General features: G+C 37.5%; 5 protein-coding genes and 2 long non-coding RNA genes across 11 annotated transcripts; 3 read left to right on the forward strand and 4 right to left on the reverse strand.

The window, feature by feature from the left end:
* The first annotated feature begins 2,026 nt into the window (after positions 1-2,026).
* Positions 2,027-49,018, forward strand: rap1b (RAP1B, member of RAS oncogene family). Of its 3 annotated transcripts, none has more exons than XM_083528167.1 (8): positions 2,027-2,096; positions 30,788-30,869; positions 36,337-36,405; positions 37,616-37,672; positions 40,873-41,013; positions 42,998-43,141; positions 46,147-46,262; positions 46,461-49,018. In XM_083528167.1, exons 2-7 carry the CDS (start codon positions 30,810-30,812, stop codon positions 46,231-46,233), a joined length of 558 nt encoding a protein of 185 aa, XP_083384293.1. In that variant the 5' UTR covers positions 2,027-2,096; positions 30,788-30,809; the 3' UTR covers positions 46,234-46,262; positions 46,461-49,018. The 3 variants fall into 3 exon arrangements, with proteins under 3 accessions (XP_083384293.1, XP_083384295.1, XP_083384294.1); XM_083528169.1 differs by having other exon boundaries at positions 2,028-2,100; XM_083528168.1 differs by lacking the exon at positions 2,027-2,096 and adding an exon at positions 11,653-14,801.
* Positions 17,190-30,685, reverse strand: LOC310719002. Its single transcript, XR_014531332.1, has 3 exons — positions 27,682-30,685; positions 20,075-27,180; positions 17,190-19,994 (listed from the first exon to the last, which is right to left on the reverse strand). It is a non-coding gene; the product is annotated as an uncharacterized lncRNA (long non-coding RNA).
* LOC310719001 lies at positions 43,156-46,139 on the reverse strand. The gene is made up of 2 exons (XR_014531331.1): positions 45,913-46,139; positions 43,156-45,876 (listed from the first exon to the last, which is right to left on the reverse strand). It is a non-coding gene; the product is annotated as an uncharacterized lncRNA (long non-coding RNA).
* Positions 49,019-53,082: 4,064 nt separating the features above from the next.
* Positions 53,083-58,956, forward strand: mcat (malonyl CoA:ACP acyltransferase (mitochondrial)). The gene is made up of 4 exons (XM_083528181.1): positions 53,083-54,384; positions 55,677-55,764; positions 55,851-56,068; positions 56,174-58,956. Exons 1-4 carry the CDS (start codon positions 53,956-53,958, stop codon positions 56,585-56,587), a joined length of 1,149 nt encoding a protein of 382 aa, XP_083384307.1. The 5' UTR covers positions 53,083-53,955; the 3' UTR covers positions 56,588-58,956.
* On the reverse strand, positions 56,830-59,623 carry bik (BCL2 interacting killer). The gene is made up of 6 exons (XM_083528182.1): positions 59,539-59,623; positions 59,408-59,436; positions 57,863-57,965; positions 57,570-57,710; positions 57,369-57,468; positions 56,830-57,235 (listed from the first exon to the last, which is right to left on the reverse strand). Exons 3-6 carry the CDS (start codon positions 57,955-57,957, stop codon positions 57,134-57,136), a joined length of 438 nt encoding a protein of 145 aa, XP_083384308.1. The 5' UTR covers positions 57,958-57,965; positions 59,408-59,436; positions 59,539-59,623; the 3' UTR covers positions 56,830-57,133.
* Positions 59,624-62,249: 2,626 nt separating this feature from the next.
* On the forward strand, positions 62,250-88,658 carry cfap54 (cilia and flagella associated 54). 3 transcript variants are annotated; one of them, XM_083528183.1, is made up of 69 exons: positions 62,250-62,508; positions 62,654-62,759; positions 63,727-63,870; positions 63,969-64,137; positions 64,226-64,284; positions 64,372-64,515; positions 65,342-65,455; positions 65,695-65,796; positions 65,900-66,098; positions 66,184-66,282; positions 66,372-66,484; positions 66,572-66,698; positions 67,493-67,584; positions 67,683-67,817; positions 67,920-68,070; positions 68,199-68,263; positions 68,395-68,523; positions 68,892-69,039; positions 69,149-69,238; positions 69,376-69,497; positions 69,586-69,765; positions 70,200-70,292; positions 70,521-70,706; positions 70,786-70,931; positions 71,023-71,170; positions 71,326-71,481; positions 71,728-71,850; positions 72,105-72,197; positions 72,937-73,084; positions 73,401-73,499; positions 73,585-73,711; positions 73,786-73,882; positions 73,978-74,045; positions 74,117-74,311; positions 74,592-74,740; positions 75,003-75,163; positions 75,256-75,465; positions 75,559-75,737; positions 76,041-76,176; positions 76,272-76,380; positions 76,634-76,789; positions 77,327-77,527; positions 77,609-77,696; positions 77,814-77,969; positions 78,055-78,121; positions 78,518-78,703; positions 79,145-79,231; positions 79,640-79,759; positions 79,925-79,978; positions 80,067-80,214; positions 80,345-80,496; positions 81,092-81,243; positions 81,324-81,453; positions 81,691-81,847; positions 82,523-82,683; positions 82,786-82,932; positions 83,011-83,125; positions 83,352-83,516; positions 83,894-84,002; positions 84,128-84,233; positions 84,363-84,434; positions 84,528-84,654; positions 84,895-85,047; positions 85,329-85,498; positions 86,030-86,134; positions 86,291-86,397; positions 87,009-87,177; positions 87,479-87,562; positions 87,660-88,658. In XM_083528183.1, the coding sequence occupies exons 1-69, from the start codon at positions 62,360-62,362 to the stop codon at positions 87,777-87,779; spliced, it is 9,024 nt and encodes a 3,007-aa protein (XP_083384309.1). In that variant the 5' UTR covers positions 62,250-62,359; the 3' UTR covers positions 87,780-88,658. The 3 variants fall into 3 exon arrangements, with proteins under 3 accessions (XP_083384309.1, XP_083384311.1, XP_083384310.1); XM_083528185.1 differs by having other exon boundaries at positions 86,033-86,134; XM_083528184.1 differs by having other exon boundaries at positions 73,404-73,499.
* On the reverse strand, positions 88,061-96,972 carry rint1 (RAD50 interactor 1). Its single transcript, XM_083528186.1, has 13 exons — positions 96,669-96,972; positions 95,431-95,672; positions 95,100-95,273; positions 94,432-94,572; positions 93,764-93,920; positions 91,102-91,212; positions 90,794-91,019; positions 90,562-90,699; positions 89,733-89,932; positions 89,414-89,631; positions 89,009-89,189; positions 88,771-88,889; positions 88,061-88,572 (listed from the first exon to the last, which is right to left on the reverse strand). The coding sequence occupies exons 1-13, from the start codon at positions 96,897-96,899 to the stop codon at positions 88,359-88,361; spliced, it is 2,352 nt and encodes a 783-aa protein (XP_083384312.1). The 5' UTR covers positions 96,900-96,972; the 3' UTR covers positions 88,061-88,358.
* Positions 96,973-144,179: the final 47,207 nt, after the last annotated feature.

Consider the following 144,179-nt stretch of genomic DNA (forward strand, 5'->3'; position numbering starts at 1 on the left):
ATAAAAAATATTATTCTTTCATAATATTATTACTGTTATTATGAGTCTGAGATCCTTGTGAGTGAAGTTGTGCATATTCTCCTCATGTCCTTGCCTTGTTTCCTCTGGGTTCTCTGGTTTCCTCTTATCTCCTCTCACTCCCATTTTTATACCCAGTGACACAGTAATAGGTTGTTACTGAAAACAAAAATTTATTATAAATTAAATAATAAAGAAAAAGGGGAAGGAGAGGAAAAAGAAGAAGAATAATGTGCAAATTCTCTTTTTTTTGCTCAAGCAAACTGAATGTAATTAATTTAAACACTACTTACGTGAATAGTTAGCTTTTTATAACGTAAAGTTAAGGTTTTGACAGGTTTGACAGTGTTTAGTACAACAGAAGCCCAACCACCAGGAGCATTTGGTGCCGGGCCACACAGAAAACTTTTTAACATTTATTTTATTGACTTTCATGGTCTGCAGGGCGTTTTCTTTTTTAAAATGACCACTTCTGTCTAGGCCAAATTCCCCTACTTGTTTCAGTCGCATTTTATTTTTTTTCCCTTATGCATCGATAAAATAATCTGGCACCTGAGTTACAATTTTCATGTTATATGTAATAATTAAATTCATAAATAAATAATATGTATACTAGTCATATGATATGCACGTTACTGTGTTTTGTTATGCGCGTAACCCCTCACCCCCTCAACCCTATGGAAAAATCAGTGGTGGGCCGTCAGGGCCAGCAAAGCCTTCTCTGCTGGCCTAAACACTATCAGAAGCACAGACCTACATTTACAACCTAAATTCTAATATATGTTTCATAAAATTTTATTAATTTATTCCCAAAAGTTTATTCTCTTTATTTCGTAGCGTTTCTCTTGGCTGCACTGCTTCCAGTACGTGTATGTGGATGTTCCAATCAGATTTCAGCTTCTATGTGCTGCCATGTCAATCTAATCTGCCCAGGGCCTTCAAAGTCAGTACTGCTGGCTCTTTTATCATAGAGAATATTATCAATAGGACTGTTTTTTTAACCAATCAGATTTGAAATTCGCCTCAAAAGATGAGGCGTCAGAATAGCGTCAGCATTTTTCCGTCCTCTGATTGCTTGGTCAGAGGGAAATTGGTACAGCCAAGTTCGACTGGCGAAACATGTCTGTATCGCTCTGCACACGTTAATACATCTGAGAAAGACTTGTTTATGCCTACAGGGAAGAGAAATTGATTTGGTTTCGGACATTCTTAAAAATAAATTTTTAAGAAAAGCTAGACATCGTGAGAAGGTTGGCCAACCCCGAAGCTAGCTAGCTTGTCTCAGCCCGGGAAAAAGTTTGTTCCCCCCTTCCAGACCAGTGAATACAAGCCGTACCACTGGATTACAGCCTCTGAGGAATGGTGCAAATTATGAGTCTGTATCTCTGGTAAGTAGGTTGTATTTTATTACAATTTTTATATTTTTGTCATGTTATTACACAAATATTGATTCTGAACTGCTCCAGATGATGTAGGAGCACAGTTGCGGTGGTAGTGTAGAGGTTTGGAGTCTTAACTGGGTTTCTTGCTTTAGTAAAATGGTTTCACCCTCCATATGTGAAATGCCTCTTTCTCTGTAATGCCACTCGTTGCTATATTGCGTTTTTGTATAGTATTTATGGATTCTATAATTGTGTCGTAATAGTGGTGGTATTAAGAGGTGGATTAAGTCGGTAAGTCCCCACTGAAGGCCCAGGTACCAAATACACGGCCCGCCACTGGGAAAAATAGCCTTTGTTGAAACTGGTCCGTGTGGCAAAAAAAGGTCGGTAGTCAAATTGTTTTTTATATCATAATAATATAAAATATGCTTAACTGAAATATAATGTAATATAGAATTATTATTATTATTATTATAGTACACAGTGTAGTTAAACCGTTTAGTGGGCTTTTGTATCGAGGTACAATTTCCCGCCACGCATCCAATGGCGTACCCGGGTGGGGGAAGGGGCGGGGCTTAGAGATGGTGCGTGACGTCACGTCAGACTCCAACCCGTCAGACGCGAGAGAGAGAGACTGGCCGACCGACTGACTGAGAGGGAAAGAGAGAGAGAGGGAGAACGGATTGGAGCTGATCTGTGAGTACGGGATTCTTCGGTTTTTCTTTAATGTGTCACGTTGTATTTTGTCGAGTGGCTTTGTTGTGTAACGGACAGAGACGCGGATATGAACCGAGCGGACCTGGGGGTGTTTTTATTTTATTAATTAATTGATTTAATCGCGAGCGTTCGTGCGAGGCGCGCGTGCTTGCGAGTTCCCCCCCCTCACAGCGCGAGACCGGCTCGCGAACGCGCGGTTTGCGGAAGAGCAGGTCAAACGGCGAGAACATGGCGGAGCTCGAGTGAAACAATTCCACTCGTTAGACGCCGCTGTGTGTGTGTGTGTGTGTGTGTGTGTAGCGCTCCGCGGCTCCCGGCCCGGCGTTTTATTTAATATTTTGATATATTCGTGTCGGAGCGGTCGGGATATTTTTTAACCCACCCAGCCGTACGGAGAACCGGGGCTTTTACATTTGTTCTCGCGTTGCTTTTGTGGAAGTTCCAGCGGAAATGGAAAAGTTGTACGAATGAGGTGCTGTTGAGGGAAAATTGGGCGTGTGACGGCTCGCAACGTTTAAATGTGAGCAAGCGAAATAATAATAATAATAATAATTATAAATGACCCCGGGATAAACGACTTGTAGATTCACCGTGTAAACCGTTTCACCACCGTGTTGGCGTAGAAAGCAGTTGGTTTTCACGCTTTTCTCTAACGCAGCGTCCTGCCCTGAGTGTCTGATTAGCGGCCCCACCTAGTTCAGCTCTCAGCCCAAGTCCGGCTTATTACACAGAGAAAAGAGAAACGGCACTATTTTTGCTCATCTGAACGGTGATGCCGTTAAATATAATATAAAATAATGCGTTTTTGTTGTTGTTTTGGTTCAATGCTTTCTAATAAGTCTTCAGATAAACCCTGCTGTAGTGAATCTGATGTTGCAGTCTTTCTTAGGACTGGTGAAAGACAGCTCAGTTCCTCTACATGGCTACTTGACACATTAGAAATAAAAGGTTCTTCAACTTCTCGGCTGGCCTTATCATGTGGACCTTTCAATATGTATGGTTTAGGCTTCACACGTGAATCATTATCTTCTCAAGCTTTAAACGTATACAGTATAACACCTTTCTGGTTGAAGGTGCACCCGCCTCATCTACAAGGAACAGCACAGTGCAGTTTATCTTCTGAAAGTATTAGAAGTAATAAGTGTTGAAGGTGGTCAGCAGGATACCCTTGCTTTTGATTTATTTTTAATGCCATCCTGCTTTATGGTGGCATGCTGTGAGTCCGGCAGGGTTTAACTGCATGCTTTAGATGCTTCAAGTCTCCTTTATTTGAGATCTTTCCTTAAAGCATGCGAATACAGACAGATAATCAACAATGCAATGCCCGTTACTTCCTTTGGCCTTTGTGGAGCACGGTTTTCTTTTTCAAACTCAGCAAATGTGTAATATTATGCCATATTCAGTCTTCAAGGCAGCTGGTTTCACCCCAAACCCTTCCATTTCCTGAACGTCGCTTGTAGCTGACGCAGACTCGCCCTTTTTGCGCCGTCACTTTTGATACTGTGATGTGTGTCTGCACCGTAGCATCCTGTTCAATACGTTCAATTCATTCGCACACACGTCTCGGTGGCATCCTGATAACAGCTGATCGTTTAGTCGTGGGGTCGGTGGGATGGCCTCGCCCTACCGTAGTTCGACTACAGTACTGTCCCGCTTGGAGCGAGAGGAAGGAAATCCCTGTGATAGTTAGGCCCTCTTGGGCACAGAGGAATGCCGCTTTAGAGGCTCCTTTGGAAAAACAAACTGAAGAGCCGCTGACTTCCTTTTGGACAGAGACGCTTGATTGATTTTATTTTTTCAAAAGTGGGATCCTGTGTTCAAAAGCTATTTTCTTTAGTTAGGCTTGTCGATTTTGTCATTGGTTCAGGAACAATGTCTGTGGAATGTAGTGAATATTCTGTAGTTTTTAGCAATGAGGAAAATATCGTTTTGCATACCCAGTGTATGCGTGTGGTATTTTTTCCAAAAAAATACCGACTGTTACTAGACGGTTATACTGGGGTAAGAAACTTAAGGATTGAATGAACATTCTATCTGTGGATTTTACAAATAGGATACTGAACATTTTTAGATATTTCATTGCATTCACAACATTCACTCTGAGATGCTTGTTTTTTTTTTGTTTTTTGTTTTTTTTTGTTTTTTTAAAAGGAAAACCCAAGGAGTAAAAAGAAAAAACAAAGAAGACACTCTTGGGAGGAAAAGTGGGAAAGAGGTGATGGTGGTGGTGGGGGTTTGCTCACTTCCTCTTCAGGCCAAAGGGCCTTTTGAAACCTGTTTGCCTTGTCATTCTTTCCTTCCTTTATTTGGTCACATTGGTTGCACTAAAGGGAACCAAGCATGGTTGAAGGCACCAAGAGATGGCTGATCTGTGATCCACAGTTAGGCATTTATTCAGTAGCTTACATGTTGGCTTGCCTGTCAGCAGCACCATGTCTGTAGTTTGTATCTTTTGTACGCAACAACACAAACACCAAATAACTCGACAGTTCACTTCCATCATTGATTTCATTAAGGCGTGGACGAGTGTCTATGCAGCGTTTCTTTTCCCCCAGAGTTACAGACTGCAGACTTTCCAGTGCAATGGTTAAATGACTCTTACATTTCTAAGCCATAAGACTTATTCTGTAAATACAAAGTCCACAGCACATGATCGTAATGAGGAGTGTGTTTGAGAATTTTTTATTTTTTATTTTTTTTGGCGTTTAATCTTCTGAATTAGTCAATTACCAATTTAGATTTCAAAATGATAGTTTGTTTTGTGGCTTAGTCTCTAGAAAGAGCCATAAACCTATAAATACTGTTTTTTTTTTTTTTTTTTTTTTTTTTTTTTTCCTTTGTAGGAAGTGGATTTGTGTTAACTTTGGCCATCCAGAAGCCAATTCAGTTTATAAATTCTGGCTCATTCTTATAACAAAATCTCTCCAACTCATTGTTGAGTTTGTTTGTGTGAAATTTTGCTAAATGTCACTTATTTGTGGAAGTTGGAGACATGACACGGGTTTAGAAGTACTGGTGCGTGACACCAGGTAACTATAACTCTTAAAGTATGGCTTTAATTCTAGTTTCGAATACTAATAAAGCAAGCCGTTTTGCCCAATAGATAGAGATGAATCATGGATTATATGCCTTCTCCATGGAGGTTATGCAAGTTGAAACTTATTTCTGTGATCCATCTATAGCACGAGCTCCAATGCCCTGCCATTTGACACGGAGCGTAATCACTTTGTATTGATCCAATTTCCTGCCGCCTATTTTCCTGCCTATTTTTGTACTCTGAATCCCAGCCAGCGGGTTTGTCACCAGGCTTTTCACAGCCCCCAGAGCTGGACACCATGCCATTGTCTCAGCCTAATAGAGACGCTTCTTTTACCTGGGAAATGTTGTGTAACTGTGCGCCGATTGTGTCGGGGTTTGGTCACTTTAAACAAGTTATGTAATTGTTTTGGACTTCACCAACCTGTAGGCGAGCAGAATCAGGTCTGCTGTGGGTGGTGAGTGGGCGAAGTTCTGTCACCATAACCGTGCCCTCATTATATATCTGTTATGTCCTTTATTTTTACTTCAGATTGTACCTGTTATTGGAAACAAAAACATGCAGAAGGGAATTGGTTTCTGTTTACAGCACACTAATTAGTTGCACTTGCAGTAGGATTAATGCTGTTTAGTAATGTTAAAAAAAGACCAAGCACTATCTGTTCATTGATTCTGCCAGATGATGTCTGGGAATTTTAAACAATTTGCACATGCGCTCCATACCTCCTTTTAATACAAACCAATTGTTTTGATCTTTATTATAAGTCTTTATGTTGGGCTCATGGTCTTACAATGTTCCTTTGCTCGTCTAAGGGACGTGACACGTACAGCCACAGTGCTAGGATCTCAATAATTTGCCTAAAGTGTTCCTTCACTGACGTCGTCTGTTTTGTTCTGCTTTCTAAATTGTTTTGGTTTCGGTGCGAGACGCTAGAAACGAACAAACACTTCCTGGAGTGTCCTTCTACTGAAGAAAAAGCTAAAAACTCTCAACAGTATATATTGTTCTATACTAAAATATCGTTTCGGATATGTTAATACGCAAGGTATTTTCAATGGGTTATTCCACTGAATTTTTAATGTTTAAATTTTTTTTGTCTTTTTTCATTTAGCACATGCGCTGCATGTTGCTGTCTTCTCTAAAAGATGTCCATCAGTGATTATCGTGATGATAATAATGTTAAAATGACTCTAAATAAATGACTGATCCACTTGTTGCTTTCTTGAATTGTGTATTAGATTTTCTGTGATGGGATCATGATACATTTAACACAAAAAATCTTTGACAATTACCATCCTAAAGATTTTTTTTTTAAATTGCACCTGGTATAAAAATATCTCCCCTCATACACAAATACACTTTATGTAGAAATGGTTGGCTCTGTTGTAATTTACATTACAGTGCAGGTGGAATAGCAGCTGGATGCAGTTCGTTGTGTGCTGGAGTGTAAGGAATAAAAAAATAGAGATTATAGTTGTTAAGTATTTCTGTTTAGTAATTATAATAATATAGATATCTTGTATGGGAAGCATAGATTCTCAGAGCTACATGATCATGTTTCTCTTCCCCTTTTTTTTGGTGAGGTTCATGCACAGATTGTCATTCTCATTTTGGCGTAAGAGTCCTGTTACAGAAGCTAAATCGAATTACTTTTGTGTATTTGCATTGTTTAGAGCCACAACAGTTTGAGGTGAAATGTGAAACGCTAACTTGTGTTTTACCCCGAGCATCGCTTCATATGTGTTTTTGCCTTTCCCCTGATAGCCTGTGACCTAGGTGAGATGATTGACTTGCAAATGACAGGCCGAGGTAGTGTGATTTCGAACACTTGAGAAAGTTTAAGACCATATAACTGCAAAACAAAAGTTGGCTTTTTGTTCAACCTGATGGACAATTTTTTTTCTCTTCATTAATACCAACACTAAGTTTACTGAACATTACAACAGCCCACAATTCAGCTTCAGTAATACTGTAATACACAAACTATATAAAACATACAAAATAGACAAACTTTTGTTTCATGGTCTATATATGTGATACAGTTCATTTTTCCTCCACATTAGTGCTGAGGGTATTTAAAATGGATCCTGTGTCTGTTTCAAAGATGATATCTTATGAATGGTTTGACACAGCTGGAGTGGTCAGGGTGTGGCTGATTACACTTGTATATCTGCCAGTTGGTCTCTTTGGAGGCAATACACAAGACACAGCTACATTAAAACCATTATCATAATAGAAAGCTAATTATTTTTGTATAGACAATGCTGCTTTTGGAAAACTAGAAGTGTTGATATCTAAATATTTATTTGTAATATTATTGAGATGTGTTGTTGTTGACGGTAAGGAAGTCAGTCGGATTGCAGATATAGTTTGCTGGTTCCTCTTGCGTTTTTCTGTACGGTTTTGCCAGTAATAGCTACACATCTGGGCTTTTTCCCATTTTCAACCTAATCATGACCAGCTGACATTTTGGGAGTTTACCTCCAGATAAAAAAAAAACATCTTTATGAGGACTTTTTGTTGCTCCTTCACTGACTGGTTGTTTCATGATATGATGTTTGTTCTTCATGACCCATGAAGCTCAAGCTGTCAAGTTGTTATTGACTTTCGAAATGTGTGTAAATGACATTTTGCTTCTGCTTAAGACAAATAAGTGTCACTTGGACATACAAACTGTCACAAGGCAGAAGGACCGGATGTGTGCAATAAGGCTTGTAATGTGAACACAGCCTCAGTTTTCACCTGGAGTCAAAAGAACTCCCAAGCATACAAATGTTTTGTGACATCCACAGAATATAACCACTCGGAGATCACAAGAAGAGTGAAAAACACGTTCTGATAGGTGATAGACATGTCATTGTGCCTCTTACCTTTGATGTAATGGCCTTGGCATGATTACATGCGCTCATCTACACCCAAGTGTGAAAAAAGCGCCATAAATGCTGCTTTGGCTGTATTTCTTGTTTGTTGTTTACTGAAAAACTGGTAAAATGGTCACAATCATTATGATGAGTTGCCTTGCTATTCACCACTTCTTTTTTTTTTTTCTTTTTTCTTCATATGGTGAGTAGTTCCTCTTATTTATTATTCAGTGCAGTCCTTCCACAAACACAGTTGCCATTCAATGAGTTTGTTTCATGTAGGAGATTTTAATCAAAGTCCTCAGGATATAGAGCAGAATTTCCTAATTTGGTAGCTATCGCTTGTTTCAGGTTCATACTGACTTTCCAGTGAAAATATAATGATTTAGGCCAGTCACCACCTTAACCCAGGAAGCATGTGTTCAACCCTCAACCTCCCCAGTTGGTAGCTGTAGTATGATCAACAGAATTTGCTGCTGGGTGGAAACTGGTATTGACAAAATTGGGGCGAAATAAATAAATGCAAAAACAATATGCAACACTACATTGTTAGAAAAGTTTGGCTCTTCTTAGGCCTTTTTTGTCATAATGAAAAGTGTTGACTGTCAGTAAGAGGTTTCAATTGCCTGTGGTATTGGTTATGTTGGAAACTTGGGAAAAATGTAGGTGTGTGGAATTCATAGTGATCTTTTCCCACCAGCTCTTCAAACTTCTTCTGACCAGTGAACTCTGTTGTGCTCACAACGTCTTGCAGTCTGGTCTTCGTGCTTAAGCCAGCGTGCTTAGCTGAACCATGTGGTTATTGATGGCTATCTATGAAACTGTTTGAGAGATTGTGGTCACAGTGTCTGTAGAAAAAAATATTTGCTGACAAACTTTTTGTTAATTGCTTGTTAAATTCTCATTTCATATCTCTAGACACTTGGAGGAATTTGAATGACTCCTTCTTACTCACTGCACTGTTGTATGGAAATGGGGAGGTCTTACAAAATCAGTCACCAGCTCTACAATGGTTTCTTGTGATTGTCTAGCCAAGTCGTGCACTTTTAATGTAGATTTTTTTTTTGCTAGAATGTTTTTCTGACCGATTAACCAAAGCCTGTGGTATTTATGGTTCTGTGGCAAGACCTCTACCATCCAGCGAAAAATAAACACACTGTAATACTTGGTTCATGCTTTATATCTGGCCAGACCTCAACATGTTTAACTGTCTAAAGGAACCCACAGTTAAAAACTTTTACATGAAACGTGGGTAGATTCTCTGCTAAAGGTATAAATGTTTAGAGTAAGTGTGTGTGGAATGAGGGGCTATGCTGGGGTCAGAGAGCAGATGGTGGGGGTGATTGAAGACCCTCGGGACTTGCATACTGTGCAGTGGAAGTGTAGTAAATTATATTGTGGAAAATCCAGAGACTGTCATAGTATTTAGTTTATGAAAATACGTTGCCTTTTCATGCCATTTGATACAATTGTGTCATTTGAACGAGTTCTAAAAATATCCCTCCAAGCTTCAAATCCTTTTTACTGAGCCATACCATTGTGGCACAGAGTATGTGCTTTGGCTGGTTGGCTTTATCGTGGCCTTTGTGTAATTGCTGTTGCTGTGTTTCCATTCTGCTAGAGTGGTATTCAGTGTGACCTCAGGGATATGTAAGCTAGAATATGAATGCTTTCGATTCCACAGGATTACAGCTTCTCTTAAGTCGCTTTCCAATGGGCCTGTTGCGCAGTTGCTGTCTAATACATAAACTTAAGAAGATGCTCCATATGGGTGTTAAACAGGATTGCAATATAAGAGCCTGGGAAACAGAATATTCTTGTGCCCTCAGAGGCGCTTGGAAAGTTCATAGATTTTATGTTGCCTTGTGGTTGCATGTTTTCTCTGTATCATCTTCTTCCCACTCTGAGAACAGGGCCAATTTTGCTCTTTTGGACACTCTCACAGATGGCTGTGGCATTGTCTGGATCTGAACTCATAATCCCTGGATGACAGGGTGAAATCTTTCCTTTGAAGCTGCTCTCTGGGCCTTTTCATCCAGCAACTTGCATAACACTGTTATAATCAGTGGTACAGAATGATATTGTTTGGACTTTTTCGTTTAAACGTTATTTTATAAGCATGTTGGTCTGTTAATTTCCTACAATTCCCACAATGCTGTTCAGCTGATCGCTTGTTGTGCTGGCAGTGGGAATACACAAATTTTTTTTCTTAATGAGCGCAATGCTTTTTGCCAATCTGCTCAGTCAACTTTGAGTCCTGCTGTATTTTCACAGCACCAATTAGCCTATTAGCAAATTATTTATTTAATGGGTTTCAGGATGATTTTCTTTCACTTCAGGCTTGTGGGAGTTGGACCAACCTTACTGGCTCACAATCCATTTCAGGGATTAGCATGTCTACTTACATTACACTATGCACTTATGGTTTAACTCAAACGTCACCTGGCCTGTCGAAATACCCCGCTTAGTCTTTCTCACAGTGACGTGTAGAGACTCCCACAGCTACATCACTTGGGAGAGATCGGAGCTTTACGAGAAGCTCCTCCAAGCAATGAGCTAATCATTCCAGTGGTCTTCAGGGAGATAAAACCTGCTCTTGAATCAGACACATTCTATTTCTATATCTGCTTTCATATATCTGCTGACATTTATCAGTTTTATGTTCTATATCCATTGTTTGTTGTTGCTGATTTATTTGAATGCAGGGCGATGTATTCTGTTCAATTACAAATGGAACACAATTTTGTCGTCCCTGTAATGTGCAAACATTTGCCTTTTTAAGTTTAACCTAAGTTAAACTTTCCCTTGTTATGGCTTTACCAGGCTACTGTCGATGAAGCTTCCTGAGCGTACTGTGTTGGTGTGTCTTCGTCTATTTCTTGGTACTTCACTGAACCTTTTTCTTTGTACTCCAACCTTTAAATGTTGGCATTGTTCAGTCTTGAGTCAAGTCTGACTTTCGAAGTATTCCAGATGCTGAGTGTGCTGTTTTAATGGTTGTGCCGTTTCCAAAGTAAATAACCACATATGCTTTGCATTGGAACCATTAGCTTCAACATTGCCATTTATTCGTGTTTTAAATCTTTTGGCTTCTCAGAAGCACATCCCAGATAATTAGATTCAGCAAAATTCGCCAAACATCAGTGCATTGTTGTAGTCCTAATAGTTGGATCATGGCCATACCCCTGCCCAGGCTTTTAGTTTTAGTGTATAATGCAGGTTTAAATAAGGACTAAATGAAGTCATACACCTGTCTTTAGTTAACTCTCAACATCCAAATTGGGCCATTAGGGAGTCCTGATAGTGTTTGCCTTATGCTCACCATGTCTGACTTTATTTTATATACATTTTCTGTTTCCTGAGTATTTATAAGGGCCATGGAGGAAAGTATGGACTTTCTATTTTCCCCTCTTTTATATAAAAAAAAACCCTAAATAATGGGTGTTAAACTTCATCTTAACTTGAAGTATGCCAAGAGTAAGGAATACAGCTTGGGAGTAGCCCCCCCCGCTGTTATTTTATTTATTTGCCAGTTGTCCCACCTTTTATCTAGGCTCTTCCTGTTTGCACAGCAGATATCAAATTGTGTAAGAGAGTTAGTGATTTGTGTGCATCCTCTTAGACCCAAGATGCCACACACACATATCCTTTTCAATCTAATTCTGTGTCACTGTTCAGCTGGACAGTCAGGGAAGAGCTGACTGCTTTCTTCCACATTCCTGAACTCACTTTGCCACAATTGGCTAGTTTTCCTGTTATTGGCGGCAGCAATATTCATCCATCCATCACTAATCCATCTTATCTCAGGGGTAATTTTTCTTCAATAAGTCCAAGTTATAGATATGTCCGTCATTATCTGAAATCAGAATGCAGGATTTTTGTTTTGTGCCACTCAGTGAGATTTCAGCAATGCTCTCACACATGTACATTACTCCTTAATTATTTCAGAAGGGTCAATATGTGTGACCATGCACCGGAAGATCCATCATGACCACTCTTTTAAAGTTTCAATTTGGCCACCCATTAAGCAGAGTTTTAATCCTCAGTCTTCTCTAATAGCTTCAAACAGAATCTTTTCATTATCTTTCTCTGCAGAAGGCTAACGCAATCAGGGTGTGTGTGTGTGTGTGTGTGTGTATGTGTGTAAATGCCAATTTAGAATGTCACTGCCAAGATGAGGTCCTCAAATCCCCCATTTAATTAGACCAGATCACTGCAGGCTTCCCTCCCAAGATATACAATGTGCTTTGAGTGTAATATCACTATTCTCAGAAGTATACACTTTGTTTGTATTTAGCCTGTGTGTGTGTGTGTGTGTGTGTGTGTGTGTGTGATCTGAGAGAGTTCAGCATGAGCTGCCTATTAAGGCCTTTAGCTTGAGGATCTATTTCTATGCAAACTTATGTTCCTCACCTGAGTAATTGGGAATAATGCAATGTTTAATCAATATAAATTTAATAAATAATGAACTTTTTTAAAAGACAAATGAAATGAGGAAAATGAAACTCTTCTAATGGTGTGTGTTGATGTAAAAACTAGTCTATGTAACACATAGACTAGTCTGATACCCTTTCATTACTTTTGGCGTCTCATAAAGAAACTAATTCTTATTCTCACTCACTCACTCAGTCTTGGATCTTTCACCTCTTCTAAACATTTGTACTCCACTGTCCTTATCGTGGTGTCGTGCTTTTTTTACAGAGCTGCAGTGTACTGTAGGGCTATCGATTACGGATCTCTTGTCTGGGTGGATTTGAGTTTCCGAGTTGTGTGTGTGTGTGTGTGTGTGTGTGTGTGTGTGTGTGTGTGTGTGCGCGCTTTGACTCGGATCTGAAGCAGGATTATCTTTTGAGAGAGAGAGGCACCCTGTCTGACTCGTGTGTTGTCACGCTCCCTCTGATGACATCATCTTGGAGATTTGTGTGTACATGCTCTGCTATGTTTGGCATGCTGTCACAAAAAGCACGCATGCGCATACACACACACACACACACACACACACCACACACAGACAGGTGTCAGCAGGATACAACAAGACAGAACAAAGTACACCGACACACTGCTGGCTTTTTTAATTCTCCATCTTTTTTCTATTTTTGTTTAATTCATTCATGCATCCCTCTCTTTTTTTCCCTTCTCTCCTGCTATCTGCCTGCCTTCACCTTCAGTTCACACTCTTCAGGTCAGTCTGTTATTTGGCCTGGCTGAGAGCCAGAGGCTTCTCGTGAGTGAGGTACGGCCGGAGAGATTTCCCCTGCATACTCGATTGAAAAATAAACCGTGATGCTCGGCTCTCCTGCTTTTACCGTACAACAGAGGGAGAAGACAGCTTTGTCATCTCAGGGTGTTTTCATGCTTTCATTTGTAAACAAGTTTCACTTGCACTGTGATATATTTAGCTGAACATGCTATTTGTTCCCAGGAACATTTACAAGAGAAATGTTCTACTTGTGAAAATCTAGTTAGTTCAGAAACAAATCTAACAAGAGCTTCTGATGGTAAATTTACACAGTAGATTTGTTGATATGAACATTGATTGATTGTATAATTGGCCTGACATTGTGCAATGTTTTATATATAGAGATAACAATATGAAGACTAGCTGTTTAAAAGAAATGGCACCCAATAAAAGGAGGAAGAGTTAGTGTGAGACCAGAATGACTGGGCTGAATTTACTAGTTGAATTGGCACAAACCACACCTAGAAATTGCTCTTTCTCCATTTTGGTGGCCATTGTGACATTTTCAACTTTGTGAATATTGGCTTTTATTGTGGACTCAGATACTTACACAGGCTAATTGTATGTAGTCTGGATTAAAGCAATTGAATTTATCCTCTCACAACATATTTCCTATTGGCAATTAGGTCTTAAGTACTTCCTGAGTCAAACAAATGGAAAAGTGTAGAACTGTGGTTTTATCTTCTTTCTTATATATGATTTGCTCAATAAATGAGTTGAGACATTATAAAGAAATCTAACCCGCTTGAAAGGAAGTAGCAGAGTTGGTTGGAGAGCATTTGTGGCTAGTACAGTTAGCTGCACAGTTATAGTGAAGCCCTACATGTAAACCAAGTCATTTGTACGTAGCACAATACAGAAGGAAATTTTGAGCGCAGTTGTTCTGCAAAATTGTGATGATTACGCCCTTCACTAAATTTTGAGTATTTAAACCACATGTGAAAACACCCATTTTGTTTTGTTTCAGCACGCTGCTAGTGCACAGCAAGATAAGCCACACAAGCACACTGTGCTGTTCAGAGTCCATTCTATGTTTTCTGTACAGTTTTGATATAGCTAATCTTTTTTCATTTTTCTTCCGGTCAGCATAGTTTTGAGACCAGGGAGCTGCCTGTTGATAGATGAGTTGTGTTTGTGGTTTCCTATGGGCCTATAGAGTGTAAAGGCGCATACGCAAACTCATCATCAGCTCCCAGCTGTGTTACAGAGATGTCAACTGCTCGCATGGTACTGACATCTCAGAGAAGGTGCTAGCTGATGATTATTAGCTAAGGCTGTGTGGTTTCCGTTTCTGCAGGGTGGCCCGAGTTAGAGGGAGTGCCTCAAGCCTTAATCTTGACTAGAACAAGCTTCCTGTGTCCATGTAAGAGAAACACACTGCTGCTTCTTGTGTCAGAAGGACATGCAGTTTGTTGACTTTCATGTAAAAAAAAAAAATATATCATTTTTTTTTGTTGTTTGTTTTTTTTGTAACATTGAAGGAGGAAAAACATTGCCATTTTTAGTTTACAATTAAATGGTAAAAGTATGTCAAAGTAAACCTAAACGTGAGTAACGACTCAAAACTCAAAAGGATTTTAAAATGATATATTTTAAATATTATTTAAATTATCTTGAGTGCAAAGTTATTTCAAAATGTTTATTCTCTTACATGTCATATTATTGAAAATTAACAAGTATCTTTACTAATCTTGTTAGTTTTAAATATGTTTATAAAAATACAGCATTTTATCTGAGTTTGTAGATTTAGCATTGCTCAATGTCCTGATCCTGTGGTGGAGCAACAGGTTTCCTGTGTGGTGTATTAGACTTTCTTTTAAATCCTAGTTGCCCTGAGGATAGGCAGATTCAACAGCCAAGGGAAAATAAATCCTAATCCTTATTGTGTTTGAATATAATTGGTTGTGCTCCTTACTGTGTGGAAACCTGCTGCGCTACACGCACAGGGATGACAATTTTTATTATAAATTCTTTTTTATTAGGTGGCTCAATTAGCCTGCATCCGTTGTAAGGGGAAACACTGATGATCCTGAGCAGAACAATTTCAGTGCAAACCTGCTACACACTATCACTATAACCTGCTATAAATAGATGAAGAGAAAATAAAGATGCTAGCTAAACTCAAAATACCTTTTACATGTGGACAGAATGTGTAAACTTGTAGCTTAAACATGCTTAAAAATCTTTACTAACTTTTTGGTATGATGCGTGATTTTATTTTTGTTTCTCTTTCATCCGTCTTAATGCATGTAACTAGCATAAGTTTTACTCTGCTGTTTTTGTTTTCAGGCAACCTGTATTATTCAGCACTCTGGAGGGTGGAGTTTATCTCTACATCCTTTTTCTAAACTTGTATTCATTAATATTTCATTTTGGTCCGAGATGTCGATTTGATTTACACAGTTGTTCCTGGATTTACCACTTCCTCTCATTGTACGTCGTTATTCTACTGCATTTTCCTCACCAGTGGAATATAGAAATACACAGCCGAAAGACATTCAACAATAGATTATTGAAAATAAGCTTCGCAGCCCAGCCCCGCTGTTCTCTCTACTGTTCATGCTTCTGTGAACACACACGGTTTGTTGTGCGCATTATCTTGTCCCTGACCGCAACCTTCTATTGTCTTTCTGCACCTGGTTGTTAGAAGACAGAGGTGACGTATTCTGTTAAAGAGACGTGTGTGTGTGTGTGTGTGTGTGTGTGTGTGTGTGTGTGTGTGTGTGTGTGTGTGTGTGTGTGTGTGTGTGTGTGTGTGTGTGTGTGTGTGTGTGTGTGTGTGTGTGTGTTGGCTAGTTTTTTACATCTGGTCACCCCGCCTTTATTTTCGAGGGCTTGAAGTTTTGAAGTTGGGGCTGGGAGTTTGATTGCGCAAGTTCCTGTAGAGAGAAATCTGTGCTTTGTCAAGCCTGTAGGTGAATTCAAACACAACCCCCCAACCCCATTGCAAAAACCGCACGCCTCATGTTTGAAACCCAGTGTGGGTTAATGTGATCATTTCACTGTCCTTTTCTATTAATCCTACACAGCTGATTTCTGGAGGCTACAAAGGCACGAACGCAAAACTGTTTTATCACCAAAATTAAAAACCGAGTTCAGAGTTTTTGTTTTTTTTTCTCTTTTCCTCTCTGTCTGCCCTGCGCGCCTCTATTGCCCAAACAAGTCCGTAGGTATCTGTTTTAACGCGTCTCAAATCGGGCGCGGCGAGAGATCCTAAACCTTTTTCTGCAGGCTGTGATTTGCGCAGGAGGATGTTTCTCCATCTGCATGTCAAGACACGCGTGTGGCCCCAAGCCGCCACTGAAATATGAGCCATCAGCAATCTTTCTTGTTTATTTTCTACCCTATTACGCGCACACACGCATATTCCTCACGTCACACTAAATCAAGCGTGTCACTGTGAAAACGAAGGCAACATTTCAGGATGTCATTTAAACATGATGAAATATAAGTAACATTTTGTGGCTCTTAATGTAAGTTCTATGGAGTTAAAATTAATGATATTCATCATTTTAGTCTTTTAACAACGATGAAAGCCAAAAACCCAGGATTAAAAAAAGACAAGACTGTAATAAATAAATAATGAATGCGGGATGCTCCTCTTAATAAACCTGTTACACCACTTAAGGGTCAACTCATCCCAGTTCTTTATTTAAAAGGAGCTCGTATCTACGGCTTGTATACTTACTAGAACTACATTACTAGCCGGGTTTTTGCTCGGAGTGGATTGATTTTTTTATTTATTTTTTTTGCTGGAGTTTTTGGCATTCAGGAGGCCATCACTCTGATTATACCAAGCAAAAGACCTTAAATGAACTCTGACCTCTATATCCCCTGTCACTGCTTTGGTGTGCCGCCATTGGCAAACCGCCATCATTTGACTTTGAATTTCTTTTCCGTCTCTGTTGTGGTTTTTTTTGTTGTTGTTTTTGCCATTATGGTATTTCCATCAGTTTTTCCGTAAGTTATTATAATGTAAAGGTATGGTAATTGTGTAATTGTTCTCCGTATGAAATTAAGTGGATTACCTCTCTGAAGGAAGTTAAATATTTTATTTGTATTTATTTTTTATTTTTTTGACAAAATGAAATGTGAGAAGGAGAGAAGGACGAGATGCATTTCCCCACTCAGTGGTTTAAAACATTTGAATGTAATCATGTAGCACATTTTTTAAGCGATAAATAAAGATAATTCAACTGTTTAATGTTGCCAGCATTACAGCTTGGCATTGTGAACGCTCTTTCAGCCTCAGGCTGTTTATAACTAAGCAGCGCCTGAACATTTTGCGAGGTGCAGCTCGTCTTTATCAGGGGCTGCAAACATTAGACTGATAAATCCGCAGTTTTGTTTCATCAGCAATTTTCACCCTTGCATTAAAACATGCGTTTTTGTTTCCTCTTTGCATTCTACTTATATTTAGTGTTTCATCAAAGCGACATCATTAAGTAAGCGCATCGAAACGTCCTTTACCATATTTTCTACCATGGTGTTTAGTAGACAGCCTTCTGAAAGTAAAATTTCTTGCATGCATATTCAAGACCATTCGAGCGAGCCACCTGTGATGCGTACAGCACAGGAATATGTAAATGTAAGTGTGTAGCGGCCACCTAGAGGACCGTGCTGCCTGTTTTACATGTCGAGCCAGCTAAACTTCATTATAACAGTCTAGCTGAGTACTGATCATATTTCTCGAGTCTCTGGTTAATAAATGAAGAGTTTGTGTAGTGTTTCAGAGACTGTTATGCAGATGAGCAGAATCCTCTCAACCAGAAGTAGAACATATCTTGGAATTGATTACTTTCTTAGTCTCTTCTCTTTTGCCTTGTTCTTTTTTGTCAGAAGATACTCTAAGGCCAGATCATTTCAGCGCTAATACTGTGTGTCCCCCACACTGTTAAACGCTCGGAAAAAATGTTTTGCACATGCCGTCATTCAGACTTCCTCTCCCCATAGTGTGGCCAACGCCCATGTTCTCATTCATGGAAGACCCTCAAGACCGTCCCATAGTATCCATCTTTGTGCTGTTCTTGGATTAATTACTGGGGGGAAAAAAAGGAAATATAAAGGAAAACTAAATTCCACCAGCAAGTTATCCTGTCTGACACAAGAGCTAGCGGATCTAAAAAAAAACAAACAAAACTGTTGCTCTTCACTTCAGTGAATGTGCATTTTGGTACATAGGAGGATATTTATCACGCTATACTCGAGTAAGGCGGAGAAGCAGAACTGGGATTTAAATCTCTATTGTACAAAAGTTTCTCAGCTCGGTGTGAACAACGATCGGCGAGAAAGTGCTTAGGTTTTGAGTCGAATATTGGACTTGTGCTACTTGTCTCATGGGTTTCTTTATTTGCAGTTTTAAAACTGTGTGGGAGAACTGCTGAGCTTGAGCTATTACATTCACACTATTGTGGGTAAGTGTAGGCTTCGTACAAGCGAGATGTCACCTTTAAAGTGAAGCTGAAATAATCCAAGTGAAGTGATGTAAAATGAAAGGTTTTTATGCTTTAGCTGTTCACTGATGTAAAAGTATAGGCATTTATTTGGGGCTATAAACGAGTTTAAATAACTTTTAATAGTTGAAAGTGAACCGAAACGCTTTTTGTTCAGATGTTTGGCATATTGTTTTGAGGCCCCAAATGTTTTTGGTGTGGGTGATGAAGTCAGGCCCCAGAGTATCTGCGTAAAGGAACATTTTCCTGCCTACTGTCTGGGGAATTCATAGGTTTGCTGTGACAAGGGCTGGGCACACGCACTCCCAACTCATGGCCATTTGTCATTACCATTGTCTCAATCGCAGCACAGTGAATCATTCAAAATCTGACCCATTGTTTCACAGTGGCATGTTGCTAGTTATATTGCATGCGCTACAAATAAGCATTCTGATATTTTTCTGTGTGAGAGATCAGGAAAATCATGCGTATTTCTACTTCAGCCGCATTTATGCGGCAGTTATTGTTTTTTTTTTTTTTTTGGCTCTCACCTAGTGCATTCATCTATGACTGCTATAATTTGTCTGTATATTTATAGGCAATTAGAATAACAGGATGACAGACTGAGGTGTGGTGAACTGTGACCCCAGACGGGCATGCATCAAGATTCTAGCCTCTATTGGTTATCCACTCATCGTCTAAGATTATGACCTTTTTGTAAATTGACAAATGTTTTGGCTATAATACAGCAAAAGAATCATTAGAGACTAAAACATAAATAAAAGCAGGACCTTTTAGATTGCCTGGTATACATTTGCACACATGGTGCAAATATGCAAATGTTCTCATGGCCTGACATCGAAACTGCCTTGCCATGTGTTGGTAGTAATATGAATAATACTGTGTTATTGTCGCATCATAATAATACCAGTGTGATCATGTCGCTTATGAGCTGTCTAAGTGTTGGGCTGTGCATCCAGTAATTATTGTCTGAAAAGTCATCTTATTTAGGATGAATATAAAGGAACACTTATTTTTTTTTTTTTTTTATATTTTATTTTTTTTAAAAACCAGAGTTGATTTTGTACTAATAAGTGGCAGACTTGTCATTATCTGATCTCTCTGTCTGCTAGTTGTTTCCTGATCCAGTGTTTGTTAGCCTTGTCACGCTTGGCCTACCACGTATTACTTAATATGGTATGCCTGTGCATTTATCTTTATTTACTTGGAGCTGGACAAGTCCTGTCTTTATGGACATGACTAATGGCTATGGGGTTAGGGAGCATCATATGTCATTTTTGGCATGAGCTGACTGAGCCACTGGGTAGTGTGACTCCTGAAAGTGTCTTTATTGCAAGACCTCATTTTAAATTTTTTGGTTACTGGACAAATGGTAGTAGAGAAAAAGCCGTTCATGCTGATAATGGAGATCGTGAAAGTGTAATCCTGGTTGAGACATCCAGCGAGTTTGTCCAACTCAAGGTGCACCGCATTAAACACACTTTAATAGGCAGAGCATAAAGAGCTAAGACAGAGGCTAGCTGCCTGAAGAGCACTTGATCCTTAGTCAGTGAATAAGGCATAACTTCAAACTCTCCTTCTGCTGTGAGGTCACTTCCTTTACTTTCCAGCCTCTTCTGTTTTAAAACAGCTTACAGATAAGCTTTCTGCAATCCTGTTGCGCTTCCTGTTGCCTAGTGACCGTGATCGTCTTGCATATTTATTACCACCCCACCTGACCTGGGGCAGTGTTGGTTTAACAGCTGGCCCTCCCCATTCCTCATTAAAGAGGCGTTCAGCGACTCTGGCACCGCAAGCGAGAGGGTCAATAGCGCCAGAAAACACCAAGGGGGGTCTTTAAGTCCATGTGGGACTTGGCCTCTGTTGACTTCCTAGCAGCAGGGTCCGCTCTCATCTCCCTGTGTCTAAAGATTCTATCCTGGTGAGCATCCGCTTGTCTAATTGCTGCCTGGGATCCAGCAAGGACTGCACGAATAGCGGCTGCTGGATAGAAATGGAGGGGATGATAAAACTGTAATGGGCTCAGCTGTTGATCTCAGGCCAGTTTGAAAGTGGCAGGGCATTAACGATTGGGAATCAAGGCCACCGGTGGCATGTCTCCAATTTGTCAGTTGGCTAAAGTGCATATATAGATCCCTCTATATTTTAGTCAGACATGCACCAATATATCTCAGCTTTGCAATATTCCTATAGTAATGACTATTGGCCAGTATATGCTGCAATTTATTAATACAACGTACTGTTGTAGGTGTGTGAGAGCACCATGTAGTTGAAGAATTACCTTGTCAGGCGGGTCGACATCCATATCTGCCTGTTTTGGGCCAAATAATTCACTGTTGGAATTCATTGTCTGTATTTCAAACAAACTACAATCTTCATTTCTGGAACATTACAAGTGCTACAGAACACAGTCTGAAATTCCCTGCTGTGGCTACATCATTAGACAATCCTGGTCCATTAGGTAGACAACCCTGTTTCTGGAGTACCCCTGTTCTCCACAGTTTTCCTTGTTCTAACACACACACACACACACACACACACACACACACACACACACACACACACACACTAGAATTTGCAGGATAGACGATAGTCCAGGACTAGTACTGGGAACTTTTGCATTAGACTTGCCTTGCGATTCAAAGGATCAATTTTTATTGTACTCCTCAATTTGCATGTTTAAATCATTTGCCCTAATGAGTGGAATACTTGAAGGTCTAAAATGTGAGAATAGACCCCACCCTCTGTTCTTCCACACTAGCTTTAATTTCCCATCCTCTCGCTAAAAACCAATCCATCAATGACCGCTCCTCTCAGCTTAACAGCTGCAATATAACATGGTCGAATAAGGACTCTGACATTTGACTTCCTGTGTCAATACTTGAGTGAGTTGAATTTCTAGCCAACTTATTTAAAACACAGCGATTCTGGACTTTTCTGTGTCTCAGTCCACACAATTTGCTTTTTGTCTGGTGTGTGCTCGTGGTTTTACAGCTGAGCTGCAGTCTGCTTTTAACTCTGTCTCGCTCTCTTGCTGGTGCCAGTTTTATCTCATGCAAGTTCTTTTAACATGCCCAGGCTGCTTCAGCACCGATACTTGCCTCTTCCCTTGAGCTCAGCTGACTACTGGCACGGTCAGATGAGCAGCTTGTTCAGGGTTTGCACTGTGATCACTTTATCTGAGGCTGCTGCTCTGTTTTGCTGTCAGATTTCCGGTTGGAATTTTTTAGCTGTCAGTTAGGTTGCCTGAGCTCTGCTTTTTCTAGCGGTTTGGTCTTATCAAAGCGGGTGAAATTACGGTCACACTGTGTCCTTCAGCCTTTAAGATTAGTTTATGTTCCTGATAGGGCGTTTCTTACACCTGTACTAGTGAGAGTGTAAGTGTAAAAGCAAATGCAGTTTTCATTTACACCAGCTACAGAAGTGTGTTTCTATACATTAAGTAGGTCATAAACATAAATATGTAGCAAAGCTGTTTCACAGAGAGTTTCTGGTACCTTGAAGCCTGATCATAGTCAGGAAGTGTTTGCAAAAGATTGAGTCCGTTTCTCAGTGATCTAACCTGATAATTTGTGTCAGCAGAGCAATCGTTGAAATGTTTCATGGGGATGGAAAGAACACCCTAACACCTAATACAAACTACCAGTAGTGTCATTTGTTTGAGCTTTTGAGTGCTTACATATACTGAAAACACATTACATCACTGCGCCAATTGTCATTCCCACGTAAGCTCATCTGCCGCATGTCCAAATGCAAATGTTTCGGTCACGATTTGCACAAAGGTGCCAAAGTCCAAGATTTTTTAACTCCTTGCTATCACTGTGTAGATGATGTTTGGAAAAGTGTGTTTTTCTACTTTCCTAGCTAAAGCAGTGTTCAGATTAAACGCGAATGGATATCATTTGGCAGTAAATTCCGTGTAAGAATGTAGGAAGTATAAAATTATTAATGGCTTCTGGTTGAGGTCACTTTCACATCATGAGTATTTATATCTAGGTAAACATTGATCTATGTATTCACTAGAATAGAATTTTTGGTCAGGAAAATTAGAAGACCTTGGAGCTCTGAGGTAAAAATTGTGTCTGACTTTGCCTCACTGTTTTCTTAATGTGGCTTGATGAGGAAAAATAAGAAACTGGGCATCTGATCGATTGCTGTACACTAAGTTTGGTGTTTTTCTCCTGCTGCTTGGAATTTCCTATCAGAAAGGGTATCATCAATTTTGTGTTTCATTATCAGAGCTAATGTTATTCAACATGGGATGTACAGTGAAACCATGGGTAGAGTTAGTGCCACCCTGTTCCAGCACCATTGGTTCATATACCAAAGTTTTTTTTATGTTCTGCTTTTGTCCGTTCGATGTGGTTACTTCCACCTACCAAGCACGTGCCTGCTTGTCTGCTCTGACTTGCACCTCGATGTGAATAAGGTGCATTCTGGTGTCCCATTAAGGATGTGTGTGCGCCACACAATTATATTGGATGTCTTTGGATGAAGTAGCATTACATTGTGCCTTCATTTGAACCAGGAGAACCCAAACCTGTTCCAGCAGGACAATACCCTTGTGCACAACGTGAGATCTTTTTAATATATTTTTCATGAGTTAAAGTGGAAGATCTATAGCAGGCCACTCAAAAGGTGTTCAATAGAGTTGACATCAGAACTCTTGAGATGATTTCAGAAATCTGGCTGCACCCCAGGCGTCCTCATTCTACCTTAGTACCTGACTTTACTAATACCCATGTGGCTGAATGAACGCAGATCGGCAAAATCTTCCCTGAAGAGTGGCAGTTACTATAACAGCAAATGGGGACTAAATATGGAATAGGATGTTCAGAAAGCACACACTAATCTTCTTCTCATGTGAACATTTGTTTATATAGTCTGTGATTAATACTGATTTTTTTTATTTAAACCTGTTCAGTATTTAGCATGAGTCAGTGTATGACATGATTCATAATGCACCTACTTGTGCAGACTGTAATGATGGCTGATCTAACGGATGCTCCTGCATTCCAGATAACTCTCCTGAGACACTGGGGTCACTCATGTCTATTGACTTATATCCTCTTTACTGAAGAAACACTGAGCCATATAAATCTAAAATTATTGAAGCCGTGTGACCTTTCGTCTCCCTTGTGAGAAAGCAAGGAAAAAAAAGGTTGGTGCTTAGTACATTTCTATAGCACAAGGCTTAAATCATCTCAAGGTTTCCAGCATTATCCTGCATGCCCTTGTCGCCTTCTCAGAAATATGACGAAAGGATAAAGATGAGGGATCATTGCCAGAAGTCTAGTCATAAAATCAGTGTCAGGAGAGAAACATGTTCTTCAGTTCAAATATGAAGGGGTGCAGTGTGTAACTCTCAAAATGACGTTTGTACTGCAGGAGGTCCTCCAGCAGATTCAGCAAAAGCTATTATAATAAGCATGGGAGCTAATGCGTAATCTAGTAAATGTGTTTATAAATAAAGAGCCAGAATAGCTAAGCTAGCTCTATAGTTAGCAACCCTTAACTTATTGGCTATATGGTGCACTACATAGTGTGTAATAATACATGATGATCTCTATGCAGTGCACATATGTAGTTTGGAAGCCATGTTGCCACCCTCTATACTGTGGATGTTACCATAGAAACAGCCAGAAGGTTGATGACCTCAACCTCTTGTCATACTTGTGTAAGGATGACATGTTTCCAAAATCACACATGTGCACTGCATAGAAAACCTTGTGTATCTTACACACTGCACTGTGCTAGGACCGGGGTCAATATCTAAAAAGATGTGTAAAAAAAAAAAGTGTATTCCATATTAACATTGATGTCACCATAAACAAGATTAACAATCAAGATACAGTTGGTGGTCACAAGGAAAAGACAATGATTATTCATAAGAGTTCATAAGGAATTCATAAGAAAAACAGTTCTTGGAGTGTAGCTTTCAAAAGTAATTTTAACTTGTTTTTGCTATCAGTTTCACATTTACTGGGATTTCCCCTTTATGTGCCATCAGCCTGGTGCTGTAGACTGGTAATAACACACTTGTGTGTGAGGACTTCGTATCGATTCCCTTGTGGATGCCTTTTCATTTGACCTGTACAAAAAAAGCCCTATGAACAATCGTAAACAGGTCCTTGTGCCCCTTACATGAGTGAAAAACTGCATTTTACATGAAAATCCTTTCAAACATTTACACAGAAATGGTTTGATTCTTTTAAAGAGAGTGTATCCTCTTCCTGACTCAACACCCAGGCTGCCTTTGAATCTTGAGGTCACACAGTTTCTGTTTCAGTACCAGGCTCTTGTAAAAATGCTGAGAGCAAAACAAACTGCAAAGAGAAATCAAGAAGTGACTAATTGCTATCAGAAATCTTCAACAAACATTTGTTTTATAATCTCTGAAGAAGTGACGTCAAAGTTTTGCGTCTTAGACCTTCCTCTGACTCAAAACTTGAAAGCCTAACAAACTTTCACAGTACTGACAGTGGAGACTCTTTACAGTTAAGAAAGGTTTTCCAATAATATAAAGCATAAACCATATGAGGTCTTTTTGTGTAAGATCTGTTCGTTTATTAATATAAACACTGAGTCGAATTGCAATTAATTGCCACCGGAGCTTCTGTTTTGGACAGTTATTTCGACACCACCTTATAGAAGAACTCGGCAGCACTGTAGTATTACAGGGATTAGTCTGCACTTGGAAGTGAGTTTGAACAGGAGATCGCAAAGAGAAACAAACTCTTCCTTACTACTCTAGCATGCATTTGTGCATGAACCCAGCCCCACCCCCTACAATCTGTTTGTATCCGCGTAAACACACTTCTTTTCAAGCACAAAACCACATGACTCACTGTGTGTAGTTTAGATCCAGTTCCCATAACCGAGGGCTGACCTATATGCATGTATATATGCTCTGGTGAGCAGGGTTGTTAAAACGATTCTGAAATTCCCACATCGTCTGCTCTCAAGTAAAATTGGTAATTTTGGCAAGGTAATTACTTAACAAACAGTATTTCAAGTAACATCTTGCTGCTTGGCCTGTAAACATCTAAAATGTGCTCATGCATTTTTCAGTGAAAACGGAGCAGTTGAAAGTGTTGATTGTTCACATGGACTAAGGCATCAGAGTTGTCTGCTGTACTCCGAATTCCATGGTCATGAGTGGTGTGAAAAGTCTTAATCAAAGGACAGCCAACATCCCAGTACCTCAGTTCTGAAAAAAAGATTAAGGCTGTCTGAAAGGGTGTTTCAAGTGCTGACAGGCTCAAGATTTAGAACTGGTCTTATCAGTATGCTGCATCTTTGCTAGCGCTAATATTAACATTTGTGTGCGTTATAAACTGCCCTCTCTTGTTACTTGCTCAGTCGACTATGCAGTGTGAAAGTTCCTAGGTGTGTTTCTGACTGATATTTTACTGATGGCAGGTTATTTGCAGAGTCTGATACCTCTCACTTTTAGACGCCACAAGAAATGTGGCGGTTTTGTACCACTTCCTGTTACAATCCAACCAATCACCATAAGGCAAAGAAGGCACAAGTACTCATCGTGAGAATACGCCAAAAAATTCTCATCGGGGGTTCTCATTACATCGGCAAAATTATTTGCAAGCAATTATGCAGCAAAAATATACTTGAGCGAGCCCGGTTGCTGATTATAATAGAGGTTCTTCCCTCTCAGTGAAATGCACAAACTCTTAAGGCAGTTGATACTTAGTCAAATTTCTATAAGCTGATTTCATGTTCTGCCTTAATTTCATAGTTGCAATAGAAAGAAATTCCCCTGCAGGTGAAGCGTTGGAAATGTACACACACTTTCATAAAGGTTTTAAAATTTTAATGTTGGCCAGGGCCAAAAGATGTTCCACTAGATGTTGGAAAATGTATTTTGAGATTCTGCTCAGTGTTGGTTTAAATGCGTCACATAATTCCTGGGGATTTTTTCGGTGCCCTGAAAGCCCACTGAACTCGTTTACATGTCCACGGAACCAGATGACTTGCTTTGTGGCATGGTGCATTATCAAGCTGGAAGAGGCCGTTAGAAAATCGTGGTCATGAAGAGATGCAGATGATCAGCAAAAATCTCAAAAAGGCTGTTGCATTTGAGAAATGTTGAATTGGTATTAATGTAACCAAGCAATTATTTGTGTCAAACTTAGAGCATATCTATAGTATATTGCTCTGTAAATTTGCCTTCTCTAAGCAAAAAATAAGCATGGTTATTATTGAAGGCACTAGGTTAGCTGAAGAGTGCTATTACTGTATTAGCATAGCTGAAGCGAGTGCTGTTATAAAATAAAGGACAAAAACTGCTAAAAAACACACGGCCTCGAAAGTAACTGATTAATTAGCACTGACTCTTAAGGTAGCTATATTTGATTTGAGAGACGAGCAACATTCGTTTAGACACTGTCCAAGAAGTGGAAACATGTCTGTCTTACTTACTGAGCGGAAGTTTAATGTCACAAAAATAGACTTTCTGCAGATATATATATAAATATAATATATAAATATAATATATATATATATATATATATATATATATATATATATATATATATATATATATATATATATATATATATATATATATTTTTTTTTTGTTGTTGTTGTTGCATTGCATACTGGTGATTAACCTATATATAGAGGTTAATCGGGCCGATTTTTGGCATTTTTATTTTTTATTATTTAAAAAATCGGCATCTCTGGAAAAAAAACTAAAGCCGACTGGAGCTCATACGCATTGTGGTGTTCTATAAATGTCTAATTTAATCAATTTTCTACATCACATCATATTAATAACCTGAAAATCGGCCAACATCTTTATTTTTTCGGTTGCCCTGGTTTCTAAATATCAGCATTGGCGAGAGAAAAACCCACATCGGTCGACTGCTAATGTTACTTACTGATTATTATTTTATCTTATATGAATTTGTTTCTTAAATTTACTGTCTAGCAGGACAGATTGCTTCAACAGCACTGTATTTTGTGTTTTTACAAATTCCCCCAATAATTAATTGATTTGTCAGGAGAAAAAACATTTGTCAACCTGCTATGTATTTATTTTTATCTATTATTATTTGTATTTTTTTAAAGATTTGTTTGAATTGTTGGGGTATGACCTGAAAACACCGGTGGCAGCTTGTCTGCTTTTTATAGGATTACATGCATATGGAAATATTTTTCCCAGTGGAAAAATGATATAATAAAGCTGATAGTACAGGTGTCAAGTCAACAATAAAATCTTAATTTAAACACCTAGCTTGATTTATTCTTTAAAATAGTGGTCTATTTGTATATATGCAATATTTATATAAACCATACAAAGTATTTCTGTTACACTTGTAGCATCTGTCTTTTTTACAGGAATGTTTTGTTTCCCAACATTTTTATGTAGCATGTCAAAAAAAGAGGTTAAATTTTTCCTCCCGTTCTCTTTTAACCCGTTTCCCGGGAGTAAACCCATTTTTCTCCCACTCCCATTTCTCACTCGCTGCCTTCCTCATGCCAGTGTAAATGGAAAGCAGATCATCAGATGACAGCAGAAGATTTGTTCTTTGGTCGGGAGCTATTTAAGTTCAGTGTAAAGGCACTGGAATCAGATGGAGAGGGGATTTGCTTGACTTGAACGCAATAGTAACGAGGCCATCTGAGTGCTGTGTGCGTCCTGTTAATCACCCCTCTTTGAGCATCCTGTGTTGGGCATTCTGGCACCAGACACCACAATGATGCCCACTAAAGGCCACTCATATCTGATGCAAGCTTCTTCTCATTTGATTCTCTCCTTAACCATATGCACAATCAGCTCTGGAGTGGATCAGACGAGCGACGGCGAATGATCGTGTTTGATTCATTTGTTCGTGATCATGATTCGTGCATTATCAGTAGAACCACAGTTAGTGCGAACTAAAAAATTGCAAAGGAAATAAGAAATAAAAACACAACTGAGCACCAGAGTCTGCATTTGATGGTGGGTGGGTGTGTGTGTGTGTGTGTGAGTGTGTGTGTGAGCTATTTTGCGCTCTACCACAGTGTTAACAGAGGTGTTTGTGTTCCTCACGTGTAGTGTTGAAGATTGGTTTGTTAAGCCCCTATTCCTACTCTGAACAGTAACCTTCAAAACCCCCACTTGACTTTCTGTAAGATCTGTGACCTGTTGAGCAAGTGCAGAGGAGTGGCATGTTATTGCTTTTGTTCTCGAATCTGCATGCTTGTAGTGAAATACAGGCCCTCGCCCTCTGTTAGCGGAAACTTCACACATCAACTCTAGTAGCGAGCAGATAGATTAACACTTCAGCAAAAATAAAAAGAAGCGGATCTCGCCTCTATCTGATAGTTGAAAGATAACTCTTTCACATTTCACAACCACTTTATGTCATCAATGTTACAGAAGTTTCAGGGCAGAAACGGCAACAGGCTTATATTGTATAAAGATTTTATTGCATTGATTATCTTCCTTTTTATTTATTTTTTATGCAGTCAGTTTACACTTATTATAATGCAGACCGAAATCTGCTTGCCATACTTTAATATTCAAATCCGCACATGATACCTGATCAGAAATTTCCAGGTTCATGCACTGTGCACAAAGCTGTTAGAGCCCCAGTAGTGATACGGTTTTACTCAACACTGACTGAAAAATGTTTCACGTTCTTCATTTTTTTTTTGTATGATTTGAAACAGCCATTCAAATGTATTAACCACAATTAAGCTGATTAAGCAGTTCAAATATATAATGTAGCAATTTAATTATTAATTTACATACCGTATTTTACGGACTATAAGCCGCTACTTTTTTCCCACGCTTAAACAATGAAGCGGCTAATTCATGGATTTTTCCTGGGTTTTTTCCCAGTTTCACAAGCTTCAAGCCAAAAAAACTGAGCCCCATAACATGGGACCAATAAAATTGCCGAACGGGTTCAGGTGAGACCTATTAAACCTTTTTTATATTAAATCAGATGCGCTCCCACTGAATCAGGCCGCAGCACATCATAAATATGGATGAGGTTCCTTTGATGTTTGACCTGCCGCTCACTCGAACTGTCAACAGAAAATGCGAATCATTCGTCACGCTGAAAACAACCGGGCATGAAAAAACACACCTCAGCTGTGTTCTGAGCTGCACGGCATCGGGAGAAAAGATTCACCGATGGTGATTTTTAAACGCACGACGATGCCAAAAGAAAAACTCCCGAGAGAAATTGTTGTAAAAGGAAGGAGGAAGACGGTGAACAATGACTTTCTTGGTGGGCTACTGTTTAGATACAAGCCGTGTAACAGACACTGTCTTTTATCAAAGCCTGTGTAAAGTTTTAGTTTCAGTGTAGACACTGACTTATAGACAGGTGCGGCTTATTTATGTTCAAAATAAAAATCTTTGTCAAATTCAGTGGGTGCGGCTTATATTTGGGTGCGCTTAATAGTCCGGAGATTACGGTATCTATCCACTGTTGTGGCATAATATATCTGTAGGGGGTTTATTTGCCTTTTTATTTAGAAAGACGTCATAGTTTTACGTAGAATGCGTCTCTGACCCTGTTTGAACCTGGTTGCTTCATGCGTTTCTTGAGAATCGGAATTATATTGGGATTGTGTCCGAGTTCTTAAAAGCATATTTCATCCCCTACGTCTCGAGTCTATTGAGTCTCTCCAAACCACATTAGACTTTCAAAATCTTGCTCAGCTTGTTATATTACAACACACACAGCCCGTGGCTGCTGACATTGGCGCTTTTTTTTTTTTACTACAAAATTAAAAATGGCATGCAAAATCGCTCACATTTTTGCATGTAAGACCTGGAAATGAAAAGGGGATCTAGCATGTTCAAATCTTTTTTGCATAGTGTGTGTGTATGCTACAGCGGTCAGATTTCTGGGATTTAGCACTTTAGTTACAAGTGTAAATGTGTGTGGATTTTTCTTTTTTTTTTTTTTTTTTTTTAAGATTTTCAATCTAGATATAGGATAAAAAAATTAAAAAAAGGCCGGAATGCAGAACTCTAAACCGTATTAAATTATTGATTAAAATGCAAAAGTCTGATAAAATGCTAATACAAATTTTTTGTTTTTTCCCCGTTTTTTCAGGTGATTGACACACACACACTGCATGATGCGTGAATACAAGTTAGTAGTCCTCGGCTCAGGAGGTGTCGGCAAGTCTGCACTGGTAAGTAGTTCTTTTATTTATTTATATATATATATATATATATATATATATATATATATATATATATATATATATATATATATATATATATTATATTATATTATATTATATTATATAAGGTAAATAAAGGACCATGTCTAATGCGTAAGCACCGAGGTTTACCGTTTCCATATCTAATAAGTCAGATCCGCTGTTGTATTTGGCCAGCGAATATATTTTCCAATTTGACTGTTAATTGCTATGAATCATCTCTCACCAAACAGGCTGATGCTTTCAATGGGACTGCATTCAGCTGCTCACTTACTGCTCGATAAGTGCACATTAAATCAAAGCCATAGTGCAGTTGTGTGTCTTTCTTTAACAAGAACCTGACAAAGAAGTGTGTTCTTCACGGAGCGTCGAGGAATCCTGACTGTCATGCGAGAATCGGCGTTGCTATGTAGGACTCGGACACTCATCCGGGTCACCAGTAGGCTCTGAGAAAACATAGCCGGGTGCTATCTAGACTCGGCATGCTGAGTCAAAGATGCAGCAGAATGACTCTGCAAATGCCTTACTGGAGACTTCTTCATGAGTTATAGTAACAGCACAGCAGGCACTCTGTTTCACTAAAATACCAAAGACTGTGTTTCCTCTGAGTCATTTTTTAAAGAGACGCAAACAAAAAGGGGGATTTTGAACTGGAAAAAACATGCAGTATCAATGATCGTCTTCATCAGAAATAATCAAATCAAAAAGTATGGTTCCTTTTAAAGAAAAGAGTAGTTTTGCATCTGTTAAATGTGGTTATAGCTAAACAAAAAAAATCACCGGGGTCCTGATGAGCAGTGTTTTATATGAGTCTGATTTGCTTTGAAACTCTCTTTGAAATCAAAATTGGTGTTTTAGAGACTTGCGTACATTTTTACTTTGATATTGACCATTTATTTATATAGACGATGTATTTTCATTTTAAAGTTCTTTACTTCCAGAAAAACTCATTTCCAATAAATTGGAATTAGAACAACTTGCTTGTCCCAGAACAATTTTGGCATGCTGGAATGTTTTCCTCACTCAACTACATGAATCCCTCATTATACCCAATCAAGTCTTCTTCATATAGATTTATTTCATGTTTCTAAACCTTTAGCATTGAACGTTGTGTTAATGTTAAGCACTACACACGGTGGCTGTGACTTCCTGTTTCAAAAGGAAATGCCAACATGGAGAATAAAACTGACTCTCAAGGACTTTATCCTCACTTAACACTTTACTCAATTTATTTCTGATTTTAAATAGAAATTCCTGGAAAGCCGCCACAATGGCTCTATCCATTTACATCCACTGACAAGTGTGCGCGTGTCTGTCTGTGCAGGGCGTGTTAATGGCGGACCCTCTCTTCAGCGATGACCGAGCGCTCTCTGTGCACAGCACACAGACTTTTATTGTCCATTAGCTCTATTTGGAGCTCTGTGCAGCTCCGCGTGAAAGGCCTTCCGCGAGTAAATGCACTCGCATTAATCCCTTTTCCGCTTCATGCTCATTGGCTGTAGGCCGTCTGTAAAATTGGATCATTACACCGTCAGGTTAACCTTATGTCCTGTAACAGTATAATAGTGCGCTCTGTGTGTATGTGAGGCGTAGAACACTTGTTAGCTGTGGGTCTCAGTTTGTCAGGTGGTATACAGTATGGACGTCTAGGATACATCTTACATAGCCTTATTTGTGTGTATTTGTTTACACTGTGTATGTGCAAAAGTTTGTGGAAACCTGACCACTTCCACTCTTTTGGGAAGATGTTCCACTAGATTTTGGAGTGTGGTTGTGGTGATTTGTGCTCATTCAGCTACAAGGGTGTTAGTAAAGTCAGGTAATGAGGGTGCAGTCAGATTTCCAATTCATCCCAAACGTGTTCAGAGCTCTGGCCACTCAGAATTTTCCACTCCAACCCATGTAAAGTATATCTTCATGGAGCTCGATCCGTGCATCGTCATGTAACAGGTTTGGGTCTTCTTTTATAGGGAAGATGTAATGCTAGCACATACAAAGGCATCCTATACAATTGTGTGCCTGCATCTATATCTATAACAGTTCGGGGGAAGAACCACGTATGGCTGAATATAGTTTTTGTGGTGCAGTTAGTTTGCAGTTCTGTGTGTGAGAGAGAGAATTCTGTAATTAGCTGCTGTGAATGAAGTGTTAACTGAAGTATTTCCTATAGACGTCTGTGTAACACTGAGAATGATTTCAATGTCATGTCAAAGTCTCTCTCTTCAGTGCACACACACACACACACACACACACACACACACACACACACACACACACACACACACACAGGCAATCAAAGAAAAGTGGCACAGGAAAGAATGTGGAGAATTTTAGGGGGATGGTGTGCAATTATCCATTTCAATGAAATCTTTTTCCCCCCACTTCATGTTGGACATTTGTGGACATTTGCCTTTGCAGCTTCAAATGGCTGTGTGTCTGTGACTCAGTTTCAGTGGCTACAGCTTTAAATGAGATCTAACACTGAGTGTAAGGGCTCTAAACTGCAGAAGATTAAATTGAATTGTGATAATTGCCACATAGGCATTTGTAGATTAAAATGCTGCTTTCCTGTGATTCTGGTGTGTAGCGTGTGTGTGTGTGTGTGTGTGTGTGTGTGTGTGTGTGTGTGATTGTAGCGGTTGGACAGCTATGTAGGTGATTTGTGGACAGTAGGATGTTTTCACATTACATGTTCTTTTATGTAGTACATTGTTTTTAATTTTATCTCAAATCCAAATATCAAGAATTATTATTTTGCTAATTAGAATATTGTGCCATTTGAACCATAAGGCTTACAAGAGAAGTGTGACAGTTTTAATCTCTTTAAATGTGTTTTTAATTCATTGAGCTGTAAGAACATGTACAGTGTTTAATTGTGCCACCAGGTTTCAATCCCAAAATCAGTCTGTTACACACTGTGTGGACAGAGAGAGCCAAAGGATTTCCGCTTTAGCGTGGAATAGATTCGATCTGATCTCCGAGAGTCGAGCAACGTCTGTCACCCACACGCTCACTAACACACAAAGCATTCCTACCCAATCTTAGACTGCTGGTGTACCTTGCATTTATATGCCACACTCTCACTCTCTTTCTCTCTCTGGCCATATATGGCACACTTTGACAGCTTGTCAGTGTATGTTTACTTAATAACTGTTGACCTTGGCTAAGTAGGTGGTGAGAGACGTGTGTGTGAGATTGTGATGGTGAGTGTGTGGCAGGTTGTGCAGTACAATGAGGATACTTAACAGCACAAGTCATACACATGCACAAAGCATGGTCTTTCTCTGTTGACCCTCTTTCATGCATCCATCAGCCAGATCCGGCTGTTTTAGCACATATCACCCACTATAGTCGACTTGCAACACACACACACACACACACACACACACACACACACACACACGGTGGGCTGTATTTCGGGCTCTTGTCCAGTGTTTAGTAGATTTTATATTTAGACCGGTCATAATTTGACACCTTTTAAGAACATATATACATGACATTAGCTTATAGGCACTGCTAGTTCGTGCTTAGATGCTGATTGTGCTGGCAGATGCGATTGGTTAATTAGTATTTTATTAGGGCATTGCGTGTCGGTCTCTCATAAGGCACATTTCTACTGGTAATGTACAGCACAGGAGCAAACCATTGTTCTCATGTTTTCAAAATACATATTTAATCAAGACATTTTATATGCATATTAGTTATTTAGATTTAGTTTGAAAAAGTTGAAAAAGTGAGAAGCAATGTTAATTCTTTTTGCATGTAATACTTCACGCACACGTTTTCTGCCATAATAATAATTAAAAAAATATATAAAATAAATAAATATATTTACATTTTTGATAAATAGTCCACTTGGAATTCCATTACTAAATAAATCTTGGATGCCACTGAAGAGAAACATGTTTATTATAAAGGTTTTTATGCAAGTCCTCAAAGGGGTTTTTCTTTAAAATTTTCTTACACTAGAGATTGCATATTTTACTCGTCTCTCTCTCTCTCTCTCTCTCTCTCTCTCTCTCTCTCTCTCTCTCTCTCTCTCTCTCTCTCTCTCTCTCTCTCTCTCTCTCTCTCTCTCTCTCTCTCTCTCTCTCTCTCTCTCTCTCTCTCTCTTTCTCTGTGTCTGTCTGTCTTGTCTGTTTTGGCCTCCCACTAATAATCAGCATCTTAATTACTTTTGTATTGTGTAGAGCTCTAAATATGTGAGAGAGGTGGAAGCAACTTATCAACGCACTGCAGTCATTATTAAGTCACTGCCGTCTTTTGGGGTTATTACGTGTTTAGAGGAATGATCAAAGGTCTCCCACATCATATCTCCCCTCCTCAGCCTGGAAGTTTCTATGGAAACATTGAAGTGCTCAAGCGTGTAGGGGTCTCATGTCAGCGTCTGTCAATTATCAACAAGTACATTTATGTGCAGCAGGGTTTTTTTTATCCACCTACAGTCTCAATTTAAAAGTATTAAGGAATTTCTTATTTTTTTTTCTTTTTTAACTATGCAACTAATGTAGGTGACACAAATTACAATACACACCTGTGTTTTTCTCCTTCTTGCTTTAACTGTCCTCGCCCTCGATATACTAGCAGCATCCACTTAAAATCAGCATTAATATCCTCACTGGTTTGTAACAGTGGCTTATTGGCTGCTCCCCTCCAGCTGTATTTTCTCAGTCTATCGCACCAGTTATGAAACAATTACAAGTTGTTTGCTTTTGTTCTTTAATATTTAGATTGGACCAAATGTCACATTCATACGTACAGGTCTAAGTATACAATTTACAAAAGCATTCAATGAAAAATGTTAACAATGTATAAAAAGTTAACTTTAATAATTGTACCTTCTAAGAAAAAGCTGCACCGGGTGAATTTTTCTTTAGTACCCCTAACATTAGCATCCTATTAGACCTTGTATCAGTCTCTTGCCCTTTTTCCCTAAACCCCATTCCATACTGATACACACGGACATCGCTACTGTTGATAAAATCAGGGTTTTTTTCAGTTCTTCCAAGTACCAATTAGAAATGAATGTTTAATAAATGAGATGGCTCTAATCATATTTTTAAACAAAGGATTTAAAATGTGATCAGTTTCAAGGAACATGAAGTCTTTTTTGATTGCCAGAGGAACGATTACAGTTCACTCAGACTTTTATCGATTTTGCTGTGTGATGAGTTATTAGATGTTTGTCTGGAGCACCCCAGTCATTGATTAAAGAAAATAAATGAAGATGTACCCGTGCACACACTTTCCCTAATTTTATAGGACATTTAAAGAGCTTATTCTTGCTAGTTGGAGTGAGTACTAAGATATGTAAACCACAAATTCAACTTTTAGGTCTATGTAGTGTTTAACATTAAGTTCCCAGTGGTACCAGTGGAAAATATGCCATAATAATCTTTTTTTTTTCCCCTCTTGCTCTTTTTTTCTGACTTTTCAGACTGTTCAGTTTGTTCAGGGGATCTTTGTGGAGAAGTATGACCCCACAATAGAAGATTCATATAGAAAGGTGAGTAAATGTCCTGTGATGTCCTGACCTGTGTTCTGTGAGGTTCTCGATTTAATTCTATTTAGTTTATAATGTAATATGACCCCCACTTCTGAAACAGGACATTCCATTTACACTCTGGGTGGACATTTCTTCTTGAGAAACAAGTGGCTGGATGTATTCCTGGTTCTGCTTTTTGATATTTACCTCCAGGGCAACTATTGTATCACTAAACTATCAGAATACAGCTACCCAGACTTCCCTTTGTCCCTTTAGAATGAGTGCAGGCACGTGAATTTGTCACCATGCATTGTGCCAGCAATGTGACCGAAAGGAGGGGGTGTGTGTGTGTGTGTGTGTGTGTGTGTGTGTGTGTGTGTGTGTGTGTGTGTGTGTGTGTGTGTGTGTGTGTGTGTGTGTGTGTGTGTGTGTGTGTGTGTGTGTGTGTGTGTGTGTGTGTGTGTGTGTGTTAGATACACATATACCTGTGCTTGTATTGTGGATCACACTCAATGGACTGCACTCGCTTTTCCTGTGCAGTGATTTAGTCGAGCTGCGTGGGTAACGAGATGGATCAGAAAGGAAGGAAAGACTGTGGCCATGCATAAATCTGCTGCCTGTCATGTTCACTGCCAGTTGTGTTTATTAATGGTCATACCACAAGGTCCTGAGATGACAGCTGTGACTAAAAATGCAGTTTCTCTCAAATGCTAACAGGAAGTCCCATGTGGGTCACCACCCTTCTTCCTAGCTGTGCTGCACGCTGGTGCCCCAGGGGCACTTCCTGTGGGTGAGGTTTACCGGTGCTGACAGAATGGTGTACAACACTGGATCTGAGCCAGCGTTTGAACTGTCATCCGTCCAAGCAAAGAGGACGTGGAAACCCCCAAACCAGAGCCAGGAATTTTGCTTATATAATGATTTTCGCTATAGTATGAGGTTTATTTCGGTCTCATGCATGTGGAGTGGTGAAATTTCAGAAGCAAAATTACCCATCGGAGAGAATTAGTGGCCCCTGTGGGCTTTCTTTAAATTAGCAGTTAGCACAGCCAGTTTGTTTCTCTGTGCATCAGTTGTGTGCCAGCAGGATGTTAGATAACAATGTTGCAGCGTTTTATTGCCAGCATCATTATATAGGCTGAACATGGTGAAGAGAAAGTAATTCTATCTATTTTGCATAACTTGATTCATTAAAAATAAAAATTCTTTTTTTTTTTTTTTTTTTTTGCAGCAAGTGGAGGTGGATGGCCAGCAGTGTATGTTGGAAATCCTGGACACTGCAGGGACGGTAAAGAAAATAATACTAAGATTCTAGATATACACTCTAAATGCTCAATGTTAATTTATTATAAATGTTAGTAACACACATTATTCCTACTGCAATGAATTGATAACAAATTATATATATATATATACATACAGTGGGTACGGAAAGTATTCAGACCCCCTTAAATTTTTCACTCTTTTTTATTTTGCAGCCATTTGCTAAAATCATTTAAGTTCATTTCTTTTCCTCATTAATGTACACACAGCACCCTATATTGACAGAAAAACACAGAATTGTTGACACTGTTGCAGATTTATTAAAAAAGAAAAACTAAAATATCACATGGTCCTAAGTATTCAGACCCTTTGCTCAGTATTTAGTAGAAGCCCCCTTTTGATCTAATACAGCCAGGAGTCTTTTTGGGAAGGATGCAACAGGTTTTTCACACCTGGATTCAGGGATCCTCTGCCATTCCTCCTTGCAGATCCTCTCCAGTTCTGTCAGGTTGGAAGGTAAACGTTGGTGGACAGCTATTTTTAGGTCTCTCCAGAGATGCTCAATTGGGTTTAAGTCATTGCTCTGGCTGGGCCATTCAAGAACAGTCACGGAGTTGTTGTGAAGCCACTCCTTCGTTATTTTAGCTGTGTGCTTAGGGTCATTGTCTTGTTGGAAGGTAAACCTTCAGCCCAGTCTGAGGTCCAGAGCACTCTGGAGAAGGTTTTCGTCCAGGATATCCCTGTGCTTGGCCGCATTCATCTTTCCCTTGATTGCAACCAGTCGTCCTGTCCCTGCAGCTGAAAAACACCCCCACAGCATGATGCTGCCACCACCATGCTTCATTGTTGAGACTGTACTGGACAGGTGATGAGCAGTGCCTGGTTTTCTCCACACATACCGCTTAGAATTAAGGCCAAAAAGTTCTATCTTGGTCTCATCAGACCAGAGAATCTTATTTCTCACCATCTTGGAGAACTCCATGCGGGTTTTCATGTGTCCTGCACTGAGGAGAGGCTTCCGTCGGGCCACTCTGCTATAAAGCCCCACTGGTGAAGGGCTGCAGTGATGGTTGACTTTCTACAACTTTCTCCCATCTCCCGACTGCATCTCTGGAGCTCAGCCACAGTGATCTTTGGGTTCTTCTTTACCTCTCTCACCAAGGCTCTTCTCCCCCGATAGCTCAGTTTGGCCGGTCGGCCAGCTCTAGGAATGGTTCTGGTCGTCCCAAACGTCTTCCATTTGAGGATTATGGAGGCCACTGTGCTCTTAGGAACCTTAAGTGCAGCAAAAAATTTTTTGGAACCTTGGCCAGATCTGTGCCTTGCCACAATTCTGTCTCTGAGCTCTTCAGGCAGTTCCTTTGACCTTAATGATTCTCATTTGCTCTGACATGCATTGTGATCTGAAAGGTCTTATATAAACAGGTGTGTGTGGCTTTCCTAATCAAGTCCAATCAGTATATTTCAGTTTTTCTTTTTTAATAAATCTGCAAAAAGGTCAACAATTCTGTGTTTTTCTGTCAGTATGGGGAGCTGTGTGTACATTCATGAGGAAAAGAAATGAACTTAAATGATTTTAGCAAATGGCTGCAATATAACAAAAAGTGAAAAATTTAAGGGGGTCTGAATACTTTCCGTACCCACTGTATGTATATGTGTATATATATAAATTTATATAAGTATTTGTACTAATATTAAAAAGGTTTATCTAAAGAGGTGTATACTTGATTTATTTTTATTTTATGATTATGTTCCCCGTGAGGCAATTCATTTCATGTTCTAAATCAGCTCAGAAAAATATTTCTTTTTAATGGGAGTTAATGCACAGTTGTTTGTATTATGAGCAATTCTTCAGATGTGCATATTTTTAGCATTTCTGTGCTTGTATTAATGCCATGAGAAGTCATTTTCATATTTCCAGCTGTAAACCTCCTTCTGTTATTGTGTTTGTAGTTTGTTTTTGCACTTTGCACCTATGGGCCACCTTGGAAAACAGAGGATTCCACCTTTGCTCACTCATTTGCAGAAGTGTAGATAGAATAGAAAGGGCCTCTACCTCTGAGGAAAGCAAGGCATGCCTGCTGATTACCACTCCTCTGTTTTATGGCCCTAGAGCCCTGCTAACAGATGGCCTACACTGTCCTTGGTCTTTCTGCTCCAGAGTTGCTTCACAGTCAAACAGGGACGAGCCAGAATGACTCAAAAGGCACCTGATGGAAGGTCCGCCCAGAGAGTCTCTGTCATGCGAATGTCTTTCGAGAACACTGCAGCTCTTAGCTTTAGTTCTGTTTGAATAATTTTACTTGTATAGCACTTTTAACAATAGCCATTCTCACAGAGCAGCTTTTAGAAATCCTCAAGTAGATTTACATGTGAAAGTGAGAGGCAACAGTTGCAAAGAAAAACTTCCTACGGTGACATGAAGAAATTTTGAGAGGACTCATAGGAACTCATTTTCTGAGGGAATTATAAATCCTTAGATTATACAACTGCTAAACCGATAGTACCAAGTGTGCCAAAATGAATACGACTCCTGGGATGGGCTAGTTGATAATTACTCAGCAATGTGACACTCAGGTGATCACCTAGACTCACAGACAGGTTTCATCTATCATCCTTGTAAGAATAAATGATGGCTATGAAAGAAAGTAAAGCTTTTTTCTGCGAGCTCTAATACTCTAATACAATATTTTAGGCTGGAAAGTTGCTCATGATCCAGCCTCAGTGATGTTTGTGATTCAGGGCACATGTACATATTTCTGCCAAGTAAATCACAAGGCCCATACAAATACAATCTTTCAGGCAAACAAGTAATTATATCCACTATGTGGCCTTCTCATAGTTCATATGTTGTGTCCTTAGCAACCACCCAATGAGCATACAAGGCAAAGGACAGTAGCTCAGTATGCAGGCAGAAACTAAACTTCAAAGTAAATGAGGATTAAGTGAGATTTAGGCTTTCTACTTGTTAGGACATTAATAAATAGTTTAATAGTCTACTCACCCTTTTAAATAATGATTCTGTTAAAGCCCACTAGCCTAAATAATATATATTAATTCTTAAAATACAACCAAGATTTGAGTTCATGAAAATATTGGCATTCGAATCTTTTGTGAACATAGAAATAGTTAGAAAATTCACATTTGTTGTTTATTCTACTTTGACCACAATCTCAATAAGTACCTGTCTTTTCATCTTGCAATATTTTCCCCTTTTTTTAACAGGAACAATTCACAGCCATGAGGGACCTATACATGAAGAATGGCCAGGGCTTCGCACTAGTATACTCCATAACTGCACAGTCCACATTTAATGACCTGCAGGATTTGAGAGAACAGATCCTCCGAGTTAAAGACACTGATGATGTGAGTTTGTTGGTCTGGCCACATTCATCCAGGCATTCATTCATTATTTATCAAATCTTGCTTTCTATTAGCAGCCTGTCGTGTTCTTTTTGCCAGAATGTGTTCCATTCTAGATAGCTTTAATCTTACAAGATTTTTTGATGGATTCAATACATTTTCTAAGCCTGAGATACACCAATTTAAAATCCACAACTTTTTTTATTATTATTATTATTCTGAATTATTGTTCATTTCAATTCAGTTTTTTCTGTTGAATGCATTTTTAACAATACAGACATCCACAACTATTGCCAATTTGACTTTTGATTGTACATAATCATTGTAGGGGGTGCTAAAATTATAGCATTGCTAAAAGCTCTAGTTTTGTGGCGCATATATGAAGATGTGTGCAAATTCAGGAAATGAATCCCCATTTAAAAGAGGCATGTGCGCATGTGTGAATGTGCATATCAGGCAGGCTCAGGGTGTTTCCGAGAAGGAAGACTGTCACGGCCCCCTCTGGCATGTGCTATTTCAGTCCTCTTCCTGCTTGAAGATGTATTAGAAAAGGTCTTAGTACAGCCAGGTCTAAGTTCGCTGTGTAGTTTCACTTCTCCACAGAGCTGAACCAAAAAATGAATTGGGACGTCATAGTTTTAGTCAAGGCGAAGTTTCAGCTGAGGTTTTCATCTCAATTTTTAAGCTTCCTCTTCCATTTTAGTACAGTCTAGCTCAGCAGGGGTTTTTTAATTATTTTTTATTTTAATATCTCAGCCTTCTGAGTAGCTGTTTTGACTAAAAGAAATGAGACAGAAAATCAAACCATCTTGTAAAAAAAAAAATTGTAAGTCGGTTCATCCAAAAGATTTATATATCTTTATTTTTGATCATTTGACCACGAAGATGGTATCATACAAATTAATTTACTTTTGAAAAGGTTATACTGATCATATGAGTCTCAACCATAGATTTTATCTGTTCTCTTCAGTTTGACACTTTCCACCCCACCATTGTCTAATTTAAATGAAAGTTTTTGTAACACAGTTCCCAGTATTGACGCCTGTCAGTCAGGGTGACCTTTAAGGTGGTGTCAGTATTTCAGTATTTATAAATTCTGTCTTCATAATAGTAGCAGTGCATACAGTGCTGGTTTTCAGAATAGGGGAAGCACAGCTGTCTTGTCAGCAGACTAGAACACCACTGAATAAGCTTCGTCATGGCACTTAGCAGTCAAGTTTTAGCTTTACTGTATTAAATGAGTTGTAAGAGAAAACTTTTGCTTTATAACTTCTTCAATAAATCAGTCTATGGTGTTGCCTCCCTGTTTAATTTTGCTCCTAAGAGTGATATTACTTTTTTAATTTAGGTGGACAAAGTCAGTGTCTGCCGCGTCACTCCAAAAAGAAGATAAGCTAGGTAAATTTTACTGAAGCGCTTAGTAAGAGCTAGATAGCCATCTAAAAATGTCCAAAATAAGCAAAAATAAATTAATAAATAAAATATAATTAATTTACAATAATTACAAAATGTGAAGATTGTCAGTGGTTGACTGGCACTGGCATGTCTAATCTGAAATGCTTTCATGTTCCCCACCCCAAATGCAATCTGTGCACTTAAGGCGGGGCAAAAACAAAAAACCACTCGCAATAAACGTACTGTCCAGCAGGCTTTGCAATATATTTCCTAAAATATAAGGACCCAAAATGACCTACTTAAACAGTATCATAATCTTTGGTCGGTTACTGTCCATTCGAAAACAGTTCAATGGCATCACAATATCTCAATAAGGTATATGATAAAATCACTTATTAATATATTGACTTTTATCAAGAGTAATGCACAATATTAACAAATATTTCATTGCAGCGTTTAAATGACAATGACGAATCATTTTTTCGAAGCAAATGTGTGGCGCATGTATACAGCACACATTTAGTTTGGTTTCATGAGTAAGAGAAGTGAAAGGCTTGGACATTTTCATCAATCAAACACTACCTTCATGCAGGTGCCGATGATCCTGGTGGGGAACAAGTGTGATCTGGAGGATGAGAGAGTGGTGGGTAAGGAACAGGGACAGAACCTGGCCCGCCAGTGGAACTGCTGTGCCTTTCTTGAGTCCTCCGCAAAGTCCAAGATTAACGTCAATGAGGTGAGCCTTATGCATTTTTCCATTCTTGGCGCATTTAAATCTGCCTCTGTTCACTGTTTTGTTTGTGTTCTGCATGTCGAAGATTTTGGTTCTTTTTCAGAGCTACTGAATATACAAAATATATCTGTAAGTGTTGCTAGTATTCATTAGAACAATGCCGGACCGCCACTATTGTGTTCTGCCAATGTCAACAATTACTGTTTCACTTTTGATTTATTCTCAAGGTAGAAGTTAAAATCTTTGTTGGTGTGTGCTGCTGATCAACTGATGTTGTGGGTCAAACTGTGCCATCACTTGATATAACCATAGTCACCTGGCCACCATGTCAGGCAGTCAGCTGCAGCATGCAAACACAGAGGAAGCTCTGTGCACGAGGGTCTTGGCGTCGCTGCTGCTGACTCGACAGCATAGTGCTGTTTTGTGTTCTGTCAGCATGAAGCCTTAGTTTTGTCTGATCAGACACACAATGCTGGTAGGCCTTCATTTCCATCGCTAGATGAGATGAAAAATTGTAACACTTGTGGAAAACCTGAAGTAGGTTTCACGCTTCATGGTATAAACTGCAAGAAATGATCTAATATCATTTTGGCATCTGTGTGGGGACATTCATTTATTTCTGTCAAAGCACAGGCATAAAAAAACCCCTACAATGTTTACCTGTTGTTTTTTCTCTTTAAAACCCAGGCATCACTTCAGTAAAGCTACATCTCAATCAGGACTGTAGTGAGATCTTCTTGTGAGACACTTGCTGTCTTAGGAATGTAGGGCCATCAATCACAGTCTGTAAGCCTTTCAGCCAGGCTGCTTTTAATTATGAGTGGAAAAAGTGATGTTTACCTTTTCCCAGCCTGAGAATTTGCACCAAACTGCCAAAGTATGTCTGTGTCCACGATCAACTGAAAACACCACTTCCCTGGCATTGTCTTATCATCATGTAGACTCTTAAACCAGACGGGAGCAAAAAATGGCCAGTATGGCAGATGTTCAACATGGCTTAGTCACTATGTTCCATTTACACAGACTTCCTAAAACTGGTCATTAGCTGGAGAGTTGCATCAGGTGCGTTTGGGCAGGACATGGTGAAGCCGCTTAACTCTGGGTGTTGTGGATCATATTCAGTCTCACGCTCTGATGATGCTTTCAGGAGAATCTATATGCAGAGTAAATTAAAGAGCTGCTGGGAAGTCAATCTTTCTTGGCATATACTGAACCACCACTTGTCCATATGAAGAGATTTTCCTAGCAATTGGATGTAGTATATGTAATGACAGAAAAAGCATCATATAACAGGTTATTAAAGATTTCACAATACATAGCAGGTGCACATAATTTGGTTCTTATTGCTAGCAAAAACTTTTTTTTATTATTATTAAAGAAACAAGGCAAGTGGTGATTAAACAAACAGGTGTAGTAAATAATGAAAGTTTAAAATGATTAGAAAGACTGTTATATCGTCACATTACTTGCCCCTATCGAGAAGAACTAAATTAAATTGTTCCATGTAAAATAAAACTTAAGGAATTGTACACAATGTCAAAGTAAAGAGGTTTCTTAAATCTTTTGGTAATTTTTCTGAATGTAGAGCGCAACATCTATACATATCGGCAACTTGTTTAAATGCTGTGTGATGCAGCAATCACATCAACGTATGTGTATCAAAATTCTGCTATATTTGATTTCTTGTGCTGATGCTGCAGGTTCAGTGATATCTGGTCATGGTGTTATCTAATCTTTGGCCAATTTATAATCACATTTATAACTGAACCAATACATAATATAGACATTCTTTGTTTTTATGAAATGGTCAACAAACCAGTGAGATCCACATGGACTGGAACAGATGCGATTAAAGGCAGATTTCTCTTTGCTGCAAGCGGATGCATTTTTGGGAAACCTCGCTTTCATCTGGTTGTGCCAGTCATGCTGTCTGAGATAATTCCCTCACTACTGTGGCAGACTTCTCTGACGCTGCATGTTCACTTGCACCGCAAGGCTGGAGGGATAGCGTTACAAGCCATGTCTTTGTAATCGTGAACTAAAAGACAATTCTAACCTGCGTTTGTTCATTTTGCATTCTGTGACTTTTGAACTGATCAGAGTTTAGTGTTTAGGGCCATCAATAAATGTTTGGTGGCTTCAGATTAGTGGTCCAGAGCTCAAACTGCTAAACCAGTACAGCACCTTATCGTTTGTGGTGATAATCTGAAATTGTGTAAAAAAAAAAAAAGGTTGCCCTTGTATAAATACCCTCCTACTTGGAATTTCTTAGATTAGTGCAAACATTTACAATCAGAATTAGTGGAATGAAGGTCACCAGTGTGCATTCTCACAATCTGGAAGAGCCCAGAGCTTGGTAAAGCACATGCCTTAAAAAAAAAAAACGAGTGGCATAAAGATGAAGGAGGTACCAAAACCAAGACTGTTTAAAAAAAATAATAAGAGAAAAAAATAGAGAAAAAAACCTTTAACTGTGCCCCCACTATTAAATCTATCAAGTTAAGAATTATGGAAAGAATATGAAACACCCACAACTCAGACCATTTAGAGGATGTCCATCAAAAGGCAATTACTGGGCAGAGAGGGGATTAGTCAGGGAAGCAACCAAGACACCAAGGGCTATTCTGAAAGTGCTCAAGGATTCACATCTCAAATGGGAGAAGCTGTTCACAGCACAACCATATCCTGGTCTCCTTCCAGTCTTCAACTGTCCAGTTTTAGTGAGCTGAAATTAAATACTCAAATACTGTTCTTGGTTTATAGAAACGGAACACAGTGTGATCTGCTGCTTTTGTAGCCCATTCGCTTTTACATGTATTTTCTGGGTTGCCTTTTTCTGTTTACCAGGATTGCAACAAGCGGTTATTTTAGGTACCTGTAAGCTTAAACCAGCCTGGCCATTCTCCTCTGTTCTCTTTTATCAATTAGACATTTCATGCAAGGAATTATTGCACTGTTACCTTGTTCATAGTTTATGGTGTAATGGCCTGTGCTCTCTGCTTTCACAGATCTTCTATGACCTGGTCCGGCAAATCAACAGGAAAACCCCAGTACCCGGGAAGGCGCGCAAAAAGTCTAACTGTCAGCTGCTCTAATACACAGCTGTTCTGTTGCTCTGAGCCAGGTGAGAACTAGAGAACAGATTGTACTGAGTGGGTGTGTGAATTAATGGCTGATTGAGGATCAGTTTTGCTTGTTTATGTGAATCATTAGACTAAACCTATTCAAAAGAAAATACAAGATGAAGATATGGAGAGACGTGCATTTCTCATGTGTTTTTCTCTGTGCTGTCTGTTCTTGCTTTCTCTCTGTCGGTCTCTAGGTCTGATTTGCTGCTGTGTCTGTCAGCAGTGCCAGCATTCCGACGTTACTAAAACCTAACATCGAATGGACTTTCCTGTGTGGTGATGCCCCTTTAAAGAAACCAACCGACAGATTCAAGGCTACAGTATCATATTTTTTGCACATAGATAACCATCAACACTTTCCAGAGTTGCAAGAATGATTTTTACTTATAAATATATAAATATATATTCTAACTGTAAACTGCAACTAAAATAGACCAATAATTATGTGGATAAAACAAATAGTCCTAAAAGAATTTTTAAAAAACGCAGCGCCCACACACAGTGTTATTACTAACGGAGTCAGCCACCGTTGGAAAAGTAAGGAGCGTGTGTTAAACCTGACTGTGCACGTTGCCATGGCAATTACAATGATGCGATATTTATAAGCACCACTATTTTAGCCAGAGATGAGAGGAAGTCCAAAGACACCTATATAGTCCATTTCGTACAGCTAACTTTGCTCCTTGGTTTCTGTGCATTTCTTTCTGTAGATTTTGTCTTATTTTTTTTTCCAACATTTTTTTTTTTTTGTGGAATATTTTATTTTCATCCTAATTTTCTTCCTCCTTTCTGCATTTTCTCTTTTTAAAAGTTACTAGTTTTTGCTCTGCCAAGATGGTATATCACATGAACTATTGATATGAGTTTTATCTTTAGGAAAACCTGTGGATACATGTATGTGTAAAAAAATTAAAAAAAAAAAAATATATAATAATTTCTGTCACTATTATGTTGTTCTTAGCCTCAAATGCCTTCAAAATATGTATTTAGATCTTTTTTCCCCCCCTACCAGGCGAATTCAACAACAACAAAAAAACGTATTCCATTTCTCATTCCATTTTCTTTTTATTATTTTTTTTTTATCTTGTTTACAGACATTTGTACAGTTTGGGGTGCTCACAAAGTGGCACTGTTGAAAGGGACAGTTAAGCTTCACGTTGAAAGAGTAAAATACAATAAATCAGCTTTGCATCACATGATTTCTCAATGATAAAATATAAACCGTCCAATCCCTTTTAACGGAATTCCTTTTACCTACTACAGGAGGTATTCTTAAAGAATAACACACTATGGAAAGCCCATATTTATAAATTACTATAACTGTGCTTGAAAATTGGTAATGATCTCTTGTAAGCCTTTATTATAAACCTTATTATAATGCCTCATAAAGCCCAAATCATGTGCAGTGAATTATTCATTACGGTAATTATTCATTATCCTACCATGTGGTGTACTACACAACCTTTATCTGTGAACAAGAACTAATGATTATCTGTGAATATTTAAAGCAGCTGTAACATTATTTATTAAAAGTAAACTTAGGATAAATATCATTTAGTTTATTTGACACACTGTGTCTAATCATTATTAATAAAATAAGTTATTTGCAGGACATAACTAGTTGAAAAGCTTGTGCTGTACACCACATGACAAGATAACCATGCATTACAAAGTGATTATAAATTCTTAAGTACTTACCTGTAAAACATTGACAGTTATGTGGCATTATTAGATTTATGCTTAATCTTAATGCTTACAGGGAATAATGACCAACTACAAAGAATTATGAGCACTATTGTAATTTATACAAAAAAAAAAAAAAGGCTTTTATGATTTCTAAATTGAACTTTTAATACAAAAATAAACCATCCACTAATATCAGTGTCTGCACTGTGTTTACTGATGATCTTTAAGCATAATTCAACCCTACTTTCCTCTGGCCTGCGAATGCAACAGATCATTTTGGACCCTGTCAGTAAAGATAAAAAAAAAAAAGAAATTTGCCTGTAGTGACTTTTCACTTTTGTAAAACTTGGTTTGAACTGTTTTCTGTCTGCGTTCCTGTGGGAATTACTGTAGTGAATGTTGGGGTGGGGATGGCGTGTTTCTGAGCAGGGACAAAAGGGAAGAAGAGTGTAATAGAAAATAAAACCTACTGTAACCGTGCAATCATGAAGCATCCATAAAGCATTCATGAAATTTGGAACTGCAGAACATCTTTTAGCCTCTGTGTCGTCCCAGCATTAAAATGCATGTTATTTTATATATATTTATATATATATAAAGTATAACATTAGCACCATGGATGCTTTATGCATGCATTAGGTTCACTTAGAAAAAAATAATTAAATTCATTAAAAAAAAGGAATCTATTAATTAGTGCTAAACTGGTGATGGAGGTTAACACTGAGGTTATTTTCTGCTGATTCTGTAAACAAATGCTTTGTTGGAATTTTGTTAAAAAAAAACAAAAAAAACCAACTTGGTAAAGGTGAACCTGTGAGACAGTTGCAGTATTTGAAATGAAACATTTGAAGAACAATAGAGTTGGGGAAGCGGGTGGGAGGGTGAATGGGTGGCCAAATGTAAACTTTAAAGCCTTAATTGAAGTGGTGCAATTTTGTATAATCGAGCATCTGTAGTTCAATAAATTGGATTGCCATGCAAGGGCTTGCAAGAAGCCAGTTCTGCCACTTGATTGTGTATTGTTTCACAGTTCTTCTGTCAATAAAAATGTAACAGTTTAACATTTGCTCGATACTTGTTTGGAGATTGTTTCTAGTTGAACATGTGAACATAATGACATGAGATGATTAAAAAAAGAAACGTAGACACTGAAATGTGTTTTAATGAAAACTAATGTAGTGGGCCTGTCACAGTGACTGCTTTGTCATTCTAATGTGCCTGTTTGAGTGCATGTTCACAATATTTGTCTATTAAACCCACTTAAGCATGAAGTTAGCTCAACTCACATCATTGTAAATGTTACTTCATGCATGAACAATAATTTTTACCTTAGACTCCTTAAACAGAAATGTGTGATTTGGCTCTATCATATTTTGAGAAAAGAATAATGCAATATTACATCCATCACAACAATGAAAAATGTTTTTTTTTTTTTTCCTTCACTATTCTAAATTATTATTGCTGCATTAATAATTTCATCCAGTTTTTCAATGCTTAGCTAAATATTTTATGACTCCTGGCAGTCCCATAATTCTGTTTACTGATTTACATTTTTGTCACTTTGACTAAGAAATGATTTAGCTGTTAAATCACTTTAAGAGTGAAACGGGAACAGTTAGATCAGATTAAAAGGATATTATTGAGTGAGTAATAGGAATGTTAACAAGTAAGGACCTTTCGCTGCCTGGACACTCTGGAGTATTAATGTACACGCAACCTCATGCCTACTGGTAAATCATTTACATAATATATTGTTCTTATTGTGTGTTTATATACACTGCCGTTAAAAAAAAAAAGTCTCACACTAATATTTCGTTGAACCGCCTTTAGCTTTGATTTCGGCACGCATTTACTGTGTCGTTGTTTCGATAAGCTTCTGCAATGTCAACATTTATTCCCATCCATAGCTGCAGTAATTATTCACCAAGATCTTGTATCGATGATGGGAGAGTCGGACTGCTGCGCAAAGTCTTCAATTGGGTTAAGGTCTGCACTCTGTTGTGGCCAATCCATGTGTGAAAATGATGTCTCATGGTCCCTGAACCCCCCTTTCACAATTTGAGCCCAATATGTCCTGGCATTGTCATCTTGAAATATACCTTGTGCCATCAGGGAAGAAAAAATCCATTGATTGAATAACCTGGTCATTCAGTATATTCAGATAGTCCGCTGACCTCATTCTTTAGGCACATAACCTTGCTGAACCAAGACCTAACCAACTGCAGCAACCCCAGATCATAGCACTGCCCCCACAGGCTTGTAGACACTGGAACAGGGTAAATCTGGACTCATCAGACCACATGACCACCTTCCATTGCTCCAGAGATTAATATTTATGCTCCCTAACAAAGTAAAGCCTTTTTTTCCCTGATTATCTTCGCTGATAAGTGCGTTCTTAAGGCTACAGGGCTGTTTAGTCCCAATCACTTGAGGTTCCTTTGCTTTTTTTTGTGTGTAAATGCTCTTACTTTCACTATTAAACATAGGTGTGAGTTCAACTGTTATTTTACAATCTGATTTCATCAAACTTAAGGTGATGATCTTGAATGATCACGATCATTCAAGATATTTTTTTTTTCGACCACATTTCTTCCTCGAAGATGATGGTTCCCCGCTATACTTCCAGTTGTTAATAATGCATTGAACAGTTAACCCAATTTTAGTAGTTTCAGTAATCTCCTTAGATGTTTTCTTTGCTTGATGCATGCCAATAATTTGACCCTTCTGAAACAGATTAACATTTATTCCTTGACCACATGTCGAATGTGTTTTACGACATAGTTGTTTAAGGAATTAGAAACTACTTGCTGCATCAGTTAGGGTTAAATAACTTGTTGCCAGCTGAAACATTATCATCCATTCAGTAATTATCCAATGTGAGGCTCTTACCTATTTGCTTAGTTAAATCCAGGTGGTGATCTTTTTTTTTGAATGAGCAGTGTGTATTCTGGCTTCAGTGGTACCTGTGAAGTGTGAGGCTGCCGAGTACAGCAATTTGACCTTGTCCTGCTGCTCCTCTCTTCTATGTGCTGGAGTTACAGCTGATGGTGGGGTTCTGAGCCTGTAACATGCAGTCATTAACACACAATTTCATCTTCTGTCTCCTAGATCATAAGCACAAATACCACTTTGTTAAACGTTTAAGCTTTTGGGAAGAAATGTGACATTTAAGTGTAATTTCAGTGTGTACATAAGGCATAGCATGCGTGACAAAGCTGGAAAGTGGTGTAGGTTGGGTACAGTTCTGCATGCTCGGCATCTTCTGAGGCTGCTCTTTGCACTAAGTCAGACCTACATAGAGTTTATCATCCTTCTGTTTACTTGTCTTGTAGCTTCTCCTTTTCAGCCTCATCTCCTGTAAACGGCAGCAAGAATACACTGGGATAAACATGCTAGCAGGGCTCTATCATGCGGGAAAAGAATTGCACTGGGCGTACAGTGTGATTATTGTGTGGTTTTATGGCAGTGACAACCTAACAAACATTTTAGTTGAAAAATAATTTTGAGCTTGTATTAAGATGTACAGTATATAGACTTCATTTTGACTGGAACGAACCAAAAATTCTGCCCTAACCAGGCAGGTAAATTGTAGTTATTTACACTTGATTTACACTTTTTGCCCTGCAATTCAGCTTCCTGGTGGCGTTCTCTGAAGTCTCAGTGGTTTGAAAGTACACTGTTCTTTGTATATATTTTCATCAGACACCACTTTCATTCATCTGCCAACACAGACTTTGTCAAAGAGGTTGAATCTAAGACATACTACATATATGCTTCTACAATTCAGGTAGATCGGTAAACAAATCCTGCATGATGGGATCTTTCCAAAGATGAGGAAGGTGTTATAAATGACCACATGGTCCAAGTTCCTCATGAAGTAGTTACTCTGCTATTGTTGACCACATGATGAGCATGGGCCATACCATTATGATGTCAAAGGTAAGCATTATCAAAACTTGCTCAACAAATGAAACCATGTTAAGTAACCTGTAATGTAAGTAATATATACTTAAGTCTTACTGAAGTTAAAAGCCATGTGTAAAATATAAACAGGAATTCCAGCTGTTGAGACCATGTGAAAGCATTTGAATCTCCTGACCCTGTGAGAACCAGGTCAAATATGAAACTGAATGATTTAGTTTCTAAATGCAAAAAAATACAATAAATTGCTGAATTATAAAGTTTATAAATATCAAAATCTAAACAATGGAGTCACAGACACTTAAATATTAAGCAAGTGAGTACCTAAATCCTTATTACAGTCAGTGGTGGGCAGTCAGGGCCAGCAAAGCCTTCTCTGCTGGTCTAAACACTATCAGAAGCACTGACCTACATTTACAACCTAAATTCTAATATTTGTTCCATGAAATTGTATTACTTTATTCCCAACAGTTTATTCTCTTCATTCCGTAGAGTTTCTCTTGGCTGCACTGCTTCAAGTACGTGTATGTGGATATTAGATTTTTTGTCCAATCAGATTTCCGCCTCTATGTGCTGCCATGTTAATCTAATCTGCCCAGGACCTTCACAATCAGTACTGCTGGCCTTTTTACCTTAGTCTTCTTAATAAATAGCTCTGTTTCTTTAACCAATCAGATTTCATATTCTTCTCACAGGGCAGCTAGCTGACCCAGAATAGCGTCAGCATTTTTCTGTCCTCTGATTGGTTGGTCAGAGGGAAACTGTTACAGCCAAGTTCGACTGGCAAAACGCAGTCGACATTTTTAAAAATACATTTTCAAGAAAAGCTAGACATATGTCTAGCTTTTCTTGAAAATGTATTTTTAAAAATGTCCGAGACAATCAATTTCTAATCCTCCGTAGGGATAAATGTATAAATGTGTGCAGAGCTACAGAGGAGGTCAGACAACCCCGAAGATAACTAGCTTGTCTCAGCCAGGGAAATGGTTTGTTCAACACTTCCAGACCAGTGAATACGAGCGGTATCACTGGATTACAGCCTCTGAGGAGCGGTGCAAATTATGAGTCTGTATCTCTGGTGAGTAGGTTGTATTTTATTAAAATTGTTAAGTTTTTGTCATGTTATTAGACAAATATTGATTCTGAACTGCTCCAGATGATGTAGTTGACACAGTTGTTAATGTGCAGTGTTAATGTAGAGGTTTGGAGTCTTAACTGGGTTTCTTGCTTTAATAAAATGCTCTTCACCCTCCATATGTGAAATGCCTCTTTCACTCTTTAATGCCACACACTGTTATATCGCGTTTTTGTATAGTGTTGATGGTTTCTATAATTGCGACGTGATAGTGGTGGTATTAAGAGGTGGATTAAGTCGGGTAAATCCCCAATGAAGGCCCAGGTAACAAATACACGGTATAAATCTGAATTACAAAGAAATCAAGTCTGAATCTAAATCGTAGAGGAAGTGAGCTTGAAAATATATTGTGGGACTTATTTTCTATCCTTTCAAAATGCATGCATCAGCAAACAATGTTGCATTTCTAGGTTCTTAAACTGTACGGATGACATTGTTTTTAATATGCTCTAAATAATAGCATTTGACCCATAGGGGGCGACAGTACGCTGTACATCATCCATAGACATGTCGTTTCTTTTTCTATTTTAGGTGCAAACTGGGTTTTTTGTTGTTTGTTTAAAACAACATTCAGATGTAATGACAGTATTATATTATTAGCAATAAATATAAAATGTCGAACAAGCACATTTAAGCAAAAACAAAAAAAACAAAAAAAGCCGACACCGGCCTGTAGATGGTGCTGTGTGCTGCATCGTGCGCGAGGTTTTGCTATAGAAGAAGAGAAAGCCGACACATGGAATAGTCCAAAATGATAGTGACGCGTACAAGAAGTTATTAACATAATGCATTAGAAAGTACGATTTATTTCTCTTTTTATTACGAAATTGGGACGTCTGGTTTTGTTGTAAGAGATTATTCGTAGACATGAAATATTTAACATGGGTTCAAAGAAAGTAGGGGTGTACGGTTTTCAGCGTTAATTTGGACTAAGCACGTGTGTGGACATGAGCGTGATCGTTCGGGTTCATTGCAGGAGTGCAGCAGTGCGGCGTTTCAGCAGCAACACCGGTGTACTTCATTGCAGAAAACTCAGTGATCATGTTGAGAATCTGGAGAAAACCCAGCCGTCACCAGGGGCGACACAAGAGACGCCTGTAGAGGAGAGACAGAGGGTGAGGAAAACCCCGGGGGAAGTGTCTGTGCTGCTGTTCCCCGGGCAGGGCAGTCAGTTTGTGGGCATGGGCAGAGGACTGCTCAATTACGGCACCGTGAAAGACATGTTTACTGTGGCTGAGAAAGTGCTAGGATATGACCTTCTGTCCTTGTGTTTAAACGGACCCGAGGAGGATCTGATGAAGACTGTGCACTGCCAGCCCGCGGTGTTTGTCACCTCTTTAGCCGCCGTGGAAAGACTGAATCACGAAAACCCCGCCGTAAGTGTTCAAACACACCGGTACTGTCAAAATATTTGCTCCACTGAGATCCTGGGCTCGAGATGAGAATACACTACCCATTTTAGTTTTTTTTGCTTAGAGTAACCCATACGCGAGCCGTAATAATCACGTGATTTTAGTCACAGCCTCTTGTCCTCTAACCTAAATAAACCCCGCCCCCTGGAGTAGGTAGTAGGACATCCGGGTATTTTATATCTACACCACACGTTCCAGACGTTTGTGCTGGAGTAGACCCTGTCCTTCACTGATTGTTTCACCCATTGGTTCCCTCATTGAGTTGAGCAGTTTTATGAATGCCTTGTCTGTGTATGAAAGGATGTGCATGTTTATATAACAAGTCAAGTCACGTTTATTTCTATTGCGCTTTTCACAACAGACATTGTCTCAAAGCAGCTTTACAGAATTTAAAGTGTTAAGGGGAATGGTATGCATTTATCCCTGATAAGCAGCGATAGTGGCAAGGGAAAACTCCCTTAGATGTTATGAGGAAGAAACCTTGAGAGGAACCAGACTCAAAAGGGAACCCATCCTCATTTGGGTGACATCATGAGTGTGATTATAGTCTTTAAAACAATACAGAACACTGGAGAGTAAAAACTAACATGAGCAATGGAATGTAAGATTTTGAGTAATGTCCTTTTTACAGTCATTTGTGGTTATAAAACTAGGAGCTGCTGAGCAACTCATAAAATAGCTATCAATAAAATGCGATCATCACAGATCCAACACCAGCTTCTCCATGCCAGAGCCTTTAAACACTCAAGGAGGTCCAGTGTTCAAACTCCACATGAAGTGGGATCCAATTGGCACTAGTACGTCTCTAGATTGTTCTAGAGATTGTTCACTACGCCACTAGACTGTTTACTTACATATCTTGGATTTTGGGTCGATTTTGTCTACATTGTGGTGGCATTTTTAACAATCTCCTGTTAATTTCTGACCTGGCAATGAAAATAAATCAATTAAGAAAAAAGTTGCTGATATCATCTGAAGAAGGAAGTTTTGCATCAAATCACAGCAATGCTGTTAACAAATCAGACATGCATGCATTGGCAATTTTGTGATATACCCCACAGTTGTGTTTTTTATGGGTTTTAAATTAAATCAATCCCAATCAATTAAATGAAGACCAAGTTCTCTTAGTCTGAGATAGAGACAAGACCGAGACCTTCAAAAATGGTCTTGAGAGCAGTGTCAAGTACTATAACACTAATCTGAATACAGATGGAGTAAATGGCAGTCAGGTTATAATTATGTCTGTCCTTCATCAGGCGATAGAGAACTGTGTTGCTGCTGCTGGTTTCAGTGTTGGAGAGTTTGCTGCTTTAGTCTTCTCTGGTGCGATGGACTTCGCTGAAGGTAAGTGATATTGTTTATTTTCTAGATCTAGGAGCATAAGTCTTGAAATGTTTGCAATTCTAGACTAATAGATGGATTTTGTGTAGCTCTTTTTGCAGTGAAAGTTAGAGCAGAAGCCATGCAAAAAGCTTCTGATGCAACACAGAGTGGAATGCTATCTGTAATCGGTAGACCTCAAGCTAATTACAAACACGCCTGCCTTCAAGCTAGAGAGCACTGTCTGTCTCTGGGTATACAGAATCCTGTTTGCTCCATTGCAAACTACCTGTTTCCAGATGGAAGGGTCATCGCTGGACACCTTACCGTAAGAACTAGTCTTTTATGAGCTGGAACAACTTTAAGTGAAGCATTAAAACACAATGGGATTTATAGTGTCTACCCCACACCTGACTGTTTCTACTTTCCACAGGCACTGGACTTCCTCCAGAAAAAATCTAAGCAGCTGCACTTTGCTCGGACAAAGCTGCTCCCAGTAAGCGGGGCTTTCCACACAGAGCTAATGGAGTCGGCCGTGCAGCCTCTGAGCGACGTGCTAAATCAGGTAGATGTGCGCAGACCTGAGGTTGCTGTCCACTCCAACGTTGATGGAAAGCGTTACATGCAAGAGAAACACGTGAAGCGGCAGCTGGCCAAGCAACTCGTGTCACCTGTAAAGTGGGAGCAGACGCTGCATGAGATATATGAGCGGACTCAGGGTCGGGACTTTCCTAACACATATGAGGTGGGACCTGGGAGACAACTGGGGGCTACACTGCAGAAGTGCAACATGAAGGCATTTAAGAACTACACACACATTGACGTGGCTCTGCCACAAGATGATTAAGAGCTGTTCTGAAAATGCAGCACAGTGAGATTTTCCATATAAACACACTCACTTATTAGTTATGATATTCATAATTATTCTGCTGGGATTGTATGTTACCTTGATACACTTGATTTGTTACCTTATTACACTGTGATATTAAATATAGTTGTCCTGCATTTGTGGCAAAAAGGTGTAAAATGATTCACTTGGAAAAATAAATAGCAAGGCATTCGTTCACATCAAGAAAAACAACAACAACATAGCATCCAAAAATTTTTATTATTGCTTTGAGATGAAATCATCAATTTGAAAGTCCAGCTTCCTATAATAGTGTGGCATAGTTATTTTAGAGGAAGAGGTAAGAGAATATGGCCCAATTAACCAGCAACAGACCCTACTGTAAACCAACATCAAACAACTTACAAAAATCATGTGAACCAGCACTCAATTTGCAATCAAGTAGAAAACAATCATATAAAATTGTATAAAAATGAACACAGATCCTTCTTGACCCGTTCGAAGACCCACCAAAGACCCACTCTTGACCCCCATTTGGGTGCTGGTTTAAAACTTGCTTGCAGTAAAGACAGTTGCAGCTACCAGCAGTGCAGCAGAAGCTAGAAAACATTTTGTCTTGCAGGACCAATCAGGAAAGTGTGGCTTTACCTTTGTGTGAAGAGAAAATAAATGTTAGCAATTCCAGAAGCAGCATAAAGTTTTGGCAGTCTATACTCATGTGCAGTGCTTTTATACTATACATTCTGCCTTATGCTGGCGTTACACAAGAATTCTCTCTTACCCAGGTAATCCAATTCATAGCTGCTTGGCAAGCTTGTGTGGGCGGCTCTGGAACCAGCCGGGGCAGGTTTTTAGACCACTGAAGGCTGCCAGTGATCCTCCTGTATTACATATTGAACATTTTGTTTCTGGAGTCAAGGTGAAACACTAATTTGATTAAGATTGCTTTGTGTTTCTCTTTTGTCTGATTTTGTCCACTTACCTATTGATAGCTCTCCAGATCAGCATGTTTGGAGAAAGCTGCCAGTCTAGGTGTAGTTGCTGGGGGAGTTTCTCCCTCCATCTGCTGTTCAGTTCATCTCCTATCTGAGCCAGCTGACGGCCAATTCGTTGAATATCTCTCCTAAAACAAACAGTTTTATCATCAAGGTGTAATTTTAATCTACGTAATATTCTGCAATCCCAGTAAGATCATGCATTTGATAAATAAAAGAAAGCACAATATTAGCATAAAAGCTTAGACATGGATTTGGAAAGGTTTCTTTTCCCTTCTACCTCATGTTGATATCAGAGAGAGCATGGTTTTCCACCTCGCCAGGTCCAGCCTGAGTGGTAATGACACTGCTTGCTTCTAGTTCTTGTTCCATCATTTTGAAACCTGAACACAAAATGTTTTATTTTTTATTTAAACATTGTCCATGTATCCTACACGCGTGAATCCATTTCTTAACGTTTTGTTTGTTTGCTTAGTTTGTTTTTTGTTTGTTAACCTGCTATAAATGGTTATTTGATTAAGAGCCTTGTTAGGCTTTACTGTGCGCTTTTGTGGTTGCCATTTTATGGCTTTCAACGAACTCCTACTGCCATGTAAACACAGAGTCACATGACTCGTCAGCATATTGGGTGTGTTCCATTGTGTAGCAAGTGGAGAGTGAAAAGATGAGCTCATCCACTGAAAGCTTCAGTTCCACACCTTACTAGGTGTTATAACCTTTTTCTGATAACGTTTATTGGACAAATCAGTACATAAAAAAATTTTATTAAAATTATATGAATTATTTACATTTTAAATGTACACTCACTGACCACTTTATTGAGAAACACTTATACATCTACTTTTAAATGATCTAATCAGAATCTAATCATTTGGCATCAGTGCAATGCTTATAATCATGTAAAAAAAAAAAAAAATGGTCACATAATAGCTGATACTTTGGGATTCATGCACAACAGTGCATCTTAGTGAGCAGCAGTTCTGTGTATTATAATAATCTATATTCATTGCCACAATTAACCCAACTTCTAATGGCAAAGATTGTCTCAAAAGAGCTTCAATTTGAGTTCAATGTTCTTAACTGGCTTTCTCAGTCACGACATTTGTTTCCATAAGCATGCAATCGGAATGTTGTTGAACAGGGTATTTTCAGATGGAAAGTTGGAAAAATCTGCAGGAATTGCATGATGCAATCCTGTCAACAAGGACAAGTTACATACTCAAAGCAATCTATCAACATCTTATTGGATCCATGGAATGAAGAGTTTGAGCTATTTAAATAGAAAAAGTAGACCCGATCCCAATATAGTATAATGTTTCTAATAAAGTGTTTTAATAAGTATAAATGCTTGATTAAAGGATCCTGTGTATGCAACCCCCTTTGTTCGTGTGTGTTCCTAGACAAAAGGTTAATGCAAATATCCATTCAAATCAGAGCTAAACTGTTCAGAGCCGAGCAAATGAAATAAACACATTTGTTGGCTGGCTTTTTTGCCAGCCAACACAATAATGAAAAAAAAAATCTATATATTTTTCTCCCATGTCATTTACATCTGGAATTGTTTTTGCAATTGTTTTGTTTACCTACACACACAACCTGCTATAAACACTAAACAAAACTAATTTTCAAAATGATCATAAACAGTATTCAAGACTATATTGGTATTCCAACTTCATATTTAGACCAAAATTTGTGTTTGTCTCAAGTTAAACATGCTTGTACGTACTAGTGTGTTTCAAACAGATCAACAACACACAGAGTGACAGCCATATTTGACTTGTCTGACAAAGGGCAGGTTACAAAAACAGACAACATAAACACATACCTTAAATGTAGATTGAGATGGACGCCGCCCTGTAACACAAATATACATTATAATATGTGTAAAGTCAAACTGTTATATTAATTTTAAAATTTTCTCACTAAAAAATGAATATTATTTTCAGAGTCACTTACAGCAGCGTCCTTTAATGGATTTCGGTTACAGGTGTGTGCCTCAATGTCCTAAAGCTATGATAAAGCCACGCCTTTAGGTGTTTTTCTTCCTGGATAGGTAATCATAGTCATATGAACCACATCCACTAGAGGACTCTCCATGTCCTCACTGTGAACTTTTCTCCTAACATAAACAAAGTGTTTGTCTGACTCATGCTTATCTGTCCTTTCGATGAAACCAAAGTTCTGATGTTTGAGCAGTTGTCATCTAACACCATAAAAAGGACATCAGGTTTTATCTTTGCAATTTCACATAGAAAGCTTTTTTTTTTTAAAAAGCTAGTATCATAACCTATCCACAGAATTGCTGAGGCTATCAAGGGCTTTATATGTAACTTTTAAAGTTTGTTATATTCTTATATTACATTATATTGTGAACTTCTGCCATCATAACCACCAGGTTTAAAAAATTACATCTCTGATTTTTGAGCTTCTAGCCATTGTACAACTGGCAGCCTATATTTCCTGAATTATTCAGCTGCAGGAAACTTCTGCATGCTGAAAACACCACATGACACTTTGTTATGTTTATGTTATACTGATAATAATAGGCCACCTGTCCTCAGTCTTCTCATCAGAGATGTCACCTGCCCTGCTGCAGTCAATCAGCAAGCCAAAAAGGTTTTGTTAATCAGCGAGCATGCCAATACTTATTTTCCAATGAATCCGATACTACACCAGCTTTGCTCAATCTCTGTATTGGATCATTGATAAGCACTGACAGCACTTTAAATCACAGGGTTATTTTAATGCATTTATTCTAACATTAACATTTCCGTATTAACACACAATACAAAGGGAAGTGTATAGCAGATGCTTCACATAATCTAAGATTAATAATAGATGCAATACATTGACATGATGAAACTTTACCTTTATGATGAGTTATTTTTTTAAAACATCTACAGTGTCAGTGCTTTTGTAAGAGTACATATAATAGCAATGTCTGATTTCTAGGTTTATTTTTTATTAACAATAAAAAATAAGAGTCTGCTGAGGGAAAGTTTGCAGCAACTAAAGAAACTGATAGTAGGAACTAACATTAATTAAGATAGTTCCATAACATTAAAAGTAAACTATGCTGTTTAATCTGGGGTGGTATCAGTAACTCATTCATGCTATTTATGAATTATCTATTTGATTATATATGTATATATTAATCATTATTTAGGGTTGTTTCGGAGCAGGGATTGTTTGGAACCTATCACAGTAAAGTGAAAGGAATACTAAAATAACATGGCTTCCATTCCATACTTCAAAGCCATGCAATTTCAGCTGGACTGTGGCTAATTGGCAACTTTACCATACAACAAGACAACGACCCGAAGCATACATCCAAAGTCTGTAAGCATTATTTTTTAGCGCAAACAGTCTTCAGGTGTGTTGTCTATCATTAAATGGCCTGCCCAGTTAACAGACCAAAATCCGATCGAACTGTTCTGGAATGAACTTGTTTAAAAAGGATATGCAACTATACAATATGCAACCAGAGGCATGGCAAAGTAGTTCACATGAATGTTTGGAGAAACCAACTGTCTGGATGAAAAGAGTGTGTAGAGTTCCTATTCATGCTAAGGAAGAATTTTTCATAAAAAAAATGTAAATTATGTTTTTCTACCAAAATCTGTACATTTATATATTTGTTTGGTCAAAGTACATCTTCATACCATTAAATTACCTTGTTTGTTGCATATAAATGAATGGAATCAAAATGAGAAAAGACGAGTTGTTTTTAAACTTTTGATAGGCACTGTACACATGCTGACCATAAAGTGCAATATTAAAAGTAGGCCTGTAGCAAGGTAACCCAAAGGCATTATATTAAAACCAATAATATCTATAGAGTGGGTTGAATCTTTAAATGTTTATTTATTAAATGTTTAAACTTGAATCTAGATTAAATGATGGTTTAATCTAATAATTCAGTTGCACCAAACATTATACCTTGTTTTTATATAATTAGGGTTACATTGAATCATCATTTTGATCCAGGCCTTAATTTTACAGTAAACTTAGAATAACTATAATCTTGTTGCTCCATTACTTTAAAACTCAATTTAGGATTAACATTAAACCTGTTTTTGGGGAGGTTTAAATGGTCAAAATTGCAGCATGTTTTCGGTTGAATAAAGAAAGTAAGTAAACATGTTGTTTGTATAAAAATAAGCGATCATCTGTTGAGTTTTATGACTGTGCTGGATATTCATAGATGTACAGATTCAGTAAGAAAATTATGATAAGGTCAAGTCAAAAAAACAAACTTGCTCCAGCTCTTAATATCCTTAAGCTTTTATTATACTGACTGAATGGAGGATAGGGACTTTTTTGAAGTACATAAATCAACAGTGGACAGAATTAATTGAAGCATATCAGAAACAGTTGCAGTTTAGTCAGTTTATAAGATAAACATCTGCTGAATTTTACAGAAGAGCTGGTTTTCCGGTAGTGCTACATTTAAACCAAGGTGAGCTATGGTGAGCCATTGTAAAGAAATTATAAACTGGAGAGGTTTACATTCAGATATTTAGCGGATATACACCTGCTAAAGAAGGTTAAACCCGTGAAAACAATGTGGTTTAGTGTTTTAGATGTAGCTGTTAGCTATCACTTCAGGTCAAGCAAAGTCGCTCTCAAATGAAAACGTCACCCCTCCAACATGGCGGCGCGTCTGACGTAGCTGTCCTGAGCCCGCGAATCGTTTGCAGCGCGCATGCGCGTCTCCTTAGCAACACCAATATACATTTGCTCCCTGGTTTAGGTCCGATAGTGATTCGAAAATAAAATGCAGCCTTTACCAGCTTCATATTATGGCTCTTTAGATAAATCTAACCCGGTCATTTTGGCTTTTGAGAAGGATTTAAAAGAGTTTAGATCTTATGTGAAAAGAATTCGGGATTCGCTCAGCTTCGATCACTGCTCTTATTTAAAAGGGTAATGCATGGTGTCTGTGTTAATGTCATGTCTGTTTAAATCAATTCGTGTTCACGTCCTCCTGATTTATTTTCGTTTTGAATCTCATGCATCTCATACATTTTGTTTTAACGCAATGTATTGATATGAAGTTTGTTTTTGACAGGTCTTTGAAACTGTTTGACATCTGGAAGAAATATGAACCTCGTCTTCCGAGCCTTTATTATGAAGAGACTTTGCTGGACATCTCAGATTTTCTTTTCGAGAATAACGTAGGATCGTTTATTTGCTCTTCTTCTATTAATTGCTTTTCATAATTGTATAGACCACACCAGACTATCAGGATAATGCTTTATTGCAAACTTTTTACTGTATCTGATTCACATTATACATCACTGCAAAGTCCTGTGTATTTATTTTGTCCTGTACTGATCTCACACTGTTGTGTTTTGCACTTCACAATACTGTTACTGTTCATACTGTTCTCTGTTGCACCATGGTCCAGACCATAGCAGAATGACAATAAAAGCCGCCTTGATTTGTCCTGACTTCAAGTGAACACTAAAGAACCATCACTGATCAGATATTATTAGGTGGTGGACTATTCTCATTCTTACCAAAGCAATTGTACGCGTGTGCAGTAATGATATGAGATCAAGTGTAGCAACGGTAATTTTTAACTGAATGGTCACTGGTCATGACAAAGGAATGTACATTCTAGATGGGATACCAGCCTGTCACCATGCACACACATTTGCACAATCATTTAAAGTCAGAATCACTTTTATTGGCAAGAATTTTTGGTTGCATTCACACATTGGTGCAATTTCGAGTCAAAGGTCCATTTCCAGGCATGTTTTGGGAAGTGGTACATGCATAGTGCAAGCACAGGGACTCCATAAAGAGAGTTAGATGAATTTTAAAAGCACAAGCTATTTGAAAGCTGTTTGAAAATCCTAGTAAAGCTACTTTGTCTTATGTAGTGCACTCTATCATGTCTGTAACGTCAGTGTGCTGTTCAAAGTGATCCATCAGGAAAAACGATATCTAGTTAGAGATGCTTCCATGGTGCATTTTATTTTGAAACAAAGTAAAAGGGACTGATGCACAGAACAGATGGACAATAACTATATCTATAATCGAATGAACTTAAAACTAGTTTTATTCATATAAATACTGTTTACATAGCTAATGTTCCTGTATTGTTGATACACTTAATAAAGTGACCCCTGTGTGTAGTTTTATAGATTGGCACTGTGGCAGGGATACAAACTCTATTTACAACGGATCTCCCCTGCTAGCTTGGAGAGCATCAGAGATGTGAAGCAATTCGAGCAGGTCTTCTTCCCTCAAGGCTTTCACACTGCAGGAGCGAAACTTACGGTTTGGCATATTAGAACTATCTGTGTGCTTGTAAATGCTAGTCAGTAGACAGAAATGACCTGTTAAGTCTGTTAACTGGTTGCCTGTATGTTTATTAGCTCCGTGCTTTGTATGGGGAATGCGTGTGTGTTTTTCACTTGGAACGTGAGAGGTGCAAGCAGCCGGATTGCATCGGGATGCAGAAACTGCTCAGCATTCTAGGGTTTTTGCGCATCATTATGCAGGCCATCCTGCCTCATGAAATCCTGTGCTGGTTGTTGTACAATGGTACGTGATGCAGCAGCTCATCTAATTAAAGCAAAGAGATGTAAAATATTCCATTATGTGATTGTACGATTTTTTACTATATCCCCAGGTTCTTTGTACATCTACAATATATGTCGGTTCTTAATGTCAGTGAGTCACTCTGCTCAGGTAATCGACCATGCATGCTTTCACTTATAGCACATGTACTGCAGACTGTCGATGCTAAAATGTTTCCATTGTGTTTTTTTCTTTCAGGCTAGTGAGTATTTACTGTGGGCATGTGTGTGTCTGGAAAAATCCATCCCATTGCTAAATCCTAGGTTTCTGCCCTGGAGAGCCACTCTGTACTGTAGTGTTTGTGAATGTTACTATAGTGGCGAGGCTGCTGTACAAGCAGAGGTCAGTTTCCCACTTTAGTGATTTATACTCTCTCTCTGTAAGTATAAAATAGTGCTGATCCTGCTGTGGTTCTATTAGAAAGCAGAAGGAAGGGCATGATTATTTATCATTAAGTTCGTAAAGTTTTCACTCTCTTACATTTATTTATCTCAATTTTATCCCTACATGGAATTATGTTAAAACATGATTTATAATATACGTTATGAAAAACTGAAATTGTGTTCTACGATGCTTATTCATCTCTATTAACTAAACATATTTACTCCTATACTTTCTTTTCGGCTTCTCCCGTTAGGGGTCGCCACAGCGGATCCTCCGCACGTTTGATTTGGCACATGTTTTACGCTGGATGCCCTTCCTAACGCAACCCTCCCCAATTTATCTGGGCTTGGGACCGGCACTAAGAGTGGCTGGGGATGGTTCCCTGACCGGGAATCGAACCCGGGTCGCAGCGGTGGGAGCGCTGCATCTTAACCACTAGACCACCAGGGGACCTAAACATATTTACTCCTATGAAAAACTGAAATAGTTAAATGTATAATTCTATGCTTAAAATAAATAAATAAATAAAAGTAGCCACAAGATGCAGCAATATTCAGCAAAGAAAAATATAAACAGAAAATATCGACATGAGAGGGATTTTAATATTTTGTTTAACCTAATGGTTAAACGTCTAAGTTCAATTTAGAAGAATTATTAAAATAACTAAACAATACTAAACATGGAATCACCCAAATGACTGTATAAAATAATTAAAAAGAGATTTTGGGCATTTACCTGTGTTACTATCATAATCTGACACAAGATTGTGTCTTTTCTTGGCCAGGTGTTTGCTAGACAAGCTCTTGCTAAAATAGATGAACTAGGGAAGCTGCAGAAGATGACTGGGTTACCATCTACACCAGAGACAAACCAAGCCTTTAAAGATGCTACAATCAAAGTACGTATGAAAAAATCTTATCTATGAAAAGTATTTGTTTTAAAAACAGGATCAGCCATTTCAAAAACATTACACAAAGATTACTTCATACTTCATGTTTTAGGAAACACTGATAAATAATTATTAATGCTGATTATGCATTAAAATAAAAACAAAAAATTGGATACTTTATAGTAGCTCTATGTTATAATGAGTGTGTGTTTGTCCATGCTTTTGAATGCTGCTGTGTTGGTGTGCAGGTTGCGTCCATGGTGTTTAAACGCTTAGTGTATGAATCTCAGAGGAAACCTAAAGGATTTTTCAGGTTGAAACAGAAGGGCAATCTTAAGGATGTTCAAAATGTGAGTACTTTATACTTATTGAAATACTAACTGGTACTAAAAACTGACGATAGATGTGTTTTTACCTACTTCCTGTTTCTTTCTCTCTATTATTCTTGTTTAGCCCCAGAGTCCATGGCCACGTACAACAACTGAGCGCATCCTGATGGAGCTGTTTGAAGGAAATGCTGCTCAGTTCCTGGCAGTGTTGGAGGCTCTGTGGGACAGTTCTCGCAGACCTTTGCAGACTGGTACATTGGCTGACCCTGATGATCAGGAGGTGGCAATCGAGCTCATGTCAGCTGGCATCAGCATACTATCTGGTATTCTTCCTGTTTAAGCCACTTTGTATATAAATGTTTTGTTGTTTGTTTTAGACTGCGCTTTTAACTTTTGTTTGTGGTTTAGGAATCGGTGGCTCCCCTGATCGAGTCCGGAATGACAGCCTGCCCTTGTCTTTGAATGCCCTTGCTCCTACTTGCACCCTCTTAGAGATGGCTATAGCTGGTGAATCTTCAACATTCTATTTTAAAATTTTTAAAATTGTCCAACTGGTTCTAATGTTTAGCTCATGGTTACTGTGATGTTTACCACAGGTGAGAATCAGATTTCAGTGGATGCTGCAGTGAAGTTTGCAAAGCTGCTTTTTAGATATGAACAGTGGGACGTGTTTTGCAGCCTATCAGACAACCTTGTGACAGTACTGTCTGTAAGTCAGCTGGTGAAATGTTAATTAAATGTTTAAATTTTTTTGCATTTATAAATGTATTAAGATTCACAGTGTATTTTCTGGTAGAGCCTGGAGGGTCGTCTTTTCCGGAAGGCTGAGTTACAACTCACCTTGCTGGAGGCCATGGAGCGTGTCTTGTCCACTCACAGGGTCCGTCAGGGGACCAAAGATCTCACAACTGACATTCAATCTGGTATCAAGAAATTTTTACGTTTTGATAAGAAACAATTACTAATTATTGATGACCATGTCAGTGCTTAACAAATATTACATTTTTCTGACACATATTTAGGATGGAGGACTTTGGCTTTGTAATTCATTGATAAATGACACACAGCTTCATTTAGTCTTTTTAAAATATATAGAGATAAACAATATAGCTTGTTCAGGAGGTTGACTGTTTACTATAGCTTCTACACTATATGGCCAACTGATCAGCACATCTACAGTATATGTATGGCTTCCTTTCTTCCTTTATATAAGTGTTATGGTCAGGTGTTTTCAAACCTTTTTCTATATATTGTATAATTTAAGTGATAATAGAAATCTTGTTGCTGGGATGTTCCACAATATTATTTAAAACTACAGTCTGATAAAAATGTGTATCTTGTTCTGTTTTACAAAGTATCTGTTATTTGTATTGGCAAACTGGTAAGGTGTTTAAGAAATGAAACATATGGGGGAATGCTGTAGGAAAATAATCCATCCCTCGATGTCAGGCTTTATTAGCTGGTTGTTTATTTTCGTATACCAGCACAATCTGTCAAGTGTATAACGTTATGAATTATATACATAAAATACGATTATCCTGAGATCATAAGGTAGACCTATTTGTTTTACGTTGTAAGGCTAATCTAATTTTAAGTTAAAATTGTTTTGCATCTTTTTTTTTATATTTGCTTTTTTTATATACTTTTTATATACTGGATGTCTTCTACATTCTGCTGCAAAACTATCTTCTCAACCCAAACCACTTTTCACCCACAGATAAAGAGCAACCTTCAGGGCTAATTAGCATGACAGATGAGCTTTTAAATCTGGTCCAGACTCTGCATGTTTGTGTGTGTGAGGCAGCTCAGGTCAGCCCTCTGATACCTAAATCTCTGCTATTTTGTATAACTTGTAATTCCAGTGGTGAAAGACTGCTGACTGTGCTTGTGTTAAATATGTGTACCAGGACATCAGACCTGATGAGGACCTGGTCTTGGATATTGTACTGTTCCTCTGGGCAAAATATAAGCTTGTGTTTCAGAGGGTTCAGGCCAGACCAGACCCAGCATGCTACATAGGCAAAATGGCTTTACCAGACAAGGTAGTTGACTCTGCCTTTACCTAAACTCAAATATTTTTTTTTGCAAGTGAGCCATCACTATTGTTACTAATGAATACGGTTATTTGTGGCTTTATCACACAGTGGGTCCAGACTCTGTTCCTTTTGTGTGAGGTGGCCTATATGTGTCAATTAGCTGAGATAGACCCAGTGGCAGTGGCTGAGATGACTCTTAGATTGACCTCAGTACTAGAAATCAGTGCAGACTCACTTCCATTGACCATCCCAGCAAAAGGCATGCAATTACACACTATTTCATTGAAACTTATTAATATTGATATGAGACTAACAAATTCAAACTTGAGTTGCATTTAATTCTAATTTACTATGTGCAATTACAACATGTTGCTTTTGTTTGTGAAGACTCAAATAAAGACAGCAATCTGCAAACTCCCTCTTTTGAAAAACCTACAGCCACACCTAGTTTGGTAAGCTCATGTAAGATACATTTCCATCTTAATTAAAGTGCATGTAAAAATGAAAAGGTTTCATATTTTGTAATAAGTGTAATACAGTCTAGCTTGACTTATTAACCGTTAATATTTGAACATGGTTGCAGAACTCACATGCAGAGCATCTTGAGATGGCGTGGACTGTGCTGGAGAAAGGTCTAGAGTGTGTATCAAGAGGCAGGACTGTATCTCTCTCTCATGATGCCTCTGCAATCTCTGACACTGTGTTCTTACAGGTAGTGCTATACTACAAGCTAGAAACTCCAATTTGTTAAATTAATTTGTTCTATAGGTAAAATAATTCTATATAAATAATACATTGTCCGCCATGGCAGGTCTATCTAAAAACAAACAAACAAACAAATAAAAATATAAATTGCAAAGATAACCAGACAGAAATGCCTATGTTCATCAAGAGAATATGAGATACAGATTGTGATGCAATAACTTGTCTGTAACCTGTTCATCTCAGATTTTATAATACTGGTGGCAATGGACACAAATAAGTAATTTGTGTGCTTAAATCTGTACAAATTGCTCATTAATATATAATTAACTGTGGCATATTTCAGAAGAAAAGATCTGCTGTCATTTTTTTTTTTAGAAATTTAGTGGAGAAAGTTTGAGATCTTCAGAGCACGACGAACAGATTAAGAACGGTTCAAGCATGAGATCTCTCTTAATAGATATGCATATGGAACTACTGGCTTTCCAGCACAGAATATTCTTCAAACTCTTGGATATTTACCCAGGTTCGTGACACTCCCTTCCCCACTCACCCACATGACCTTTGAAAAAAAAGAAAGAATAATGACGTTTGTGCATTGGATATAATTTAACAGCTGTGTTTCTTCAACTTAGATGATGAGAATCCGGAAGGGAAAAAGAAGCCACTAGTGCAAAATGCAGAAAGACAGTTTACTACTGAATATTCTGAGAGAGCCAGAGCAGGTAAAATCAACTACCTTTAACTTACTTATATTTTCACATCTTTGTGAATCTCTTATTAAAGAAATAGTTCTAGGAAACATGTCTACAACAAAAAACAGTCTGAGTAGTGCTGAAATGTCCTTGCTTAGTTCCAACAGAAGATGCCCTGCAAGAGAAGATTAAGAAGAATAAAATTTCCAAAGTTCTGTTTCTGGCACAGAAGGCCTTATTTCTCTATAAGAAAGATGCTACTAACAAATGCACCAAAAAGCTGCTTGAGGTCAGTATGTCAAATCACTATTTAAAACCTTTACAAAAAAAAGAAAAAAAAAATCTGGTAACAACTATATTGTGCTGTATTGGTTCAGGAGGCTTTGACATTACTGGAGAAAGCAGGTCTGGAAGAGAAGCGGATGACCATTTCTGCTACTTCTGCAGAGATGGGATCAGGAGTGAAAGAAGGGTGTAGACCTCCCCCACCTGTGCTGCTGTCTCGCAGCAATCAATCTTTAACTTTTTCACCAGCACCATACATGCTGGAGGAGCAGGTAATTTTACCACTTTTACTCACAATTACTTTTTCCTTTTGTTTTACATAATATGTATAAAAGAATTTTGGCAAAATTGCTTAAAGCTCTCTCAGATTGGATGGAGACCATTTTTCAATAGTATTTTTCAAATATTTTCTCTGTTTTTTTGGTTGGATTGCAGCCTGGGCTCTGTTTAGCTATTCTAACACATTTGGGTAGACCAAATGTTTTCTTCTAGGATTGCCCTGCATTTGGTTTCAATTATAAAGTAATTTATAGCATGCATTTTCATGTTATGCACAACATGACCATTATTGTACAATAAATTGTATAATTTCATGTTTGTAATACTATAAATGTACAGAACTTTGTGACAGTGTTTGCTGAATTATGGTGGTCGTAGAGTCAAAGAAGTCAAATCAATTTTTAACATCTATTTTGGTATGGTGCAGGTTTGCTGGTATGGTATTTATGGCAAAGAAGTTGAATGTGTCAACCTGAAAGTACGGACCAGAGACTGCCACCTGGTTGGCACTGGTGAAATGGTAGATATACACAATCTAAACAAATAATTTAATATACAATTTTAAAACTAAATGCTGATACTATGTACATGAAACTATAATTTTCCAGTGAGTTTAGTAGTTGTATTATGCTGGTCTGATTACACTGCTCCACTACATTCTCTTGAGTCAAATATGTAAAATTTAGGATGTACAAAATATTACTGAGTAATATTTTGTGATAATATAAATCTGTTTTTTTTCAATTAGATTTCATCTAGAAGTGAACGCTTGTTTCACGTAAGTGGCCTGGAACCCAACCAGAAATATGTCTTTGCTGTGGCAGCCTACGACGCTCAGGGCAACTTGATTGGAAGCCGTATTGGAGACACCACCAGGCCAGTGCTAGCCTCTCTTCCACTGCCTCTGTTGACAACCTGGGGACATTTGGCTCAGGTACGTGCATTTAGACCTGTGGTATATGGCATAATGCTTACACAAATAATATTTCAAATATATATCTTTTTTGCTTCAGGTGGCCTACCAAACAGGCCAGTATACACTAGCCAAGAAAACCTGCAGTGAGATATGGAGCCACTTTACTCTTCCAGCAGTTACTGATTCTGGAGTCTGTGAGGAACCAGTGGATAAAAAAGCTACTGAGAGGCTTGCCCAGACAAAGTTAGACATCCAAATGTTATACCACATGTTGATCTGAATGCATCCATTAATGACCTTAAATGTCTTAATTTTTTTATATTTATTTCTGAAGATTGTGCCCAGAGATATTGCAGCTTTCCTCTCCTGTACTGCAGCAGCTTTTCCTCACCTCAATCTTTATACAGACCAACATTCACATCCAGGAGGGAGCACTATACTGTGACTCCCTCAGTGATGGAAGCCCTCTGATCTGGGGACAGGTTAGAGCTGTTTGTGTGTTAAATGTCTTCTCATGAGTGATTTTGAACAGTATTGGCCTGTAGACCTTAGTTGAGCAGAAATCAAAAGTGAATATGTTTTTGGCTAATAAATCACAAATTCTTCTCTAAAGCTGTTCTCATGACTCTTGATATAGGAGGCTAGGCTTGCGGAGTGTGAGAAGATGCTTGTGGCCATAGATCTGTCACTACATCTCAATGACAGCAATGCTGCCTTGCAGGCTGTAGTGACCTGCTATGGCCTCCTGGCACCACTTGTCTTCTATCAGATCCCATCAGACCCTGCGATTCAGGTGGGTGGATAATGGTGTTTATGCCACAATGCTGGTGAAAGCTTGAATCTGACTGGTCAGAAGGAATTAAACCATATTTTTTTTTATAACATTCCCATTTAAAATGTTAGTATTCATTTCTGAAAAGGGGATATTCATTAGCAATTTTGGATTGAGCTTCAGTGTTACCACTTTGTTAAATTAATTGTAAAATATTTTAATAATTTTAAGCATTTAAGCATGAACTATCATTTGTGCTTGTTTCAGGTGCTGTTGAAGTGTCTGAAGGTGCTGCAGAAGATTTCTGCTGCACTCAAACAGAAAAGGCCTGTTGCTACTTCTGAATCACTATATCACATGGTGGCCTGTATCACACAGTATGTAGGCAAGGTAATAAGCATCCGTTACATTTATGGTATTACCAACATATCTGGTGAACTTTGCACACATGATTTTATTTAACTGACCAATTCTATAAAAAACATTTAATCAAATGAATTCATTTTTAGCAAACTAATCTCAATGATACCAGCAAATTATTACATCATTTAAAATAAGTTCTATTATTGCCCAATCCAGGAATATATTAACCTGAGACTGAATTATTAAGATCTATTAAGTTTTGCATATTATTATGTGTGTAGGGCTTGAAAGATGAATTTTTGGCATCTTCAGTGATGGAACAAGGGAAGCAGCTCCTACTAGAGATGAATGAGAATCTCCAGCCACAAGACAGGGTAAATGCTCTTTTATAAAATAAATTATACTTTCCTGTCTCATGCCCAATTTTTCCAGTATGGTTTTTGGATCCCTCTGCCATCCTGGCCAGTAAAAAGCTATTATTGGAGTAAATAAATACATCAATTGATTCATGAATTAATCAATGAAAGACCTTTAATTAATATGGTTTGAAAATCAATGTGGTTCCTTCAGTTTTTTTTTTTTTTGTAATCCTGCATTGATACCTCAATCACTAATTGTGCTAGACTGGTTTTAAAAAACAGACAAATCTTATTGTTTTTGTGATTTTGTGTTGACTTTCTTTTATATAGTTAAAAAGATATATAAATAAAAGTACACCTAGAAAGACAGCCTTTAATGTCACATGTATAACCAAGTACTTTTATTCACATTTCAACCAACTTCTTGTGATGCTAGGGTCAGAGCAGAGTCACAGCATCCTGGAGCTTTGCTTTTAGAACCTAATTGTGTTACTGTGGTTGGCTGGTATTCAAACTCATACCCTCTTATTAGTAACCTAGAGCCTAAATCACTGATTTGCTGCCAGCCACTGCACTCATGTGTATCATTAGTTCATGTTGCTGCTAGTTTTAAATAAGCACAATACAATAATGCAGTCCTAATGAAGGTGATAAATGCAAGCTTGTTTAACTATTACTTATTAGCATTGTTAGCACAGGAAACATGGTTTATGACTTTTATAGTAAATTTTAAGGCATGTGTTTTGCTTCTCAGGTAAAGAAACCCCAAAAGAAGGCACAGGCATGCAGCCAGGAAGCTGAACCAAGTGAGGAATTGAAGGCTTTGACATGTATTGCTTTAAAGCAGCATGAAAAACTGCAGACATTTGAAACCAGGGATGATCCAGCTTGGAACAGAGAAGGTAGAAAGCTTAGATAGAAGGGTCATTTTGTTCCGAATTGGTAACACAGAGTTTTCAACTCTGTAGGATTACAAAGATTATTAACACTGCTTTGCACTTGGCCTCCTAACACCACCCCATCATTGATTTTTTTTCTTTTATAGCAGCATGCCTTGATGTTATTTATTTGCAATGCTCAGTATTATTTGGAAAAATCTTTTTGTGTTTGAACATTTAACCTTCTTTTAAAAATAATGACCATGATGCTTTGTACAACCTATGATCTCCATTTTGAAAAGGTTTAAATATTTTATACAGTCAATGTATTTTTTTTAAGCAGCGGATTATTTTGACTGTGAACTGAGTGGAGAAGAAAATCCCAATATTTTGTACAAGATCATTGGTTCCAGCTCGCTCAGGAATGATTTTCAAAATGGTGAGCTGGATATCTTAATAAAGCAGTGAACACTGTTTTGTCACAGATGCAGCTTTTGTGATGTATATATTTATTTTCCCGAAAGTGATGAAGTTTAAAGAAATGTCTTGCTTCATGGAGTTTGCTGCACTCCTGCTACAGAAAGCGCTGCAAAAAGATGAGTTAGAACTGCTAATACAATGGGGACAAGAAATTTTCAACTGGCTTAAGAGGTCTGTATGTGTGTCTGTATGTGTTTGTGTGTGATTGTCCGGTCACATGGCTAACATATGCACTTTATTAACAGTCGAGATGAAAATTTGACATTGCCGAAGAAGCCTAACAGGAATTTAAGAAAGGATCAGAAGAAGTTTACATCATCTATCATACAGTACTGCATTAAAGTAAATGAAAAGCACAAACACACATACACATCTTCATTGATATCACTTGCACTTCAAGAACCCTTCACATTCACGCTATTTGTGTCTGTTACCAGATAAACAGAGCTTATAAAAAGAAGAATGTGTTGAAGAAATCAGTTTCCAGCTCAAAAGGCTCTGAGAAGTAAGTTTCCATAAGGTCTGGTTATTTGTTGTCATGTCAACTCGATTGTAATGCATTGTATTACGTGACAGAGAGTTAAACGCAGTAGAAACATTGATGAAACAGCTGGGATTGCTGAGAAGGCACCAGCAGCAGAAGATGATGAGGCAGGTCCTCTCAGACGAGTTACCATGGCGATGCCTCGCCAATCTGACACTGGCTCAAGCACACCTGGGTCTCCTGAGAAGGAACTTTCAACTTCACCCTGTAGCACCTGCCCAACAATGGTATGCTCATTTTCACTTTCACATGTGTACCCTACAAGAGCTCCAAAATGTAAGAAATGTATATATAATATAAGAAGACTTACTAAAGTGAACCTGGGTTGATACACATGTATTTATTTTAGTTGCATACATGAACATAATGAGTATATTTAACAATTTAATATCAATGACATTAATAAAGAAAGCAGACAATACAAATTCATAACTTAAGATTTCTAGATAAAAATGTTAAAAAGATGCAACTATCTTTGACGTCTTTTTTTCTTCCTAAAACCTACAGTTACAGCAAGCTGTCATTGCACTTTTTCTCCTTGGCACACACTGGAACACTGGTGAAATGGAGTAATATTTCCCAACACATCAAACCCCCTGAGTTGAGCCCTTTATTCCTTAAACCCACCATTCACAAAGCCAAGGGTATCAGTCAAGGTGGGTATCTGTGATGAGGAATAGTATTGGATTTATGTACATTGTGTATAACAAAATTTGACTAATCCCACTCCTTGAAAAATTTACGTGCCAGTGTCACATGATAACTGGGTTAGATTGCAGTATTTTCTTTTCTACATTTGTAACAGGTTTGGACCTGGTTTTATTAGGAGTATTCTTGACCAGTTCATGTACTGTCATCAGTCTGTTAGACTTCACTCATAATTAATGATATGTATTAATATGCCAAGTATCTTTTTAGGAGTGGCAAACATTAATGGGGAGACATCTGGAGAAAGTGAAGTGGAAACTGATCAGGAGATTCTGACCAGTGACTCAGATTGCAGTGAAACAACATCCCGTAACCGTTTTAAGCCCCTGGACACCATTTACAAGGCCTCAGTATACCTCAGGAGAGCCATGGTGCATACAAGCCCATATTTTCTCCAAAAGCATTTTTTTAATTTTTTTATTTTGCCATTATTAATATCATTACGCTTTAAAAATATTTGTAGGTTCTGGCCTATCGTGGAAGTCTTTGGACATCCCTGCAGTGGGTCTGTGAGAATCTTTGGGACCAGTTCAGCTCCATTGCATTTATAATTGAGTGTAACCAGAGCTCTGAGACTTACAGCACACTGACACTTGATCAGTTCTACACAGTGTTCACACCCTTGCTGGCTCTGGCTTCAGATCTGCTCATGGACATGATTGAGAAACTACAGGTCATTTCACACAGTATACACTCATCCACTATGAGATTAATGAGAATAATGAGACTGCAAGGCAATAATTTATAACATAATCTTTTTGTATAGCTTTGGAAGGTGTATGATGAGGAAGGTAAAGAGTTAGAAGCCAGGCCTCTAAATGCTGGTATGCTGGTAGATCTAAAGTGGATGAAGAATTTAGTGTTACACACACTGGAGCTCCTATTCTATCAGGCTAAATGGGAAACACTCGTCCATCTTGCCTTGATATACAACTTTTTTACGCGGTGAGTCCTCTCAATGGAAAGCATAGTGAAAAGCATGTCATTCTGCATAAAAGGACAATAAAAGGACATTTTTGGCCAGTTATTAAACTGGTAATAAATGCATTGACATCTACCTGTCATATGGAATATATAAGTCCAAAGTTAAATATTGGTATCAGTGCAAATTTTGGCCTGAAGTTCAAAATTTCTCTTGTTGTTTAGCTTCTCCAATTATGCACATATTTTATGCTGTACTTTGATTAATTGTTTAAAGTAATCAACTTGAAATTTGTGGAAATTAATGTCTTGTGCATTGTATTCCAGGGAACGCTACACTCATATAATAACCCCAGTATTGGTATATGCTCAGAGAAGACTACTGGAAAGGATAAGCAGCTTTGGAGGCCCTTCAGTCCCTCAGCCACATTTCACTTACACAGAGTCGGTCACTGGAGAAAAGGTGAACCAAATGCTGCAGGCAATTTGAATTGTGAAAGATAAACATTTATACTCTAAGGACTAGTATAATAGTGTGTAATTGACATTCACCCACAGGTGACCTGTAAAAACTATGCAGAGAAACAGCTGCTTTTACATTCCAGTGTGGAGAGTTGGCTTGACAATTCTGCTACCAAAGTTTCCTCAGAACCCTTGGAGCTGGAAGGTAAAGACTGAGCAGTGATGTTTTAATTTTTAGATACTTGTTTTACTGTAAGGGCCACACTACATATGTGACCAGTTTTTATGTTAGTATTATGAGAGAATTGTATTTTCTTTGGTCCATAGTGAATTGTAAAATCTACACCAATGTACACTATTTTAAAATATGGCTCTGTGTGTATCTTGCATGCACTATGCTGTTAATCTATTGTGACATGTTCAAGATGGTGTATAACATTTGTTTTCCTTTTTCAAAGAGAGGAAAAGAGCAATGTGTGTGGTCTCTGTGCCACTGGACATTGATGACACACTGCACTGCTTTAGAGAGTCCCTGTCCAAGAGATGCCACACAGTTTGCTCCTTCCAGCACAGCCACACACTTCTCATGCTTTTGCTAGCTGAGGCACAGCACTGTAAGTCTCTCACATTGTCATTAAAATTTTATTTGTATAGCACTTTTAACATTTGGCATGGTCACAAAGCAAGTTGAGAGAAATCCGGATGTAGGTGTAGATCCCTGCAAAGCAAAGCGCAACAGACAGTGACAAAGAACAACTCCCTGGGATGACATGACTTTAACAGAAGCTAGACCCATAAGGGGATTATAAATAATTACATTTTATTGGTGTAAAGCAGTATAATAAACAATATTATGTGTGTTGAAAGGATATTCAGTATGAGCACAAGCATTTTGTTTGAAACCTATACAGTTGGGATTGTCCACTGAATCAAGAGAAACTGAACATAAACTGTCCCTGTACCTTTTTATTAAAACCCTTTGTTGCTGATGATGCACAAATGAAAATAAACACACTGACCTGACTTCCTCTTTAACCCAAATGACCCGACCATTATGTTAAAACTATGTTTGCCTCATTTGTATCGTGGGTCTTAATGTTTCATATTTATGGTATAATTAATGTGCTCTCTTTTATGTATTAACTCTCTAGCGATAGAGGCGCCATTCTGTGAGGAGTCCTTTAATGGCTCACAGGCCAGAGTAGAGTTTAAATTAGCAGCCAGCATGGCACCATCCATCAGTCCTCCAGACCTGTCCAATGAAGACTACAACTCCATTGGCTCTGTGTACAGCTCTCCCCTGTCCCCATCGCACATCAAGACTGTCCTGTCTTCTTATAACAGCTCTATCAGTGAGAATTTCTACTCGAAAATTGCATAAATATTAACAGATGTTGATCATGAAACTAAACACTTCTTGTCCACTAATATAGAATACCTTCAGGAAAATAATTATAACTTACTGCAAGTTCAAGCTCTGCATGACCTTGGGAATCTGCATTTCTACAACGGAAATCTGAAGTATGTGTGTGAAATCATTGAAATAACTTATATATAGCTAGACGTATGTTTAATTAGTAGATATAATAAGAATATTGTTGATGCTATGGGGTAGATATTTGTATAATCTGTGTGCAGGGCTGCTCACTCAAATTGGAGTAAGGCTTTGGATCATGCCTTGCAGACAACAAATGTGCTTGAATCCTGGGATGGTGATTCATCTTCACAGCCCCTGAGACATGCTGGGATATGGGGTTGTCTCCAGGGTGCATTGTTGTCTGCTAAGATTGCTCAGTATGTAAAATGAAAAGTGACAGTTTTTGTTTTTGCTATTTTGCTCATGCAAGACTGTTCATGCAATTGTTACTTTTGTCCATAGGTATATCTTAACATCTAACATAAGCCAACGAACAAATTGCTGCCTTCTTTCTGCTAAGCTCTTTAAGGTAAAACAAAACAAAAAACAGAATAAAAGTTTTTTATTTCTCTTATATACAATTGTTTACATTAATCTTTTTTTTTTTTGCTTATTACTTATATAATATAAGCCTGTAGTTGTTATTATAGAAACAAATGTTAGAATGAATGAATTTAAATAAGAGCTGCTTTTCAGAGCTGCTGTAATGATTATAGCAAATCATTTAATCTAAGTAATGTAAAATGCATAAATATAAAAAATTATTGTTATATGACAAGTGATGTGGTATAAAGAGCAACAATGTTCACCTTGAATTCTTGTATTTTAGAGGGTATTTTTACATCTGAAGAAGAAGGCATATAAGACTATAATGCATGTAAAACAGTATTCCTTTGTGTGATTAGTTCATTTGTATTTTGCTCAGTGTCTGTTAAAGGCGTCCATGCCTCATCCTGACAATGATTTGGAATACTCTTCTTATACGCTAAATACGGAGCTCATCCCTGGGATGAATGTCTTCTCAGAGGTGGACCAGACATTCGCCGGCAGCACTGTGGCCAGCCTGGACTTTGTGTGCCACTGGCTCTACACCTCAGGACATCACCTTACAGTACTGAACACAACACAACCACATACTAACATATAAAGTCACTCTATACCTTATCAAATATGCTTTTTTCAATGATTGAATCTTTTTGGGCTGATTATTGTACAGACAAGTCAGAATGTTTTGATTATTTCCATAATTTTCCCTGCTTTCTTTATTTTCTAATATTCAAATACCAGTTTACCAAGGAAAAGGAAGTAAACATCCACATTTGCCTACATTGACTTTTTGTGCTGTCTTATAACATTTCATAGAACTTTTGCATGGGACTGGTTATTATTCAATTATCACTGTAAATATAAATACTTTAGTAAAATATTGTTTGTCATTGTAATTACTTACTGTAGGATCTGCAATGTTACTGTAATTACTTATTTAACTAATTAGTAGACCAATAACCATTAACACGAGAATGAATTATTTTATTTTACTGTCTGCTTTCAGGCACTTCCTCTCGTGGTTCTCTACCAATATGTAGCCAGTACAGTATGTCGGCATCCCCAACTCACCGCAGCATCCCGAATACTGAAGGTGTGTACAAGTAAATAAATATAATATAACTAAAATATAACTAAATACTGATGTAGGACCATGGTATGTTGGATAATTGTGATTCTTTCTTTTTGGTGCCCTTTTGCATGTTTTATTCTTTTAATTGATCGATGTACTGCAGTCAATGATACTGGTAATTTTTTGAATGGGCCTGTGTGTATCTTCTACACCTTGCTTGATCTTTAGCTTTGGTTACTCTCTGTGAAGTGTTGTGAATGTTGTTGGTATGTGTGTAGCAACTTCCTTACAGCATTCCATCTAAAGTGTATTCTCATCACACATATGACCAAGTTGAAGCAGTTACAGATGAAAGTATAAGTGAAGGAAAAATATATGGTGTTTCCAGTAAGTGATTACAGGTCATGCCTTCTGTTTCGTTGTATACAGGTCAAGATGTTGACTGAGTTGCACCTATTTGCTGAGGCGGTAAAAGAGATACACAATCTCTGTGATGGAGAGGAAGTTCCCTTGCCTTACAGCAGCTACGTTAAAGCAGAGAAAGTTTCGGTATTATATCTTTAATTAAACAATGCCTATTTGTTTAATTTGTTTAATAGTGCATATTTACAGGCTAAATCACATAGCTTGTGAGCAAAGTAAATTCAATGGTAGAATACTTATAGTTGTATGATATCTTAACAATGTCATCTTCTCCTTGTGTTGTGTACACAGAAATGGAAGAAGTTCAGTAATTATAAACCTCTCACGGATACTTGTAATCTTGAGGTGACAAGCTTTTGTTACACTTTTAATTAGTGGGTGAAGATACAGGGCCTTTCTGTATAGAAACAACATGCTATTTATTTTTCTGCAGGTTTTAGAGGAGCTAGTGGACAAGAAAATCACTGAAGATATCATGGCTTTTTACAGTACCAAACTGACCTGTCGACTCCACATAGCCAGACTTCAGCTCATCTTGGCCATGTGCAGAACAATGCATGACCTTCCTGAGCCATTTACAGGTATTTAATCCTGTAACAATGCTAAATAGACATGTTGCTTGAGTACATGTTAGTGGTTTTCCAGTTTATTCTTATATACAGCTGACAGGTACATTTAAACATATGTGTACCCATGCATGATAACACACAGAAGATCTGGAGGCACTGATGAGGTCCACTTCTCCCTGCTGGCGCAACTCCAGCACTGACGAGTTTTCAAGCAGTCCGTCACTGATTAATGTGGAGCCCAAAGGCCTGCAGCTCCAGTCCCAAAAGGATGCCCTTACACCAGGACAAATCAAGGTCAACACATTATTATTTTCTCAAAATTATATATTTATTTGTAAATTAGCGACCAATCACATTTGGGTTTTTGACTATGACTCAACTAACAAACAGTAGCATTTGGCTGAACAACCGGCTGATATTAAGCTTTAACAAACATATTTGTGTAATTTTAAGTCTTACTACATAATAGATAAACCATAGATAATAACTATGTAATATCTATGTAAATGTTTATTTGAATAGTGACAATATTATGAAAACAATATATCACATTAGTGTTAGTGTTTATTGGTAGAATTCTTTCCCCCCCATGCTTCAATGTTTATTTATGTTTAGAGACATTAAAGTTTTTTTTATTAAGTTAAAATTCAGCTATTTTGCTGGCAGTTTGTTAGCAAACCTGTATATCACGAAACGTATTAGTATTGTAGGCATGTCTTCAAGTATATATTCTTTTATTTCACTCAGTTATTTTTTTGTCACTGAGGCTTTCTGCATGTATATTTTTGATATATTGGAACTTTATGGTCATGAATTGTGTAAAAATTTGGAACCTATTTTTCACTGTTGAATATGTTTATTAAGATTTATTTTGTGTGTCATTTTGCAGGCTCTGCTACTAAAAGAGATCTTCGAGCAGCTCAGCTCTGAGTTGTTTGCCTTTCAGCACACCCATACAGATCCTGAGGAGCTGGAACTGGCTGTGGAGATCAAACTGCTGCTGTCCAGTCTCACCCTGCAGCAGGGCAAAGCTGCCTCCAGGTAAAACATAAGGTTCATGGTATAAATGTGCCTGCATATAAGTGTTTGTATATAACCATCATGTGGTTTCCCTGCTGCAGTGCAGATCAGGCAGCATCTGCGCTCAGGTTACTGCAGGACTCTCCTTTGCTCCAGAATGACAGTATAAAACAGCTGCTCTTCAAACACCCATCTTCTGTGCTTAAGCAGTCAAGAATCAAAACTGAGCAGGTACTATCTAACATAAATACAGTATTAGAAATAAATGTTAAATTGCTGTACCCTCATAATCGTGGTCTGGTCCCAGTTTCCCAATGCTATTTGAATGTATGTGAGCCATTTTCTTTTATTCATTTATTTTTTTAACTGTTTTTCTCACAACCTAAATCTAGCATAAAGAAGTGTTTATATTTAAATTCAAGGAAAAGTGTAACTAGCTTTAAATGTTTTCTTTTCCTTCCTGCATAGCTGGGCGAACCAGAACTAGATGCTGGGCCTCAGCTAGGGGACGTGCCTGCTGCAGTGGAAGCTTTAGAGCGCATGGGCCGGTCACTGTGGCTCCGCTGCACACTGGCTTTGGTCCAGAGCCTCACTGCTCACATTCCTGGCACTGTCATCTACCCAGGTCAACAGGAAATCCCAAAACATATTCTTGCAGATTTGAAGCCTTAACAGATTTTACAATATGTAAAATCTGTACAATTTGTTTTCATCAGCATTTCTGGGTTACATTTGAATAGACTAATACATATTTTCAGTGTTTAGCTATAAGGCATTATCAAACACAGTTGTGTAAAGGTGAATGTTTCAAGCAGGTGTTCAAATAGTGTTTTGAAATTTAAATGGAATTTTGTTTCCAATTCTGAACAATGTGATTTCTGAAATATAGTTACTTGTGTATGTTAAATATAATTTAGAGTAGTTTGAAAGTCTTGCTACAACTTTTATTACTGACTACACCCCTAAAGAGCTAATTATCAACTGGAAACGAGACTACTAAATTTGGAGTAAATTAGGGTTTGAACTTTTTTTTTTTTTACTTCTTACTGCAGTAATAAAATCATATTGTTATTGTTTGTAGATCAGTGTTTAGTATGTGATACCCACATTTTCTCTTCTTACCCATAACAATAAAATTCCTGGATATCATCTGACAAACAAGGTTATTATTTAGTCCCAAAACAGTAGTGCAATGAGTGCAAACACAACAGAGTCACTTTACCACATACTGCAGAATTTCAGTCTAATTTTTTTAAAGAACTGTGGTGAGTATACAGACTTTGTGTATGTGTGTGCGTAGGTGTGGACAGCAGTGTGGAGGCGGATGGGTTGATAAGACAAGGCCTAGCAGATGCTGAGGCCTGGGGAGACCCGGACACTCAGACCATGCTGCTCCTGCAGAGGGTTACATTGAATACACACTGTGGTAGAGCACTGGAGGAGAGCACCTCCATGCTGCAGGCATGTCACTCATCCACAAGATTAATAAAGCCCCTGTAAATAATCCTTAAACATTGTTTGACTAGCAGTTAAACTATATATTGTGTGTTTGTTTGTGTTTAGGAGGTGGTAAGTCTACTGTCTGGTTGTAGTGCTCTCTCTCTGCATTCTGGTCTTTTACTTGCCAAGGCCACTCTTTTGCTTGGTGAACTGAGGGGCTCAGATGGCCAGTCACTTTACATACTCGCTCAAAAACTACTGCAGCAGCAGGTCAGTCTTCACTTTCTGATCCTTACATAAAGTTCAACACCAGCAACCTCTGGAGTAATCTCTTTTCTCTTTTTAAAGTTAAAAACATTGGGGGAGGGTACTGTGCAAAAGGCAGGAGGAGAATCCATTTCAGCTTGGAGAAACATTTACCATCCACAGCTTTCTCTACTATCCAGAACAACCATGCACCTGGGTAGGCTTGCATTGAACAGATAGCATTTTTCCTATTAGATTGTAAATAAGTGAAAATACTCTGTATGCAGAGCATTAAATATTTTAATAGACTGACATCCCTAAAAAAAAAAACCAGTGTACCCAGTATACAGCGTACAGTATTTTGTATTGCCTTTATTTAAGTACAATTTACATAAACTATTTGTGGGGTTTTTTATGTTTTTCTGGATTGCCTTGTATTCCAGGTCAGTGTTTGGCCCTGCAGGCTGTGCTGAGCTCAAAAAAAGATGATGAACAACATTTAAATCTTTGGTTATTGGCTCAGGAGGAGCTCCAATCTGCACTCATCATCTCCAGAGCCTCTGCAACCAGGGACCCCCAGCTGGAAGCTAATATCCTGTACCTTAAAGGTAAGCACAGCCAGAGCAGAGTTTGTAAGATAGGCTAGAGACTGTGTATTTATAACAGGAGTAAAACAGCTGGATGTGCAGTTATAGGAAAAAAGAGAGGTTAAAAGAAAGGTGATGGGATACTATCAAAAACACAAAAAGCATGTCCTTTTTTTCTATAGCAATTGTAATTAAGAGCGACTCATTACATTATTTAGTTACTATGCACATTATCTATGACAAAAAGCACTAGTACTACTTAAAAACCACCAAAAACATCATCATATCAACAATTCCAAAATTTTTTAACATGGAGCACCAACCATACAAGTCACTGTTTTAGGTGATGTAAGTGTTGTGGTATAAGTCTTTTAATAATTGTATCTGTGTTCCTGTAGGATCTGTGGAGAGGGTCCTGATGTCACTAGGCACACTTAGCCACCAGACAGTGATAAAAACCTTCTTAGAGAGCATCACACGGGCTCATGCTCACAACCACAGCCTGCAGTAAGTAACGAGTGTGTGTAACTTAAATTTAATCCCTTATTTTTCAGTATTATTTAGGATAAATATCTGCTATTCTTTTACATGAATAACACAAGCTGCATTATATTTAATGTGTTTTCTTTTAGGTTGATTCACGCATGCTATATGGAGTTATCTTTAATATACCTGCAGAATATGGAAAATTCCAACAATGACCTTGCAGAACCTCCACGGCATCTTAAACCTAACAAGGTGATGAAGATGATAATTCAGGAGCACTGACATGCCTGTTTTTCTTCTTTAAATTCCAAACCGAAATAATGTAAGAAATGCACTATATTATTATAAGTATAGCAAACTCTTTATGTGCATTGTTTCTAGTGCTCAAATTCAACTCCTGTGGCAGAGAGTAACTTGCTTCTTTTCTGGGTTTGTCTGAGAGCTGCTGGAAGGGTGAGGCACATATAAATATGTATGTAACTAACTTTATTGTAATGGCACACTTCATTTTATACTTAGATCCCTGATTATTTTGGGTGTTTATAGACAATGGAAGTGCTCTCAAATCATGCCCGGTTGTGTGGAATCACTGCAGAAACAGAAGGCCCGATTCCTCTTTTATCTCTCCAAGCTCTTGCTGATTTTGCTTCCAATGATCTACTCATTCCTTGCGGTAAGAATTTATGTTCAATCAGCCATTAGCAAATTAATTTATGTGACATTTCACTTAAGATGATGCACTATAGTGTAGCTGAAGCATCTGCATAATTAGATTTTTCTATTATAGAAACACAGTATACACAAAATACACATATCTAACAAATTGTTTAATTCTCTTGTATATTTTAACATCTGTAAACATCTGTATATGGGTCACTGGAATGTGTGCTTGTGTGGTTTTGCTGAATGTCAGGTGGACTGGAGGAACCCATGTTAGATCAGCTCAGTTCTGCTCCAGATACAGAGAGTAGCCCTAAAGTTAAGAGAAGCTCGGAGATCACCTGGGTGCACCTCTCTCGCTACTATACACACCTCCTCAATCTGAGGCACATCTCCACACAGCCAAGTACAGTACAAAAATCCCAACCTTATGTCTTCTGGCTTCTGACTGTCTACTCTAACATCATATCTAACTGTGCTATTCACATTAAAATGAACCTAGGAATCTAGTAATCATCATGATCAAGAATTTGTAACCATATAATGTTTTATCCTCACATACACAGATTTCAGTGTAATTAATAATTTACTTGCATTTAAGTGTTTTTTTTCTCAACAATGTCTCATAGTAATTCCAGTGCAAGTGTTACAGCACTGTTCTATAGTATGTGTTTGTGTTTTGTCCAGTGGCAGGTCAGTCAGTGAATGAGGTTATATCTTTGGCCGGTGATTCAAATTTAACACTCAGACTTAATCAGTTACACACATTCTTCAGTGATCACCTAACAATTTACAAAAAGATGTGTGTTATACCTGATCCTCCATCTGCCCTCATTTTGGAGCCTCAGACTATACAGGTATAGACACACACACACACACACACACACACACACACACACACACACACACACACACACACACACACACACACACACACACACACACACACACACACACACACACACACACACACACACACACACACACACACACACTACAGAGAGGTGTTTGTTGTTGGTTTCTTGTTAATGTTGGCTTGGCTTGAGCAGAGTTACGTCTATATAACAAACAACATCGTCTTAGAGGCCTGCGGCCACCAAGGGGCGCCCTAACAAAAGTTATTATATCATCTTGTGTTGTCAGTAAAAATTAGAACCTAGGGCTAGAGAAATGGTTGGATGTTTAATTCATACTACAATAAAATGCTATTTTACAGTTTATCTACAAAAAATACCAGAAACACTGTGCACAATGCAGGAACATGACCAAATAATGGCAGAGATCACACTATTTCCCCGTAGTTAATTAAATGATCTTAATCATAAATTGACAGTCTAACACTGACCAACAAAATCCAAACTTTTATTACCCATGTTTGTCATTCACAGCAGTCAGTGTCTCGTCTTTATCCCTGGGCTGCACTGAACAAACACCAGCTCTGCATTCAGTGGCACCGACACATGCTGGCAAGCAGTGGACTATCAGACAAAATGGTACAATTCCTTAATCCCTCTCTAAAGAAGTATAGTAACTGCCTAACCCACACATAGTAAAACACAAATACCACTTTAAATAAATGTATACGACAAACACGGGGGTTATGAAAAAAAGTTACTAAAAAGAATCTGATTAATGCTTTTTGTCTGTAGATAACGCTGGTCTTTGCATTGAATAAAGACCAGATGTCAAACTCTAAGACCAACATACAGGCTGCTGCTGACATAAAGGCTGGACACAGACTCATCTCTTTAGACAGGTTTGTTTATAGTCCCCTCCAAAAGTATTGGAATAGCAAATTAAATTATTTTGTCTGTGCTATACCCTGAAGACAAGGGTTTGAGGTCAAAAGATGAATGAGATGTCAGTCCTTTTTTATTTATTTATTTATTTATTTATTTTTTTATATATATATCTAGTAACCCAAACTTTAGCATTTCGGTTGCATGTAAAATTACAAATAAATTGCATAATAATTACTTAACAGACGTCCGGGTTAAATAAAGCAAGGATGTTTCTGCTGAAAGCACAGTAAAGCACTCTGGAGGGCATCTGCTGTAAATTTAACTTACACACCATTTTCCATTTTCTATTCACCAGTTTGAGTGTAGTTACTAAATAATATGCCTTAAAACTTTGTGGGATTAAAAACAACCTAAATTAAGATTTTCTAAATCCTTGGTAATATTATGTATAATTCATCAGTAATAGTAAATTAAACAGTAAAATTCCAAAAAACTCCCCGTAACTAACACAGAGTTAAAGGGTGTGTTTCACTCTGAGATTGGAAGTGTCACTATATCTGTTGTAATGCTTTTCCTATATTGAATATTGTCTAATTTTTTTACTCTCTCAATTTCTCATTTGAAGTTTGAAAGCTCTTCATGTCCAGCTGATCTCAGTCTGTGTAGAGGCCGAAGTGGATTTGAGAGTTCCTGCCTTTTCTTCATCCAGCAAGAACACCTCTGTCAGATGTTTACTGAAGAGTGAACCTGATAGCAGGACCCCTGTTAAAGTCAGCAATAGCACACTGCAACAGGTGAGTAACATAATTCCAGCCACGCCCTACATTTTTACTAAGCACATTCAAGTACAAGCCATAACTAATTGTATGCGATTTTCAATCATCCTAGATTTCTCTCAGTTAACTCATTTGTATTTTTTTTTTTTTATGCTACATTTCCAGTAATAACATACCAGATTTCTTTAAGGTTAAAATAAAGCCATTTCTTATAGGAAAATGCATCAGTGAAATGTAGCTAAAAACTGTATGTGAAAATGCATCAGACACGAGTGACAGTACCTTTTGTTTGCAGTCAGTAATGTTTTTTTGTTATCAGATTCTGCTGGAGAAAACCAGTCATATCTGTACTGAGATAAGAAATCTGCTGAAGCCTGATTTAAAAGAAATTCCTATCACAAAGGTAGGTGGCATCAGAATCTTTAATTTCTCATTTAATCTCTTGCTGCCCTCAGTAAAGTTTGACTCTGTTCTGATGAGTGCATTTGTTTGTTTGGCAGGTACCTTTTAAGCCAAGTGTTCAGATCTTGTGTGACCTGGAAAGCTGCTTCAACCCAGCATCAGGGGCCACTTTGGAGGACAAAGCTCTAAGTGACTGGCTGTTCTCGCTTCTCACCTGAGACTACAACAGCTCAAAGACAACATATAGACAGCTATCATAAAGTAATCCAGTGCTTTTCAAACTGATGTCTATCTACTGGGTCAGGAGTATGTGTGTGATTATAATCTAAAATAATACAACTCAAATTTTGTTTTTGTTTACTTCTTTTTTCAATATGGGGAAGCATGAATATTTTTGTATGAGGTAGTTACCCAGTGGGAGTATTCCTTTAAGTACATTTTACATAATGTACATAGACATTTTATGTAATGTCTTAAATGACAAATAAATAGGAAATTATTCACAACCACTGTGAATTTATTAGTTTTAAATGACACACTCATCACATAGTTAAACTAATAACATTATTTGGATCGCTTAAAACAGCAATCTCAACATTTCCAGACTTTCGAAGATTAGACTGGGTGACAAGATTAATTTAGGTGGAGAATTTGTCAAACACTGCCAACCCATTCATATCAGAACTGTTTCATTTCTTACTGTAGTTTATGTAAACTTTGCATCATCAAAAGCTTGTAAGAACGTTTGCCCAGCTGTGTGTCTTTGATGAGTCAATGATGCTGTCAGGCTTCATTCCTCAGTGGTTAAGCCAGGCAGAGCGCAGATTCAGGAGGATCTGTGCATCACTTGGTGCCAGCTTATACACCCCTAGCTCATTCAGAGCTGACTCAGGTGTGGGCTGCTGGGGTCTCAGAGAGGCCTCTCCTGGTTCCTCGTTTTGCTTCAGAACATCACACAGCAACAGAGCCGGTCCGACCTTCAGATTCAAGATGATGCAGGCCTCCTTCACACTGGCACACAGACAGAGAGCAATATATTTGCTAATTGCCTTTAGTGAAACCACTGGCTTTGTGTATATAAAATGGATTAAATCAAATTTGCTTCTTAGCTTTAAATAAAAAAACATTATAAAAATACAGAGATCATTCCTTCTCATTAAAGAGAATATGAGTCTGTATTTTTCCCTGTATATGTTCTGTCACACTTACTGTTTGAAAAAGTTCTCTGGTCTCTTGCAGTAGTGTCCAAACAATGGAAACAAGTTTCTGGTCATGTCAAACTGGAGCTGCGTAGCACCACCTTCATTGAAGTGGTTGTACAGGATAACCTGTGAACACGGAGAGACAAGAAGTACATCAACAAAAGGCAATGACAGTTACTGCACTATATTGCTACATAATGGCATCCAGGGTTCGACAAATAGTTCTGTAAGTATATTTTATATACATCCTGATAGAGAAAGAGATCAAGCCGCTCAGCCAGGCCCTGCCAAAACATCTGGAATAGAGGCAGGCACAGCAGTTGCTGCAGCTGGAGTAGGTGATCCCTCAGGCACAGCAGCATAGCACATGCAGAACTAGACAGGGACATGGTAGCCTGGTCACACTGTGATGGCAAAGAGATCCACCTGCAACACACACACCAAATTTTCAGGCATCTGCTAGACATTTATATATAGACTGTGTGAAACAACAGTCTATATATAAATGTCTAGCAATAATAAGAAATTATTGAATCATTAACACTTTACACTCAAATGTGATAACATACATGAGATTATATATATATATATAACATAACTGTTGATATTCAGCCAACGCCCTCATGCTCTAGCAATATGTGGAACAGTACCTGTCCCTGCAATAAGGCTGGGCTTTCTCCTTCACGTCTCTCATAACTGCATCCAGCAGGCGGCCCAACATATCTCCCTTCAGTCTTTCAAGTAATGCGAGCAGTTCTTCAAAAAGGGAGCCCTCCAGAGAGGCCAGGCGCCCACTCTCTGTGGCCCCAAAAGGCCCTAACACCTCATCTCCCTCTGACACGGCTACCTGCTGAAGTTGCAGAAAGAACTGGGAAAACAAGAGAAACAGACTATTTACTTTCCTATTTAATATTCCCTTACATATATTTATTCCCTTTTTTTTTTTAAATGGGTATGAGGAACACTAACCACATTGTCACCCCAGTCAGTCAGAACCGTAGACATGTAGTTGGCAGCATTTAAGATGGCACAATAGCGGGCACCCAGTGGCTGTCTGGACTCTTCCTTCATCACTTGCGTGAGACGGATACGGAAATCGTCCAGCAGCTCTCTTTGTAGAGCCAGGAAGCTCAGTTGAGCTCGAGAGCATGGCAGGGAACGATATCGATCTGAAAAGGACATAATATAAAAATCATGGGAAAATGGGGTCATTAAAGCTTAATTATAAGAGGACTGATCGTGAGACAGAGACACATGTGCTATTTGGAATTAGCATTTTGTATTTACATTTAATAGCTTTAAAGCATTTTTGGGGTTTACATTTCTTGGGGATAATTTTTTTTGCCATGTTTTAATGTGTGAAGGTGGTACAGCTCCAGGATCTCTGGGTTATACACTAAGGTGGAATTAAGGGGAAAACAAGAAATAATTCATAAAAAGAAATGCAAGACTGAATAAGAGGCAATAAAGTAAAAAATTTGATTTTTAGGATAAATGTTTGGGTGCTTTTATTTTGATGTTTATAATTAAAGGTTGTTAAGAGCAGTGTGATTTCCTGCATCACAACAGTACTTTGTGTTTTGTCATATTCTGAAGCTCCCACATTTTGACCCTTTACCACATCACATATACCCTACTCTCAAGTGCACTTTAGAAAGGGGTATTCTTTTCTGCATGGTGACATTAAACTGTTATTACACTAACTAAATTATACCTCAATGCTAATAAATCATAAAATCATAATAAATTATTTGATGTTTAACAACAAAAAAGTAAAAAATAAAAAAATGGCTTGTACCTGTGATGACAAGCAGTAATGTCATAAAGGTCTCTGCACAGTCTGGTGCTTTCAGCTCATCCATATCAGTGATGTCTTTGTATTGAGAGCTCCAGGCCCCCTCAGCAGACAGCATGGCATCCACCTTCTCTAGTGCCACTAAATATCAACCACATACACAGGGTTACTTTATTTTAACTACAATTACTTCTGTACACTTCTTGAATTAAGCTTGGCTTTTAGAAGGACTCACTCTTTCTCTCTACACTGAGCCACTTCTGAAAGATGTTTTCCTCCAGAAGTATGTGCAGGGCTCCAGGGTAGTTACTAGGGAAGGCATGTGTCGAACGCAGCTCCTTCTCAAACTGCAGCACCTCATCCACCAGGTGGCAGAAGAGAGCATCATCATAGAGCAGCCGCGGGGCATCGTGGGCCAGTTTCTCATGCGCCAGAGAAAGAAGCCCTCTGCACAGCTCCACCTAATAAATACAGGTGTAATAAATACACTTATAATACATAAATACACCCTCGAAGAGTACCAAGGCATTTGGCCTTTCTTACCTTTGCATTGACTTTTGCACCATCACGATCAAAAATGGGCTGAATCTTCTCCTCCATGAAGTTGGAATTGTGGCCCATCCACATGAGGACTTGAGTCAGATACCATTCTGGCTGTAAGAGGATAGAAGACTACAGTTAGTAATTTCTCACATTATTTCCATTTCTATGTTCAATTTACAACCATCCTCTGTGCTAATGAAGAGAGGGATCATCCAGCTTATCAATAGCAATCAGTTAAAAAGCTTGCCTGTCCTAAACATGGCCCCATCAAATTCAAAATCATCTTATATAATTACCAAACCAATATTTAATTGATGTTTTTTGATTGATGCTTTCTATGCTCTTCTGTGAATAACAAATAGGTATATGAGATTTGCAAATCACACACACACACACACACACACACACACACACACACACACACACACACACACACACACACATTATATATATATATATATATATATAAAGTTTTTATATATTTAGCTTTTTTGGATATTGGGCTTGTAAATCAAAATACACAGTTTAGTAATAGATTGTCTTATTTTATAAGGCCTTCATATTTAACTCTAATGAAAGCCATGATATAGAACTTTGTTCCTTTCCTGACTAACCCTCTCTTTACCTGGTCACTGATTTTCGTCATCTGCTTTCACTAGAAAAAGCTTGTGTTTGTGCCATGTTCTTTCACGGTATTATTATATATTCGAGGCCTCGCTATTTAATGTTTAAAATTCAGGATTTTTTTTTTGATGGATAATTTTTCAGAACATTATCTCAGACTAACTAATTCAACTTTAATTCCCTGAAACTCTTTATATGACATCAAAGAAAAGAAAAGAAAAGAAAAGAAAAGAAAAGAAAAAATATATATACACACACTGGCGATCAAAATTAGAGAACAATTTATAAACAATTGAACAATTCTGAAATAATGTCATCTTCACTGCTCAACAGTTGAAGGAGTTTTTGTCCCGTCTATACCATGCTACCAGAACACCTTTTCCACAAAATAACTAAGGCATTTAAAAAAAACATTATTTTGCAGAAAACACACTGATTAAAATTAGAGAACACTTTCAGATACCTCCCAGTTATTGGTGTTAATCTGGCACCTGGTGCTAATTTCCTTGATTATCTGTCAACCCCTATTTAACTGGCAGCCTAACTTCTAGTTTCACTGACTCTGCAAGATGGTGGGCCGTTCTAAAGTGAATGAAAGCCTCCGGCAGCAGGTTGTCCAGATGAAGGCCAAAGGGATGATCCTATCAGCCATAGCAAGACAAGTTGCTCGTTCCAAATCTGTGATTTCAAGAATATTGAATCTTTACAACATCACAAACTCATTCAAGTCCGCCAAGAAGGCTGGTCGTCCCCGGAAGACAAATACAAGAGAGGACAGGATACTGCGGAGGATCTCAATGAGCAATCGTTTCCACACTGCAGCTCAACTTGCTCACCAGTTCAGCGCTTACCAGGGTAAGGATCTGTCTCGTCATACAGTGTCTCGACGTTTAAGAGCATTTGGACTGAAAGCCCACTCTGCAGTGACCAAACCTCTCATTAGCAGAAAGAATCAAAAGGCTAGACTAAGCTTTGCTGAGGAGCATGTTGTGTGGACAGAGGAGAACTGGTCCAAAGTTCATTTCAGTGATGAAAGCAAGTTTAATTTATTTGGGTCCGATGGGAAACATTATGTTCGGCAACAAACTGGAGAAAGACTGAACCCAAAGTGTGTAAAGAAGTCAGTGAAAAGTGGAGGAGGAAGTGTCATGGTTTGGGGCATGTTTTCTGCAGCAGGAGTTGGGCCTCTTATACAGCTACATGGCAGAGTGAATGCAAATGTTTATCAGAACCTTATTGAACAAAATATGGTTCCTTCCCTGCGTTCATCACCCAATCAGCCTGCAGTGTTCATGCAGGACAACGCTCCATGTCACGGTAACGCAGTTTCTTGAAACTGAAAACATTGAAATAATGACATGACCTGCCCAGAGTCCTGATCTCAACTCAATAGAGAACCTCTGGAAAATCCTTGGTGACAAAGTTATGGCCAAGAAACCCACTACAGTCACAGAACTGTGGAGGAGACTGGAAGAAGAGTGGACCAAAATCACACCAGAGCAGTGTGAGACACTAGTGCTGTCCTGTGGCTGCAGATGTGCTGAAGTCATTCAGAGCAGAGGCCTGTACACTTCCTACTAATTGCTGACTGTTGTAACCTTCAGAAAATTTTGTTGTAATCTTTTTCCATGCTATAGTCATTGTTGTTCTCTAATTTTAATCAGTGTGTTTTCTGCAAAATAATGTTTTTTTTTAAATGCCTTAGTTATTTTGTGGAAAAGGTGTTCTGGTAGCATGGTATAGACGGGACAAAAACTCCTTCAACTGTTGAGCAGTGAAGATGACATTTATTTCAGAATTGTTCAATTGTTTATAAATTGTTCTCTAATTTTGATCGTGTGTATGTGTGTGTGTGTGTGTGTGTGTGTGTGTGTGTGTGTATATATATATATATATATATATATATATATATATATATATATATATATATATAATTTTTTTTTTTTTTAATAATACTGCAAATACATTCCAGATAACAACACATGTTCAGTCATTCTATTTATTCATATCTGAGACCCAAAAGAATATGTGTTCTGACCTTGTTAAGTGAGTTGGTCTGCCTGTTCCCAGTGAAGTGATATCTGAACCTCTTACTGAGAGGCTGCAGCATGATCTGAACAGGAAGTGAGAGTGGAAGTGTCTGAGAAAGGCTGGGGAGGATGGGCACCTCCTTCTTCTCTGATATAAGATCATCACTGTGATGGGTTAAAGGCAATAAGGGTGACACCACTTTCTAAATATCTGTAACATTTTAATTCTGGTCTTACATTGGTCACATTTTGTATTTCTTTAGATTTTCATAAAAATTTACATTTGACATATTCACATTTTTCTACAATAATACCTAAATTTAGAGTGTTACATCACCTATAGATGTTTGGCACACTTTAATGTGTTTAATCCCAAAATGTATTATTTATTTAGGAACAGCAAGCCTATGAATAATGTCAACTTAAATTCAATGTGTTCTGTCAGTAAAATAAGATGCTGCCCCAAATAAACTGCCAAAATATTATTATACAAAATCAAATAATTAGACAAATATTTCTCGATAAATTTTATAAGTGGATTTTGGGACTAACTGTTGTAGTCTAACTGCAAAATTATGAAAATCTCTGATTTTGGGAAATGAGCTAATAACTGAAAAAGCCCTGAAATGCTAGCTACAGACTAACGGCGTATGTGCGTGTGTAGCAAAGAGGATACGATGTCTGTAGAGAGATAAGCTGGGAAACAAGGAGATCCAATTGGCTGTTGAGCTCCTGTGCATTGGCCAGTGGAGAGAGAGACTGCGTCGGGGGAGACACTATTGGCCAGTGCAGCTGCGTCAGCACCTCCTCAAAATCACTGAAATTAGGGTTACAAATAATAGTTAGGACAGTGATCACAAAATAAAAAAAACAAGAACTGGCCCACCAACAAATCTTAGCATTGCAGTTAACAGTTCTACTGAAGAGTCACAGTGACTCATGTACTGACTGCACCCTCATGGAACATCTAAGCCCTCTGTCTGACCAGTTCATGTTGTCTACAACAAAAAAAGCTTTAATTTATACAAGCAATAGAAACAGACTAAATGAAAAAGGAGGCAGTAAACCTGCTGTATATTACACAGTGCGGTGGGTAAAAGAGTACTGAGTACAGGAGTGAGCATTGTAAGTAAACAAAATGGTTTGTGCAAAAAAGCAATAGCAGCAGTCATATAATGTTAGCAGCAATACCACAGCTTAACTCAAACTTTTGGTAAAAGTTTTCAGTGCTAAAAGTTCCAAAATTGTTAAAAAAAAACCCAGCAGAAAAATACCTTTAAAATTCATTATGCTTTAAAAACAAACTTGAGGTTTTAAATTAGATTTTTTTAAATGTATTAATACCTTGAGAGTTTGCCTTTCAGGATCTTGTGCCAGAAGTTCAATGTTTCTCTGAGGAATGTTTGGAGGTGGGTGCAGCCTGACTCTTTAAGACCCATGTCCAGAGTGGCCATGTGGCCAACTGCACTGATTGCGTCCCAGACACTGTTCGTCATTAGGAACTGCTGAATGCTGTCACTGTTTAAAACATAAATAAAGATAACAAAAGATCACATAACTGTACAATTCTAACCTGCTGAAATTATAATACAGAAGAAAAGTATATGTGCATACATGGGATTTAAAATAACTTAGCATGTGTGAACCAATTTAAAGAAACATACAAGCTTCTTACCTGAGCTCTTCAATCCGAGACAACCACTGGAGGTACTTCATGTGTCTCTCCAATATGTCTAGCTCTCCAAGAGTTTGTCCAAGACTGTCAGCCCAACTCTGAGCTCCCTGGAGATGCTGCTGGAGCATGTTGGACAAGATTCTCTCTCTCTGAAGTAAAGTCTCCAGTTTGGACCGAGACTCCTCTGCAGCAGCGAGTGCAGCTGATACGCGCAAAGGCACTGAACTCGACACAGTCACCACCTACATGTACAAATGAATTACCAGCAATATTAAATATGCATCGTTTCTATTTTAGATTATCCTGATATCAGAGATTTTAGAGTCAATCAATAAGAGATGCTAACCTAGTGCCCTAACTATTTTAATGACCTGAAAAACAGTTATAACATTCATGCAATATATCACATCTGAACTGAAACTGATTTAGCATTTCAGAACACTATCCTAATACCTTTTATCAGTACAAAAAGTTGCATCAAGTAGTCAGTGTTCACCAGACACAGTTCTGATTAATTGTATGAAAACAGACTAATACCTGGCAACAGAAACAATGATATTTATCCCTAGTCTACAGCTTGCTTGCTACTAAATAGGTTATATTAATACTGACAAATTACTCTAACAACTTTAAATATGTGCAGCATGGTCCTGTGGACTAGCAACTTCAGGGTCCTTTATTCAATCCCAATCTCTGGTTACTGTTTGTTCTGAATTGTGCATGTTTTTCTTTTGTTTGCATGGCCTGGGTACACGTGTGAATGTGTGTGAATGTGTGTTTGTGTGTATGTGTGTGCATCCCAGCCACAGCTAAATCTCTTTTTCCTCCCAGTGTTCCCAGAATGTACAGTTACCCAAACCAGGATAAAGCCAGTTACTGCAAATGAATAAATCAATGACTCAATTTGTACATAGTATGATTGTAATATGACCTACAGTTAAATCACAGTGATGAATAAAAAATAGTAAAATAATAAATGGACCTGCAGTTCATCTACCCAGTCTCAGCACAGCCAATAGACAAGTTAGGGCAATATGTTACAGTTGACAAGCAATAGTACGATAATGACAAACACTGCTGCCACATTCTACTTAATGCACTGCATATTCCTATGGGGCAGTGTTTGAGAGATGACTTGAATAACTGCCAAGATTTCCTGTCTAGTTTTTAAATAAAAATGAATATTATAAAACACATGTATAACTGTTTTACAGAAGGAGTGTGTTCAGCTCTCTTACCTGCTCCTCTAACACTTTATTCTCTGCTGTTAGTTTCTCCAGAAGCCCCTTAACGTTCTTCAGTGATTTCAGATCTCCACCAATTTCTCTCTCCACCACTTCACCCACATGGTCCATGCAGTTCCCGTGCTCCGATGCATGCTTGGTTCTAGAATTATTATCATTTATTAAGGAGGGCTTACAAACATCAACATTGTTACTGTTACTGTGCTGGTTTGCGGGCGCCGCCATGTTTTCCGTCCTTAACGTTCCACGTCATCAGCTGACAGTGAGTCCATGTGCGCCCTCTGCTGGTCACTAGTGCATTACCGCTCCCAATAAAACGCCATTTTCTCTCGTTTCTACAGCAAAAGCACACTTTGTAAATGGTTAAGGTCTTTTATGTAAAATGTATTACATTTAAGCTGGATGTCACACTGGCAGTAGTTAGTAACAATTAATATTCCTGCTAGAGAAATTAGCTACGAGCTGCTCAGTCTGGTGGATTTTACAGCTTGTAATATAGTTCAGTAATTCTTTGCAACTTAATCAATAAATGTTTGAGGTGACCTCACCCTTGTATTTTTAGAATACAGCTTTTATACAGCTTACTATCTATGTGAATGTATGAGCTAGAGTTTTGTTAATTAATTAATTTATTTATTTGTTTGTTTGTTTGTTTGTTTGTTTGTTTGTTGCTAACTCACAGTTTGGGTTTCCTCTGTGTTCTCATCCCTAAAATCATACAAATAGACAGAGAACCTAATAAACATGGCTCCTTAGTATGAATGTCAAATATACGTTCATCTCTCTGATCCTTATTAATCTCTTTTTTTTTCTTAAATTTCATTACAAACTGTGTTTTCTTCATTCTCCACATACCTGCTTTGTAGACTTCCTAACAGGTTTCAGGTTAGTTGATGTGTGTATTACAGGGCTCTGCTTGCTTTGGATGGCATGCAGAAGAACGTAAGTCTTGGAGGATGTTTGGCTTACAGTGTCCTTGCCAAAGTAAACCTAGCCTGCAGCAACAGCTGTAGAGACATCCATAAGCTGTCACACCATGATTCTCCCACCCTTTGGGTCCACATTACAGGCTATTTCGTCTTGTGCAGAAATTCAGGGTGGGTTTTATTACTTTTGCTTTAGCAGTACCTACCAACTGATGGTTTGATTTTATGATGGGCTGCATAATATATCATCAGCTTCCCTGCCTCTCTCACCTGTCTGATACATAAAACTGTCAGAAAAATAAATAATGAATCTCTTATACATGAACCACTTAATGACGCTGGCCTTGATTTCACATCATATTCCTCTACCAATGTAGGTTATTGGGCAATGATTAAGATTAGTTTAGAGGACAAGTGACACTACTATGCTGAGTAATCGGAGCAGAAGCAAGCAGGACGGCATGTGCAGGGCCGTAGAGTAGGTCCATCAGATGAGTGGCTGTAAAAAACATTAGCACAAAATTCCACATCAACAGATAAATATCCTGCTGTGAACTGTCACACGAAATGTGCACAAGACCGTGCAGCGATGCTATTTTATATCTTTCAACTTTGCGCCAAAGACATTCAAAATAAATACCTGCTTCTTAAAAGATTGTTCCATTTCATAAAACTTAAAAAAACTGGCTGTAACATCTGTCAGGCTGTAAAACCACAAGTGTTTGTTTCTTGCAGGCTCTTTGTATATTTTATATATGTCCATTTTCCTGCTTTTCTATTTTCAGAATTAATTTAAATTTTAATCTTCTGTTACTTGTTCAGCCAGCAGGTTAAAGGTTAAACTTACAACAGTATATTGTTATCTAATAATTAATTAGATACACCAACAGATGATCATGTAATGACTACATAAACATAGAAGAAAATGAGGTATACAAACAAATAAACTACAAATTGAGGTAATTAGCAAGTGTGAAAACATGCTAAGTGTTTACTAGTTAATTTCAAATTTAGTTAAATGTAATTAAGAGCATTTAACTGGGTCCTAAAGTTCACACTTTAAAGGCACAATATGAACCTAAAATTGCAACATATTTCTCCTACATAAGAGAAAGCAGTCTATTTCCCCCGATGTGGTATGTTACAGTCAAGCCACAGTGTGAGGAAAGTAGCTCTTAATGCTGTGGCGTGCTTGGCAGCACTGTTCCAAACACTAGGAATTTATTTCCCCCACATTCTTTGCCCAGCTGTTTGCATTTGATTGAGAATAAGCATTAATGTGTGTGTGTGTGTGTGTGTGTGTGTGTGTGTGTGTGTGTGTGTGTGTGTGTGTGTGTGTGAGAGTGTGTGTGTGAGTGTTTTTTCCTAATGGCAGCTATGGCCATCTCACTGGTTGTTCACTTAGCATGCAAAAACATAGCCTATTAATAAGGTATGGTTTTTATTTTGTTATGTATAGACATGGTGAGTATTGCATCATGGAAGGTAACAGTTTGTAAGGGCTTTAGTGTCTGGAGTGTCTCTAAATGCCAGTGAAAGCATTAAAGCCTGTGAGCAAATGCCAGTGCTTAGGCACACAGTACAGACCTCTTGTAGTGTGGCCTTTTGATCCAGTGCTGTTTTGAGTTTCCAGTTCAGTTAATTAAACAGCCTAGTCCAACAAGCCTTCTCATAATGAAAAACAGACACGTTCACCCACAGCCACCGTCAATAAAACCAACAATAAACCCTACTCCCTCTGATCTTTAGCAGAAAGGTGCTTGCCGGACCTTTCTGCAGTAAAGTGTCAATTTAATTAAAGCTTTTAGCAGCTGGATGACAACGTTTTTATTGTGCTGGGTCATGAAGGTTGAGGAGGCTCTGATGCCTATACCAGCATGACCCTTAGCTGTTCCAGCTAATATAAAACAAGTGAGGGTCCTTGTCCTGTTAGCCGTCTTTGTTCCTTCTTTGTAGAATTTCTAAACCTAAGACTTGTAAAGCAAAGAAAGTTTGAGCTACTCTTGTGTTTACAGAACTCAGTTGAGCCTGTAATGGTGGGTGGGGAAGTGCATGTGTGCGTGTGAGCGTGCGAGAGAGAGAGAGAGAGAGAGAGAGAGAGAGAGAGAGAGAGAGAGAGAGAGAAAGAGAGAGAGAGAGAGAGAAAGAGGAGAGAGAGAGAGAGAGAGAGAGAGAGAGAGAGAGAGAGAGAGAGAGAGAGAGAGAGAAAGGGTGGGTCTGTTTGCCCTTGCATGTGCCTGGCAGCTTGTTTTTCCCACTCTGCTTGTGCTGCAGGTGCAGCCTGCAGCTGCAGCTCTGCTACAACAGCAGTATGAATCATTTTCCCCCTTTCATAGCAGCATTATAAAAGCATATGGATGACTTGAAAGTGAAGGGTGGAGGCAATGTTTTATCTGGGTCCTTACCATGGCCCACATAAACTGGGTCCTTAGAAGAAAAAAAAGAACAGTATGTGATGTGCTGTAAAGAAGAAGAAGGCAGCTAAAATTATACTCTTATTATGACCTCTTAAGTTCACAACATATTGGTAAATATTTTTCTAGTCCTGACTCATCTTCTGCTGTCATTGCTGTGATACTGTCTGTGTGTACCAAGGCACATGCAAGGCCCACACAGAACCAAAGTGATAAAAGAAAATATAGAACGGAAGTAAAATATAGACAACTAGACTTGGGCCACACAAGGAGAGCAAAAGAATGAGTAAGCGCTGCTTTTTTGTCAAAAGCTTCAAAGAACAGTGAGGTTTTTTTCTTCCAAAGCAAAACACACACACACACACACACCACAAACATCACTAACATGCTGAACCTTACAGAACTGACTATTTATGTATACAAGGATTATGTATGTATGTATGTTTGTATGTATGTATGTATGTATGTATGTATGTATGCATGTATGTATACAAGGTCAGTCAATTATATTTTAACATCATATCCTCTATGTCTATTTGTATTATTACACATAAAGCGTAATAATTACTCCTTCTCCAGGACTATAAATTTAAGATCTGTCTTAGGCCTTTACCAGGAGTATAATACCACAGGACTGATGGTCTGTTTTAGACACAATGCGGCCACTTTAGGATGAAAAGTAAATACACAACTACAGAAAGATTGTACATGAACATATATGTTCCATAGAAAAATAAAAGTGACCAAGGACTAAGAAATACTGCAGAAGCTAGGAAATTCTATAAACATTTACACAGACAAGGATTAATGCTGCATTTAACTAAAGTATGCAAGTCTTAATTTCTGATGACTAACTAGAAACAAAAGTTCAGCAAGTGATGTCACGTGTACACAGTAACACCGTTAACTGTCTGGGTAGTTGCATACAAAAGACAAGAAGGTGTTCATGATTTTTAATCACTTTGTAGCTTGAAAAAAATATAGAGGTTATAAATAGATGAGCTTTGTCTTTCCACTACTGCATACATTTTAATGCAGTATAAATGTATAAATCTGAGTATAAGACACAAAATAGAGGGGCATAGAAGTGGTGATGTGAGCAGAATATGAAGTGTTCTTTCATTAAATGTGTTCATTAGTTTAGAAATATTCATTTGAAAAATGTTTGCCAATAGATCTAGAACTGACAGTAGAGCTGTGTCTTGCATCACAATATCTGAAAATACTCCATTTAACTTATTTAAGCCTAGAATTATAATACGATGCAATGCTAAGCCATTGCCTGACTATAAAGCATTTTCAATTGTGTAATCTTTGTGTACTGTGTGAGGTATAAGCTGGCTAACTGAAATCAGACACTCGAGTCTTTGCAGGCACTATGCTTAAGAAAACAGTGGGTTTTATCAGGGATATCAGTCACTCATTACTCCTATTTCTCTGTCAGGGCGCAGACCTTAGCGGCCATGTTTGCTTTCCTTTGTTACAAGTTCCACATGTGCTTCATCCATCTGTGTTACTATAGAAGTGAAGAAAGATTGGTTTTCCACAGTGTCTAAAGTCTTCTGTGACTGCTAGCATTGATGTTAACCTCATTTTAGTTTTAGCACCAGACATTAGTACCAGTAAAATAAAGTTATACACTTACATCTGGTGAACATGTGAATTAAATATATGTGTATAACTGATTAGTGTTTAATCACCAGAATTTCCTGACACAGCCAGCCTGAAAAATCCATACATCAAACAGAATAAACTATTTACCACATGACTACCAGCACTTTTCTAATATGTTTTAAGCTAATGTGTTTCAGTAAAAAAAAGTTGTGGATGCTTCAATACTGATTCTGATATCACACGAAATAAGCATAGTGTAGGATGACGAATATGTTTTCACAATTAACGATGGCACTGCAAGCAAACTGTTGTCAGAGAAAATATCGGAAAGCGGTACTACATCTTCCTTCAACACACGTAAAACATCTTATGACATTGACACTGGATAATAGGGAAGATGAAGAATGGGTGCAAGGTGCCAAGAATTGTTTGCAAATAAATGTATTCACAAACACAGTTCAGGGAAGTGAGTGTGCAAAGAAAGTGTCATGTGTGACAGAGAGAAGAAGCAATTCCTTTTTAAACAAATATTTTCTGTAGCTTACTCTGATTTACACTTTGTCCAAGGTGCAATTCTTGGTACCTTGTTTAAAACTTTAATAATCACACTCACTAATTCTACTCTCCACATTCTCTATACAATATACTGCTTTTTGTTAACAAAATCGGTATTGGGGACAATATTGGTAAACACCAAAAAAGCTGTTCTTAGTCTAAGAAAAGGTATATATGCAGTCATATTTAAATTTGACATAGTAAATAATGGTTAATTTCACTGTTGGTAATCCATATCTCTAGGCATAATTGTTTTGCTGGGAGTAGGAAGTTAGCTTCAGCTCTCAGTGCAGTATTAAACCTGCTGCTAATAGCCAGAAGCACATACCAAAGTCGTCCTGTTTATTTGGAGTGAGCTGTTGTGTCTGCTGATCAACCATTCATAGTTTAGTGTGTGATAACAGTGCAATTACTCAAATTCATGTGTTTATTGAGACGGCTGTAGCTCTGGTAACACTGGTAGCAAGACCTCATACCTATCATTCCTCTAAATATTGTTCACCTCCTCCAAAGTTAAACACAGCACACCTGCTGGGTGAATGTTGTTTGAGCCTAATGTAATTTCTGGTAAGTCCATAAAAAAATTGCATGTGGCTCATTTCTTGTAATGTTGTCCAGACAAATCATAAATTGGCCAGTTATGGAAGAAGTTTGGATGAGCCAAAAGGAAAAGTTGTAGAGATCCCACTGCAAACAGTTGTTATCAGTCATCCCCCCCCCCCTTTTTTTTTTTACAGCAAAATGTCCTCCAATCGCATTTATGCCTTGAAGCAAATTTTGCAAGTGATAGCTTAATAAAACATTTCTTCTTATTGCCATTCAAGGCACCACTGTGACTGTCACAGAGGTTGTTCTTGTAACTTAAGCTGCTTTTGCTGTGGAAAAAGCAAGTTACTAATGAAGAATTCAGTGAAAACATCTGTTTACCAAATACTGAACGATACCTGGAAATAATTTGCTGATAATTTGCAGAGTTAAAAACAAACAACAATGCAAGATCTCTGTCAAGTTCTTTATTTGTTCATTCTAATAACTATACACATGATTGATTTGCTTGGCTGAAAACAACCTTTCTTAATTTGTGTAAAATCCCTTAGATTAGATTTGCCAGTAAAATCATCTGGCAAGGTCAGTAGGTTGCACACCATTTCCTCCTATGCCGAATCCATCAGTACTCCTAAAAAAGAAACAACAACAACAAAAAAAAGCATGCTCATCTTTGCCAGAAAAAAAGACAAGGTCACACTCTTGTAGTTTTGACCTGCTACATTCTGTAGAGCAGGGACTATTGTGAAGCATGAACTACGATGGTAATGAAACAATGATTCTTCACAGAGCTGCATCTTGTGAAATGTTATGTTTAAAGTAAGTTTGGTGATGTCATGCACCAAAGTCTCTGTAGATTAAAAATCCATCAACCCCTATATAAAAAAGATGAGGTGAAAGAAAATATCACATATTCAATATGTTTTCCCTTATGAGCACTAACAGGTTTGAGGAACGGAGAGGAGAAATGGGATAAAGTGTGGGCAGATCAAACCACAGGCACGTGGCAAAAACATTGAAGTGCAGGTGGGGAAGGGCTTAGACCCAAGATACTTAACCCCTTCTGATACAAGGAAAGTCTAACTTTTAATCTATAAGTATTTTTCCAGAAGCCTGGAAACATGTCTAAATACATATTAATTAATTTATTTATTAATAATTAACATTTGTATTAATCATTATTAATCATGATGGCAATAACTGGTTCCTCTACCTACAGATTAAAGACAATTATATTATTCTTAGACCTTTGAGTATACTGTGCATATTTCTAATATATGGTAGTAGGAAGGGTGAAACTATTGTTTGTTGGGCTTTATTATATAAAGGAATTAAATCATAGTCATTAAGCATAGCAGGGGTCAAGGTACATGCAGACAGGTTTATATATGTGCCTATTTAAATATGTAGGTTAAATAAACAGTCATAACTATTGAAATGTAAACTTTAACACAAGACACTATAGCTTGGTATGATATGAAGCATTCAACAAGGCTTCAATGAGACCAAGTACCTGCAGAGAAAACAATTAAGCACTAAACACAGAACATGTGAACACAATAAAGCAACAGTCCACCAGGAAGGGGTTTGAGCCAGGGCCAAAATAGAAACCAACACTCCGGGAAATGTAAATAAAATCACGTGACATGAGAGCAGTATCTGTCATGCTGGAAACCACACTGCACTGTAAGAGGGGGGATTTGTGACCTTTTTTTGGCATTTTATTTATTTTAGACTGCCTGGCTATGTTATTTGACAGAATAATTTCAGTGTTGCTTTACTGTGTGTTGGATTGTGGGATCTATTATAACAAAATAATATATCTCTGGCACATACTGGGAAATTTTTGCTGCAAACTGTATGAAAATTGTTTTATTTGTCTGGTATAAGCCTTGCTTCATAGGCCATAATGGTTAATTATCACTTTCTGTTTTTTTGCAGACTCTTCAAAGAACCAAGACATTACTAATAGCCAAAGTGTTTGCAAATCTAATTTTGCTGCTTATATTGTGCCATTTTAAGTATTATACACCACTGCCATATTTCATTCAAAATGTAATATGTCTGTATCATTATAAAAGAGTTCTGTTCTATTTTGTGTCAGACTTTATTGTTCTCTCAAGTGTATTTTTGTACAGTCTGTGCTTGCAGCTTTTGTATTTTGAGATGCTGTAGTGTGATATTTCTTTGTTTAAGTCACTATTGAAAAGTCTAATGATCTTGGTTTTGTCAGTATTTGTAAGCCATTGTCTCCTAGCAATGTCTGGGCCTGGACTGTTAGGCCTGTATGGGCCAGTGGAGAGGATGGAACTAAAATAAGACTTGTGATTAGCAAGACCTGTGTCTACTGAATATGTTCTTGTATCACTGGTACAGTCAATTACATTATAATGAGATTGGTCAGGTTGAAAGTGACAGGAGTTGAACTAAATAGTGATAAAGATGAAAGCCAATCTCCTCTTTTAATTTCCTTAAGGAGAAAGAACCATGTGTGACTTTCCTTGCCTTATTCTATGACAATGGGCTCTTTCATGAGAAGGGCAATATCCTACATGTGTCTTGCCATAAGAACAGCAACTGTAAATAATATTGATTTTCCCAAATATAATATTTAAAAAATCATATTATATTATAAAATATGATAAATATATTTTTCTAAACTAAGGGCATTTCTGATTTAAGCTTTTGCTTTAGGCACTGTATAATAATTGGGGACAATTATATGATCTGACAATCAACACTGTATTTTTAAATGAAGCCACAAATTCTTATATTAACCTAAAATTATGAACTTCATTTTACGGTTATTTATTTGAGCATAAAAAAATCCTATATAGTCAGTTTTAATTGCTACAGTCATTTCATGTGTATTATGCAGTAGAGATTTTGCTTCACCTGATGAACTCTAACACTAAAGCTACATAATTTGAAAGAGCTGTTGAACGATTTATGACTCCAGTTGTTTAAGTGCATGTAGAGGACACGGCAAGCTTTTTCAATAGCAACAATAGACATATTCTGTTGGGAAAGTACATAGTTAAATTAATTATTATCATGAGGAAGATTATAATGATAATGATTATTATTGTTGTTGCAGCAATTTGTACTTTCTAGTTTCCACCAAGGCATATATTTATGACCCCTCACACAAGTGTCGTGGGAAAAGATGCATGTGTTTAGGAAAATTATTTTGAAAATGTCAGTAATGTGTTGTTCATTGAAGAAATAAAAAACCACTAGACAAAACAGTGCAGTTGTAAACCAAAATGGCCTATGAGAGACAATTCTGTGCCAGGGCTTGAACCGGACAAACTTACACTTTTTACACATTTCATATTTTCCACTGTTGGCCATAGATGTGTTATTTTGTTATATTAAAACCAACACTAATTCTGTAAAATAAAAAAAGGTGCATATGTATAAAACATATGTGAGATTTGTTTTTGTTCAGGGGCTTTATATTATGTGGTGTTCATCTGAAGGCAAAGTGCAGACATGTATTATTGGTCCAGAAAACCATGATCTATGCAACTAATTCAAAAAGAGCCACAGGGCTCAAAACATCTCACTGAACACGCACAACAGTAAGTAAAACCTAATCATTTCTCCGAAGCCCGGTTGCCTGAGTCTGATTTAGTTGTGGAAGAGCTGGCAGACAGTTTAGGTTCCTCAGCTGAACCCAGGCTTTTCAGCACGCGAGCTCGTGGGGGAGCGGCTGCCAGTGTCCTCGGCTGAACCTCATCGGCTGACTGATTTGCGCCAAGACTGAGGCAGACCCACTCTCCAGCTCCAGCAGGTGCGGAGTGTTTCTGACATTAGCCAGAGCATCAGGTTCCCTTCACTATTCTAAAGAGTTGCTAAATAGTGACTAACGACTAACTAGATTGGATTGGTTTGCACAATCTTTGGTTGTGTTTAGTGTTTTGCAGTCATCAATACTTAAAGAAAGAAAGGAAATTAATTGTGCCATATCATTAACTCTATTTTCCTTTACTGGAAAATTTCCACGGAGCAAAACTTCCATAAGTTTGACAGTTCCACAATAAAAATTGGTTATTGGAAACTTGAAATATAATATACTGAAAATAGATGGAGGTATAGTTTTACTGCAAATGGCTTGTTTACAAATTATGAAAATCTTTTCATTGGTAAATGTACACAGGTCATAGGTCATAATGTACAGTGTTTATTTTACATGCAGCTATAAGAAGATAATACATTTCCATGATAATAAAGTACATTTAATTTGTCAGGAATGTCTAGAGCACAAAATGATTAAATGTAGTTATCCACAGTGGCGAGAGCAGATGCACCTGTGGCATGTTTTTTTAAAGAAGCATTCCTGCCGGATGAGGCAGTGAACTATTGAAACATTTTGTGGTTCTGGGAAGTTGGGTGGGAGTCAGAGAACAGAGAGGCGGGCCATACAATTTATAAAGTCCCTGCTTTCATTGAGAAAAATGTCCAGCTCAAGCCACTTGTACAAACACACCCACCCAGTCAGAGCTTTCAGGCATCTGTACTGGGTGCAGGTTCTTTTCAGGAGCTGCATTCCCATTGAGTGCTTTTTTGTCATCATTATTTATCTGTATGGAATGCCTTTTTGTTTAGTCTACAGTCTGAAGAAACTGTTTTAAACAGAGTGGTATGATCACCTATTTACAGCAACTGTGTTTATGATGTAACTAGGAAAAGAAATAGGAGGTATGTGTTTGTGAATTTTAGCATGATATACAGACAACTGTGTTTAAGAGAGAGCAAAAGACAAGTGGAGGGTGTGTGGGGGTAAACACATGCCTCAGCAGGTTTTATTACCATTAGATCCAGCTGTGAATTCAGTGTCTAATTAGGACTAACAGGTCCTATTTATAAGCCTCCACACAACCTCAATACAGCATTACAGCACCCTGAAGCAGGCCTATAATACCAGTTTTCTATTTGTCAATATTTATATACAATACTTAAGAGATAAGTTAACAAAAGAAAATATATGTCAATCCAGACAGCTTTTAATGCATGCTTTGCAAACATTGCATGTCTTGAGACAAAGACCCAACAAAAGTTCCTTCCTCTATTAGATGCCACAAGGGTGCGCTTTTGTTGCATGCACATTGGCATTTTGAATATTATTCCTTATACTTCATGGTTTGTCCTAATAAAAAACGTATTAAATTTTCTTATTACCTTTTCATGATTAGCAAAAACCTTTGCCTGTCTGTCACTATATTATAGGTGTTTTTGCAATGTGAAATACATGATATATTGTAAAATATTTACGGAAATATGCATTTGTTTGTAAATGATTGTATTGGAGGTTTAGTTTACAATAGGTGAACATAGAAAAAAAACTGAAAATATATATATGTATTAAAAAAAGAAAAGTATTTCATATTGTGTTAAGTCTAATCACCCAAAACTTTTAACATTTTAAATAAAATATAAAATGTATTTATATTTAAATGTAGTTGTCATTACATTTATAAATATAAAATAATTTACTATGCAATCTTAATACTTAATACTTAATACTAAATATATAGTCACATAATCCACAGAAAGAGTAAATTATTGCTTTTTATTTATAAAACATTTGTTCTTATACAACTTATGGTTTCTAATTTAATATTATTCATTTAAATGTATATTTGTTTATCGATAGTTTCTTAAGTTTCTTATTTGTATTTAACACATGCTACAAACTGTTGGGACTCCAATTAAGACATATAATACGTATTGAAATTGTGACGTAAAAATTTTAAATATATAATAGAATGTATTACTTTAAGCATTCTAATGCAGATGGAAATATTTATAAGGGGAATAATTGTACTTTAGTGTGTGTGTGTGTGTGTGTGTGTGTGTGTGTGTGTGTGTTGTTGTTATAAGATTTTCTGCTGCTTACAGTTTTTTTTCTGACAGCTCAAGGTCATCTAGGCTTAGGCTTCAACAATCCTGCCTATCTGTAGAATTGGGTCACTATAACTATCAGCAGGGTGAAGAGACAATATCTGAATCTTTCCACCTTCTTGTAGGCATCCTGGTAAACATTTGTAAGCAGTAGCCCATATTCTCTTCCTGCCAAATCTTAACTGCATGCTGCTGTCTTGCTACAGATTTGGCAAAATTCAGCTTTGAGCATCTTTTGCTTTATGCTTATGTCATGTTTTTTGTCATGTGTCAGTTTTAAAAATATTTTAGCAAAATGATTTAACTTATGAATCCAGTGGACATTGCTTTTGAACCCACTGAAAATCAAGCTGGTTTTATTGCAAACTATTGATTTTTTAAAAAGTAATCAGTGGATCAAGAATTTGTTTATTTATAGGCTCTTTATTTTAATCAGTATAATTTTGTGTATGTCTCTTAAAAACCTCCAGGAGTCGTTTCACTGCTGCTGGTTTTATCCATCCTTAGATAGCAGCTGATCTTTTCAGCAGAGAACATTAGTCAGCTCTCATTAAAATGACCTAATAAACATAGGCTTTTAGCACACAGGTGTAAAACAGTAGGAATTTACTCCTCCCTAACTTTCATAGCACTGTAAATTAAACAGACATCTTCAAGAATTGTATATATATATATATATATATATATATATATACACACACACGCACGCACGCACGCACGCACACACAGAAGTGTTTTTGAGAAATGTTGCTCTGTGAATTTACACAAATTCTAAACGTAAATTCACAGAGCATTTAAGTCATATTAAAAAAAGTGTAGATCAACTCTGGGCTTTATTCAAAAAAGTTATATTACGGTAGGGCCTAGATCTGGTATTAAGCTGGTTTTGCAACTAAACACCTGTAAACAAATGGAAGACCCCTACACAATATATCTTTTTTAGCTGTCCATGACTATAGCCAGTGGAGACATTATGTCATGAGACAACCACACAGTGATTAAACATGGCTAAACCTAGTGTTCCTGGTAAAGACATTGCTACTGTGGTCTATTAATACACTTACCAACATATCTGCTCTTGCAGAGGAAAATAAGTCCAAGCCTAATAATTTCCCAGGGAAGGATCTCAAGTATTATGTCGATACACACATATGTAACGCAGAGACATAGAGTTCACCAATTACCTATGCCAGATTCTACATATTAAATTATTTTCATATTTTTAAGGAGCGCTTTCTACACAAGTTAGTATGATTTTCATTCTAAATATGGTTTGGCCTTAGCACTGTTTTTGGATGCTATCTGTAATTGTCTAACAATGTGTGCTATCAGGTCATGTTACAAACCCTTATAATGACTTTGATATACACCGGCACCACTAATTCTGATGGAAACTGCCTTTAATCTAAAATAAAGGAACGTGGCATGAAATGTTGCATATATAATCATGGTTTTATGTCTGCAGCTAGGTCTACAAAGCTAGAGGCCAGAAGATGAGTGTAGACATAGTGGGAGCCTTTTATAGGCTACCCATGTAAAGTCACAGTCATGGTTACTAGGGGGCAAATTTTCTTTTCATGCTCAGAAAAGAAACTAGCATAGCTATATACTCTGCTACTTAAAAAATAAACCACCCTGAGATTTATAATCTTCTCAGGTGAGGTGGCCCAAGAGCCATGGTTCCAGCATCTTTTCTATACTTTAACTTATTAACAAATTAAATGTAAGAAATAAATCCAAGACAAGTAATAGACAATATAAGCAAAGCTTTGTTTGAGTGTGTTTAATATATACACAAAAATGAGTACACCCCTCACATTTCAGCAAACATTTTAGTATATCTTCTCAAGGGACAATACTATAGAAAAAACATTCATTCATTCATTTTCTCCCGCTTATAGAAAAAAAACCATTTGGATATATTTTAGAGTAGTCAATGTGTAACTTGTATAGCAGTACAGATTTATGGTCCTCTGAAAATAATTTGCAAATAATGTCAAAATAGCTGTCAACAAAAGTTAGTACACCCTAAGTGATAACAGCAGTATGTTGTGTAACCATGCAAAGCCACATGTCCTATTCATCATATTCATGTTTTTGTCTGTTTGACAGGACCATGAAATTCTGTTTATCTTGAATTAGAGCAGTTAAAATTTGGTGCTTTGAATACAATTCTCTCATCCTGACCACTGGATGTTCAACACCTCATGGGAAAGAACTCATGGATCAATGGATTTGCTCAAAGGCAAAGGATTTGTGAATTAGAATTGTTGCTATCCACAAAGATTCGGTAACACCCTGAAACTGAGTTAAATTTACAGTGGCCAGGGTCATACGAAAGTTTTCCAAGACAGGTTCGGAACAGGCCTGGCAAGGGTCAATCAAAGAAGTTGAGTCCTAGTGCTGTGCAGGTGCAGAAGCTGGCTTCAAAAACAGACGCATAAGTGCTGCCAGCATTGCTTTAGAAGTTGCAGAAGTAGAGGGTCCGCTTGTCAGTGCTCAGACCATATGCCGCACACTGCAACAAGTTGGTGTGTATGGCTGTCGTCCCAGAAGGAACCTCTTCTGAAGCTGCCTCACAAGAAAACCGTAAACAGTAAACCTGTCCAAAAGCATAAATTACTGGAACCATGTCCTGAGGTCTGATGAGACTAAGAGAAACTTGTTTGGCTCAGTTGGTCTCAAGCATGTGTGGCGACGTCCTGGTGAGGAGTACCAAGAAAATTGTGTCTTGTTTACAGTTTACAGCATAGTGGTGGTAGCATGAACTGGGGAGCTGCAGTTCATTGAGGGAAACATGTATTCCAACATGTACTGTGACATTCTGAAGCAGAACATGATGCCCTCCCTTCAGAAACTGGGCCAAACGGTAGTTTTCCAACATGAAAACAACCACAAACACAATGCAAAGATGACAACTGCTGAAGGTGTAGGTGATTTTTATTATAGACTTTTATTAACAGGTTTTTTTTACACTGTTTACATGCTGTTTTTGCACCTCTCGACTGCTGCTACTGCTGTTTTTGCAATACATTGTGTTTATGTTTACAAATACATTCTTGTTTATAGTTTTCTTTGCACATTACTGTATAATCATAGTATACAATAAGTTCACTGGTCAGCGCTATTTTGTATTCTGCGTTTTGTGTATCTGTCCCACACTGTCTTGTGTTGTCTTTCTGCACTGTTTTTGTCTGCACTGTTTGCACTAGGTTGCGCACGATGCACTTTATGTGGCAAGGACACTTACTTTAGTTCTTTGCTCTGTGTTTTTTTAATTTAACTTTATGTTCATGTAGCTCTATGATGTTTAATGTAGCACCAGGTTTCTGGAGGAACGTTGTCTCATTTTACTGTGTACAGCGTTAGCTATATATTGTAGAAATAACAAAAAAAGCTTCCTGACTTGACTTGACTTGACTTGATTGAGTGGCCAGGTATGTCTTCAGATCTGAAACCTTTTGAGCACCTGTGGGGCATCCTCAGGTGCAAGGTGGAGAGGTGCTATTTGTCTAACATCCAGCAGCTCTGTGATGTAATTATGGAGGAGTGAAAGAGGATCCCAGCAACAACTCAACTTTTAAATTTGTTTACCAAGGGGCATTTTCAGGGTGTCTTTTTTTACAACCCCAATTCTAAAAAAGTTGGGTTGCTGTTTAAAATGTAAATAATAACAGAATGCAATGATTTGCATCTCATAAATCCATATTTTATTCACAATAGAACACGGAAAACACATCAAATGTTTAAATGAAGGAAAAGTACCACTTAAAAAAAAGGTAATTTTAATTTTAATGGCTACAACAAACCTCAAAAATGTTGGTTTAAAATATAAGGAATTAAAATATTCACAAATGTTTCAAATTGTTTCTCTAAGCAAATAAATGAACTGTCCATGAGCGTGAAATTAGTTTCTATGAGTTTCCTAAACAACCTCGCTTTAAAACCACCAGTCTTCTATGGACTAATTGTGTCTGGGCTTTTAAGTTAATTGCCCATTGGGTAAGAGGAGTACACATACAAAGGGCCTGTGCTCCACTTACTGTATTCCTCTCACACTGAGCCATCTCAAAGTCCTCTCTAAAACATCCCCTGACATTTATAACATTTACATTAATGAGAAGGTATCATGCTGGGACACTGCTATTCCCAGCCCTCTTGTAGTCTTTTAAACAAGACAAGAAATGGAGACAGATGTGCTAAAGTAAGCATGAAATGAATTAAACATTGTTACTGTGTTAACAAACATTGCAGCTGAGTTGATTTTAATAGACCTTTCAATAACCAAAAACTAAAACTAGACTAATAAGACAGTTTTGTGCAAAAAAAAAACAATATTTTTTTTATATACATTATGGAATAATTACTTTGCTATGCGTCAATGCAACGTGAGTTTATATTTAAAATGGCAAAGGAGTTCTAGTATGAGTCGAATTATATACGGCTGACTTTAAAATGAGCTGCTTCCTGAAAGCTAATGTGCTGGAAAGAAACCCAGAGAGCTCTCCATTCATTTTCTATTAACATTACACACAACATTTACTTCACTAATGCAGACACTAGAATGAATGTTTTTTAAATAATGCCTGAATTCTGTTTCCTCACCAGTGGAGCCCCTGAGGTCATTTTGTGTGTGTGTGTGTGTGTGTGTGTGTGTGTGTGTGTGTGTGTGTGTGTGTGTGTGTGTGTGTGTAACATTGGCTGACTTTAAACAGGAAAACATGACGGCCACAATTCACACCACTTTAGTTTTCAAAAGCATCAAACTGAGTTGCAGTCAAAATAACATCACGTCTGACTCTCTGTATGTACAAATCCCTGGGACAAAAGAGATACTTGGATGAGGTCTTATTGTGACTGTCATTTTCTAGCGCCAAAGTCATTAGCAAAGTTTTGGTGTCTCGTTTCACATGCATCTCTCACTGTGATTAGGCATAACAGGAAGTGAACTCTCAGATCTGGGTCAAATTGTAGTTCCTGTTTCGCCTTCTTCAGCCATGTGACACGTGTTGGACTGTTTACTACACAGGGACCCAATGAATACTCAGGTTTAAGTCTAATGTGGATTACACACAATGGGTCTTAAAGAAACACAACAGCTTTTTTTTTTTTTTTTTTTTTTTATTATTCCTGCAAACACATATGCTTTATTTGTTACATATGATTTAATGGTTAAATGGTTTAAATGGTTTTTCATGTTATCTAAGGAAATTATTTTTATTCATATTTCAGTTATAGTTTATAGTGTATGTATATATATATATATATATATATATATATATATATATATATATATATATATATATATATATATATATATATATATATATATATAGTGTATAGTGTATATGGTCTATATATAGTGTGAAAATGTTTTTATCCCCCTTGGTGTCTGAGTGAAAAAAAAGGAAATAGTCCTCTATGTTTACATATTTGTCTATGCAAAAAGATTACAAAAACCCAAATTTAAAACATAGTTCTTTCTGCCAACCATACAGTAATTTAAATGTGGATTAAACTGATAACCTCTCTACACGGATGTGGTTAAACTATATGCACCACACCATAAACATTTTACCTAACATTTTACAAAGAGGTGCAAGTGTATATATTTGAGCTCATCAGAATAACACATGAGAATGAGACGAAAAAGTAGCATATGCACCTCAATAAGCACAAAACCTGCCTGCAGCATACACTGCTGACTTGTTGCAGATAGTGTACATGCACAGAACATTGAACTACTTGTCTTCTGAAAGAGAAGGGGTGTTTCCTGACTTATTGTGCATGCTTGGGGAAGTGGGGTGGTGCAGTACGGTGACCTAGATGTAGTTTAAAGCGTAAAGCTTTATCTCTGCCTTTCTGCAGCTGAACTGTGCAGGTGTTGGAAATCAGAGGGGCTTAGCTTGGCCAAGTTCCAAACTATATACTCTTTTAAATATAGACTGTAGGTAGAGCAGCACTGCTTAAAAAATTATTATTATTATTATTATTATTATTATTATTATTATTATTATTATTATTATTATTATTATTATTATTATCAACTCTCTTCATCTGTCATAAAACTTGGCAGCATTTTGTTAAGAATAATTTTGTGGGAGGGAAGAGTAAAATGTACTTTTAGGTACAGTGAGTTTTCAAACTTTTGTTTAACAAAGTTATTTTAACTTATATGACTTTAGGTAAGTAAATCTGTAGTCCAGAGTAATTCCATAAGTGAATTTTGTTTACAACACTATTTATTTTAAAATCAGCTTCATCAAAGGAGAACTGATAATACAATATCCATATAGGTCTGAATTGAAGCTTCTCTAATGAACATTGTCTTTGGAAAAGGTCCATTTTTTTTTCTTTCTTTGTCTCCATACTTTTCCCTCCTGATGAATTTGTGCCAAGCAAAAAATAAAACTCTTCCAGGCCTTTAGCATTCTCAAGTGGTCTGAGTTATGGAAAGTAGCACAGAAAAAAAAACGCCCTCTTGATGCTATGCCAAGATGGATACTATAATTAATTTTCTGCAAAACCAGCATTCAATTTTTTTTTTTATGCTTTGCCATTTCTTTGACAAAGATTTAAATGTTCAGATCTGGCTTATAACCAGAAACAGAGACAACTACTTGTATTTCGGTGTCATGGAAAGTTAGCAGACTTGTCAACATTGTGATTAAACACTATTGTTCTGGAGATTTGCTTGTTAGTTGCAATAAATGGGTTAGAAAGTATTTGCTTGTTTTCACTGGTTCTTTGCTGTTAGTGCTTTTTTTTCTCAAATAAGCCAGACATTGAGGAATACCTTGTCTGATTGTGGCTTTGTTCAGCCTTGTGATTATTGCATATGAGCTAAATTTGAAGTATGCAGGTATTTGTTGAAAAGGGTGGGGTCCATGTGCAGGGATTTTCAGCAGCAGACCTGGAGATCAAGTTCACTAAGGACTTTATAATTACAGCTCAATAAGGAATGTTGGAACTGGGAAGAAGCAAAGCAGTGTTTGCCCAGAAACATGACAGCTTCACTATCCTCTCTTAGCAACAGCAGTGACTTGATGTCAAGTGGGGCACTGTAATTATTGTAATGGCTTTTCTCTATGTGTATGTATGTGTTACTCTGTGTGTGTGTGTGTGTGTGTGTGTGTGTGTGTGTGTGTGTGTGTGTGTGTGTGTGTGTGTGTGTGTGTGTCTCAGGGAAAGCTGCCTGTAATATGTGCAAGTTTGAAGAGTTTGTGTTTGTGTCTGTAAAAGGCGCATGACCTCTCAGTGGGACCACAGAGCCTCATGGTGTCACCATCTTTCCCATGGCCTTTAATCACGTGTCATTAGCAAAATATGCAGCACTTTTCTATTACAGTTATCCATATTGTCATAAGTGTTGCTTATTGATACATTTTTTTTCGTCCCTTCTTAGACCTTATCCAGGGTGACTTGCATAGCTCACATTTTTGTATATTTCTTGTTTGCACAGCTGCCGTTGGGGCTGGAGGCAGGCTCCTTTCTGTGCGTCAGTGCCGATGTGGCTGCTCATGCCATCTGGTAGCTGTGGAGAGGTTTAGCTTGAACTGAAGCCTCAAACACCAGATGGGTCTACTGAGTGGCATCCTATTGCAGAGTGTGGCCACTGGTTGTTCTCTTTTGCTTTCTATCCCCAGAAGATTTCTCTGCATTCAACAAAGATGCAACTTCTCACCTTGTGTCACCTTGTTCCTTGTGGTTGTCTCAACTCAGTAATTGATATTGTGTTCACCGAAATATTTAGAGCAGGAAACAACTTCAAATGCATATTTTCAGTAAAAAATGATTCTGAAATTTTTTTTTTGCAAATAATTAATATTTTTTAATCATTGTAACCTTTATATATTCTTAAAATACTGTTTAATGTTAATATGGAATAATAATAATAATAATAATAATAATAATAATAATAATCATAATCATAATCATAATCATAATAATCATAATAATAATAATAATAATAATTATTATTATTATTATTATTATTATTATTATAGGCATTGCTTTAAACTGGAGATATTCTAGGTTGCATAATTGATATCACATTGTAAAATTATGCAGTTGCAGGTCAAGAATTTTAGTTAAAGTTAAAAAATGTTTAGTAACTACAGTGATCATGAAATATGAAATAAAATATTTATTTTTTATTATATCATTTGTATAATTTCTATACTATGAAAGAATAACAGCTGGCATTGAAATAAATATAATTCAAATAAAATAAGCACCAGAAGTCCTTTTGATAATTTTTGGTACCATGGGATTGTAGTTGTTCAAGTTTAGCTGAGAGAGAGAGAGAGAGAGAGAGAGAGAGAGAGAGAGAGAGAGAGAGAGAGAGAGAGAGAGAGAGAGAGAGAGAGAGAGAGAGAGAGAGAGAGAGAGAGAGAGAGAGTAGTAGTAGTAGTATTGAAGGAAGATGAGCACAGACACATGTGGCCTTGGGCTCTGTGGTAACACATTGTTCACTGGACACTAGGCAGCACTTGTAGGCTTGCCCTGAACAATAGGGAGTCGTGTTACAAGCTTTGCATGACGCTTATGAAAACTTTAGCTAAGACTAATGAAAGTCTTGCATACTAACTTGGATACTAACCTTTTAACAAGCAAAGGGGTAAACTTTTAACCTTTATTTTTATTTGTTTTAAGAAACTAAAAATCCAGTATATGCAATTTATTTCAATTACATTTTATTATTAATTTTCTTTCTTTTTTATTTTTATTATGCATAATTTTAATTGTTGTTTCTTTTAGTTTCTTTTCGGCTTCTCCCGTTAGGGGTCGCCACAGCGGATCCTCCGCACGTTTGATTTGGCACATGTTTTACGCTGGATGCCCTTCCTAACGCAACCCTCCCCAATTTATCCGGGCTTGGGACCGGCACTAAGAGTGGCTGGGGATGGTTCCCTGACCGGGAATCGAACCCGGGTCGCAGCGGTGGGAGCGCTGCATCTTAACCACTAGACCTAGTTAAGTTTATTAATAATACTTACTTAATATCTGCACATTTGGTATTAATGGCCCAATTTTATTTAATTTTACTCCAGAAAGAAAATTATCCAATCAGAATCTTTGGTGTCTGGGTAGACAGAGGCAAGTGAGCTACGAAGTCAGCACTTCCTCATCAAACTCTAAACAGCAAATAACGTACACTTATCATCCATGTTATTATAGCAACACTTACACACCTGCAAATTCATGCAGTTATCCAGTCAGGCAATCATGTGCAGCAGCACAATACATAAATTATGGAGACACAGATCAAGAGCTTCAGTTATTATTTACATCAATTGATACATTATCACTCATTAGAAAGGAAACATTTTTATTTCAGCTAGGAAGTGTTTGTGTTTCATAACTTGCTGATCTCATGGGATTTGCACAAAGAACAGTCTCAAATCATTGGATTGGGCATCAAGGGGGGCTGTTTATTTTTGTGATGTAAGACAAATTTTTGTAATCACATTCAATATGTTTGAAATAAATAATTAATTAAAAAAGTGGACAAAGAAGAATAGAAAATTGAAGAAATAAAAAAGATGAAAGAAAATCATCCATTTGAAAAAATTAAAATGGTAAAAATGTTGGTAAAGTTTTAGTAAAAAGTGCATTATTCTTTGAGTGATATCAGTATACTGTCAACTGAAATAATGGCTTTATTCATCCATTCATATTTTCACATTTCACTTTCATATGTTAAATCTCAGTGTGCTGTTATTTAGGTGCCACATAACTGTTAAGTAGTGAAATTGCTTGCCAAGATTGCTGTGAAAACTAGCAACTGGCAATGTTATGGCATTGTAATCTAAACAGTTTTTTCACTTTTTGAAACTAGAACTAGAATCTAGTTCTGATTTTTGTCATGCATACATAATATATGATTGTTGATGAATACTGCAGTTTATGTAGATTTGTATTGTCAGGAAGAGCTTATGTATGTTACATGTAACCTTACTGACACTGACTAAAATTATGTTTTTAGTGTTAATTTATTTGTTAAATTTCATTGAAATAACTATTTTGTCCTATGTTGTTCGCTATTTAACAATAACACTGTGTGTGCATGTGTGTGTGAGTGTGTTCACAGATAGCTGCATTATGATTCTCCAAATCACAATCACAACCATGTAAATAAAAAACTTATATACTAGCCATAATGAAAGCCAAAGAAATGTGGTTTTGCATTGCTCTTGGGTGCTTTTTGCATTCTGACCCGGTAGCATTGCCTTCATCATGATGATGGAGATGTAAGAGGTGAATAACTACAGCAATGGCTGATTCAAGGCTGCTGCCATGCCCTGCCCAGTCTTTCAAACTGCCTGAGAAGCATTTCTGTACAGCTAGGATATTAAGCCAGTGTGTGGCATGGCTGTGCTAGGTGGAGGATAGGGAGGGCTGCAGCACGCTGACCTGCTGAAACCAGTACGATAAGGGAGGGTCCTTCTTTTCCTCCACAGACGGGTGGAGCATTTCATTGTTCCAAGCAGAGAAAGTACAGGCCCGGTCTCTCTTCTATCCTTCATCAGCAGAGCAGTTTTCTCCAAAATAGTCTGTCATTCAAAGTGATTGTGAGGAGCTACTTAAATTAAACCAGACTTGGAAACAATCCATTAAGACACTCCAGAATCTCTGATTCATTTCAGCTTGGTCAAAATTTGCTGACATTGAACTCTGTGGTGGACTTATTTATTCAGACATGCTTAAGTCTAGAGAGGAAAGGGTTAAGGAATCTGAATCGGAAAAACACACATGGCTTCCATCAAGACATTAAAGAAAGGTTGTGAGATTAAATCTAGTACTTGTGATATTCCTCACAGACTAAATGCATTGCCTTCTCTCTGTCCTTGCATATATGTAATTTTTCTGGGATGATAGTCACTTCTTTGCCTGCTAATACGTGCTCAACTGCACTGCCCTTTAACATCGAAACATTTCTGACACAAAAGAAAACAATCAGACTAAGGAACAACAACCAGTCTGGGTGCACATTTTGTCCGGAGCTATTTTAATCTTTTTAAACATTTAAAGAAGAACATTCCTATACAGCACAATGAAGGACCATTCTGAGTTAGGAACAGTCAACTTGCATTTTCGCTATTCTACACTTCACCCACTTGGCATCTTGTCACTGACTTCTTGTCTGTGTTCTCCAACTTCAGCCAGGGATCCTTTCCAGCATTTTAAAATCCAAAGAGAGTATTACTTATATGAGACACACTGGCCAAATATGCACCAGCATGTTCATTCATTTCAAGATTTTGATTTCTCACCTTTCTCACTCACAAAACCCAAACCAAAGCTAATTTAACACTGTATTAATATGTATCTTAAAAATGTATTTTATTAGATTAACAGCACTTTTTCAGTTCATTAAAATAGACTAAAGTTGACATTATAATTGTATAAGCTTAATATTCAGTTACAATCACATGGCCAGTCAATTATACATATATAATTATACCATTTTACCAATAATACGTATAGCATTATACCAGTAATATCTAAATAATAACTATAACAACAATAATTACTTTGTTATTTATATCCATGTAAAAAGGTACCCCTAAGGTACTATAAAATAGTTCCCTGGACATAAATCTATTACATATATTGAGAAGTGTATCAGAAGCACTCCTTTTCCACACAAGAAAATGTGCTCATTAATTAAAAATAGCAATGCCTGACTAAAGTGGGAAACATTAAAGGGCTTTAGAGGAACAGCAACTTTCTGCATTTTCTTTTTATTGCGCACAAGCACTAAACGTCACATAAATCACACACCACACATCATGTGTGTACAAATGCGCTACTTAGGGCTTGTCTGGGCTTGTTCGCTGGTGGGGCAGAGGTGCTTGTGCTTGTGTGGCCATGGGACAATAGGGGGCAGTGTAGGCAGTGGATTGTACACTGTGGTTTAGCTGAGGATGGAGGGTGGAGCTGCGGGAATTGGCGGGAGAAACTGCTTCAGAGTGTCACTCCCTCCCTGCCCTGTTTACTCCTCTTTACAACACTCGGAAAAACACCTTCAAACAGTGAGAGTAAGCCTTAGTATTTCAGAAAAACATGCTTGAGCACAAGAAAAGATCAAATGTGTTAAATATGCTTGTGTGCATGTGGGAAGGGTGGAAAGCTTGTTATTTTTTATTTTTTTTGGAGCAGACTAAGTGTTCCTACAAAGATGGGAATATCTGAAAGATTTGACCTCTAACAAAACTACAATATTTATTGTTCAGGGTTAGATGTAAGTTTAGGTGGAGTTAATTAGATGCATTAATAATTATGGCAGTTGAGGATCCTCATTAGAACTGTAAGACAAACAGATATATATATATATATATATATATATATATATATATATATATATATATATATATATATATATATATATATATATGTTTGTGTGTGTGTATGTATGTGTGTGTGCACACGTACTCATGCAGAGAGATAAGGTGATGTGTTTTGTCAGGCTCTGGTAGAAGTGAATAATGGAACTCAATCTCTTGTTGTATCTCAGTTTGGGACTGCACTCACTGGCTCAATCATTTTAGCAGATTCTTGTTCTCTCTTTTCTGTTCCAATCACTGCAGGACACACCCACATAGCAAATGAGTGATGGCCCAGTGCCAACCCACATTCACCACTTTTACCTTTTACCGCTGTGGAATGTGAATTACAACTTAACATTGGGAAGACCGCATCTCAGGCATGATATGGACCAGAACGTAAAGCTGGGTCAGTCAGACTCAGCCTAAAATTAAAATGCCACACAAACTTTACATATGGTTAGGTTTGGGCACTCTTGTCCCACAAGTACATTTGCCATTGCCATAGTTGAGTCTGTTGTGTATAAACTTAACCATATTTGGCTCAAAGTTGAGCCCAACTCTAAGTTGTCTGTTGAAGCTTACAGTATTTTTTTAGTTGCCTTCTATTACTTTTAATGTGACAATGTATGAAGTAGCTTCTCTCCACTGTATGCTGTATATCAAATTTAAAGGTCATAGTCATTGAGTCATTGATATAGGCATGCCAGGCATTATTTACATCCCAGTTAGGATATGTGAAAAAATAAAATCTCAATCATCTCTTTGGGATACTGGTAAGGAGTAAGGAATGTGAAATCAACAATGAGGTGAACATCCATCATTCAATTGAAAAACAATCAACAATTGGGTGGTGTTTCTTATTTTGCAGTAATGGCAGCATCTTATTATTTTATTTGTTTTGCTCTTAGACCACTGCCATTGTATTTTTTATTATAAAGGAAATTTATGTCTTACATATGTCTAGTATGTCTGACAGCATACAAACATGTACTGTATATATGTATGCTGTCAGAGCTGCAGTTTTAAAAAAAAGATCAGCAACATCTAAACAATCATAATAAAGCATTCAACAATGATGTAGTATAAAATGTGTATAAATTTGAATCCATCAGTGAATTTACAAAATATACTCATGTGACTAAACTTTTATGTAAACAGTTTACAATTAAAATAATAATTTAATAGATACAATTACTACTACTGCTACTCCCACCACCACCACCACCACCACCAACAACAACAACAACAACAACAACAACAACAACAATGATAATAATAATAATAATAATAATAATAATAATAATAATAAAATTAACAACAATTATAATAAAATACTTTACCCACTGATGACCACATACAGTACAGAACTGAGGATCTGTTCTGAATCAGTATTCAGCTGCTTTAGATTAGTGAACAAATAAAGCTCTGTCTTTTCTAAATACAGTGAAAAAAACAGTTCACCTGTAAAAAAGGATGAGAGTATTGTCTGTCTTCTGTGAAAAAACAAACTGCAGAGTGGAGGAGAGAACAATGTGAGCTGGGCAGGCAGACAATAACCATGTGTCGAGCTGCATGAAGAACAGTGTGTTCTCCCAATAACCTCCTGGCTCACACACAGAGCTAAGGAAATTAATGGACAATGTTTACAGGCATGTAGGTGGGTCTAAAAAGAAAAAGATACTGTTCACAGATGCTTTATTTCAATGAACCCTGTTACTGTTAGTACCCCAAAGTGAATTTTTTTTTGTTTAAGGTTAAAGGTTCATGCTCCTTTTTATTCTTATTCCTCTTTTAACAACCTAAATACATTTTTGCCAACAAATAAATTATTTATTATTTAAAAAATAGCATGCTTTTTTGTTCCTATATAGGTACATTACTTCCATAAATGCTAAATACTTTTTTCATCACTGATTTTTGTTTGTGTAAAAGCCACCATAAAAGTTCCTGCCATTATTTACTATAATAAAAAATAGTATAATAAAATGCCTACATGAATATAAATTAATGATATTTTCTTTAATAATGTAATTGAAATAACTTTAAAGCTGCTATTATAGAAAACCATTATTATATCATTATAATCAAACCATTTAGAGTCAAGAATTTGACAGCACTGCAGTATATAGAATTGTTCCCCAAATAAATGTCCTCCATTTCTGAATCACTGTCATTTCTGGACATCTCCAGTTTTTCTATATTGTTCTAAAGTTTTTCTTCTTGTCCTTCATAGTGTAAATATGTAAGAATACGAATACAATTTGGCTTCTGTGTTTGTGTCCTATGTTTAGGCATGATGTGACCTTGTGTCCTTTCACAGGTGTGATGTGATTACATTTTTCTACATTCCAGCAGGATGATTGATTTGAAATCACCAGTAGGTTGTAGAAAATTGTGTAATATCACAGAACTGTGCTGGTTACATCTTCTAATATGAAGAAGTATATGTGGGTTAGATGTAGAAAACATATAATGATCTTTAAGGAGTCTGTGTGAAAGAATGTAGAGGTAGTGGAGATTTTTCAGTAGGTTTTCAAAGAGACAAAGAGTGAGAGAGTGAGAGAGTGAAATAGAGAGAAAGCGAGAGGGAGAGGGAGAGAGAGAGAATTGGGCACACTCTGCTGCTGCTTGGCCTCGTTTGTGTTATTGTAGAGGAAGCAGTCCAAGAGGTCTCAGTGCATGCAGAAGGAGGTGGAAAGAGATTTAACTTACCATGTAAACTAAAGAAAGGGAATCGAGAGTCTGTGTGTTCTACTGCCGATTTCTCTGTTTGTTTAACTGAGAGGAAACCAACAGCTTAACTCTAATTGTGTGGTTAGTTTATTTGTGTTACTGTGCTGCTCTTTTATGTTTTCCATGAAATCCTCTCCCTCTCACTAGACCACTTTGCTCAATGTTTGCCCATTTTGGTGCAAAAGGAAGCACATACTGGTATTTTGGATTTTAAAAGATGTATGAAGCCACATCAGGCAGGCTCCTCTATCTAAAAGCTGCAGCATGAGATAAATATGCTACGTCACTGTCAGGGATTTATATCTCTACTTTGAGATTTGCACAACCGTGTATTGGGTTTGGACAGACTCCAGAGTTCCAGGCTTTACAGCACTTGAGGCTGCACCAGTGCTCGTGGTGGAGGAGGGGCAAAAAGGAACATGTGATAACTTGTTAAGCTGACCTGCTCTGACTCCTGAACTCAACTTTGAGGACTCAGCAGACAGAGTTTAGTGACAGGCACAGTTTTGGTTTAAATATGCTCACTTAAAGAGCAGGTGTGGTGTTCTTAACTATTAACTGACTAGAATAGAGTAACGTGTTGGCTTGTTGAGCCTAATGAAACTTGCTTGTGCCTGTAAGAGAGACGATAACAATTTTGAGGGAGGAGGAAAAAGTTGAGGCAAAATGGAGAAAAAGGCTGAAATTTCTAAAAAAATGAAGAAGAAAGTTGCACCCACACCGCACACACACACACACTCACACTCACCCTCATAAGCACACACACTCTAGCTCCTGCCTCTGACACCAAAATAACACCTGCACTCGATCCTCATCCAGTGCCTTCAGTGGGAGAAGTGATGCCAAGACATGCTGAGCTGATACAATCAGCTCTTTCTGTTTCCTTCTCTTGCTCCCACTTCTTGCTTTCTCTCTTTCTCTTCTCTCTCTCTCTCTCTCTCTCTCTCTCTCTCTCTCTCTCTCTCTCTCTCTCTCTCTCTCTCTCCTGCTCTTTTCCTCCCTCCCAGTCCAGTGTGCATGCACACAAGCACCTTTTTCTCTATAGAGTTCTAATCATATTTAGTTTTTTTGTACACAGGCAAGAGGGAAGGACTGGGAGGGGGAAAAAGAACAGTAGAGAAAAAAAGAGAGAGAGAGAGAGAGAGAGAGAGAGAGAGAGAGAGAGAGAGAGAGAGAGAGAGAGAGAGAAAGGTGCTTGTGTGCATGCACGCAACTGTGTGTGTCTGTGTGTGCATGCACGCAATTGCCTGGATACTAAAAAACTGTAGAAAATGCTAGGGCAAATTCTCTGCTTGTCTGTTCCATAATTTTGTGTGATTTAGCTCTTGGTTTTAGTGGTTTCATGGTGCAGTGTTGTAGTTCCACATAGTAGTTAAACCTTCTTTCCTCAGCATGTGTGTGTGCACGTCTGTGTCTATGTCTTTAGCTGCAGGCTACAAAGAGACTGTAATATGTGCTCCTGCACACTTTTCTGCCAAACGAAAGTGTGTTTCTTAACACAGTGTTCTTACTCTGCAGGGCCCTTAGTTCCTGACTGAACTGTTGTTGTTGCAGACTAAGATAAATCTGCTGTGCTCAGACCACAGGCTCACATTTTACTGACTGACCTAAATGGTATGTTCTTAGATTTCTGTAACAGACCTCAAGAGCTTTAGATTATTAATGCCAGGAGTTCATATATTGCTCACATTAACACAAGTTAAATTTTAGACTATGTTATTAATTAATCATGCAACAAAAACAGCTTTTTTTTAATTATTTATTAAGACCTAAACGTGACTGTGTTATGGACCAAAGGGGTGACCATAATTGATAAATAATGTTATTTGTGTCCTTTAGATCAGCATATACTCAGCTTTTCACTTTTTTAATAACTGGCCACAAATGTTCAAAAAACGAGAAGGAAATAGTGTGCAATGAAAAAGATATACAAGAAATGGAAATGATTTTGCTCACATTTGTATTGCATCAATAAAAACCACACAGAATGAAACAATTTGAAAAAAATAACAGGAACAACAGGAACAATAAAACATTTTATGACCTAATAAAGAAGTGTCTTCCATATATTTATGACTCATACAACACATTTGTCAGTGAAATTCCACATTTGGCACACTTGCAATATTGCATATAGAAAATCTTGAACACATTCAAGGCCAGTTATTGAAATGGTATATGTACTTGCATGCTTGGTTTTTAAATAATACACAAAGTAGTAGTAGCTAATGCATACAAAAATGATCGTTAAATAAAAAAAAATAAAAACAAAAAAACAAAAAGGCAGTAGGAAACAAGGACTTCCCTAAAAACTTCCTCAAGAGTCTTGCCTGCAGACTGCTAATTGAATAGCCGTGGAATAAACAAATGTCAAATCATACGATGAAACAATGTATATCTGATTTATCTATAACTTACTATAACTAGAATAACTAATTCTACTCGATTCTTCTGTAACAACTTAACTATTTATAATACCGTGAAACAATACCCTGGCAAAAATTGCTGCTGCAGTGATTAATCACTTTTTTCCCCAGGTTCTAATATTTCAGGTATTAGACTTCATCCCCTTTGTGTACAGCATTTTTCTTCAAATTGAAAAGCATTTTATACATTTATCGTTAAATACATTTTTTAAGAAAAAGTAAAAGATTGACCACTGCAACAAATAGATGCGAACTGCTTTATGTAAGTCTTTGCCTCCATCTGGGGTTGAGCTACGTTCTGGGCTGGAAACATTTAAGGAAGTCTAAAATAAGAAAGCCACATTTATTGCAGTATGATAACATGATGACAGTTTTTATATGAACATTTCAACCTGTACCTTTAATATATTTTTCTAACTTAATTTGCACCCTAGCAAGTTTGTTAAGGAGTGGTGCGCTTCTTCAGCTGGTTGTTTTGTGAGCAGGACCTTAATCAGCTGTGGTGTGTGTGCATATCTAGCTCTTGTGCTCTGCAGCGATGCAGAGCAGTGCAGATTCCCAGTGGAGCGTGAATCACTAGTGCTGAATCAGCAACTGGCCTGCTTGCCGAGGAAACTCAACAGCTCGCATTTCTAACCACTTTGCTCGCTTTGTCACGTTTTTTCCCTTGCTTGCAGTCCTCTTCTCTCACAAAGTTGCCTCAACATGTATGACTTTGGAAAGTTGTGTGTATGAGTTGATGGATTAGAATTTCTAATTTCTAATTTTTATGTTTTTGTGTTAACTTAAAACATGGAAACATTCATCTGATTCTATTTTTCAAGTGATCATCTGATTTCTATTTTTCAAACTAGAAAGAAGACCACAGAGCTGCCCATAAAAGAAAAACAAGCCATTTTGAAACTGAGAAAAAAGGGGAAAATTGATCAGAGACATTACACAAGCATTGTGCATAGATAATATAACATTTGGTTACTGGTGTATTAACAATGACAAGACAACAAACAGGTCAGCCATGGAAAACAACAGCATTTATATATATATATATATATATATATATATATATATATATATATATATATATATATATATATATATATATATATATATATATATATATATATATACAGTGAGGAAAATAAGTATTTGAACACCCTGCTATTTTGCAAGTTCTCCCACTTAGAATTCATGGAGGGGTCTGAAATTGTCATTGTAGGTGCATGTCCACTGTGAGAGACATAATCTAAAAAAAAAATTCAGAAATCACAATGTATGATTTTTTAACTATTTATTTGTATTATACATCTGCAAATGAGTATTTGAACACCTGAGAAAGTCAATGTTAATATTTGGTACAGTAGGCTTTTTTTTGCAATTACAGAGGTCAAACGTTTCCTGTAGTTTTTCACCAGGTTTGCACACACTGCAGAAGGGATTTTGGCCCACTCCTCCACACAGATCTTCTCTAGATCAGTCAGGTTTCTGGCCTGTCGCTGAGAAACACGGAGTTTGAGCTCCCTCCAAAGATTCTCTATTGGGTTTAGGTCTGGAGACTGGCTAGGCCACGCCAGAACCTTGATTTCCTTCTTACAGAGCCACTCCTTGGTTATCCTGGCTGTGTGCTTCGGGTCATTGTCATGTTGGAAGACCCAGCCTTGACCCATCTTCAATACTCTAACTGAGGGAATTAGGTTGTTCACCAAAATCTCGCAATACATGGCCCCAGTCATCCTCTCCTTAATACAGTGCAGTCGCCCTGTCCCATGTGCAGAAAAACACCCCCAAAGCATGATTCTACCACCCCCATGCTTCACAGTAGGGATGGTGTTCTTGGGATGGTACTCATTATTCTTCTTCCTCCAAACACGTTTAGTGGAATTATGACCCAAAAGTTCTATTTTGGTTTTATCTGACCACATGACTTTCTCCCATGACTCCTCTGGATCATCCAAATGGTCATTGGCAAACTTAAGACATGCCTGGACATGTGCTGGTTTAAGCAGGGGAACCTTCCGTGCCATGTATGATTTCAAACCATGACGTCTTAGTGTTTTACCAACAGTAACATTGGAAACGGTGGTCCTAGCTCTTTTCAGGTCATTGACCAGCTCCTCCCTTGTAGTTTTGGGCTGATTTCTCACCTTCCTTAGGATCATTGAGACCCCACAAGGTGAGATCTTGCATGGAGCCCCAGTCCGAGGGAGATTAACAGTCATGTTTAGCTTCTTCCATTTTCTAATGATTGCTCCAACATTGGACCTTTTTTCACCAAGCTGCTTGGCAATTTCCCCGTAGGCCTTTCCAGCCTTGTGGAGGTGTACAATTTTGTCTCTAGTGTCTTTGGACAGCTCTTTGGTCTTGGCCATGTTAGTAGTTGGATTCTTACTGATTGTATGGGGTGGACAGGTTTCTTTATGCAGCTAACGACCTCAAACAGGTGCATCTAATTTAGAATAATAAATGTAGTGGAGGTGGACATTTTAAAGGCAGACTAACAGGTCTTTGAGGGTCAGAATTCTAGCTGATAGACAGGTGTTCAAATACTTATTTGCAGCTGTATCATACAAATAAATAGTTAAAAAACCTTATATTGTGATTTCTGAAGTTTTTTTTTAGATTATGACTTTCACAGTGGACATGCACCTACGATGACAATTTCAGACCCCTCCATGATTTCTAAGTGGGAGAACTTGCAAAATAGCAGGGTGTTCAAATACTCATTTTCCTCACTGTGTATATATATATATATATATATATATATATATATATATATATATATATATATATATATATATATATATATATATATATATATGTATGTTTGTAAATATTCGAGTTTGGCTACACCTTTGTGTTTGCTAGTGAGTTTGACAGCATGCGTGGGAGAGCCAAATGTGCCCCAGATGTGCCTTCTTTTTTTATTTCTTTTCTTTCCCCCTCGCTCACTACTGTTAGCCATTTCTCAACACAAAGATCACAATATATGGAAACAGGACATGCTTCCCTTCACTGTTAGTCATTAATGGCTCTCTTTGAAGTGTTCCTTGGACTGGTTAGAAAGAGCCCAGCACTGTCTCTAGCATGTGAGGATCAAGACACTCTGATCAGCTCGGCCTTTGACTGTGTCCCTGCGCATCAAAAACAAATGTAACGCAGAGTGAAAAACGGCATGTGTCCAGACACTGTAATTGCAAGCACACACACACACACGCACACACACACACACACACACACACACACACACACACACACACACACACACACACACACACACACACACATTCTCTAGGGAATTTGTGGTATAGGTCTCTTCCACAACCCCCTCTCCATTGTCATGTCCCAGAAGTGTTTACTGCACCAAGCTTATCTCAGTTACTACCGCAGACACAGCATTGTTACTGTAGTTCATCTGAGTAGAGTAAGACATAAAAGCTTACTGGTATCATAAAAAGTTATCATCCTGATCTCATCAGTCTCTGGTTAAATATTGATGTTTGATGCTTGTCCCTTAGCATCACCTACTACATTCTTAAAACCAAAGAGTTAAGGCCAAAGAAATACTCTTAATATTTGCTCTTCAGATGACACTTTAGGGGTTTAATCAGTGGTAGGAATGTAACCAAATGTAAATACATAATTTCAATAAATGAAAGATGAATACAAGTATTGTATGGATTAAATATAAATAAATAAATATTGTTACAAAATTACTAGCCATATATCTTGAATGTGCGCATTGGGCCTAAGATTCCAAGGTAAGAAACAAAAAATGAGTAAGTACCACAAAGTACCACTATTTTATATTAAAGAGACAAGTAAGAACAAAGTTAACATTGGTCAGCACATGTTCCTGATTTATTTATAGAGTCACCACTCCATGAAGACCATGCACAATACACAATACATGGCCATATACCTCTGCTGGGAGTCACAGAAATTAATTATAGAATTTTTTATTTAAAATAGTGACATAATGTTTATTCCACAATGATACAGATAGCACTCTCTCTGCATACTTTATATTTAAATGTTACAATTTTCGTTGTCAAAGTAAAAATTAGAATTTGAAATTTAATCTGTTAGGTGGAATTACTGCGCTGATTTGACCCTATTTGTGTGTGTGTGTGTGTGTGTGTGTGTGTGTGTGTGTGTGTGTGTGTGTGTGTGTGTGTGTGTGTGTGTGTGTGTGTGTGTGTGTGTGTGTGCGCCCTACAATTGCTATCCCAACCAAAGCATAATCCAGCCTCAAACCCAGTGTTTCTACAGTAGGTTCTGAATTCACTGTGACCATGACAGTTTACTGCTAATTGCTAAAGGCAGAAATATAGCTCCTGGGTGTTCTTACATATTAACTAAAATACGTATCATTACTAGTTATGGGGGAAAAACATTTAATTTATTAAGTACATTTGACAAAGATTTAGGGGTTGACTTGATCTTTGCCTAGAAATTTTTGAAGTTGGTATTCCTTTTTTTGGGGGGCGCTGCTGTGATTTGTTCCATTCGGCACATGCTCCCAATCTAAGACTCTTATCTTGTGCGCACAATGTCTCACCCTTATCCAGCTTTGCCTGCACGTGTGAGCTTTCACTCACCTGCCCTCCACTAATGCCACATGATCCTCTCAGCCTCTTTGATCACGTCATGGTAGATTTAGTTAGATTAATGCATTTTACTTCAAGGCCTTTGACAGGGTTAGTCAGTCTGGATAGGCTTCTTAAGCCCTTGGGCCAGTTTGCTTGCCCTCTTGACCTTGCTGTTTTTATGCATAGTCTGCTGTCTCATTAGCTTTAATGCTTTAAATGTTTTTTTTACCCAATTAAAATTTTTTTGTACTTGTTTTCCTTAAGTATTTTTGCATGTTAGGGGTTTAAAGGATGTGTGACGGAGGTTTATGACATGTTTTGGAAACCACTGACGTCATAATAATCTACCAACCTCGAGAGAACCCTCTTAGTTTAAGACCAGAAAACTTTTTGAAGTCCACATTGAGCATATAGGTCATAATTCTTAACATACCCAATGAGAACCAGACATTTGTGTTACTTTTGAGGAACCAAATGGGCCATCAATAAGCAGTCTTTCTGTAAAAAAAAAAAAAAAACAGGGGCCAGGAGGCCACCAAAAGCTAAAAGGCCTGTTTGAGATGACATGCTTTACACATACTTAGACACTTATTTATACAATTAAATTTAAATACTGTATACATACTTTCTGGATGTCTTTAATAATTACTGTAAAGGCCTGGCATTCATGGACCTAGTATCATTTGAGCCAAATGTTAGTTGTGTTGATTGTTAATTGATGTGATACTAGGAAGATCTAGCAATGCCTGATTCAGATGTGAAATGAACTCCAGATTATTAATTTCTAGCATGTTTTGCAATGTGAGTAGTATTATAATCTTGTTTTTCAAGGATCTGGTTACATTTCCTTGTTACTGTCTGCATGTGACTAGAATAATAGCAGTGTCAAAAAGAATCGACATCAAGTTGTGGTAGCAAAATATTTTTCTGAGAAGAAAGAAGACTTTGTAAACTTTATATTAGTAGGGATTTCTAGTTGACAGAACTGTCCACAGGTCACATGTTTCACATACACAACCAGTCAAATATCTGCTCATAGAAATAGCTTCTTTATTTTTGTTATAACTTATATTAAACAAACAAACAAAAAAAAAACACCGATTTATATTTTTAATTATTAGCAGTTCTCAAATAGCCCAGGTCCTTAATTCCTTCTAAACGGGAACCTCCAGTATATATACTGTAAAAAATCTATTAAACCTACTCATTTTGCACAGTGTAGAATTGTAGAATTTAGTCATACTTACTGGGACATTCAAATATGTGAATTGTTACCAAAAAAATCAGGCAGTATATGTGTATGCTTGACCAATTTAATAAAGCAATTTATCATGTTTATGCTGCTCTGACAGCAGGTTTGGTGCATATGCATAAGTCATTCATGGTATATTACTATTCCTGCCATGTGTTGGAAAACAACATTAACAAATTTTATTATCTTAAACACAGATGTCGGAAAATTAGCAGGTGTGAAGCAGAGAGAAACTTGTTTAACAATGCCTATTCATAAACCTGTAGATGTTAAATGAAATCTGGCCCTATAGAGCATGCAGGCCTGCTTAATCTGTTTTTATGACAGGAGCAAGGTTAATTACATGCTTCCTGCCCCAGGCACATGAATGGCATCTAGTTGACATCTCACTATGACCCCCTGACCCAATCTGGACTGAACAAAGAAGATTTGAAGATAACATACATTGGAGAAAAACAGAAAAATGTGTATAGATGTACAGTAAAGCCCCGTGCTTGTCGCTATCCTGTTCTTTTTCTCATACAATTTGTTTGTAAATTTTATTCTCGTTTTAAAACATCTAAAGATGAATAGTCTAGCATTGAGCCAAGGCTCAAGGTAAATGTGTGATTTAATAGTGCTCTCACATGAAATTAACATCTGCAAGCCTGCCTTGTCTTGTCTCTTCCACCGAAATTACATTTTCTGCTGCCTGCCTGTGTAGCCGTAGCAAATCAAGGTTCCATCTCCAGTATGTGCCATGAAGTATATCTGAGCCAAAACAGCACTAAACCAGGGAATAAAGGAATTTTACCAAGCCCATGGGCTTAAATAAGGATTATTTCTGGGCTCAAACCCTGAGCAGTTTATAATACTTGTATCCCAATTCTGTGAATAAGTGAATACAATTCTTCCTTTAATCATTCATTATAAGTTTTCAATAACATATTTTACTGCAATACTATAAGCCCCACTGTGTCAGTGTAGTGATGGTATGTGAATCACAATAGATTTGTCAAAATAATCATTTTGCATTAAAATCTGTTTGCTCATTTGTCTGACACTTACTCAAAGCAAATTACATCTGAGCGGTTAAGAGGATAAGGATCTTGTTCAGTACATCCACGTGGTGCTGGGATTTCATCTACAACAGTTGTATTTCAAATTGAACTATTTATGAAGTACAAACAGTACTGATGAATGGAAACAATGATACAGAAAGTGCACAATTTCAAAATGGAAATTACTTTGAGTGCACCTAAAATCAGTGACACTTGCACAGGTGTTCTGAATTGTACAGAATTAAGTGAATCCCTGAAAGCCTGACTTATATTACATTAGCAATCTATCCTTTAGCGTTTCTCATTAGAAAAAAGCTGTCTCTATTTTGTCAGGGTAAATAAAGTTTATGTATCTGTAAAGAGATTTTGACCTAGCTAACATTAAACAAGTATATAGCCAATATCAGTGGAGGGTAGTGCATTTGGTACCTGGGCCTTCAGTGGGGACTTACCCGACTTAATCTACCTCTTAATACCACCACTAACAAGTAGCAATTATAGAAACCACAATACTAAACTAAAACGCAATATAACAAAGCATGGCATTACAAAGAGAGAGGCATTTCGCATATGGAGGGTGAAACCATTTAACTGAAGCAAGCTCCAAACCTCTACACTACCACTGCAACTGTGCCACCTACATCATCTGGAGCAGTTCAGAATCAATATTTGTCTAATAACATTACAAAAACATTAAACAATTAAATAAAATACAACCTACTCACCAGAGATGCAGACTCATTATTTGCACCGCTCCTCAGAGGCTGTAAGTCAGTGGTACCGCTCGTATTCACTGGTCTGGAAGTGGCGAACAAACCCCTTTCCGGGCTGAGATGAGCTAGCTAGCTTCGTGGTTGGCCGACCTCTCCTCACAACTTTTCTTGAAAATTGATTTTTAAGTATGTCCGCAACCAAATCAATTTCTCCTCCTTTGTAGGCATACAAAAGTCTAACTCAGATGTATTAATATGTGCAGATTGCTACAGACGTATTTTACCAGTCGAACTTGGCTATAACAGTGCAACCAATCAGAGGACGGAAAAATGCAGACTCTATCCCTGTGAGGCGAATTTAAAATATGATTGATTAAAGAAACAATCCCATTGCTTATATTCTCTAAGGTAAAAAGGCCAGAAGTACTGACTTTGAAGGCCCTGGGCAGATTAGATTGACATGGCAGCATATAGTGGCTGAAATCTGATTGGACAAAAAATTTAACATCCACATATACGTACTGGAAGCAGTGCAGCCAAGAGAAACGCTACGAAATGAAGAGAATAAACTGTTTGGAACAAATTTATACAATTTCCTAGAACGAATATTAGAATTTAGGTTGTAAATGTAGGTCAGTGGTTCTGATAGTGTTTAGGCCAGCAGAGAAGGCTTTGCTGGCCCTGACTGCCCACCACTAGCCAACATAAATTCACATTATATTTGTAAGTAATCCTGCAATGTTGCTGCAGTATTTTATTTGTAGAACATTACCTTAGAGTTCCATGGTTTTAGTGTTTTATAGTGCAAACTAAAACGATTATTGCAGCATATGCTTTTAGAAATTTTTTGAAACGTTATTTTGGTTATCGATTAACTTTCTTAGTGCCCGCCAAACTCTTTACTGTATGTTCTGAAAATCTCTATTAGGCAATACTTACAATAAGCCATATATTTTGTACAATACAATAAGACATATCTTTTGTAGATTATTCAGATTTTGCTGGATATACATGATTGTCTAAAACAGACCGATGAAGTGAGTGTCCATCTCACAAGAGGCTACTTTGTTTGGGTAGTGCACATGTCAGTTAAGTAAAGTCAGGTGAAACCCTGTGGGGGAAGGGACTTGGCCTGGCTCACAGGATATGAGTGTACATATTCCTTGCCAAGTCTGTTTTCACCCTTCAGCAGTTACTCACTGTGTGTGTGTGTGTGTGTGTGTGTGTGTGTGTGTGTGTGTGTGTGTGTGTGTGTGTGTGTGTGTGTGTGTGTGTGTGTGTGTTTGTACACATGTGCAAGCATGGGTATTTTATTTTCTACAACCGCACTACCATTCCCCCGCTGTGGCTATAAAAGTCTTTTTTGGCTGAGTGTACAAATTTAACAAGGTCAAGAAACGCATGATTCAACAATGTATTTGATAGAGAGCCCATTCCTCTGTCTGTCCGCCCCCATCCCAGACACACTCCAAGCAGGCAGGGGTTGGTTTGCACAGCCAGCCGTGAGCGTTACACATTAACCTTGGAGAGATATGTGACCTAACCAAGGACGAGTGTAGCTTTCAGCCAAGTCCTCAGCAGGCGCTTTCTCTCTCTTTCAGCCCACGCAGTGCCACCACTCCAGCCATGCATCTCCAACATGCCACTTTATGACCTGGCATAATTTAGCCTTGTGTATTTCTTTACTCCAAATTCTTCATGCCAAATGCACCCAGGGATTTTTGGCAGAAGGAAGGCTTTGCACTTTGGTGGACTTGTTCTAGTTCAAACCTGAATGTAAAAGGTTATGATAGGAAAACAATGCAGCATTGTTGTCATTTTTTAAGTTTTGTATCATATTGTGACAGAGGCTCTTGTCATTTGGGGAGGGTAATGTTAAAATTGGAAAGTTAGCAGTGGAGCTAATATAGATTGTTTTTTTAGATAGATAAATGCCAAGTCCATTAATTTGGCTGCAGTCTGTTAAGATATGAACAATGAAAACTTTCAAACCCTAAACGTTATATTTTTAATTAATATAAAAATACCAGAAATAATTGTACATTCAATTATTTAATGTATATCACAAAGTATGAATATATGATTAAATATGTGTTGCATTGTCATCTAGAATCCCATGCTGTCTCTCAACAGGATGTGTCATAATCAACTGAAAGTGTCTGAACAACAAGAATGCACTGGTGAGTTTAGCAACTTGGTAGTATGTCAACAGTAATAGATGACCAAAAGAAAGTCTTACTGCTAAAATACTATAGAACACGATATGGGCATTCACAGGAATTGTAAAGGTTTGTACCACTGGAAACCATCAATGTTACAGTTTTCTAAAAAGTAAAATAAACACTGGTAGAGGTACAGATAAGATTAAAATGAATCTCTAGAGATAAAAAAAGGAGTATGGAGATAAAAAGGGAAATGCTTATCCAAAACATACTGTATCATCTACAAAACATCAAGATATCAAGTTTACAGAATGTATAACGGTTAGTTGAACTAACAAACACAACTTTATTGCTCATGTGCAGTACCAATACCAGCATTTTATTTGTAATAAATATAGATATAGGATAAAAGCACCTTTGTAAATGTATCATTTAAAATTAAACCAAATATAAAATAATGAAACCAATGAAACCATTAAAGATTTGCAATTAAACTGAGAACTTGCCAGAACTTTTTCCATACTTACAGTTTTTCCAAGCTGCTTTTCATTTCTCAAATCATCCTTAATATTTACAAACTGGTAAGTGCATTCTCAAAACAATTTGTACAAAACAGCACAAAACATTGGATTTCTTGCAAAAGCCTACATTCTTTTCTCAAAATCCTTAGTTCATCTCTCAAAAGTAATATTTGTGTCAATGAACATGTCTTTCCCATCAGAATGAAAAGTCCCTTTGTCATTGTTCACAAACAAAATCATCAAAATGTTTTGTCATGTTGTCAGTATGACGCTGCACAGTTTCATCATATTTTGAGATAATCTATGGTTTGGATTACAGTGATGGAAAATGCACAAAATTTTATTTCTTTCTGTTTGGCATCTTTAAATTTCTGCAGCACAAATAAAAAATTTTTATTGCATTTTTGACTTATATTAATTGCAAGAGACCAGACAGGATTCAAACTTTTACTGTACTGTACAAGTGTTGTTTCTTAGTTGTTCATCCATTTTCAGAATGTATAATTCTTTGTTTTGCTCTGTCTGTATACACTCTCCAAATGAAGGTACACAAGATTCACCTTTGACCCGTTTTAGAGAACTATATTATTGGTTGATCTGATGCTGTACACTCTCCTTCATTAGTGACATTCAAGATTATATGCACAATTCATCAATTTAAGTCACATTTTCAAAAAAAGGTTTAACCATTTTGCATTTAATGACTTATGCAATGAACTGATGCTGAGATGTTTCGAATAAGTGAATGTACAAAAGCATTTGCAATTTGATCAAAGTAACAAGAAATGTTATTATAATGAGCACAAATGACTAAATGATGTGGAGGTTGAACAAGTATTTTTGAGAATTTCCTTCCTGTTCTGAAATATGCTTCAAAGCAACTGAGAAAAACTGTAATATGCAAATAAAAATGGCATAATATGCACAATTGTCATACTTTTCCTCAATTGGCGATGTGGTCTGTTTAAGAATGAACCAGTCACATTTAATATCATGTTCAAACATAATTTTCATGCAGCTGTCATCATTAAATCATCATTAAGTCATCATCAGCAGATTCTGTAGGATTTTCTTTACATTGTGATTTTAACCACCTGCTAAAGCCATGGTCTAACATGCAAAACTTACAAGCATGCATGGAATCTCACTTGTTAAAAGGTTTTAAATGGTATAAAAAAAAGAGTGGTATAAAAAAATTCCAAAACATCGGATGCACTTTTGAACAACATACAGGCCATTATCAGCAAACAGAGAAAATGTAGCAACACAGTGACATTACCAAGAACAGGACGTCTCTCCAAATTGCATTAAAGGACAAGACAGTATCTAACCAGTAAAGCTGCCAAGAGACCAACAACAACATTAAAGGAGCTGACAAGCTCTGATTACTCCCTGCATGCGACAGCAATTATTTATATGCTTCACATAGCTGAGTTGTGGTGTACAATGGTAGGATGGAAGTCTTTCTCACAAAAAAACTAAAGAAAAACAAACAAAAAAACCCCAAACCATTAGGAAAAATATATTATGGTCTGATGATCATAAATAGCTACAAATACAAGTTGATTTTAATAAAGACCTTCAGGTAATTAGCCAGATTAAATGGTAAATGTTAAACAAAAAAAGTGAATTTCGCCTTTCAATATGTCAATGACCCAAAGCATGCATCCAAATTACCAAAGAAAACTGCTTAAACGAAATAAGATCAGTGTTTTGAAAGACCTAGCTAACAATATAGCCAGAACTTGAGAAAAATTTTATGTGTGTCAGTGATAGGCCAGACACAGTTGTGTATACTCATCGTGTGTTTGCAATTTTTGGCCACTAAAAGGTTATACTCACATCAATGCCAGAAATCTATATAATATAATCGAATATATATATATATATATATATATATATATATATATATATATATATATATATATATATATATATATATATATATATATATATATATATTTTGTTACAGCGTATATTTTTAAGACAAGACAAGTCAGATGATGACTACAACACCATGCCATCAAGAACTCTCTGATATTCACCTTCATTCTGATTGCACATCTATTGCGCAATCACAGCCAAAGTATAAAGAAACTTATTCCACTAGTTTATTGTGAATTATATGCTCAGTGTCACGTACCTGCCTAGACCAGATATGTGCTATTGCTATTGTGTTTATGATTACAACTACATTACTGATTCCTGGTTTATGTCCTTCACTCTTGCCCAAGTCAATACATTTGCATATCACCTGACTCCTGTCTGTTTCTGGACTTTGATTCTACTCCATGTTCTTCATATTTCCTTGCTGCCTGACAGTTACTACGAGACAGAAATGTGTGTAGCATGCAGCCCTCAGGTATTTGTCAGCTTTTGTCACATTTCACAATATACAGCAAATTATAGCATTGGTGATGCTCACTCTTATAGACCCAGCCTGGTTAAATATTTTGATCCAATACACAAAGATTTGATGGGATGAAAGATGCTTCAAATGGATGGTTTCTTACTTTACAAAAGACAATGAAACTAAACATATTGTTGAATCCATCTGGGAGTTTTTCATTACCAAATGGTGGAATTGTATGATTCACCAAATCATAAAATGACTCAGTGACCAGATGTAATCCTCAGTGAGCATGCATAGTGCAAAGTTCTCATTAATTATACAAAAGCAAGTACCAAACAAGTATCAACAATTTAAAACAAGTATTAAACAAAATAGTTGTATTAATTTTATTTTGGGCAAATTAGTTAAACGAAGCTTGGAATGGGTTTCTGATCATTATGGATAAAATAATGCTACAGTATCTTTACCATCTTATGCATATATTTCAATGTATGTTACATTATTTACAGGCTGATTAGTTTAGCATATCAACAGAAGGGACACATGGTCTGCATTAATTGGTTAATAACTCTAAAATAACAGTCCCGTTGAGCAAGCAAATTATGCAAACCTTTTGTAAGGGGGAACCTGGTGCTTAGAATGTGGATTTATAGGCTTGAAATCACCAATTGTGGTCACAACATTTAGGGGTGACAGACTGTCCTGCATGAGTCAAGAGCATTGAGAGACTGACACATTACAAGTATTCTGATGTTTATTTACTGTTTTACAATCCTTGGTCCACTCCTTGACATAGTCCATTGTAATGGTTTTACTTTCATTCCTATCACCTGTCAGCTGGTGTTAATGTCATGTCTAATCAGTTAATAGAGGCCAAACTTCTAAGTGCAATGGCAGTAAGAATCAGCAGTGAGAAGGATTGAATTTGCAATTAAATAAAGAGATTAGCTACAAAATATCTGGAATGAAGATTAGCCACCACCAAAGTGATGCAAAGGCCAAAAAAAAGAAAAAATCTGCTTATGATCCAAAACAAGTTCATAGGACAAGCAAGATGGAAGTGGAGTCATGGTTTGGGTTTCACTCATCTTTATTGATGTTGTAACTCATAATGGTGGCAGCAGAATGAATTTAGAAGTTGGCAGAAATGTTCTGTCTGCCAATTAACAAGATCCACCCTACATGGGAGGAACTTCAGTAAGCAGCAAAGCAATGACCCAAAACACAATGTCAACATAACAAAAGACTTCATAAAAAAAGTGGAAGGTTTTATACTGAATGGCTCAACTAAGCATGCTTTCACCCCTAAAGTGGAGTACAAAGTAGAATGAAAGCAGAACCCAGCAAAACAAAAAATTAAAATAAATGAATGAATCCTAAACGAATAAATACTAAAATTAATAGATAAAACATCTAAAAAAAAAAAAAAGAATGAGATTTGGTGATATCAGTAGGCCACTGGCTTGATGTAGTTCAAGAATGGCCTATGCTACCAAGTACAGTCGAACCCACTTATCTCGACCTCGGTTAACTCGACAACCCTATTAAGTCGATGTTTTTGAAGTGGAACTGCCAAATTCTCGCTTTGTCTTAGCATTTTTTAATAGGTTATGTCGATTTTTTTATGTCGCCGAACCCTAATATCTCGAGCACAAGGGGGGGCAAATTTGCCACTTAACGTCGGTTATGTCAGAAATCCCCCTGCCACGCCCCCTTCGGCGGCGGCATTCCCCGAAGCGCCCTGCTTCTTCTCCCGTGCGCTCCTCGCAGTCATGCTGATCACACACACCTGACTCTCATTCACTCACTCATCCCATCTCCTATTCAAGACCCTCACCTCCATACACTCGCGGTCCGTTATTGTTTGTGCATGATCGTATGTGTTGGTTCATGGCGGTCTGTGTAATCGCGTATACGTATCCCGCTACGTACCCTTCTTCTCGGACTCCGCATTCTCTCAACGGCACCCCGGATTACCCTGATCCTGCTGTTTTCCATGTTCACGCTGTCTGCACCACGTTTATCCGTCGTTGCCCAGCGCTGCGCTTTCCATAGCGCGGATCCGTGGATTCTCTACACGAACTGTCTCTGCTTTCACAGAACTTGGTGGACCGCGCTCCCGGAGCGCACCACTGGATATTACTGCTTCGCTACAAGTATTGGTGGATTATCTTCTGAGTATTCTCAATAAACTTTGCGTTTACTTCGGCTTCCGCCTCCTTATCCGCATTACAGGTTATCTCGCTCCGCATGACCAATAAAAAAAGATCGCAGCAACGCTGTTGTGTAAAAAAAAACCTCCAAAAACACGTGCATGCACATTCTCATTTAATAACGCACATCATGTACATAAAGAAATTTCAAGCACGTTCATATATTTCCGCCATATTGGTTTTCGTTTATCTCGATCATCGGTTATCTCGACGCTTTTTGGCGACCCCCTAGGCCGGCGATATAACTGGGTTCCACTGTATTGTCATTTACTTTAATTTACTTCAAATCTATCTTTTTCAGTGCTTTGATCACATACAAGATGTACCACCTTCTTTGTTGTTTAACATCTCTAGATATATCAGTATCAAGCACATCTAGTAATATCAAGAATATATCAGTATCAAACACGTATAGTAATATCAGGAAATCAAATGAAATGAATATGATTTTCAAATGAAAATCTGATATCATCTCATAGTTATAGTAAAAGTAAACATCAATTTACAGCAAAAAATCTTTCAATACTTTCTAAAACTATATATTTATTGCATGCATGGACATGCAAGTTATTCGGTGTGGATTTGCCCTTTAATCCTTTAATGCTATTTTTTATTAACTAACTACACATTACATTTAGATTCTATATTATACTCTAGATTCCAAAAATAGAAAAAAATTATGATGGTGAATGAATTAGAAAGAATGTTTCTTGGCTCAAACAAACAGAAGTAATGCATAATTTAATCACTAAACCTTTTGAATGGAAGTTAATAAAAGATTCTGTCAATCGCTTTTTGTCTGTTATTGCACACAAATGAGCATCTCTCACTTCACACTCCTTCGCTCTTTATTTCTTGTCATGTCTCCATTCTGTCTCTCTTCTCCTCTTGCATTTCTATCTTTTTTATGGTCTTTAGTAAAACATATTGCAGCATTCATAGCTGCTGCAGTGTGTGGCCTTTTCAGGAAAAGGCCTTTGCACTGGAATCATGTTAACCACCTGTTCCTAATCCAGGGGCATTAATCGATGAGTGGAAGTCGCGTGTGCCGGCTGTGGTTCAGACATTCCCCAGATACGTGTGGACACCCTCTCTCTAGGCAGTAAAACTAAGACAGCCGCCAGCCACAGAGGCATGCCTAGGCCTGTCCTGCTGGAGAAATTAAAATGTCAGGATTAAACACACACGTACACGCACACACTTTCCTTATACACCTCCACACCATGGCACGCCATGATTGCATGGGCAGAGTTGCTAAATCCTGTGGCTTTATTTACAGAGCTAATTTTATATATGGGTATATGCTTCTGGGATTTTGAAGTTCCTTAAAGACTCATATGATCGAGAGGTCCTGCAGTTATGTATTGTCAGCTATTAGTTTGTTCACTACTGCTAACCCATTTCCTGGATTATTTTTTCAGTGTGATGTAGATTTGGATGCCTACATCAGTATTTTACCTTTTATCTAAAGGTTGGCTTATATATTTTTAGAAAGATAAGTGGGAACATGATGTGATCTTAAATTCAACAACTCCTCAATATCACTATAGAAAAAAATAAGAAAGAAAATACATAATGAAAGAAATGTCCTCTCTGAGACAAAATCAAGATTAAAGGCTATTGTTCAAACATCTTGTTGCTGAGTCTTGAGTTGCCAGGTGACTGGAGCGAGGCCTTCCAGAGGGCTGCCCATCCCTAAATAAACGAGGATGGTATGAAATCAGTAGCTGTGTGTCTGTGTAGTGCTGTAAACTGGAGCCTGCTGTCTTTGCCCTAACCACAGGTTCTTACCACAGCTCATACAGCAGGCGATTAAGGCTGAGGCTCCAGCAGGCAGTTCCTCCAAGAACCTGGAAAGGTTAAACGAAAAGCAAGACATCTAGAAAATTATGAGGAGTGGTTTGTGAAGAGTTAAGGGCATAAATGGGGTTATTGAGTGCATATAAAAAGTTTACAATTATTTTATATTTTAGATAACATTTAATTATCTTACTCATATCTCAGGAATTTTTAAAGAAGAAAATCAAATAACATCTACCAACAATTGTTCGACTTTTTCCACAATTTTGTATATTTTCTAAAAATAAGACAAATTTATTAACTGTAGAAGGAGTTCAAAACTTAACTCAGCTTTTGGTGGCGCAACAATAAAAAAAAAAAAAAAATCTTTAGGTTTTTTTTTAGCTTATACTGTCTAAAAAGTAAGAAAGCTACACTATATGCTTAAAAGTATGTGGGCACCTGACCATAGAACCATATTAAGAGCTTCCACAAACTTTTGCCTTTAAAACAAAGACTTGCCTAGAATTACTTTGTGTGCCTTTTGTAGCATTAAGATTTCCCTCTACTGGATCTAAAGGGCTAATATTCTGTCCCAAAGCAGCTCTACATAAATCTCAATATAAAATGTACATTTAAAATTAATTGTATATCTAACAAATTAGCTGTGGTGACAGTAACAAGAAAAAGTCCTCTATGGCAACAGGAGCAACTTTGAGATAAACCAGACTTAAAAGGGAACTCATTGTGTACTGGGTGGCACTGGATAGTGCCATTATAAACCATTTCTCTTCAATAACTGTGTACTATAGAATGGTTTAGATGGAAGAACTTGAGTATGGGCATTGATAGAATTTTAAGGCTATCGTATCAACCTGAAGACATAAACTGTTCAATGGCTAAGACTTAAATGTTAAGTTTTGTCCACATACATTTGGCCATATAGTGTATCTACCAGTGTAATAAGACATACATTAAGAGAAAATTCATAGAAACATTAAAAAAAATGTATAAAATATAGTATGGTCCAAAGGTTTGAGACCACTTCTGAAAAATAACTGTTTTTTGCATTATTTTTAAATTAAAACAACAATTTTTATTATCAAATGTTTTATTACTAACAAGTAAAGAAAAGTTGAACCCTTGAAATGTGTACACGAATTTGTAATAGTAATTTGTATGTACACTTTTTTCTTTAATGACAGCAAGTACATGAGCTTCTAGAGACTCCATGCAAACAAAATCCATGCAAACCCGTTCTATCCATTATAAATCAGATCCAAGACAGAATCTGAACACGTGCATCAATAGAATTATTAGACATGAGTTAAATCTGACTGTGTACAATGCAGTTAACATGAACAGTATCAAAAATTAGCTTACTGTAGATTTGAATAGGGGCTCTAAGTGAATATAGAAGATTTTGAACATTT

This window comes from Silurus aristotelis, assembly GCF_946808225.1.
Source record: "Silurus aristotelis genome assembly, chromosome: 24".
Lineage (NCBI taxonomy): Eukaryota > Metazoa > Chordata > Actinopteri > Siluriformes > Siluridae > Silurus > Silurus aristotelis.

Excerpts from the sequence above, each read along its gene's own strand:
- rap1b (XM_083528167.1), top strand. The coding sequence starts at position 30,810 with ATGATGCGTGAATACAAGTTAGTAGTCCTCGGCTCAGGAGGTGTCGGC. Across the intron at positions 30,870-36,336 it reads GTGTCGGCAAGTCTGCACTG|ACTGTTCAGTTTGTTCAGGG; the intron begins GTAAGTAGTTCT and ends CTGACTTTTCAG. Across the intron at positions 41,014-42,997 it reads GAGTTAAAGACACTGATGAT|GTGCCGATGATCCTGGTGGG; the intron begins GTGAGTTTGTTG and ends ACCTTCATGCAG.
- mcat (XM_083528181.1), top strand. The coding sequence starts at position 53,956 with ATGAGCGTGATCGTTCGGGTTCATTGCAGGAGTGCAGCAGTGCGGCGT. Across the intron at positions 54,385-55,676 it reads TGAATCACGAAAACCCCGCC|GCGATAGAGAACTGTGTTGC; the intron begins GTAAGTGTTCAA and ends GTCCTTCATCAG. Across the intron at positions 56,069-56,173 it reads TCATCGCTGGACACCTTACC|GCACTGGACTTCCTCCAGAA; the intron begins GTAAGAACTAGT and ends TACTTTCCACAG.
- bik (XM_083528182.1), bottom strand. The coding sequence starts at position 57,957 with ATGATGGAACAAGAACTAGAAGCAAGCAGTGTCATTACCACTCAGGCT. Across the intron at positions 57,711-57,862 it reads CTCTCTGATATCAACATGAG|GAGAGATATTCAACGAATTG; the intron begins GTAGAAGGGAAA and ends TGTTTGTTTTAG. Across the intron at positions 57,236-57,368 it reads CTATGAATTGGATTACCTGG|GTAAAGCCACACTTTCCTGA; the intron begins GTAAGAGAGAAT and ends CTTCACACAAAG.
- cfap54 (XM_083528183.1), top strand. The coding sequence starts at position 62,360 with ATGCAGCCTTTACCAGCTTCATATTATGGCTCTTTAGATAAATCTAAC. Across the intron at positions 69,040-69,148 it reads ACTCTTGGATATTTACCCAG|ATGATGAGAATCCGGAAGGG; the intron begins GTTCGTGACACT and ends TCTTCAACTTAG. Across the intron at positions 73,712-73,785 it reads ATTTTCAACTGGCTTAAGAG|TCGAGATGAAAATTTGACAT; the intron begins GTCTGTATGTGT and ends CTTTATTAACAG.
- rint1 (XM_083528186.1), bottom strand. The coding sequence starts at position 96,899 with ATGGCGGCGCCCGCAAACCAGCACAGTAACAGTAACAATGTTGATGTT. Across the intron at positions 95,274-95,430 it reads TCTCGGATTGAAGAGCTCAG|TGACAGCATTCAGCAGTTCC; the intron begins GTAAGAAGCTTG and ends TGTTTTAAACAG. Across the intron at positions 93,921-94,431 it reads CTTATCTCTCTACAGACATC|TGATGATCTTATATCAGAGA; the intron begins GTATCCTCTTTG and ends AACCCATCACAG.